Source organism: Phyllostomus hastatus, unplaced genomic scaffold (assembly GCF_019186645.2).
Source record: "Phyllostomus hastatus isolate PE091 unplaced genomic scaffold, TTU_PhHast_1.1 phas_scaffold_345, whole genome shotgun sequence".
Lineage (NCBI taxonomy): Eukaryota > Metazoa > Chordata > Mammalia > Chiroptera > Phyllostomidae > Phyllostomus > Phyllostomus hastatus.
The window spans coordinates 25,348,082-25,489,842 of NW_025334024.1; the positions used below are offsets into that span (position 1 = coordinate 25,348,082).

General features: G+C 52.2%; 3 protein-coding genes and 1 long non-coding RNA gene across 5 annotated transcripts; 1 reads left to right on the forward strand and 3 right to left on the reverse strand.

Moving 5' to 3' along the window:
* Window positions 1-24,821: 24,821 nt before the first annotated feature.
* On the reverse strand, window positions 24,822-83,206 carry LPCAT2 (lysophosphatidylcholine acyltransferase 2). The gene is made up of 14 exons (XM_045818620.1): window positions 82,923-83,206; window positions 74,684-74,823; window positions 71,830-72,047; window positions 70,394-70,506; window positions 68,444-68,504; window positions 67,110-67,168; window positions 65,882-65,916; window positions 62,189-62,243; window positions 53,626-53,708; window positions 53,023-53,148; window positions 51,152-51,305; window positions 33,824-33,922; window positions 30,012-30,147; window positions 24,822-26,711 (listed from the first exon to the last, which is right to left on the reverse strand). Exons 1-14 carry the CDS (start codon window positions 83,091-83,093, stop codon window positions 26,527-26,529), a joined length of 1,635 nt encoding a protein of 544 aa, XP_045674576.1. The 5' UTR covers window positions 83,094-83,206; the 3' UTR covers window positions 24,822-26,526.
* On the reverse strand, window positions 38,743-39,771 carry CAPNS2 (calpain small subunit 2). The gene has a single exon (XM_045818621.1). The coding sequence runs from the start codon at window positions 39,677-39,679 to the stop codon at window positions 38,936-38,938; it is 744 nt and encodes a 247-aa protein (XP_045674577.1). The 5' UTR covers window positions 39,680-39,771; the 3' UTR covers window positions 38,743-38,935.
* A 191-nt stretch (window positions 83,207-83,397) lies between the features above and the next one.
* LOC123806070 lies at window positions 83,398-91,805 on the forward strand. 2 transcript variants are annotated; one of them, XR_006783420.1, is made up of 3 exons: window positions 83,398-83,619; window positions 86,779-86,851; window positions 91,284-91,805. It is a non-coding gene; the product is annotated as an uncharacterized LOC123806070 (long non-coding RNA). The 2 variants fall into 2 exon arrangements; XR_006783421.1 differs by lacking the exon at window positions 83,398-83,619 and adding an exon at window positions 84,782-85,287.
* Window positions 85,331-109,415, reverse strand: MMP2 (matrix metallopeptidase 2). The gene is made up of 13 exons (XM_045819066.1): window positions 108,938-109,415; window positions 106,055-106,281; window positions 105,034-105,182; window positions 104,025-104,153; window positions 103,652-103,825; window positions 100,479-100,652; window positions 99,511-99,684; window positions 97,625-97,780; window positions 96,500-96,641; window positions 92,983-93,119; window positions 91,818-91,977; window positions 87,788-87,897; window positions 85,331-86,231 (listed from the first exon to the last, which is right to left on the reverse strand). Exons 1-13 carry the CDS (start codon window positions 109,091-109,093, stop codon window positions 86,128-86,130), a joined length of 1,992 nt encoding a protein of 663 aa, XP_045675022.1. The 5' UTR covers window positions 109,094-109,415; the 3' UTR covers window positions 85,331-86,127.
* Between the last annotated feature and the right edge of the window lie 32,346 nt (window positions 109,416-141,761).

The following is a 141,761-nucleotide window of genomic DNA, read 5'->3' on the forward strand; positions in this document are numbered from 1 at the left end:
AGAGGGACCAGGATGACACATGTCCTCTGTGACCCGTGCAGAGGAGAGAGGAAGGTGAGGGGCCTCCCCTGGCCTCCAGCAGGGGGCTGGTGACCGGAGGAGGCGGGAGGTCGGGGGAGGGAGTGAGCAGAGGCTTCCGGAGAGCCTGGGGCCACGTGTTATCTCTCTCCACTCAGGGTTCACCTGGTCCCGCCTGCGAACAAAGCAGGAATGTGACCAGATTTCATTTTTCAGATCTGAGGATCCGAGGGACCTGTTTGAAGTTCCACCTTGGGGAGAGAACCCAGGACTCTTGGCTCCGGCCCCTGTGGCCTCCGCCAGTTCACGGAGGGGGCGCTCAGAAGCTCTCTAGTGGTCGGTCGGGTCCTCCTTCTCTCTCCACACCCAGCCCCACCCAGCTGGCCCTGCAACTCCCGCCTCCAAGCTCCCAGCGGAGCCCCAGCTCCCCCACTGGGGCTGCATCCCCTGCATCCCCCTCAGAAGACCCCGCCACCTTCCACAGCCCCCCAGCTGGCCACCCGCAGCCAGGCCCTTTCCAGCCACTTGATATGCACCAGCCGCCAGAGCGCTTTCCACCACTCAAGTCTGATCACCTCACTCTTCCTGCGGAAACTCCTCGGAGACACGGCAACAATTCTGTGTGATTTAATTAAACCCTGGGTTTGAAGTAATTTTATTTTCTTCTTTATTCGTCTCTCTATCTGCCAACCTTTCGACAATGAGCGCTGGATAGGTAAGCAAGCAGAAAAAGATAACCCCAAACTTCTTTGAATCCTCCAATCTTTCCAAGATAATATTGAAACACCGCCAACAGTTCAGACAAGATCCTGCCTGTCTATTTAACCACATCTCTGGCTGCTTTCATTCTTTCCCCATTCTTTCTACAAACCCTCTATGATCTCCAAAATATGCTTTATGCTTTAGCAACATGGGAGATACTCAACTACTAATAGTTCCCTGGACATTTTGTGGCTTTTTGCACCTCTGGATTTTTTAATATGCTGTTTTCATCTTCCTCTGGTCTACCTGGAGAACTCCTATGCATCCTTCAAAACATTAGACGTCACCACCACCGTAAAGCCCTCCCCGACAACCACCTCACACAACAGAGTGAACTCCTTTGCACAGCTTCGTATATGTGCCCAATTGTTATCTGTGTGATTTCCCCACCGGCATAAGCACAGGGCCCGTTATATCCTGTCACGTAGCTCGTGCTCTGGGAATGTATACAAAACGTCACTAGAGGAGATCTTGATTGCTGGTTGGCTTTGGTGCCTTTGGATAAAGGCGTTTACGTTGGATTCCTCCAGAGGCAGAACCTGACACAAACTGAATTTAAGTTGTTGATGTAGGAGGCGGCTCCTGGCAGCCCTGGTGGATGGGTGGGGAGGTTTGGCGGGAAAGAGGAGACAGTCAGAAGAGGGGACATTAAAGACCAGCTCCAGCCGTGGGCAGCTGGTGTTCAGCCTTCCTGGGGACCTCTGGGAGACAACACACACTGAGCCCCAGGTGTCCCACTGCCGGACAGGAAAGCTGGGGTGTCTAATCCTTAGGGCTGCTCCCAGGGGGCCTGCCTGCCAGCATCCCCAGCCTGCTGGAGGCGGGCCCACACACTGCGGTCACCAGCAAGGGCTTTCAGCAGAGGGGCTGGCCGTAGGAAGCTGATGGGGCCGGGTCTTCACTGGCAGGAATGGTGGGTGACAATGACGGGGGGTGTGGGCAGGACACAGGGATGGAGGAGGTGCCCCCCACCCCAGGACACACACACGTGCACATATCAGGGGGCCAACTGGCAGGTCCTGAGAGCCCCACCTCGTTGCTTCAGAGACTCCGGGGTGGGGGGTGACAGCGGTGAGGACGCCCGGCTGGGGCGGGGCTCAGGGGAGGGCATCCCTCTCCACCGCTGGTCTGAGAGCCACGGGGCCATGTGGCTTCTCTCCGTGCCCTGCATCCTGCCCCTCCAGGCGGCCTGAGGGCGAGCGGGTGGGCCGGCGGCTGGAGCATTAGCAGCGCTAATGCGATCCCTGGGGCGGCGTCACTTCCACTTACAATGGCACGTGGTGACACAGCCCATGGGCGCAAGACGATGGCTGGTGCTCTCTGTCCAGCTCTGGCCCTTTCTCTGCAGATGCCAAGGCCCCGGCACACCCAGGCCTGACTGGGGCACAGTCAGAACCCAAGGGGCTGGGTTCTGGAAGCTTCCTGAGGGCGTCCCAGAGCCCACACTGGTGGGGGGTCTACGGCCCGCAGAGGAGGAGAGGTTTGCTTGTCATTTGTTTTCTTCTTTCCTCTTCTTTCTTTTTCTAGTTTTCATTTGTTTGTTTGTTTTTTTTGGATCAGGGGACAATAGACCTCTGTGTCCTTGCCGCTGGCCTGCCCTGTGGGCATTGATCATTGTTATGAGTTATACCACATTGCCAAACAGCATAAAAGTCTCCTCGATAGAAGACCCCCATAAGCTGAAATCAGTCTCCTTGGGCCACATGCCACTAAAGCTCTCTGGCCTTCCAACCCACTCAGATGTGACCCTGCCCTTTGACCTCCTGCCCCAACCGACTGCCGTCCCTCGAGGACCCCGGGCTTGGCTGGGCTTGCGTTGCCTTTACTCCTTCCTCCCTATCAGCCATGGGAGGACTTCGGGTTTTATTCTGAATGAGGCAGGGGCATTAGATAGGCATGAACTTGGTGCCGAAAGGTCAGACACGGGCCTTGAAAAGCTTCTGTCCATCACTGACGTTCACATTGACATCCGCTGCCTGGACCCAGCCACAGGCTGGGCATCTCCCCCGGCTCACAGAGGCACCTGGGGCCCATCAAGCCCCAAGCAGATTTCTGGACCTGCCCTTCCGATCCGCCCACCCACCTGCTGCCCCTCCTCCCTCCTTCCAGGTAACGGCGTCCCCCCTCCAGCTCCTCAGGATAAAACCCTCCAGTCGACCTGGACTCCTCTTTCTCACACAAGGGGCAAAGGTGTCCCTCTGAGACCGAGCCCATGTAGGCCCAGCCACGCCCTGCAGGCCCCATGAGGTGGAGGACCAGGCGAGGACTGGGGAGGAGAGAACGGGAGTGGCAGGTGGGGTGGCGGGACGGGCACTGGGCTGGGAGTCAGCACCCCAGGTCCAGACTCCTCTCTGCTGCCTCCGGGCTTTGGGGCGAGACCCACGTCTGTCAGTGGGATGCGGATGGACCACAGGAAGCAGAAAGGCGGGTGGAAGGTGCGTCCACAGAGGAGCAGGGGGAGGAGAAAGAAAGGAGGTATTCCAGGCAAAGGGCCTCGGGCTCCTGGAAGGGAAGGCGGACACTCTCCCCTCTCTGTGTTAGCCTCCAATACATCCTGTGGCCTTCAGGGGGCCACGTGAGTGATGGTGACAGGTACTGACACCTGGTTCACATCCCTCTCCGGGAAAGAGGCTGGAGTATCCGGGCAGGACTGGACCGCAGGAAGCTCCACGCCCCGGTGCACTCTGGGAGGGGGCCAGGCATTCCTTAGAGAATTGGATGAAACAGGGACCCTCCCAGAAATGTGCACATACTCCTAGCACTTTTAATTCCATGTAAAATTTACCATACAGAAGAAAGAGTATATAAAGCATGTATGAACAGTTTTCATACCATTCGTGATAAGGACATACAGGAACCCCTTCCCCAGAATAAGGGAGAGATCATTTCCATTCGCCCAGGAGACCCGTGTGCCCTCCCTCAGCACATCCCCTCCCCCCTCCCTCTCCCCCACTGCACGGTAACCGCTATCCTGACTTTAGCAGCCATTTGCAGTGTGGTTTCTCTTTGCAGCATTAGCACCTGTGAATGTGTTCCTAACAGGAGATTGCTCGGTTTTGGCTTTCGAACTGTATGTGAAAGGAATACACTGTTGGTATTGTCCTGTGACTTCTTCCGCTCAGTGTGACATTTCGGGGACCCGTCCGTGATGATGGAGTGAGCTGTAGTCCAAGTCTCCTTGTGCAGTTGGGTTTGCTGCTGAGCTCTCCCGCCCGCTGCATCGGCCTGTCTGCGCCTGAGCAGTCCCGCGTTGTCTCCATTGACATTGCTTTCTAGGCACGAACTTGGCCGTGAGATGAGTACGTTCTGGGGCTAAGGTACAGCCTGGGGGCCATAGTTGACAGTCCTGTGCGGCACATTCAGACGCCGCTAACTGAGTAGATCTTAACTGCTACCACCCCAGGCACACGAAGCTGACTATGCGAGGTGATAGATGGGTTAATGACCTCGATCATGGTCATCATATCACAGCGTAAATGGTCACAGCGTATGTACAATGTGATGTATCAGATCATCACATTGTACACCTTAAATATATACATTTTTATTAGTCAGTTATATCTCACTCACGCTGGGAAAGCAAGCGAGCATTGCTTTCGAATGTGTTTTCCTAGCTGATAGGGCCAGACGCTGTCGCGCTTTTTCTTTGGCGACGTCTTGGTGATGTTCTTTCCTGCACATGTCAGAGTCGGCTTGCTGAGCTCCGTGAAACAATCCCTTTGGGATGCCAACTGCGATTGCTTTGAATCTACAGATCACTTTGGGCAGAACTGACGTTTTTTACAATCTTCAGTCTCCCGCCCATCCGGGAACACAACACATACCTCCATGTGCTTGTCTTCTTAACTGTGCACAGCCTTTTACATACAGTTTTACAGTTTACAGTTTACAGTTTTAGGGGCTGGCAGAGGCTTGCCTGCAATCCGTCTCAGAATCCCTTAAAACGCCTCCTCAATGAAAGACCCCCATAAGCTGCAATTAGTCTCCTTGGGCCACATCCCACTAGTCCCTGAGCTCTCTTCTCTTCTTCCTCAAGAAACACTTCCCAGTGGCTTCGCCAGGAATACGCTTGAGCCCCAGGGACTCTTCCCACCACCTTCCCACCCACTTCCGGGGACCTCTCTGTCCCGCTGATGCCTCTTCCTAGGAAACTGACCGCGGCCAGCTTTTCCTGCAGCCCGGGGAGGCGCACTGGGGTCGGCGCCAAATGCAAGGACTTCGGAGCGCCAGAATTTTTACCCCGCTTCCGCCCCCGCCTAGCTGTGACATCTGGACCACGTGCTCCTGATTGGTTTCCTCATCTGCAAAATGCCATGAAGTGAGCAGTGCCTACGTCAGAGACTCGTGGAGAGGATTTGGAGAATAAATGCATGTGAAGCTTTCAGGACAGCGCATGTGCTGCTTCTTCCTGGGGTTTCAAAAAGTTGAATTTCTCTACGTCTGTGGAAGGCAGGAACTTCTCCAGAGTTTTCACTGAGGTTTATCTGACTTCAAAGTCCAAGCCTGGGGTGAAACAACCGATGTTGGTTGGTATGACAATTACGCTTGTGGCCTGAAGAGTTTAAACAACAACAACAAAAAGTGTGTTTGAAGCCTGGCGTCACCATTGGCCCACCAGGCGGCCTTTGGCTCCTAAGCCTCGGCGTTCCCACCTGTACAATGGGGATGATATACAAGCACAGCTAATCAGTGGGGACGACTTTGGTAACGCAGTGGGGAAGGGTCCCATTGATCAAGGTTCCGTGATGACAGTTCAAGTCGCGTCCTGGAAGGTCACTGCTTCATCTTAGAGACCCTTTTCCTCTTCACCCTCCCCATGCTCACGCCGTTCTAGCACCACACTGTGCAAGCTCAGCTTCTGGGCCCCATCCCAGAAATGTGGATTCCTCCGCGAGAACCGGGAATCTGCGCATTTGCGGCATGTTTAATTCTTGTTTAGACAAAACAATCCCAGTGGCTTGACGTTTCCCAACCACAGCCTCAGGGGAGCGCGGCCGGGGAGATTCACCCTTGGTTTACCCGACCCCAGCGCCTTCTTTTCGCCCTGGGCCGGAACTTCTTCCCTTTGCTGCACCCACCACCCTTAGCAAACACAGCTACAGCGCAGGGCCACTAGAGGCCCCGAGATCCGTTCCCTGGGAGGCGTGAACGGGAGCCCCCTAGGGCACGGAGACGGGAACAGCAGCTCGGTGCTCACTGTCTAGGGGCAAGTCCGGGAGGTACCAGGAGCAGCCACAGACCCCGCAGAGCAGGTGCGCGGGATGAGGAGGGGACAGCAAGGGGGACTGCACCCTCATCAGAGCGGAGGCCTCAGGCCTGACCCATCCACAACGACGCTGGAAGACGCTGCCTGACCCTGACCCCGGTCCCCAGGAACCCTCGTCTGATCAGCTGCTTCGTGATGGAGGTGCAGGCAGTAGTCCGTGCCCGCAGGGGACCTGCCTGGGGTGTGTCCCCGTGAAGGCTTCCTCCTCCTGCTCCTGTACCCTGGGCCCCCAAGATGAAAAGCTGAGTGTCTTAGGGCCCTGGCAGCAGTGGCAGCGGCAGCAGCAGGGGAAATAGGGAGCAGGGCTCAGGGCAGGGGTCTTCCGCCTCGTCAGTGGTAAGCACCATCACCCTGCCCTTCCCGTTTCTTAGGCGACCAGACCCCCTGGCCTCCCTAAGGGGATGAGCAGGCAGAGTGGCTCTCAGCTTCCGTACGGACTACTTTGGGCTTCACCTCCTGGCTCTGTCCCTTACCAGCTGTGTCGTCTTGGGCTGACGGGTGCCTCAGTTTTTGCTTCTGTACAATGGGCTCATCATAGCTCCACCCCCTGGGGCCGCTGTAAGGCACCGATGCGCGATGACCATGAAGGGCTTTGGTGGTGTTTGGCACACACTACACGCCGTAGACAGCGGCTGTCTGCTCGGCAGTCCTTCCCTTCATCCAGCATTTACTGGTTCCAGGAACCACGCTAAGTGTGATGCCATACAACACTCACTGTTATTATTGCCATTTTACAGCCTGAAGAGTTAATGCTGAATGAAATTCAATGTCTCTGAGGTCACATGGCCGGGGTGGGACAGAAGGTAGGATTTGAACCCAGACCCAGGCTGCCCCAGGGCACACACACCCTTAACCACAGCTCTGCCCCAGTGGCCCCGTGGCTCCCTGTTGGGTCCCCACCCTCTTCATCCTCCTCGCCTCCTCAGCTTCCCCCTTGGCACTCTAGCTCCCCATTCCCAGCAGGGCCCCTCACTGTTTGGGGCTGGGATCCTGGAGGTCGTGGCTGATGCATCTCTGAGCCCCAGCACTGTCTACTGTTAGCCACCGTCCGCCCCGGCCCATTCTCCCCGGAGCTGGAGTCCTGCCCTCTCCTGGGCACTTCTCCTCCCAACCCGCCCACCAGGCTTTCCAAATTATGCTAACGATTGCTAGTGATTTTGCTAATAACAATCCCTCCCCCTTTTTGTTGTCTCTCTGCCATGCACCCCACTCTGCATAAGACCTCTCCCTACCCTCCAAGCCACCTAGAAGCCAGGACGGCCAGAGCTTAGAGGGACCTCGCCTTCCTTTCCTGACATGGAGCCAGACAGCAGGTCGACGAGATGGCTGGTCGTTGAAGACCAGACAAGCTCTGATTTAAATGACTTTGAGTCATAGAGAGAGAGGAAGTATGACCCCATTTCCACGTCCTCTTGACCCTGGTGATTGGGGGAGCAAGTCTCAGTCTGGTCGAACACGCCTGGGGTGCCTCTCCCTCCCTGGCTGATCCCCGTTTCAGCACAGGGAAGCCGGGCTCGGGGGGCAGAGTCTTCAGCCCGTGGTCCAAGTGCATTTGAATAACAGCATTTTCTCCTCCTTGCATTTCTGTTTATACTTACTATTTATGGCGTGTGGCATTGGTTTTCGATTTATGGTAGTGACATAAAGGCTTCTTCACGACTGATTGCTTTTAACTTTCTGATTCACGCATTATGAAATATTTCGGACACATAAAAATATAGACCAATCACAGAGCAAGGAACTAGCTGGCTTCAGACACAAAAGCACTAGAAATACGGTTGATATCCCTGGGTATCTCTCGTCCATTATAGTTCCCTCCCTCCCCCCGGCCCTGGCCAGACACCGCCCTGTCGATTATTCCCAAACACGTATTTATGTTGTGTTCCTAAAATTATCTTCTATGTGTGCTTGCGGGTGTCTGTGAGGTGTAGCACACACACACACATACACACACACACACACACAGGTGTGCACTGACTCTAAGGGCACTTTTCCCCTAGTGAATACAATAGAATCACCACCAAGACCATTCAAACATGACCAGCCCTCCAGAAGTCTCCCTCGTGACCCCTCCCAGTCAGCTCTCCCCAACCCCCCCACCCGCCACCCCGAAAGAAACCATTGCCTTGACCCCTGTGGCATAGACCCGTCTCTCGCCAGTCTAAACAATAGAAAGTATCGTTTTGTGCCTATTTCAAAGTTTACACAAACGGTATCGTTCTGCATGGATCGTTCCGCAAATGTTCTTGAGACTTTTCCAAGTTGATACTGCAGCTTCCTTTTTAAAACAAATGTCTTTCACCAAGAAGAGTGCGTTGACTTAAGGAAACATCGAGTGCCTACCAAGACAAGCCCAGTTTAGGAAGCAGCGGCTCGAAGTCACTACCTTCCTCTGTCGCAGGTGTGAACACTGAGGCCAGAGAGAAGAAGGGCCACACCCCCAGGCCACTTGGCAGGTGGGTGGCACCGTTGGGACCACGGCCCCAGCCCCAGGTGCCTGAGGCCAGAGACCTGTTCCACTGTGTCACGTTGGCAGGAAAAGGCCCCCTCCGCCCCTCCCCAGAGCCGCAGACGTCCCCTCCACTTCCCAGCCAGGGCGAGTCCCTAATCTCGAACTGCAGAAAGCAGACTGTTGTCGTTGCGCCGATTGTTTAGACTGGAGTCCGGGATTGGTGTGGTGTGCTGGTCGGGGGGGGGGGGGCACGGGACAGCTGTCCAGCCTTCAAAGTTATGACAAGTCTTCCACTTGGCAGCCCACCTCGGTGACCTATATTTTAATATGTGCTATTAGATTAGTGCTAATGAGACATCTTAGGGCTAAAAGAATTATGCCTGCTGCCCAGGCTGCGGTAAAAGTACAATCGAATTAAGGGCTGAAGCCGTTTAGGACTCAGCTAGACAACCTGGCCCCCAGGCTGGGCCCGAATGGAGATATTAAGCTTTGGAAATTACACAGGATAAAAAAAAAAGGATAATTGATCTAAGGTAACTTCACTCGTCTAAATTAAATAATGTGATTGTTCCAGGCAGAAAAGATCGGGACGAGGAGCCGGCCGGAAAAGGCTCGCTATCTGCAAACAAAGTTATAAGTTAAAGCCCCGGGGAGCTGACTTTTCCCGGAGAGCCCAGCATGCCCTGACGGCTCCGCAGCCGCTGCCTGAACGTTGGCAGGAAATGGATCTCGTCTGAGCGCCCCGGAATCTGGGGTCGGGTAGGGACCCCTGGCCTCCCTTCCCATCATGCCCTACTCAACCCCAGAGCCCTCGGTGCTCAGCACCCCCCAGTGTGGGCCCCCCCACCCCAAGGTGGGCTGTAGCATGCCTCCACGCTTGGTGAGAAGAGATTTCTCGGCGGGTGGCCGTGTCCACCTGCAGGAGGCTGGCCTTCCGGAACACCGAAGGCCGGCGCGATCCCACGTCCCTGGGACCCGCCTCCACCCCTCCGGTGCCCACCATTCATCAGCGCACAGCCGGGTGCCAGGAGCCACCCTCAGGCTGCTTCCCGAGTCAGTGTGTGGCGGGGGACTCCAGGGCCGAAGCAGAGACATGCCGTGCCCTTCTCCGGCCTAGACGTTTGCCTGCCACCAACGCTTTGATCGCGTCCAGACCTCCTGGGGACAATGCCAGTGCTGGTGCCGCTCGTAAAGGGCCAGCAGCTGCCATCCCGGGCCTGCCAGGGCTGCTCCCGTACCTGCAGACTCTCAGCTCCTCCACCTGGACCATCAGCCACGGCAGCCCCCCGACCTCACCTCCAGCTCCCATCTGTCCCACCCCTAGGTGATGTACCATAGCTGGCTGCGTGCAAGGGGACAGTTGGGGGCTCGCCAACCCCCCCAACCATCGCTGCTTCTGTTGTCTTAAAACCCATCGTTAACCATTTCGTTTTCATTGTTACCCTCTTCCAGCTAAAAACCAGCTAGAATATGTAGATACAAGAGGCTTCATCCCTCCATCTTTTCTGTTCTTCTCTTCTTTCCCTCCCTCCCTTCCTCCTTTCCTTCCTGCCTTCCTTCCTTCCTTCCTTCCTTCCCTCCTACAAGGATTCCCTCAGCAACTGTTCTATGTCAGGAACAGTTCTATGAGCCAGGACGACAGTGGTAAGCAGGACAGATGAAGTCCCTACCTAAACACAAGCAGGAGGAAAAGTCTAGACACAAAGAAACGAATACATAAGGTATCGGTGGATATGGACAAGAGCTTGAAGTCACTACTGGAGTGCAGATTCACTTAGAAAGCCCTAAAGGGCCCCTGGTTGGAAGCCCCCTCGGACGTCTCCCAAGGTGAGCGGTGGCTGCGGCAGAGGGTGCGATGTTTGTGGTGGGGGGCTGGGCGGGGCGTAAAGAGATGAGCCGCGGTCTGATTGTCAGGCACCTTCCTGCCACACAGAGGGGGACGGTGTCGCTCTTGATGCAGTGGGAAAGTCTTGAGGGCTTTAAAGTTGTATTTCGAGGGTCTGTCCAGCCAGGGTGCAGAGTGGAGGGCAGGGGTGGGGCGGGGCCCTGGTCAGGAGGTTCTAGGGGCACTGGGGGGGGGGGTGCTGGGAAGGGGGTGGAGACTTTCCTCACGGGCCGGAGGAGGGAGGTTGGCAGGGAAGCCAGGGCTGGTTGTGAGGACGACTCTGAAAGAGCAGTCTGGGACACGTTCTGATTCTGGAACCGTATAAAGAAAACTTAAAGACTGCATGGGCATGTTTTCTCGAGTTCCTTACACACACGAACGCCTCCCGCCTGGCACCGCCCTGCTGGGACACCGCTGTGCCCTCTCTCTCTCTGTCCTTCGCGTCGGACACCCTGGACGCGCTCCCAGGGCCACCGGGCCCAGAACCGCCCCCGAGCGGACCTGTCCCCCGGATGGGTCTGTGAACAGGGCGGAACACAGAGTTTGAGTGTTCCTGAGGACGTGCCCAGATCTCACCCTGTCAACAAAAAGATGGCCTTTGCCGCGCTGGGCAGGAGAAACCTCTGTTCCTCCGACGCCAGCTCCGGGGTTGGAGAGACCCCTGACCTAGAGCCCAGAGAAGGTGAGTCTAAAGCAGGAGCTCTGGCGTGTTCAGCACGTGACCCTTCCCTGCTAGCTCAAGGGAGAACACGCGTGGACTCTCACATGCCTCAGCCCGCCCTGTGTCACTCAGCGTGGGATCCACTCGAGGCCTCGGCTTTCCCTTCTGTGCAATGGGCAGATGGGTTCCCAATGTTCACTTCTGTTCTGAGATTCTCTGTCCTGACTCAGAGGGAGCGATGGGTAGTGGACTTATTGGTGCTGGAACGGGGACTGTGGGAGACCACTCTGAGCAAACGGGGAGCCCTCTGCCTGGCCCATTGTGTCCGGGGCTTGGGCCACCACTGCCCAAGCGGGGGTCCAGTGCAAGGGGCGGGGCCGGGGGCAGGATGGTCTGGCTGCCGAAGAAGACTCACGTATCAGTACGTAATTACATTTTCCCGACTTCTCCTGTTGTTCTGGCCACCTGGGGTCTTTGCAAAATCTTCATTACCTTCCAATTATCTGGATCGTATTTTTTTCCCGTTTTTTCTCCTTTCCTCTTACCTTCAGCCTTTGAAATTATCTCAGTGACTCAGCCATTTGACTTTTTATTAATTCCAGGCTCCCGCGTCCTATCTGCCCATTCACCTCCCTGTTTCTCAGAAGCCTGGCTTGCACTTGAACTCTTCCAGGCAGCCACAAATTAAGCCACTGCCAAGGACTCCCCGCTGCCTTCACCGCCGGAGTACCAGGAGTTGGGGGTTACCTTCCACTCGCCATAGTTCCTGGGCTGAGAGCTCCAAGTCTCACTCCTCAAGTTCAAAGGGAGTTCTGAAGTTTCTGCATCTTTCTAGTAGAACACCCGCCAAAACAAGATCCCCAATAAAGTGGGCCAACAGGACATCGTGAGCTGTGGCTAGTAAGGTAAATCACAAAATTTCTAGGGCAGCGGAGACTCCACGTTCATCCAAAGCAGCGCTTCTCTCCACCCTGTCGCTCCCAAACAGAAGCCATTTACCGTATTTTTCGGACTATAAGACACACGTTTCCCCGCCACACCAAATTTGGGAGGGATAATGGTTGCTAATGGGGCTGTTGTGTTTTGTTTACATTTGCACTGGTGAACTATTATGTTATTTATGTTATTAACTATTTTACCACATTTTGTGCTTCAAAAAGTTTTTTTTCCTGTTTTCCTCCTCTAAAACCTGAGTGCATCTTATGGTCCAAAAAAAAAAGTACGGTAATATGTGCTTGAATGCCCCCCATGATGGAGAGCTTACTTCTTCGAAAGAGAACCAACTCCCCTGGCAGGCCTCTCTGATGTGGAGGAAGCCCGCTTCCTTTAGGTGAAGCTGTCTTTCCACCCCTTGTTGCCACATGAAAGAAGTTGATTCCCTCCTTCCACGAAGCAATCCTGTGTCCGTCTGAGCGCGGGATTAACAAGACCCTCTCCCGCCCCAGCGCTACCCTGCTCCCACTGGGCTTTTTCTTCTCCGGGCCAAGTACCCAGCCCCACTGCTTTTCAGTGTGTCTTCAGGGACTGATTCCAAATCAAACTCCTGGAATCACCTTTGGAACCCAACGGCTGCCAGGGAGTGAGAGCTAATTGCTTAAGAGGCCGTGGGGACCCATCTCTCTCCTCTCCTCAGCCACTTTCTTAGGTTTCCTTGATCCGGTTTGTGTCGATCGCATCCTGGTGGAAGGCAAACGTTTGTGAGGCTCCGCCATCCTCCCCCGTGAGAACTGCATGTCTTCCCTCACACCAGGGACAGGTCACAGACCGTCAGGATCACTCAGGCAGGCGCCCCAAAGCAGCGATGACATCGCTCAGCCTGATGTCATCGTGGCCAGTGGGAGGGGCTGCCTGCTCCAGAAGCTCACCAACCAACCCCCTGGGGGCCCACTGCAGGTCCCCATGTTCTATCTGGCTCACCCACTGCTTTGCAAACCAAGAAACTTCACAGAAGACTCTCATACAGCGTTGGGAGCTCTCTCCAGCCCCTCTGAGTTTGGGAAAGGGCGGAGCTCTCCAGCGGACCCCAAACTCCTTACCCACTCACCTTTCTGCCGACCTCTGGGACGCTGGAGAGTTCGAGACCCTGCCCCTGGCCCTTCGGGCCTCCTGGGCTCCAGCATGGTCCCCCGTCGTGGTGGCGGCGCTGCCTGGGGAAGCCTTATAGCCTCGCCTCTACGCGGGCACCCTAGGGCTTTCCCCGCGCACCCCCCTCCCCGGCCGGGGCTGGCCCCGTGCCTGAACTCCTACCTGTGCGAGTGTTGTCAGGTGTTTCCCTGCGCGCCAAGTGCCTTTGGCCTTCCTGCTGTTTGCGCACACCGCAGCTCCGCCGCAGGCACCCTCCCCGCCCACCCCGCCCCGCCCCCGGTCTGCTAAACAAACACGCACCCTGCCGTCGGCTTTAGCTGGTGTCCCTTTCTCTGAGGCAGGGTGCCCGGGAGACCTTCTCCCCTGGGCACCCTCAGCAGCACCCAAAGGTGGGTTTGCTTCTGTAGTTTTCCCACCTGGGAAGCGAGAAAAGTGCAGCAGAACTTACCATCCACTCAGTGATCTCAGAGCTGGGGGGCGGGTGAGGGGAGTAAGTATAATCCGGTCAGGCCCTCATTATTGCTGCCCCTCAAAGGACTGAGAGTTTTCATGTGTGTTCACTTCCTGATGTCCTTGACCGTCATCCAAACGTGAGGGAGAGAGCAAGTGACAAAAAGCCAGGCTGGATGAACCAGAACAGGATTTCGGTGTGACCTCCCGAGGGCGGGGTTATTGGGTCTCTCCGAATGTGCCTGGTATTTGGGGATGGTGAAGCCAGGCCGGGCTGACCCAGCTCAGCACCCCGATTCCCGAAAATCCCGGCCCCCGTGGCCCAGGCACATGGCGCGTTGTCTCAGGGACCCGGCCCAGGATCGGGGCCCGCTATGCTCTGGGGCCCACAGTGACCTGGGAAGCAGCCACTCCCAGGGCACCCAGACCAGACCCCACGAGTTCCGCGTCGTGGGCGACGTGCCCACTTTTACGGGCACTGCAGACGCGCTCTAGTCTGCGAGCGGCGTCTCCGTGCCCGTCGTGGAGGAGCAACGTGCGCCACCCAAGTGCGGCCTCTACCCCGGGGGCCAGCAGGCGTTTCCGGGAGCCGAGGCTGCGGCGGGCTGTTCCTTCTGGGCCCCGCAGCCTCTTTGCTGGAAGAAGGAGCACTTGGCCGTTCTTGCTCTTACAGCTGGGAAGCGAGTCCCCAGCGGTCAGTGAGCGTGAGGCCCGGGCGCCCATTGTGAGTGTTCGTTTTCTACACTCAAACCCCCCTCAGGGCCCCGAGGCCTGCGAACCCTGTCGCTGAGCCTTGATTCCCTGGGCCTGAGCCACTCGGAGGGACCAGGGAATCCCCGTGTCCCCACTCCTGGGCGAGGCAAAGAGGCCTGGAGAGGGAGGAGCTGGGGCGGAGGTCCGGAGGGAGAGGCGGCAGGTGGCAGCAGGACAGACGTGCTGGATGTGGGAGCTTGGGTCGGGATGTGCAGGAAACACTGTGTCCTCCAGCCTCCCACAGACGTGGTTTCTGCTAGTTCCAGAAGGCACCGTCTTACGCTGACATCCTGGCTTGCTCACGAGCCCGTGATGAGAATGTGAACACAGGTGGTTTTCCTGGGGAGGTGACCCCAGGAGGCAGGAGTGAAGCAACAGGGCGAGTGAGCCAGGGAAGGGGGTGTTGCCAGGGTCGTGCCTACATCTGCCAGTTCCGCCGAGAGGCCCCTGTGCCCAGTGCCTCCTAGTATCGCCCCCTGATGGACAGAAGACCGCACATCAGTCCAGCAGGCCCCAGCCCTGACTGGGTGGGGGCTCCCTCCAGGGGCAGCACCCTGCCTGCCCTGCCCAGCCGTCAGAACGCCAGGAGGCCACAGCGGAGAGCAGAAAGGCATGCTGCGCCCTCTTGAGGTCGTGCGCGGCCTGCCAAGGCAACTCTAAGCCCACGGAGGAGGTTCCCTGGCAGCCGAGGCTGACATCAGAGGCGGGCCCAGTGGCCGCGAGGCCGGGTTCCAAAGGTGTCTCTCTAGAATTCGGCATAATACACAGGAGGGCAGCCTGCGAAGGACTGGTCTCTCTCCGTCTCTCTCTCCCTCTCTCTGACACACGCACGTTTGGTCTGAACTGACTCGGAAGAGCTCCGGGACCGTCTGTAGATAGAGCGATGTCCCCATTTTACAGACGAGGAGACTGAGTCCCAGGGAGGGCAAGGGATGCGGCAATACGTCGTCAGTGGATGGAAGCAGGGACTAGAACCTGAGTACCCTGACCCTGGCGTTATTTTCTCTGCACTACGGACCTCCTCAGAGGAAGGCGAGCTGAAGCAAACATGGGGGTCAGGATGGGAGGAGAGTCTTGAGCACTAGGAGGGGTGCCTCTGGGTTCTTTCCGGTGCTGCTGCCCTCCGCAGGTGCTCCTGCAATGCGCAGAAATCCTCCCTGGGCCTCCCCCGCCGCCCCCACCAAATGTGTGCCGAAGCCCTGGCCCCACGCCCAGCTATCAAGCCCTCCAGGAGTAAACAAGGCTTTTCCTTCCATCCCCAGAACACGGCAGCCCCCCTGCCTGAGCCAGGCGTCACCGCTGCCCCCGCGCTGGGGCTGGGCGACCTCCGCAGGAACACATCCGTAAACGCCCGGACAATGGCGGAGGAAATGCGTGTGGGCTGTGGATGTGGCTCAAGGGCTGCCACAGGAGGGATCGGAGCCAAGGGGGTCTCCGCAGAGCCCAGAGCCAAGGTGACTTCAAGGTCACCTCACCACTTCGACCCTCTGTGAGTCCTGAGCTCTGTCCAAAGGCCCATGTGGTGGACCAGTTGGCGTGCTTATGCAGTGCTGCTGGGAATGGAGATTGGTGCAGGGACTTGGGGGGGGGAAACGTTGGGCAGTTTCTTATGAAACTGAACCCACCGCTTCTCAGTGGCCTAGCAGTTCCGCCCCTAGGCATTTGCTCAAGAGAAGCGAAGGCAGGCCAACGGGGCCTTGCCTGGCAAAGGGAGCGAAGGTGGCAGATGCAACGGAAGTTGGTCATCAACTGCCCTTCAAATAAAGAGATGGTCCCGGATTGCCCCGTGCACCCTTGACAGTGGAAAAGAGAGGCGGAAAAGAAGGTCAGAAGGATGTGTGATGGGAAAAAAAAAAGTCCTGTCTTTGCTAGTTTTGATGTGGCTCAGGGAGCCAGTCTCTCTGGTGGGGGAAAGGGGTCAGGAGCCCTAGACTGTTGACAACCTCGAGAAGCTGCAAAGGGTGAGAAAACGGACTCCCCCAGCCCCGCCCACAAAGCCTCTAGAAGGAGCAGGCGCAGTGGTGCTGAGTCCTTGACTTGAGCCCAGTGAGTCTCCGGGGCATCCAGGGTAAACCGACACATTTGAGTTGTTGAAGCCACTACGTTTGTGGTGATTTGTTACAGATGCAATAGGAAATGAAGACAGAATGAATTCAAGGACACAGAAATATTTTCTAATATTAAACCATCCTTACATTCCTGGAATAATAAAATCCATGTGACCGTGAGTTTTCTGATGCATGGTTGGATTGGATTTGACCATGGAGTCTATATTTATAAATGAAGCAGAGTAATTACTGATCATTCTCCTATTGCCCTTGCTTAATTGTGGTATCAAGGTTACTCTTCTCTGTGAAGTGTGTGTGATCTTGGGATTATCTATTTCTTGAATGCTTCAAACTTATCTGTAACTCCATCTGGGGGTTCTTTCGGGGGGTTGATTTTAAATGACTAACTCAAATGGAGCTATTCAGGATTTCTCTCTCTTCTGAAATTCGACTTACCAGATTTTGCTTTAAAATATTCATTGGATCTAACTTTCACATATATTTACAGAATATATTTCATGGCCTTCTCTCATGATTTTAAAATTCTTTCGCAATATATAATTGGGCCACTCTCAGATTCCCCAAAACCGTCTTTCTCTTACCTTCCCTTGAGTTTTCCTGGAGGTTGAAAAGCTATTGTACAATGTCACCACCAGACAGAAACACTGACCACCCCCACCCGTCCTCCATGCCTGTAATGTGTCGTTTTGAGCACGTCATCACATAAACGACACCAGACGGGAGGTCACCTTTGGGGGACTGGTTCTTTTTCCATTCAGCCTCCTCCTCTGGAGGGTCACCCAGGCGGCCGGTTGTCTCGGGAACTTCCGTGCCCTTCACCCTCCACCCGCTGATGGGCGTCTGGGTTCTTTTCCGTTTTTTGTTCTTATGAGTGAAGTCGCTACAGGCCCTAGCGTGGAATTGGCTTTTGCACCTCTGAGACTCGTGCCCGGGGTGGGGGGTGGTGGTAACTGCTGGGTCACCGAGTGCTGCATGTTTCTTCTTGCGAGAAGCTGTCGAGCTGTTTCCCACGGCGGCTGCCCCGCTTCACGGCTGCACAAGCGACGCAGGAGTGGTCCGGTATCTCTGCATGCTCGCCCTCCTGCCAGGTGCCTCGTGGTAGCTCTCGTCGTGGGGCTTTGAGTTTACTGGCGCTCCGTTTGTTTGCAAAGCCATACAGGTTTCAAGTGTGCCATTCAACAGAACACCCCCTGCATGCTGCATCGTGTGCCCATCGCCCAGACAAAGTCTCTTTCCGGCCCTGTTTATCCTCCCTTAGCCCTCTTCCCCTCTGGCCATCACCATACTCTTATCTATGATTATATATATATAATAAATATATAATATATATATTTACTTAATCCCATCACCTTTTCTTTTCTTAATATATTTTATTGGTTACGCTATTACAGTTGTCCCATTTCCCCCCTTTATTCCCCTCCGCCCTGCACACCCTCTCCCACCCACATTCCCGCCCTTTAGTTCATGTCCATGGGTCGTACATATAAGTTCTTTGGCTTCTGCATTTCCTATGCTATTCTTAACCTCCCCCTGTCTATTTTCTGCCTACCATCTATGCTATTATTCTCTGTACCTTTCCCCCTCTCCCTCTCCCACTCCCCTGCTGATAACCCTCCATGTGATCTCTATTTCTGTGGTTCTGTTCCTGTTCTAGTTGTTTGCTTAGTTTGTTTTTGTTTTTGTTTTAGGTGTGGTTGTTAATAACTGTGAGTTGTCATTTTATTGTTCATGTTTTTGATCTTCTTTTTCTTAGATAAGTCCCTTTAACATTTCATATAATAAGGGCTGGGTGATGATGAACTTCTTTTACTTGACCTTATCTGGGAAGCACTTTATCTACCCTTTCATTCTAAATAAAAGCTTTGCTGGATAGAGTAATCTGGGATATAGGTCCTTGCCTTTCATGACTTGGAATACTTCTTTCCAGTCCCTTCTTGCCTGAGAGGTTTCTTTTGAGAAATCAGCTGACAGTCTTATGGGAACACCTTTGTAGGTAACTCTCTCCTTCTCTTTAATCTTGCGTAGTGTACTTATGGTGTGCCTTGGTGTGTTCCTCCTTGGGTCCCACTTCTTTGGGACTCTCTGAGCTTCCTGGACTTCCTAGATGTCTATTTCCTTTGCCAGATTGGGGAAGTTCTCCTTCATTATTTGTTCAAATAAGTTTTCAATTTCTTGGTCTTCCTGTTCTCCTTCTGGCACCCCTATGATTCAGATGTTGGAACATTTAAAGATGTCCTGGAGGTTCCTAAGCCTCTCCTCATTTCTTTGAATTCTTGTTTCTTCATTCTGTTCTGGTTCAATGTTTCTCTCTTCCTTCTGGTCCACACTGTTGATTTGAGTCCCAGTTTCCTTCCCATCACTATTGGTTCCCTGTACATTTTCCTTTATTCACTTACGATAGCCTTCATTTTTTCCTCTAATTTGTGACCATATTCAGCCAATTCTGTGAGCATCCTGATTACCAGTGTTTTGAACTGTGCATCTAATAGGTTGGCTGTTTCTTTGTCACTTAGTTGCATTTTTTCTGGAGCTTTAATTTGTTCTTTCATTTGGGCCATTTTTTTTTTTTTTGGTCTCAGCGCACCTGTTACGTATGAGGGGCGGAGCCTTAGGTGTTCACCAGGGCGGGGCAACCTACGTGGCTGGGTTGTGACGCTGTATGTGGGAGAGGGTCCAGGAGGGAACAGTGCCACTTGTTCTGCTCTCTGCTGGATTTCAGTCACTTCCCCTGCTACCCACCAGCAAACTGGGCCCTTCTGGTGCTGATTTCCAGGTGGGTGGGTTTGTGTACATTCTAGGACCCTGCGGGTCTCTCCAACGAGCTCTCCTGTGAGGCTGGGAGTTTCTCCCGCTGCCACCACAACAGGTCCCGCACCCACAGGTGTTTTCAGTCAGAGGTTTGAAACTTTACTACCAAGCACTGGAACCCTGCGTTTCGAGGTCTATCTGGCTCCCCAGTTGTTCCTCCTGGTTTCTCCGCACGTGAATATGGGACCGCTCCCGCCAGCCACCACCTTGTCAAGAGTCCTCTCCACCCAGCTGCCCGTTTCCGCCCCTCCTACTGGTCTGGGTGAGTGTTTCTTCTTTAACTCTTTGGTTGTTGGACTTCCATACAGTTTGACTTTGTCAGTTCTGGTTGTTTTTGTTTTTAAACTTGTTGTTGTCCTGCTTTTGATTGTGCCAGGAGGCACAGTGTGTCTACCTATACCTCTATCTTGGCCAGAAGTTCCCATCACCTTTTCTTTTCACCCAGCCTCCCAAACCCCTCCCCTGTGACAGCTGTCGGTCTGTTCTCTGTATCTATGCCTCTGTTTCTATTTTGCTTGTTAAATTGTTTCATTCATTAGATTTCACATAGAAGCCACATGATATGGCATTTGTCTTTTTCTGGCTGGTTTATTTCACTTAACATAATATTCTCCAGGTCCATCCATGCTGTTGCAAAGGGTAAGATTGCCCTTTTATCTTTTTAACGGCTGTGTAGTATTCCATTTGCATTTCTGCAATGCATTATGATGTGGAACATCTTTTCACATGTTTGTTTATTTTTTATACATCCTCTGTGGTGAAAAGTCCATTCATGTCTTCTGTCCATATTCTAGTTGGATTGTTTTATTTTTATTTACCATTGGATTTGGGGAGTTCTTCATATATCCTAGGTACTTTGTTGTTAGATATGTGATTAGCAAGTAGTTTTTCCAATGTGGGGCCTGCCTTCTCACCTGCGGAGTCAAAGACCCGCAGAAGACACAGACGGCAGTGCCTGTGCTGACGCAGGGGCAAATGGAGGCGCCGTACTGGGGGGCTCCTGTTCTGAGCAAAAAATATGCTATTATTCGAACGTAGATTATACTACATGGGAGATGTATATTGCAAGCTCTAAGCAATCATTAACAATAAATAAATGAAGTATGGCTAGCTAATAGGCCAAAAGAAAATATAGAATAATAAAATAAGAAGAAATTGATTAACCCAAACTAAGTCAGGAAAGGAGGGAAAAAGATCAAAGCACGGACAGAACAAACAGCAGACACAAAGCGAGACGTGGTCTTGAGTCCACGCCTATCACCGAGCACGGTCAGTGGGAGTGGGCGCAATGCTCCAATGAAAACACGTGAACTGCCAGAGAAGGCAAACATGCGAGACCCAAACGGGCCATAAAACACTCATGGAAGTGACGCATGTGGAATAAAACGAGACAGGTGGTTGAAAGGAAAAAGATGGAAAAGATAAACCATGCCAGCGAGCGCTGGTCATAAGGAAGTTGGGCGGCGAGAGTGGTGACACCACTCACAGGGCGGGTGGCGTTACCGGAACGAAAGGGGACTATTTCTAACAATAGAAGGGCCAGCTCGTTGAGGTGACATGACAGTCACAGGTGACTATGGACCTGACGGCAGAGCTTCAGACAGAGTGACAGCTGATAAAATCACAAGTATGGCTGGAGATTTCAACATCCCTCTCTCAATAATTAACAGAACAAGTAAACAGAAAATCGGCAAGGATGAAGGAGGATGCGGGACTATCAAACTAGCTAGATCTAACTGACATTTATAGAGCATGACGCCCCACCACTGCAGAATGCATTCTTTTCAAGTAGACATGGGACATGCATGAAAATGCTCTACTATAGGCTGGGACAGAAAGGGAATCTTAAAACATTGAAAAGAACTGAAATTTTAAAAACGACCATAAGAAAATATTCTACCTCAACCTAGGCCAAGGCAGAAAAATGTCATTGTCTTCCTTTTCCAGAAGTGGAATTTTTCTAGCTCATTCTTTTACTGAGGGTGGTCTTTCAAATCTCCGTTTTTTCCTTCCAAGATCTCAGTTCCAAAGTCCCTTGTCTCAGGTCTCCCGTCACCACCAAATACTAAGTCTCTTTTGTTGCCAAGACCGACCAATGTCCGCGAGGCAACCATAACTTTTGTGCCTTCATGCAGTTCTGGTTTTTGGCTCCCTTTTCAGTGTTTGGCCTTCGCACACTCAGCTGTACTTTTCAAATAAGCGTGTGATGCTCTGGCCGGCATTCTAGGGGGTTTGTGGCCAGGGGGTTCTCAGATTATCCAGTTTCCATGTTTCTGGAACCTGAAGCCTGTCATGTAATTCTCGAGTTATTGCAGGGGGTCAAGTTGCCCTGGCCTAATCAAAAGTGCCCACATTTAGAGCCAGACCACCTCGAGTTTGCATTCCAGCCCTGCGCCTCGCCAGTAACCTGACTTGGAGCCAGGAAGGAAACCTCTCTGAGCCTCCCTCGCCTTAGGAGTTTTAGGGGTCACGCTCCCAGGTTTTCAAGTTTGTTGTCAAGATGATCTCTATTCCAACACAATGCAAGACACAGTAACTAAAAGGTTACACTATCATTATTCATTCATTCATTCAAATAGTGAGCGTTTCCTAGGTATCAGGCCCACCTAAGTGCCAGGGACAACAGACAATAAACATATAAGCCAATAATTTCACAGAAGTTTAAATGCAGGACCAAAAGAGGTAACAGGATTGAGAATGTCTATAGGGACAAAGTGGGCTTTTAAAATTGGGCAGTGGGGGGTTCCTAGTCAATGAAATGCCATTTGACTTGAAATCTGAAGGAAGTCAAAAATTAAAAAGTTAGATGTGAGCGTCGCAGGTTCGATTCCCAGTCAGGGCACATGCCTGGGTTGCAGGCCATGGCCCCCAGCAACTGCACACTGATTTTTCTCTCTCTCTTTCTCCCTCCCTTCCCTCTCTAAAAACAAAATGAATAAAATGTTTTAAAAAAAGTTAGATGTGAAGGTTGCACAACCCTCCAAAGATGCTAAGAGATCACTGAATTGTACACTTGAAATGGGTGAATCACACAGCGTGCAAATCAGATCTCCATGAAGCTTTTATTTTAAGTTTAAATGAAGAAGAGAAAGCCAGGTGAAGATCCTAGGGAAAGAATACTCCAGAGGGAATAGCAGTGCAAAGACCCTGAGGCTGGGAGGGGCTTTAGTCCGTCTGAGGGGAAGAAAGGCTGGGTGCTGGTTTCTCGAGGGAGGCGGAGCCGGCTGAGATCTGGGCCACAGGCCGGGGCCAGACCACGGAGGGCCTTGGAGGGTAACCGGGATTCTCTCCGAACCGCACTGGGCGGCCTTTGAAAACAGGAGCAGTGCGCTCCGGTTTGTGCTCTGAAATGGGCGCCGCGCTTTCCGTAGGTATACGGCGAGAGAAGTTATAGGAGGGCGGAAGCAGAAGACGGGAAAGGTCAAGGCCATGCTCCTCGACAGGTGGCAATTTGATGTTCAGAACCCACAAGGAGGCAAATACCTGTGAGTTCTATAGACCAGGCGGCTGTGCTGCTTTATAGAAATGATTAGAAATGTGGCCTTCGGAATCCGACCAGATTAGGTTTCGTTCCAAGCTGTACCACTTGAGTGACATCAGCATAGTTTTAAGCAATCCCTGTGCTTGAGTGTGTGAATAAGTTCAGGCCTGTAGACCCCTTAACACAACGTCTGATACATGGTAAGCACACCAAGTTGGTCGCTATTATTCCCACTATTATTGTTCCTTATTGTACTAATTAGGAAGTCTGTTACTTTTACAAAGGGAAAGATATTTTTAAAAACGTAAGTTTACTTACCTTTAAGAGACATGGACCATTAATCACTAAGAAGTTGAAATTACTAAACTGTATGTAATCTAAGATAATGTCATTTTCCCCCTGTAATTAAATGAGTTTGAAACAAATTTTAGGGATTATGAACTCTTCAGTGAATTTTTTCATTTTGGAATTTAGAAAGTATGAATAAGCCTCTTAGCAAGCTATTTGTAATTATGAATTCTAACGGAGTATTGAGTTGGGTGTTTTTGATAGTCCCAAAATGAAAACGAAACTCGCGTGTTCATTATTAGAAGAATGATTACACATTTTATGTTACAGCTCCCTGAAGGGGGAGTAGGTACACCTTTTAAAATGTACATTTACAGAGAACGTTAACGGCATTGGAAAATGTCCTAGTGTAAGTGAAAGAATAGGATACAAAATACCACAAATAGTGTTCTCTTGAGCGTGTAAGCATATCTAAACAAAGAGTAAAATAAAATACGTCAAAAATTAGTCCCCCTGCATTTGGGGTAGTGAAAATGCACATGCGTTTCTCTTCTGTTTATTCTTTTCTCTGCGTTTTCGCTTTTCTAATGTATATAGACTATTTTATAAGAATGAGGAGAAAATGGTCAGGCTGACATGCGTTAGAAAAAAGTGTAACACAATATAATGGGGACAGTTTGTTCAAACTTGGCTGGAGAAGTTTGTTGGGAGAGAATAACTACCTAGGAAGAAGAGGTAATTAAATGGGGTGAAAAGAGCAGAAGTTCTTCAGGTTATGGCCCTACTTACCAAGCTGGGTGCCGTGTGTACGGGAATGAGGTACCGTGTATATCGGAAATACATGGACAGCTGGGCGAGGGGCTCCGCCTTCATCATCCCACAACATAGCACTTACATAATGCTCTGCCATAATAATTCCTCCCCAAATTAAAAAGTTCATCCAAGCGAACCGGAAAGAAAAAAGGACTGCACGGGTGTCTGCCTTCCTAGAGGATTTCTCACCTGCCTGTTTTTATCCTCCGCAGTGATGGCTGCGAAACACCAACACAGGAGCGCCTCTGTGGGGAGGAGCTCGCCTGTCCCAACTCACTCGACACCCGCCCTCGGGGTGCCGATCGACAGTCGTCAAGGGGGCACCGGGCTCCAGCGTCAGTCCCGAGGGGTGAGCTCCGGGCCTGGGGACCGGTATCTGCACTGCGCGTGCGCCCTGTGGAGAGCAGACCGCAGGTCTTCCGAAAGGGAGGCGGTCTCTTTGAAATATCACCACCAGCCAGCACGCTCAGCTCCCTGGAACCGTAAACGCAAAGGCGGAGGAGGTTGAAGTACATTACAGGACGGAGGCCACCCGGTCTGTGGCATTCGGGGAGTCCTTATCCCTCCGCAGAACTCTTCTGATGGTCATTTTAAGGTGTATAGGTCTCAGGATCTAGTATTTCTCCTTTCGAAGGATAACTTATTTTTTTCCCAACCATTATATACAACCACAGTTCATTTAACTGATTTAATGAGATGCGGCTCCTTACTTTACCTCCTGCGAGGAGAAAAGCCCCTTTGAGAGAGATCTTGGTTAGGTGAAGGCCTCCTCTGGAGTAACCCTGAGGCTCACGGCTGGTGGGGTCAGCTCCTGCCCCCCACCCCGCCCCAACTCCAGCCACCCCATTCAGAAATCAACTTCTTTATACTAAACACGAAGTATTGCTGCTTTGGCTAAAAGTTGAGCTTTTCATGAGAGCAAAATCATGTCTGATAAAGCTTAACTGCAATAAAAAATGATTCATCCCAGGCCTAAATAGGCAAACGAATTCAAACCCCAACATTAACAAGATACATTGCATCTGAGACGAAATGGCAAAACCAGAATTTTTTAATCACCAAGATTGTGCGTAGCAGTTCTGTTTGCTCAGCGACACGACGCAACGGGAACAGGACGTCGGCAGAGGTGGAATTCCAGACCATGAAATAGTATTTGAAAACAGGAAGACAAGAGCCTCGTAGGAAGCTTTGGGTTTTCAATGCTACTTGGTCGTGACTAATACATTTACTATATGGCTTTCCTATGATACAAATAATTATGGTACCTGAGTATTATTAATACATTCAATCGCGGAGGCCAGACACTATTGTAAACATGTGCTTTCCTAGTGAAGCGGTCGTTTCCAGCTCATTCAATGCTCTGTGTAAATAGCTTTAAGACATATGAAAAAGTGAACAATTATCTATACTTTCATAAGGTTTTTAGGAAGCAATTATCCAAATATGTATTCACTCTTTACCTTGGAACACTAAGTGCTTCGCACGGAGAACTAGTCCGAAGTCGTCCTTCCAACCCCTCTCAGGAGACTCTCCACATCGAAAAATGGCCTTGCAAAGCTACCTTGGGGGTGAATCACCATTATATTCAGAAACACAGCCAAAACAAAGAGTTTCGATTCAAAGACTAAACTCAGAATTTGAACCAACTGTTTTTGTATATTAAGAAATTGGTCCTTCGTTCCAAATTTCAAACATAAATGCTACTGACAACACGCACACACGCGTGACATCCCATAAAAACGGCCCCAGCAGGAAATGACATGAACCTCAGGATGATGCCTCGGCCTGAATCCCGCCCGGGGTCCGATGGGGGGCGGGGGATGGCTAGGGTGTTGGGTTCCCTAGCTCTGGAATCTTCTGTGTGTTCCCTGCAGATATTTCAGACAAGTTCTGGATTTTAATGTTCTATCAGTAGAGCAAGTCTGATTCATTTCCTGGGCAAGAGCTACATTCTGAACTATCCAACCCAGAGGGAACCAAACTCTGTGGCCGACAATTCATGTTCTCGCTAGACAGTCAACGTTACCTTCAGTAAGCCAAGGCCCCCTTAGCCTTTGGCTAGAGCTGTTGTCTGGGAAAAAAAAAAAAAAAAAGAGTTCTAAATCGGTAGATCGTGCAGAAGGGCGTGAGTTCCCCCAGCGGGTGGTGGAGGGGACCCACAGTAGGGGTGCATGCGAGAGAGAAGGGGGGCTTTTAAGAGTCTCATCTAACTAACGGAGCTCTCCTTTCCAACCCGACCACAGCCAGTGATCCAAGAAACTGACGTGGAAATGGAAAGCAATGACTCTGTAAAGGTAAAGGTGTAAAATTCTGCAACACTCCTCAGACTCTTCATTCTTATTTCCAGCATGGAAAGGAATCAGAACAAAAAAAAGTACTCCCCCCCCCCCGACCCCTTAGAAAACTCTTGAGCCTTTTGATGAATGCTCATCCCTACGTGGGAGCCTTTCATTCATTTGGATGTGCAAATTAAACTGGAAGATTCCATAACAATCTGGTTACCACCGGTACACCAATCAGGGCAGCATAATACAACAGAAAAGAGGAATATGAAAATTCCTTGATCCACACAGGTGACTAAAAGCATCGGAATACAAATCGACCATTTTTATAAAAAAGCTTTCCATGTTATACATCATCGTCACTCAACAGATCCCATGTACAGCACTCTCGATCAGCGCCTTCGCTACGCCGAGTAAAAGCCACTCTGTGCTCCTTTCTGGGGACCCTCGCGCTCAGTCATCTTTCTTGTCCGAGGGGCTCTCGCCGTGGTCCTCCGGGCTGACTTTGTTCGTGGCCACGGGGGGCGGGGCCCGGTCGTCCTCGGGTAATGAGAACACGTGGCTGGTCTGGAGTTCTAAGTACGTTGTAAATATCTTCGCATATTCCGGATGTTTCAGGGCGAACCTCTTAAATTCCTCTAGAAGAAGGGATGAAACGAAAATCCAATAACTCGAGTGTGATCCTCATGTGACGCAATCCAGATTAACATGTGACTTTAATAACATCATTATTGCAAAATCCTATTACTCAACCCTCATAAATTTGTACAACGGCTTGGGAAGACAGTTGTCCCATGATCTAGTCTAATTGAAGACATGCATGTTCCGTGACCCAGAAATCCTGTGCCCAAGTGTGGAACCTAGAGAAATGGGTGCATATTGTGTCCGGGGAGAACGCAGGGGACCGTCCACAGGAACGTTATTCGTGATTGGAACAACAGGGAGACAGCTCACAGGTTTGTCCACAGTAGAAGTGGAAAAACACATTTTGACATATCGGTAGGACTTTATGCTATAGGCAACGAAAATGAGCAAACGGCTGTGTTGCCACAAGGCGGCTGAGTCTTAAGGCCGCCACGTTGAATGGAAACACCCAGACAGACACATGCGAATGCCTATAATATGAGTCTATGGCATCAATTCCAAAAACCTAGACAACTGAAAGGCAATTTAAAAGATGTGTCCTTTCGTGGTGAGATGCCAAAGTAAAGCGAGGTGAAGACCCCTTTCCAAGTCAGCCCAGTGGCCCCCCTTTAAGAGAGAAGAAGGGGACGCAGCTGGGAGGGGCTTCCAGACCCCCAACAAGCTCCGTTTCTCGACCCGAGTGGCAGTTACACAAGCGTTCACTTTATAAAACCTCACTACGCTCCGTGGTTATGTTTTATTCCGTCTCCTGTATTTTTGCCATTTTTTGGAATTAAAAAAGTTTAGAAAATTCTGTCACCCTTGGGACTTTCCCTATTACAGTCTAGAGAAGCTGAGCCCTGACTTATGATCCATAAAAAACAAATGAGAGTGTGTAACACGTAATGATCATATCTCAGGTCCTTTGGGTAGCTGGCGTCTTTTCATCTCCAGTGTCGAGGTCGAGGCGTGGAAGGCTGAGGAAGTGAACCCTCCGAGTCTGAACCACGAGCCTCCAACAACCTGGAGTTTCTGGAACGTGATGCTGCCCCCCAATTCTGAACATTTCTGTCCTCCTCTGCTTGGATGGAGAAGAGTTTATGGAGCTTCTACAGCAAAGGGGACCTGGTCTTTGAATCAGCTTGCTGTGTGGATCTATAACAACAGGATTTTTAATCCAGTGTCCTATTTCTATCCATGTATTTTTTTAACACCCTCTGATAACCAAGAGCCTGCTTCACCTCAGACGACCTAAATAGCCCTTGAGGATGAAACAAGTCTTCAGTGCCGAGAAAGTCACCGGGTTGGGCCCGGGTCCTTCTTTGCAGCGGCAGCGTGATTTTGCATTCACAGTCCACTCGACAGTTTCAAATCAGGGAAGGTGCGAATTGTTATTTCTTAACATCCAAAAGAGAGGTTCATCCTCATGAGTCTGTTTCAAGGACAGAGACACAGGGAACTCAGGTGACCTGTATGACCAGGGAGCGTGAGAGTTGCTCTGCGGAAACCAAGGGCTTTCCTTTCAAGACCTGCGGTCCGTTCAAAAGTTCCAGGTCTCCCTCCTCTTTGGGGACAGCAGCGGCATTAAAGGGCAACTCACTTCTAGATGAAGTGCTGTGAACTAGCTTTAAGTGGAATTTGGGCATTACCGTGGCTAATGGAAAACCAGGAATGAAAACAATTTAAATGATCACATTTCAACAACTTAAGCGGTCACATTCATGATATATTTCAATACCTATTCTTTCATAAAACAATACTTAAATATCCCAAACATTCTGTAAAAACAAACAAACAAACAAACAAACAAACGACTGGTGTCCTATTGGGAAAAGGGAGACATTCCGTGTATTTCTGATAAGAAAAGGGCTGAACTCTCCCAAGCAACGTAGGTTTCCCTAAAAATTTACTAAAAGCAACAGGCAAAATTGTGACTACCTACAGATAATGTTTAGTACAAGCTTGCATTAAAATAGTTATTCCAAATAGTTTCGCAAAATTTGGTAGTTCGGAAAAATAGAGAGTCTTACTTATAAAAGCAAAATGGTTGGAGAATGCGTGTACATGGGGTTCGTGAATCCCAAGTTTTATCTCAGTAGATACTTCCCCGTTTCCTCCTTCCCTTCCCTCCTCCCTCCCTCCCTTCCTCCCTCCCTTCCCCCACTCTTCCTATCTTTCTTGGGTTTTTAAACGAACTCAATAGAGTAAGTACCCATGGCACTTAATTACCTAAAATAGAGTAAAAAGCAGCCAAAGCAACAGTAATGAAAAACAGAGAGCAGGAGAGGCATGTGATCTAATTTCCCCATCCCATAAAAGTTCAGCTGAAACTCTCTGAACACCATAAGGAAAAAGACCTTCAAGGGGACCCCTCTGCCAGCCCGAGGGACGAGACTGGGGAACGTAAGCCGCCCTGACCTCTGCGACCACATCAAAGCTCAGGCCGGGAAACGAGCCGCTTCCTTCTCCCTGAGGGGGTGCGCTTCCCCACGGCTGCACCGTGAGCCGTGTGGGAGCTGGGGCGCCACCCTTCTGCCCTGTGGGACGTGTTCTGCTGTGCGGTCTTGAAGTCACTGGGAAAAAGGTCAGTCGCGGATGGATGAACCTGCCGCCACTGGGCCGTAAAGTCTTCCTCCCCGATAGCCCCTCCCCCACAGGGGTGCCACTGACGTGACATGGGGCAGTGAGCGTGGAATCTGACTTCTGCTGCTAACAGTGAACATAACAGGTGGCTGGGCTGCTCCTGTGACGGCCGGTCCCCAGCCCACACCTCTGGACTGTGGGCACCGCCCAGCTGGGTGAACTTGCTCGGTGAACGAGCTCAGTGCTGCCCGGCCACACTGACAGCCGAAAGGAAAAGCCCCTCAAGAAGGGGCAGCAGGTCTGAGAGATGCGAGAGGCACTGAGGCGTGGAGGTCAACGGGGCGGGCTCTGAAGCCGGACGGGCCCGGTCGTCCAGGCGCCCGTCCTGGTTCCGATATTCTCCTAGCTGGCTGACCTCAGTGACTTACTGAAATTCTTTGCATCTCAGTAGTGAAATAAGAATAATAAGGAGCACTGATTAAGGCTTGCTGTAAGGAACAAATGAGTCAAGAGACATAGAATGTTTAGAAGAGCCCTCAGCGTGAGGTGAGTCCTCAGTAATTAGCTACCGCCAGGACACCGCCACAACTATTTGACTATCGTCATCGTCATTACTGTTATTTCCGCTGTTAATATAATTAGTGGAGGGCAACAGCATTCTTGTACGAGAGCCAGCCCATCGTCCGGACACTCTCTTGCCAGCCGGGTCAGGGGCCAAACTGCCCACTCACCGTAGGACACCGAGTCCCCCTGGGCTATTTCCTTGAAGAGACCGGAGACGTCGAGGTCAGGCACCCCAAGGGAAGCCTGAAGGATGGTGGAAAACTCTTGCTCCGTGATGTAGCCGTCCTCGTCGACGTCAAAGAGCTGCAGGAAACAGGAGGAAAGGTAAGACTGGGCTCCCTCACAGCAGCGCTGGCACGGACTGATCTGGGGCAACACACTCTCCAATCACTGGAACATTGCCTGCGGCAGGGCCAGGGATGGCTCGTGGAGAAAGCAGGGTGTCTGCTGCCCTCACAGCCCTTCTAGATCAGTGGTGGGAAGAGACAGAATGAAAATAGGGGCGACCACGGTGCAAAGGACAAAGGACACGGGAGTCCTGTGCAGGAGAAAAAGGTGACTCCTACCCGGAGAGGTCAGGGAAGGCCGGGCAGGGGAGGTCACATGGGAGCTGGTCTCAGAAGCTAAAGGGAGAGATCCCCGGAATGCACCAGGACTGGCCGGCGGCTGCGCGGGGGCTCAGGTCAGGAGACCACGATGGAAACGGAACGCTTCACTGGCCCTGTGGGATTATGACGGTTGGGGGCGGGGTGTGATCACATGGGAACTGAGGGAGCTCTTCGCGGCGGAGCGTGGTGGAGGGATCGGGGGCAGAAGGTTAACAAAAAACAAGAGACAGGAAAAGCAAGTGAGGGTCTGGGGTGGAGAAGCAGGAGGGACGCAGGAAGCGAAGACGTCACAAGGAAGCAAAGACAGGACGCATGTCAGGTAGAGGCCAGGAGTGACAGAGTGGAAGGATTTTTTAAGTCCGGCAGCAGAACAGAATAGCCGATGGATACTTAATATCCCATGTTCAAAATCCTCTCCTGGGCATTCAAATTTTTTCATGACAGAAGCACCTGCTCCGCACAAGCACTGATCGAAAGTATTCAAATCTCTGTGCACGCGTGAACTCGTTCAGCCCTCACAGCAGTCTCGGGTGCGGCTGGTGCCAACCTTCGCCCCGTCGCCCAGGCGACAGGCTGAGGCACAGGGGAGTCAGGTGACGTTCCCAATGTCACGCCCCTTGTAAGCAGCAGAGCTGGGGCCCGTATCCAGGCAGACAGTATCTAGGGGTCCTGCTGTTACGGCATCTACTTCTGACCAAACACATGATCAAAAACAAGAAACAACCCCAGACACTGGGTACGGTGTGGTAACTGTGAAATGAGCAACAAGCAAACAGAGGAGCGTAGTGCTGTAACTGTCTGTTAGGGCGGGGGGGGGGGGAGAAAAACGTCACCGGAAGTTGTGATTTGCTGCCTGTGGCTGAGACAGCGCTGACTTCTACTCCTTTTCCCACTGCTCGGCCCCTCTCGGCCCCTCCTGAGGCTGAGATAGCAGGAGGGCAGAAAGGGGATGCGCGTTTGTTTTCCCCAGCTGCAGCCCCAGGGCTCATTCCGGGCCAGAGGCTGGAGAGCGCGGCTGCCAGGAGCCAGGGTCCTGTCCCACTGCCCTTCTGCAAGCTCCGAGCTCCCTCCAAAGGCCTCCAGCCCTGCACAGCTCTCATGCCTCCACTCACAGTCCACACTGTCACCACGTTTGGTCTTTGGCGGCTCTCCCTTCCACGTTAAGCCCCCTTCATGCGTCCACAGGTCCCCATCGGGGACTTCCACTTCTTCTCCATCTGTCCTTCGTCACACCCCCCAGACCGCTCCCTTCACTGAAACACCCAGTTTCCCCTCAGTGACTCATCATTCCCGACGGTCTCCCAGCTAACGCAGTCTCCAGATCTGACAGAAATCCCAGGCTCTGGTGGAGAGTTTAGCACCCAAGTTGCCTTTGGGGAGTGCTGTCTCCCCATGACACAGAACACCGTCAGACACCGAATCAAAAAATCTTGTCTTTCCCAAGCCGTGGCCCACGAGCATCCAGGCTGGCCCACGACCATCCGGGCCCGCCCTGCCATGGGAGCGAGGGACGGAGTGGGACTGGCTCCTTCCCACTGGAGGCCCCGGAGCCCACTCCTTGCCCTCACAACTGGCTCCTCGGCCGGAGCCCATGCCCACCGCTGCGGCCGAGGATCTCCGGCCGGTATTCTACCTCCAGGGGCCACCGTGAGGACGGAATGAGGTCAAAGACGGGGCATGAACGGTGACACGCTGCCCATTTCATTTGAAAGCATGTGAATAGATATCACACACACATGCATGTAGACACATAGGTACACATATACATGCATGTACACATATAAAGTATGCCAAAATATTTTCAAACACATCCGAGAAGGTCCAAAAATAACCGAGATAAAGCATGACCCTCGCCTTCCTGAAAAAAGAGCTAATTACAGTTCTAGGCCCTCCTCCCCTCACTCCGTCCCCAAACCAAGGTCCGGGCTAGACAGAACCTCAAGGCATCTTTAAAAACAGTCATTACCGGGATCGAAGGCCGCGGTTTCGATCAGGCCTTTCATCGGTCAACCCCAAGTGCACATTCGCCCAGCTCAACGTATCATTACACGTACGATCCCCAAACAAACAGACGTATCTGGGTCGGGATGGGTGAGCCACGGGGCTAATTTTAGGTTTTAAGATGAATAGGGCTGTGAAAGCCAAAAGTTTTCAACTTGGACGAAGTTCCGGGCCTCGTCTTCTCACCATCTGCTAACCATCAACCACGTGGGTGCTTCCCAGGCCTCGCAGTTAACTCGGTGCAAACTGGCCGACATCGGAAATTAAACTGGGGGACTCCGGGGCCAAGGACAGAAGGCGCGGACATTCTTGCGGCTGTCCCTGCCGGCCGGTCCCCACGGCGTGAGAAGGGGCTCTGGGAGGGCGAGTCTGGCTAGATAATGGGGGGGGGGAAACTTGGGGTCCTGGGGGGGTGTCTTCTCAGAGAAAGCCAGGAGGAAACCAGAGGAGGAGACGGGAGTGAGAAGGCCCTCCAGCTGCTCGTGGGGGGACGGAGCACGGAGCCCAGCACAGGCTGAAGGAGCGGATCCGCAGCCACCGCGAGACAGGACGGGAGGGAGACGGGGTTTTTGTTTTACTCGAGAGCGGACTGTACAAGATTAGGGTTCTGAAGGGAGCACCCCGTTTCAGCACTAATTGGAAGAAGCACACAGAAGAACCGGAAACACACTTTGGGGATGTGTTCTTCGCCCTCTTTTTGCACGTGCGAGTGATACACGAAATCGGGCTCCTCCTAATCCAACCCTCCGTCAGGTTCTGCTGGGGGCTGGGGCCATGGTCTCATTCATCCGCCCCCTAATACTGCTGTGAAAATATGGGGTGTTTTCCCATGGTATCCCACAGGGAAGCACAGAGGGTGGGCGCTGGGGGCACTTTTGATGGAATTCACCTGCAACCACCACCACAAACTAGACTCCATCAGGAAAATACCTCCAAGACCACCCTGGACACACACAGCGTGTGTGGATGGAACCATCCATCCACAGCGTGGATGGATGGACAGACCAGAACTTTCCACATGATGACCTAGGAAGCCTAGTGACAGGTGACATTTATCGATAAACCTCACTTCAGGGCTTGGAACTGGGGAGGCAGGAAAGAGAGAATATTTTAAGCTGATTTGTGAAATCACCTGCTTTTTGGGTGTTGGTGCGGTGGCCTGGGCCACTTCCAGAGGCCTTTTCCCTCAAACTGGTGCTTGTGTTTCCCTTCCGCTCGGCAGCAATTGTCTTAACCACCCTACCCTGGCGTGCCTGTCACGGCGGACCTATAAACTCGTGTGGCACGTTCACCGACCTTCACGCGACACACTCAGAGTCAACCCTTGTTGACGAGGCGGACCCCGGTGCTTGCCGCGGGGCCGACGGTACCTTGAACGCCACCTGGATGATCTCCTCGGTGTTGGCGGGGTTGCACAGCACGGCCAGGCCGATCACGTACTCCCGGAAGTCGATGCTGCCGTCATCATTCTGCGGGGGGACGGGAGACATCGATTAGCAGGGGCACGAGGGGGACCCCAGCCCGCAAGGGGACGCTCGGGGATGCCACGCAGCTCCACATCATCGGGCGCTGAGTCTACCTGGAGAAAAGGGAGGCGGGACAGCAGGCAGGTGGCCCACCCACTCCCAGTTCAAAGGGAAGAAGACGGTATTTCTGTTTAGCGACAAATGCAAACCTCCTATCGCTGAGGCTCGTTGAGAGGGGCCCTGCGGTGCCCTGAGCCCCTCTAGGAGGCAGGATCTAGGACCTGCATCCCAGGCGGGGCCAAAGTCTCCCCTCCACCACTGACAGTGGCCCTGCCATGGTGGCCGACACCAACGGGTCACTAAAGGGTCATTAAGCAACCCTCTACCTGCAATAAACCAGCAGCAAGGGGGCCAACCCGAGCAGCTTCAGCGGCCCCCTGGCGATTGACCGCAGACCCCAGAAGATCCGGCACGCCTCAGCCTCTGGAAACTAAGCCTAACCAGGGTGATACCAGGACCCACACAGCCAGGAGGTATTCCATTGCTGCACCACAGGAGAAGGGGTTGGTCATTCCAACCCTGGCTGGCTGAGCGCCGCCCTTTCCTGCACAGGAACTACTCGCCTAGACGGGAACTGTGAGGGGAGGGAGTGGCCAGAAGGAAGGGAGGGAGAGAGGGAGAGAGGGGCACGACAGAGGAGGAGGGAGGGGCAGAAGGAAGGGAGGAGCAAGGGAGAGAGGGGCAAGACAGAGGTGGAGGGAGGGGCTGAACGAAGAGAGAAGAGCGAGAACTAGAAAGAAGGGAAGAAGGGGAGGAGAAAGAAAAGAGACGGGGAGATGAAGGGAAAGGATGACAACAAGAAGGAGGAGGGAGGAAGCGAGAGAACCAAAAACAGCATTATGACTACAGTCCCAGGTGTCAGAATCATTTTGGCAGCAGCATCGGGCAAGCGATGAGTTCCCAGATAAGCAGGGAACTGGTAGCAACAACAACGCTAGGGCGGGACTGCAGGACGAACAGATGTTTGGCACCGGTACAGTGTGATCCCCACACAGATCAGACTGGACTGGGACTGTGCAGCGAGAGGAAAGGACTTTGAGTCTTCGAAGATGCTCTAGAGATCCAGAGGAGTTTTACTATCCAAATACAATAAACTCTCAGCTATCCAGGAGAGCCAGGGAAGAGGTATTCTGAATATTCTGAATATTCCTTAAGAGTATATTTCTGCCCAGGGAGGCAATTGTATTACCAGTTTTCTAGGAGTTAAGTTGTTTTATCCACTTAGCGTTACAAGTAAGCACTGGAAGTAAGTCCTCCTAAGAGCATTTCAAGATCAACAGGTGCATCCACAAATATTTTCAAGGCCGCACTAAGGATTAGTTATGCAATGCTACTTGATGAGATTTCTGACTGAGGTTGCTATATAAATGAACTTGTAAAATATATGGACTATTACCCCCCAAATATTTTATTTTATTTTATTTTATTTACCTTTTTAAAGATTTTATTTATTTATTTTTAGAGAGGGAAGGGAGGGAGATAGAGAGAGAGACACACACATCAATGTGAGGTTGCTGGGGGTTATAGCCTGCAACCCAGCCATGTACCCTGGCTGGGAATCGAACCTGGGACACTTTGGTTCACAGCCCGCGCTCAATCCACTGAGCTATGCCAGCCAGGGCATTTATTTTATTTTATTTTTTAAGAAAGGAAGGTAGGGAGAGTAGAGAGAGGAAGGGAGACATGGAAACGTGGATGTGAGAGGGAAGCACTGATTGGTTGCCTCCCATGCGCTCCAGGGTGGGCTCCAGGGCGCCAGAGCAGGGGAGAGCGAGGCCGCACTCGCCGGTGCCCGGACTGCGGATCCAGCCGCAGCCTGGGTACGTGCCCTAACCGGAAGTGTAATCCATGGCCTTTCGGTTATGAGACGACACTCCAACCAACGGAGCCACACCGGCCAGGGCAACTCAAAATCGATTTTCAAAGTGGTGGTTTTAAAATAACGTAGAAATGCTGAATATTTTTGGAGATTTGCTGTTCCTAGGTCCACAGCACCCAGCACTTCCTCCTGGGACAGGTGTCAGGGTTCCGTGGATGACGTCGAGATGAAGGTGGTTTTCAAAATCATACGGGGCATTTTAAAATTATAAAGTGGAGAGGGTGCGATTTCACATATTTTTTGTATCGATGAATATTATTTCCACCTTACTCTATTGATTGCAGTGCTCAATACTAGAAATTTTAAAACAATGGGAGGGAGTTACAGGAATCAAAGGCCTTTATTTTAAGCAATTATGTCTTCTCCCATGCCGAAACGGCAACATTTAAATAGAAAAGCATCTGGCAAATGCCCCTTCTTACACTGAAAACCGTGCCTTTAGAACACCAACTATGGGGATGAAAACTAAGAAATTTAATTACTCATTCTACACCCAAGATTTGGTTACTGGGGAAAATCCAGAGTTCGGACTGAATGTTCCAGCACCCGCTCCAGAGACTGAGGTTATTTGTAGAAGTGTTATACAACATTAATTCGTATCAAATGTGTTTGTGTAAATATGCAAAATCTTCCGTTCTCCGAAGAGAACAGAGAGAAGACGACCGCAGGGGACTTCGGGAGGCTTTGCACGTGCGCGCAGAGAGGCCCTCACCCGCAGCGTGACGTAATCGTCTCAATGTCTATAAAATGTTTACAATGAGGTGAAAGGGAAAGTGTGGCTACTCTGCCCTTGTACAACTGTCACGTGGAAAGGTTAAGTTATACCTCGATATTCCGAGACCTTGAAAGGCACCTTGGCAGCTCCCCCCACCCCCATCCCGGGCTGCGTTCCTACGCCCCCTGCGGAGCGCGTCAGTGGGCGGACCCTACAAAGCACACCCTGACGGTGACGCGTGCTGGCCCGTGGCAGCCTCCTGCCCATCCCACCGCGCCTGCTCTGAGCAGCAGCCCAGGCCCAGCTTGAGGCCCACATCCCATGAGCAAAGTGGGGGTGCCCGTGTGCTCGCCTCCATGCAGAGTTATACTCATGTGGTTTCATAAACATGATGTGACGGAGATGACGGTGACCACAGCGGCCAGTGCCACCTTCTTCTGATTTCACTGGGGATTTCCCACAGGCAGCGGAGGGCCATTCACAAACCAGCCACACCACTTCCCCAGTTACAACTCTCCTCTACAGGAGTCCAAAGAGAAAGGAGGAATTTATCTTCCAACTCAGGAGGAGCCTCCCAAGGAGCCTGGGAGAGAGAAGGAACGGACTGAAAACCAGTCAAGCAGGAGGCGGGGGGTACCCATCGGCTCCGGGCAGGGGAGCCGGGCACCTGCAGATGCGGCCTCTCTGGCGGCGTCTCCCGCACCAGACCGGGTGCTGGGTTCCGCCTGCCTGGCCATCACCACCTGAATCAAAACCATAAAGCTAAACCGGGGGCCACATCCCCATGAAAAACACGGCTACCCCGGCTGGGGGTGTCGGTTTCTCGGCAGGCCCAGTTCCCTTCTCTGAACGCTGGCAATGCTGACTCTCCGGCCGGGCCTGTTTCAGGGGAGACATTTGGAAAACACGGTGAGACAGCCTTACTTTAGAGCTGTGGCCAGCACCCTGGGCTGCTCATTAGAACCCCTGGGAAGCTTTGAAAAAGGCTCTGAGCCCCACCTCTAAAGATTCCGGGTGAACCATTTGGAGTGGGACTCGGGCATCAGGATCCCTCAAGGGCCCCCCGCCCAGTGAGCCTAGAGGACAGCCAGGGCGGAGAACGCTGCCATACAGAGCCAGAGACGCTGGCGTGCATTTCCCTGTGCTGCTTTGTGTACCACAGAACTGATGAGGATTGGTGGAAGTGTTTCTTTTCCCTTTTTTTCTTGCATTGTTTACTTTTCCTCCTCCTGCCTGGTTTTCAGAGAGGAACAACAACCAGCAAAATATCCCTTGTTCCAAAGTAAACGAATGAACAAAATAGAAACAGAGGCGTGGACACATGGAACAGACCCACAGCTGTCGGAGGGGCGGGGCAGGGGGAGAGTGGATGAAAGAAGGTGAAGGGATGAGCCAAAGAATGTATACAAATGGCCCATGGACTCGGACAACAGTATGGGGGGGTGTCTGGGGGAGGGGGGCTGGGTGGAGGTAGACGGGGTTGGGCGGGGGACAACTGACACAGCATAAACAATTAAAAAAAATATTCCCTGTTCCAAGGCAAGACAAGACATGGCAGGAGCTGGCTGGAGCTGGGCACGCCTGACTGTGCGTACAAAATGCGTGCCAGAGCTCTCGTTCGGATCCTCGCCGCAGCCAGACTCTCCCCAGTGCCCTGCACCCTCTTTACAAACAGCGAAACAAAACAAAATTGCTACATGCTCTTCCTACACCTAAAGAACTCAAGAATTTTAGGTACTTGCTCCACCATTAAGAAAAAAAAAAGTACTACCCTTAGATAGAACAGCTTCCCCCGCATTCCTGAACTTGTTTCTATATACGGTTAAAGAGGGTTCCGGGGAAGCATTTTTCACTTTTCTTTTGCCTAATGGAAACATCAACCGTAAAATGAGGAGGAAAACCAGGTTTTGAATTTGCCTCCTTCTCACCTTTCTAAAGGAAAAGAAAAATGCATCTCCTGAGTGCTTTCTGGAGGTATTCCAATCTTTTTCCTCAAATTTTTACTCGTAACAACAACAACAAATGCCCCACTCCTTGGTATCCGTCCACTCACCGCAATAACCTGTGCAAACCCAGTCTCTTAGGGCCCCAACCCGCACCCTCGTCACATCTAGAAGTCCATGCAAGCCCAGCATCTGCAACAGCGGCTACACATACCACCCACGACACTTCTCATGGCAACTCCGTTTTAATTAAGCAGTAAAAAGCGGGCACGAGTCCAGACGTCGGTGGGGGTGTGGGAAGAGGGGGCCGGGAGACGACAGCCATGGGAGCCGGGGTATATCAGCGGCGATGCAGACGGCCAGGCGTGGCTTTCGGCCGTCCAGGCCTCCAGGGCGGGGCTGGCCTCCTCGTGGCCCGCTCAGGAATACATGGTCAGCTGCAGCCACTCTTGGATGGACACCTGAATCTGCCCATCGGCATCCCTGTCCAGGGATCTGAAGGCACGGAACATGGCGTCCAGGCGGACCAGGCAGCTGATGAAGTTGTTAAAATCCATGCTGCCGTCGTCGTCGGTGTACCGGCGGAGGATCACCGGGTAGAGTTGCTCGTGGAGCTGGAAGCCGGCTGCCTGCAGGGCCCCGCGCAGCTGGGAACTTCTCAGGGACCCGGCATGGTCCTGGTCGAACTGCTTGTACACGCACTGCCACTTCTTCAGGTTGTTCCACAGGTACTTGAACTCCTCAAAGCCCAGCTTCCCGTTCGTGTCGTTGTCCATGACGGACACGATGCTCCGGCAGGTGTCCAGGCTGAAGCCGTCGGTCTTCAGGTCCTTGTGCTTGGAAAGGATTTTGTTGAGGATGTTCATGAGGTCGGTGGCACCCACCTCCATGTCCGGTCCCGCCAGCTGTGCAAATTGGTGCCGAAACCGCCGGACTTCCTCGCTTTCGTGGGCCTCCACGTTGGCGAAATGCTGCTGGGTGGGGGGCGGTTCCGGGGTATACTGAGCTGCTGCAGCCTCGCTGATCATATTCACAATTCCCCCAACTAGCCCTCTAACATTTCCTCCTCCCCCTCCTGGCAGACCACCGCCTCCAAGAAGACCTCCAAGGGCTTCCCCAAGGCCCTGATTGGCTCCGTCCAAAAAAGCCTTTGCGAGAAACATGTTTTCGGCTTAACACGCTGCCCAAGTCTTGGAGACAGATGAAGAGAGCTGAAATGGAGTCTGCGGAGCTCACATGTGGAAGAACTGGCTTTTCTGTACCTGCTTCCACTGTGCCACGCCCCACGGCGTGGGTGTGATGCCTTCCCTCTGACTGAAGCTGCCTGAATTCCTGCAGGTCCTAGCATCTGCCATGTATGAGGGTGGGGTTCAATACAATATCGAGCTCTTCCAACATATATTCCTAATATATCTAATAACCATCTCAAGTTAGAGTACGTAGGACAAATGAGAAGCAATGATATTTGTAAATGAACATGTTAACTATACGTTTCTGTATGTCATGGGTCTTAGAGCTCTTTCTCAGCACCTGGAGGAAGACAGGCAGTTTCCTAACAGAAGGTAAAGGGTTCGAGGAAAGTGAGAAGTTCTTTTGTAAGCGTAGAGTTGGAAGAATTCTTGGGCGAAGGGAGCCTAGTTATCTACTCCCCTTCCTTTAGCAAAGATTTCCAAACTCCAGTGTTCTTAAGAAAAGCTTGGGCCCTGATTGGTCTGGCTCATTGGGTTGGGCACCCCCCAGGGTCACTGGTTTGATCCCCTGTCAAGGCACATGTCCGGGTTGCAGGCCAGGTCCCCGGTGGGGGCACGTGCAAGGGGCAACCATCCGTGTTTCTCTCCCTCCCTTCCTCCTCCCTTTCCCTCTCTCTAAAAATTAATAAATATTTTTTAAGAAAACTTGGAAGAGGGGCTTTTTAAATGCCGAGGTTCTGATTCTGTAGTCTGCTATGGGGTTTCTGAACTGCATTACTGGACCGTGTTCTGAGGTGTGACATTTATATGGAAAGATGTACAGATCACCGAGGTCTAGCTCGGACAACTCCACACGGACTGCACACGCCTATGTCAAGAAACAGAACTCCACCTGCACCCCAGACGCCTCTTTGTGCCTCTTTCTTAGAGTAACTAACTCTCTTCTCTCAAGGGCTACCACTGTCCTGGCGTCTAACACCACTGATTCATTTCTGCACCTTAAATCAATGGAATCATGTAGTCTATCCTTTCGGAGGTATTTAAAAATGTTTACATTAAAAATTGTAATAAACTACATAACATAGAATGTACCATTTTAACACAGTGCAGGGGCATTCAGGACATTCCCATTGTTGTGTAACCATCACCACTGTCCCCACCCAGAAAATGTTTCATCTCAAGAAACTTGAACTCTGTACCCACTGAACGAGAGCTCCCATTCCTGCCACCTGCAGGTCCCGGCAACTCCACTCTACTTCCCGTCTGCAGGAAGTACACGGCTCTAGGGACCCCCTGCAAGTTGAATCACACAGTTTGTCCCTTTGTGACTAGCTTGTGTCCCTTAGTGCAATGTCTTCAAGTTTCATCCACGTTGCAGCATGCATCAGCATTTATTTCCCTTTCAAAGCTAAATAACATCACATTTCTTGTATGTAACACGTTTGGTTTATCCACTCATCCGCTGGTGGATGCTTGGGTTGCTTCCACTTTTCGACCATTGTGAATAATGCCATTATGACCATGGCATTGGCATATGGCTAAGTACAAACACTTCTTTAAGTTCCTGCTTTCTTTTGGATATATACCTAGAAGTATTACAGAACTGCTGGATCATACGGTAATTCTATCCTTAATTTTTTGATGAGCCATTACACCTTTCTCCATGGTGTTCATACTATTTTACATTCCCACCAACAGTGCAGAAGAGTTCCAATGTCCCCACAGCCATGGCAACCCTTGTTATTTTCTGTTGTTCTTTTTTTTTTTTTTTTTTAACATAGCCATTCTAATTGGATGTGAAGTACTTTGGATTTCCCTAATGATTACTGAGATTGAGAACCTTTTCATAGACTGGTTGGTCATTTGTATATCTTCTTTGGAGAAATGTCTATTTAAGTTCTTTGCTATTTTTTATTGTGTTTTTTTAAAATTATTATTAAATTGTAGGTCTTTATGTATTCTGGATATTAACCCCTTATCAGGTATATTATTTATAAATATTTTATTCTATCCATAGATTGCCTTTTCATTCTGTTGATAGTGTCTTTTGATATACAAAAGTTTTTATTTGGATGTAGTCTAATTTATCTAATTTTTATATCGTTGCTTGTGCTTTTGGTATCATATCTGAGAAATCTAATGTCACAAAGCTTTTCCCCTATGTTTTTGTCTAAGACAAAACAATGGTTTTAGCTCTTTTTAATAATAGTTTTAGCCCTTGTGTTTAGGTCTTTGATCCATTTTTAGTAAATTTTTAAAAGATTTTATTTATTTAATTTTAGAGAGAGGGGAAAGGAGGGAGAGAAATATCAATGTGTGGTTGCCTCTCATGTGCCCAGTAGTGGGGACATGGCCTGCAACCTAGGCATGTGCCCTGACTGGGAATTGAACTGGCAACCCTTTGATTCATAGGCCAGTGCTCAATCCACTGAGCCACACCAGCCAGAGCCATTTTTAGTAAATTTTTATATAGTGTAAAGTAAGGTCCACTTCATTCTTTTGCATGTGGTTATCCAGTTCTCCTAGCATCATTTATTGAAAAAAAAACTATTCTTTACCCATTGCGTGGTCTTGGCACCTTTGTCTGAAATCATTGGAAGTATTCCTGCGATCTCTATTCTATTCCATTGGCTTAGATGGCTGTCTCTGTGCCAGTACCACACTGTTTTGATTACTGTAGCTTTGTAAGTAAGTTTTGAAATCAGGAAGTGTAAGACTCCAACTTTTTTCTTCTTTTGTAATATTGTTTTGGCTATTCAGGGTCTCTTGAACTTCCACATGGATTTTAGGATGGATTTTTCCATTTCTAGAAAAAAATTGGGGGGATTTTTATAGGGATAGCATTGAACTTGTAGATCATTTGGGTAGTGCTTACACCTTGACAATATTGTCTACCAATCCATGAACACAGGATTAATTTCCATTTATTTGTGTCTTTAATTTCTTGCAGCAATGCTTTATACGTATCAATGTACAAGTCTTTCAATTCCTTATTTATTCCTAAGTATTTATTCTTTTTAATGCTATTATATATACAGTTGTTTCTTAATATTCTTTTTGGATTGTTTCTTGTCAGTGCATAGAAACAAAACTAAGTTTTGTGTTGATTTTGTAACCTGCAGCTTTGCTGAATTAGTTTACTAGTTTGAACAGTTTGTGTGTGTGTATGTATGTGTGATCTGCAGGGTTTTTTTTTAACATAAAATATCATGCTACCTATGAGCAGAATTCATTTTACTTCTTCCTTTCCACCTTACACACCTTTTATTTATTTTCTTGCATACTTGTTCTGGCAGGGACTCCTAGTACTATGATAAATAAAAGTAGTGAAACCAGACATCATTTTCATGTTCTTGATCTTAGACAAAAGGTTTCAGTCTTTTATCATCGAGTATGCTGTTGGCTGTGGGCTCTTCATATGTGATCTTTATTACGTTGAGGTACTTTCCTTCTATTCATAGTTTGTTGAGTGTTTTTATACAAAGGGGTGTTGAATTTTGCCAAATGCTTTTTCTGCCTCAATTGAGATGATGCTTTTCCCTCTTCATTCTGTTAACATGGTGTATTACTCTAACCGATTTTCGTATGTTGAACCATCTTTGCATTCCAGTAATAAATCCCACTTTGTTGTGATATAAAATCCTCTTATTGAATTCTGCTCACTACTATTTTTCCATTGGACTACTATTCTCCATTGGACTGGAGAGGGGTAACAGCCAGTCTCATAGGTCACTGCGGGAACCACAGACAGCTCAAATGTGACATAAAAAACAAACAAACAAACAAACAAACAAAAAAACAAGACTAGCTATGAAGTGACTTTGTAAACTGTACAATCCTAAACTATTCTAACTGTTATGAGGGAGAGAAGAGCAGTGAAGGGACATGGCTCTGTTTAGGACATGAGAGTGATGTCTCCTTCTGCCACACCCAGGGGTTTGTGGGAAATTTCCCTACGACCAATAACTGGCCTCTGGGAACACCAAACGCCAAGTGTCTTCCTTAATCACAAAGAAGCAGCATCATAAAAGAAGTATCTTCCTTTTAGGGGATCACACGGGGCCATCTGGCCTCTGACAGATTTAAACCCATTCATATTAGCTTCCCTCAGAGGAAATCACATGGACTTTGTTGTAGGGTATCACAAACTAACTTCATAGCATCCACTGCCATATAAAACACGTCCCTTCTCACCCACCTGAAGCGTTTGTCACGGAGCTTTAAATCCACTTCCTCTCCTTTATGTTCTGTGAAGATGGAGGGCATTTGGCTAATGGGTTCTCATAAGCCATCACAGAATGAAAGCCTGTTATTAGATCAACGAGCCTTTTCTCCTCTGGGCTCTTTAACCCCCGAGGGCTCTTCATGAGAACAGTAGTAGCTACTCTGGTCACTGTCTGGGGAGCTCTATTGTCCAAATCTAGAGACAAAGGGTAGGGGGACAGGCCACATCGGACAGAAAATTAGCCCCCAGTTTCAGGGGGGGAAGAGTTACTGAACTTCAAAAGCACAGAGTGACACATGAAGTGACACACGAATGCCACCAGCAACATTATTCAGAATCACCCCCGAGTGGACACAACCTCAATGTCCGCCGATGGGTGAGTAGATACACAGAATGTGACATACCGGAGCACTACTTGGCTGCTTGGCATTGAAAAGGGATGAATGACTTCCTTTACACGGGATGCTATGACATGGATGGACCTCAAACACGGGATGTCAGGTGAAGGAAGCCAGACACAAGCGACCATACACTGTAGGACTGCATTTACATGATGTGTCCAGAAAAGGCAAGTCTGCAGAGAGAAGGTCCCTCTCGTACAGTGGGATCTAGCATAACACAAGAGGACAACTTTACGATGGGTGCCTGGGACTGAGGGGGTGGGTGGGTGGCAGGAATTAGAGGTTAAAGGCACAAAGAATCATACTGCGGTGATGACAACATTGCGAAACTGATTGGTGGTGACGGTCGCGCAGCTGGGTAAGTTTACTAAAATGGACCATTGCATGGTCTGCTGAAAGGGGGTAAATTACATCAAGTGTAAAATATGCCTCGAGGAAGTTATTTTTAAAAAGGCAGCAGGACAGTGTGTTGGAAAAAGAATGCTGAACGGGGAGTTCTCATCCAGGCCCTGCCATCGACTGGCTGTGCAGCCACTTCCTCCCTGGGCTGGAGCCTCCTGCAAAATGAGGAAGACGGTCACTGTGACCCCAAAGCCCTTCCAGCTCTGAAATCCTGTGGGTCTCATTTTCATGTTCCATGAAATCATGACAGTAGCATCCTTCTTATGTGGCGTTCATTCGGTTTCCTTCTGGTGCCCAGGTCTTTGTGCGCTACATATCAATTCAAGTCAGTCTTTCTTTATCTTGGGTCTGGTCCCACAGTGTTTAAAGACGTGGCTACTTACTCTGCTTTCCACTTGGACTCATCTGGTTTTCAAAAGTATTTCTGCTGGCAACCTATTAAGTACGAAGCACGGCCAAACACAATTCAAGGTGAGCGCACCGAACCAGGTCTGGCATGGCCCAGAAAGGACACACAGCCCCCATCCTGAGGGCAGCCTTTCTCCCAGGCGGGGTTTTTGCCCAGCTGCACCACGGCCTGGCCCAGGCCTTCCTAGTTTATTGACAAGAATGTCACCTTGGATGGAACCCAACACCCTTCTAGAGTCCATACAGAGACTATCTGTTCCTTTTGTCTTCACCATCACGGACGGTCCCTCTGTCACAGGAGGAAATCAAAGTGGTCTGACACCATGTGCTCGTCACTAAGCCCTGTGCTTTACTCCCTTGTGCTCTTGGAGGAAACCAGCAATGGCTCCCTCGCTCTAGTTAGGAAGTGAAAGCTTCACATGCTACAGCCTCCTTTCCATTTCCTTTACGCCTCTCCTAGGTGTGCGTGCGTGAAGGAGCCAAAAACAAAGGAGACAAGCTTCCTGCCTGTGTGGGTATCTCTAGCACACCAGCGCTCAGTGAGGGAAAATACAACCACGGACTCAAGGCGGGAGCTAAGTCAACCTGAAAACTGAGTGGGGAAATGGTCAGACAGATGGGACCACCACACTCCCCGGACAGCTTGTACTGAACAGAAACACTCATCCATCCCACTCAGAAAGGTACAGCCTTTTTGTGTTTATTATACCATATGCGTTATAGAGCTGATGTCATAGAACAAATCCTGACCACCTGAGATCGGAATCAAGATGAGTTCTTTTCACATGAGCTGTGAAATAAATACTACGTTCCATATCAAACCTGAACCAGAAACGTAAAGGATAGAAAATGCACTGTTTGTTGCAACAATTCACTGTAGTGATAAAGCAGCTACGGGTACTACCTAGAGGAATGGGCATGGTGGTGTCTCAATAAAACTTTATTAGCAAAAGAAGTGTCAGGCTGGATGTGGTCCATCCATTGTAATTTGCTGACCCCTGTTACGCTGATGATAGCAAAGGTTGCTGGGAAGTTTTAAGGACTGGACTGGAGGGTCGCAGTCAGGACTTATGATAACCATCGCTAGTTTGTAGGAGGCTCCACATCTGATTGAAAGGAGGTTACTGTGAATCTTTTCTCCGGACTATTCTGTCTACCTCTGGTTGATATTGTCCCACAGTTCTAACTCATGGAATATTGCTCATCTTTATAGACGAGGGAGACTGATTTCTAATTCCTAAGCTCCGGTCTGGCATGAGCTCACTCTCTCCTTCCACCGAGTACTATTATGCTCATAAGAGACCAGAGCTGAATAAAACGTAGGTGGGTGCTTTCTCCATTCTGCAAAAAATCTGAAAACAGTCACGAGTCTTCCCATTTCTGCCTTCTACCCAGCACTTGGTTCTCCTGGCTTTACCACGTCCTTTGTTTAAACGTTAGACAGGAAGAGTGTGAGTACACACTTTAGCGCTTGGACAATCCTGCATTTGTGGCCATTGTAAACTTCTGTAGGTCTTTTAGTACCGTTTTACATTCTGTGGAATGAATGCACTTCTTTATCCCAAGTTCTTCCTGTCTGCCCTGTTCTTGGTCTTAGTTCAAGTGTTAAATCGTGCGTGCCAATAATAACAAGCGTCCTTGCTCGTTCCTTCCTGCTGGAGAAGGTAGGGTGCTGCGCCGTGTGGGTTTTCTGCTCGGGCTAAGGGGCAGGATGGGCACGTCCGAGGCTTACGTGATCGGGAATAAACAGGGAAGTCGTTCTGAGGGGCAGTGAGGAACTTTTCTATTCAATCGTACAAGCTGTTCTGGAAGTTTGGGACCATGCGTCCTGCGAAGTCAAAAAGATTTATTACCTGGCTGTTTCACGGAAAACGTCTGCTGGCACCCGAAACATGGCTTTGTCGCCAGAGAAGATGGATGTTGCTATGCTGATACGGGGCGAACGGGACGTTCAGCAGGAGGCAGCGTGTGACACAGTGTAGGAGAGACATAACTCAGCTATTTGTACGCAGTGAGAAAGAGGCAGACAGTAAAGCCAGCAACAAAGAGGACGTGTGCCCCGGAACGCTTGAGAACTTGTCTCCCAGGTAAAGGAGACAGGGTCAGCCAGGCACCGTGCAGCTTTCCCAATGGCAGTGACAAAGGACGGAATGAGTAATAATACCGTGATGGCATCGCAGGACATTGTTGTCACTGTAAAGATGACTGTCTTATAGGCTGAATTATGAATACCAGACATGCTGAGAAGACACTGTTCTAAACTAGTGTGTCAGCCCTCAACTCCAATCATCCGGACATTCCACTGGCCCCAAATGATTCTCTGCACCCAGCAAGTTCGCTACACATTCATGAAACTAAAGAAGCTCAGTGAAACCCAATGATGAAAAGGGTCTTTTTTTTTCTCAAAGACATGGGACCTCTCCAAAGGGAAGTGTACCCAGAGTCGTGCCTGCGCCCTGCTTTGGACCACGGATGCCACCTCTCTCGGACCCTACCTGTCATCAGATATCTGAGCATCTAGAAGAACAGGATCAGATTAGCAGAAGGAGCTAGAGAGACAGCACATTGTTAGGACAGATTAAGACAAGAGAAAGCCATTACGACGTGTTTGTGGACTAGCCAAGAATGGACGTGGGGAGAAAGAGTGAGCGAATGTGGGAGATATTCAGGTCTGTCCTCCGTCCCCAAAATAGCACCCACAGCTATGGGAGATGTGGGGGAAACTGAGCGAGGAAAATAAAAGAGGGAGAGGAGGGTACAGTAGGAAAGGGACCCGGGAGGGGCCCCTGGGAGCCGGCACACAAACATAGCGGCTGGAAGAGCCGCAGGAACACCCCACCCTTTCTCTTTCCCACCCTTCCTCCCCTCCCCCCGGCCCCCCCCCCCCCCCCGACTCCGTCTAAGCATTGAGGTTAGCAAGATAAGCCAGTGGGAGAGAAACAAACTATGAAGTTACTGAACTTCCTTGTCTTTCCGATGGAACATTCTCTAGCATGGAAGTGAGTCTGGGGACAGGGTGTGACAGCCAATTGCACAATTGAGCTTCTCAAACCAAAACAGATCAGCACAGGCACAGACACGCAGGTATGTTACAAACAAAAAGGAAGAGATAGAGAGACAACAGGCAGGGATGGGGCGAGGAAAAAGGAAAGAAAGGAGGCAGGGAAGGAGGAAAAGAAAAGACCATCAAAGGCATTCGTCATGAACTCTGCCGACTCTTTTCTCTGCCTTCCAGTACGCTGGAGGTCGAAAGAAAAGTGCTCTGAAGACCAGCTCATGGTCTCTATCTAAAGAAGCCGAGTACCACCATACAGAGATGGGGCAGGGAAGGCACAGTTGTCACTGACGTGTGAGCCAGCTGACGCAGAGCGCGCCGAAATGAGATCGAGCACATGGGCTCCCGAGCAGGCTCACCCGTCTCCCACCTCCTACAGGCGGCTGCAGTCTCGCGTTCAGAGTGAGTCAGTCAGTCTGTCTGACCCGGGTTGTTTTCATTCTTGGTTTGCACCCCCTTCCCCGCTCCCAAATCTCCCCACACTCAGGGCTATAGGCACAACGGGGCTGGTGCCAGGTGTCATCCTCAGTCACCCAAAGACAGAACTGCTCTCACAGCAGCCCCGTCACTGCCGGTTATGACAGTTCGACACCTGAAAGAGAGGGAGCCCTCTCCAGAGACTATGTTTCATTTTGGTGAGAAATCCTAGGGAGCTCGAAGTCTAGACTTCCTCCTTGGTTCCTATTTTGGGTCACTTCCTCTTCCCCATCTCCTGTTCTTCTGTGTATGTCCCTGTCAGCTTCCTTCCTGTCACCACGTTCACATTTACAGACACTTTATGGAAACGTACTTGCACGGTTTCTAGAGCCACACGACCGACATCTCTCAGAAAGACTACTCATAGTTTGAGAAGAAAGTTCCCACTTCCCCAACTTGTCGTTACAGCCAACAGTTTTCTTCTCCTTTTCCCTAAACCTTCATCAAGCTTTATGGCAGCACAGAAGTGCTATTATAAAGGGTTGTGAAGATCAGACCTTTCAGGGACAAGGAAAGATTATTTGTATAATGTAAGCAAGCCCCGGAGAGAGGCCTGGGTCCTCCCTATAGAAGAAGGTTCTTCTGCTTCTTTTTAAAGATTTTATTTATTTATTTTCAGAGAGAGGGGAAAGGGGGGAGAAAAAGGGAGAGAAGCATCCATTGGTTGCCTCGGGAACACCCCCCACGGGGGACCTGGCCCACAACCCAGACATGTGCCCTGACTGGGAATCGAACCAGCGACATTTTAGTCCACAGGCTGGCACTCAAGCTACTGAGCTATACCATCCAGCGCGGAAGAAGGTCCTTAACTTCATGGTATGAAAGAATAGTTCATTTATGAGATCACCAAGTAAGCCATTAGGAATATTAGGGTGCCCTGGGGAAAAAAGACAAAAAGCCCCGTCCTGGTTTCTGTCATCAGGCTACAACTTCTTTGCAAAATATCTCTCTCCAGTGGTTCCTAGAGAACAGGGACTGCTGGCGCCAGAGAAGATGAAACGAGCCCGGTCAGTCTGCTTCTCCTTCCGATTATGACCAGGAACCCTGGTCAGCACACACAAAGCAGCTACCTCCGGGCAACAGGCCGCAGCAGGCGGACTGGGGAGCAAAGTCAACGCCTGAGGCCCCATCAGGACGGCAGGGGAAGTGCGGAGGCCTGGGGACAGCAGGACATGGTGAACGGACTGTTGAAAGGAAAGAGCTTTCAGATCCGTGTTGCTCATACAGCCAAACTACCCTTCAGGAATGAGTGCCAAATAAAGCCATCCTCGGGGGAGGGCCAAGAAAGGGATCCCAGTCCTTAGTGTTGACCCAAACCTACATTTGCTCAAAAACATATGCACAAAGGTTAGAGTGCTGATATTGCCCCAGACTGGAAACAACCCAAATGTCCCTCAGCTGAGAACCAGATACACCAGGGACGGCACGTCCATACGATGGAATCCTGCCAGCAGTTCAAGGAGAGAGGTCACTGATGCACGCGACACTCTGGCTGAATCTCACACGCAGCAGGCTGAGTGAAGGCAGCCAGACTCCAAAGGGTAGGTTCTGCTGTCAGGGGTTATAGGTCAGGGAAGGGCTTGACTACAACAGAAGAGCTACAAGGTGATTTTTTTGTAATTGTTGTGCATCTCGAATGTGGTGGTATTACGTGCTTCTGTGCATTTGTTAGAACTCATACAACTGTAACCCAAAGAGTCATTTTATATATTAAAAAAATTTTACCTGGCTGGCATAGCTCAGTGGATTGAGCGAGGGCTACAAACCATGCACTGCAGGTTCAATTCCCAGTCAGGGCACATGCCTGGGTTGCAGGCCACAACTCCCAGCAACCACACATTGATGTTTCTCTCTCTCTTTTTCTCCCTCCCTTCCCTCTCTAAAAATAAATAAATAAAATCTTTAAAAAATTTTTTTAAAAATAGAGAACTTGAAGTCTTGATACACCATGCCAAGGAAATTATTTGACAATTACCTAACTTCATGTACTTACATATTCATAAGCAAAAAATTATATCCTCAATATGTTATGGCAAATGGATGGCCAAGCTTTCATTGAAACCTTTGTTATAAAATGTCATTTTGAAATAAAATCTATTTGGTTTTCACCCATTTTGGGGACCGCCCAAATTCTTCAGAATAGAATAGCCCAACCCGGGTCACCAATACATGAGTTTTGACATAAATTTATAAATTCTTACCAGTGACACAAACCTCTCCGATTCTTTATCACAAACATGATTATATGGCCAGAATATTTATTTCTGGCCTGGTGTTGAACATAAATAGACATTCCCACAACAGTCAGAAAGCATACACGCACCCTCCCGTGTTATGCCTGCTGTTCAGGGAGAAAGCGGAATCACGCAATGAAACTGCAGGCTCAGCTGGATTCTGCTAGCACCGGCCCGACAGCGTGTGTGGGCCGGCGGAGTGCATGACCACGTTCGCATGGGAGAGGGGCAATGCTGACATACCCTGTCGAAGAGCGCGAAAAGTTGTCTCAGCACATCAGACACGGGCAACTTCAGGTACTCGGCAAACTCTTCAATTCCGATTCTCCCTCCTTTGGAGGAACTCGCGATGGCCGCGTATTCATCCAGGTGCTTCCGGACGCTGTCCCAGTTCAGTCTGAGCAGAGAGGGAGAGACACGCCGTCTGAGCCCTGTCCGACCCACGCGACTTTCTTAGGAACGCCGCTTCGTTCATTCCCTTGTCTGAAGGAGGCGTTTCAAGTCTTGAATTCGAAAAGGAGAATCAACCGTGTATTTTAAAGTACAAACTGTGCCGGTATCCAGGCTTTTCATTTTTTTTTTTTTAGGGATATTAGTATACCTGTAAAGTTCCCAAATAGCCGAGGGAAAGAAGAGTAACTGAGAAAAGCAGTGTGGTAGAATAGTAAATGATTCGCGAGAAGAAAATAAGAAATCACATTTAAATCTAAACATTACTTAGTAAGTCAACGGTACTGATTGGGTTGTTAAAAAATACAATTTTTTTTGTTTCCAAGGAGCTTTCAGGCTGATACCTTCATATTTCACAAAACGTTGGGACAGCAGAGTCATCATACTGCACCCACTTCCTCCAGTACTAGTTTCGAAAAGTCAGGGTGATAAATACTGGAAGACACACTGCAGCTTACATAGAGTTCTTTCTTTCTATTTATTTATTTATTTATTTGTTTATTTTTAGAGAGGGAAGGGAGGGAGAAAGAGAGAGAGAGAGAACCATCAATGTGTGGTTGCTGGGGGCCGTGGCCTGCAACCCAGGCATGTGCCCTGACTGGGAATCGAACCTGCGACGCTTTGGTTCGCAGCCCGCACTCCATCCACTGAGCTACGCCAGCCAGGGCTGCGTTCTTTCTTTTTAAATTAATTGTATTTGGGTAACATTGGCTCATACATAGGGTTATATGGCTTTCCAGAGCAGAGTTCTATGATCCATCACACATATATCGCACTGTGTGCTCACCACCCGAGGGTCAGACTCTTTCCATCACCGTATCTGTGATGTATCTCGTCCCTCATTAGTCTCCTAACCAGGGGACGTAACCCGTGCTTCTCCTGGGTCCAATCTCAGGGCCTATCTAAACTGTTCAAATTGTGAGCATACCAAAACATTGTCTTATCTTAAAACTATAGATAGTATTTGCTCCATCAGTGATGAGTCAGGATTCTGAATCCTGGACTTTCATACAGTACCTGGTGCCGCAGGTCCCTTCGAGGCCGGATGCCAAGGTCTGTGAATCACTAGGTACGGGGAAATCCCCAGGAGGGGTGAAAACAGAAGGAAATGGAGTAACAGAGGACTCGGGTGTTACAGCTCCAAAGGAATGCTCCAAATGGTTTAAAGTCGATCATGGAAACACAAAGGGGCGCTTTGGCCCTTTTATAAAAAATCACGTGCCCAGTGGTTAAAAAGGTCAATCTTGAATAAGCACGGAAGGTTTAGCGATGGTCAGGATTGCTACTCGCCATGTCAATCCCCACTTCAAAAGAGAAGCCCCGACCACCACAGCCCGGCGTCATCAGACGATGCTGTCCTTTCGGTACCAGGGTCTCAGGGCAGACTAGCTCCTCAGCCATTTCGGGGTATGGAGGCGGAGCCCTGCTCACCCCCACTTGCTGTCGCCTGCTCTCCTGTGACCAATTTGCACATTTTTGAACTCACTGCTCTTGGAAAAAACAGAACAAGGTGAACTACAGGGGAGATGAATTCACCACCCCGGCTTCCGTGATCGACCTCAGAGCTGGGCCTTAATGAAACCAGAAGAGCAAATAAACATACAGGGACGTAGCTCTCTTTTGGACACCTTTATGAAAGTTGAGCCACTTTAAAATGCGCTTACTTCAACTTCCGGCTAATTTTGGTGAATTCCACCAGCCCAGCCTCCATGGGCAGCGTGAGCTGGCCCGCCGACATCATCAGCCTGCAGTCTTCGTACGTGTGCTCGGTCATCGGGATTCCCAGAGCCCTAGGGTGTTCAAAGGCAAAGCGACATTCGAGTTTTTTTTTCGGAATAGGTATTCTTCTTTTTAAATATTTTTAAAGATTTTTATTTATTTATTTTTAGAGAGGGAAGCGAGGGAGAAAGAGAGAGAAACATCAATGTGCGGTTGCTGGGGGCCGTGGCCTGCAACCCAGGCATGTGCCCTGACTGGGAATCGAACCTGTGATGCTTTGGTTTGCAGCCCACGCTCAATCCACTGAGCTACGCCAGCCAGGATGACATTCGATTTTTTTAAAAAAGCTAATGATTTTTCGTGAGGCCGGAACTGGCCAAACCAACAGCAGTAAACAGAAAAGGAGTTCCTGCTTTGTAAACCAGTAGCTTTGGCTAGCATGAGAACCTTTAGGGGAGGAAACAGCCAAATCTTTAAAAATATATTAACTGTCATTTACTAACCATGTGCCAACTCTCTGCTGATTATAATCACATGTAGACACTTACTGGGCCATCAAAGTCCGGACTCTTCCAGCAAAAAGGACGGGGTCTCTCTTTTCTTCGTCACTCGGTACTTCAACGGGCAGAAACTGAAAGAGAAATACACCGTTCGGTCACAAGTGGGGGGACTCAGACACTGCACGCTGAAGCCATTCACTGGTAAGTCAACCATCATTCTGCTGACCCTGCCTTCCCAGCGCGTCAGCAACAGGACGTAACGGAAGGAACGGACCTCGGACTCAGGAGACCTGCCTCCAAGCCCTGGCTCTTCCCGTGTGTGAACCTTTAAGTGTGTCTTTTTTTAACTTTTCCCAATGGTCCCCTCAACTCTACACGGAGGGCTCCGGTCCGCTACCATCTCGGCAGGGGTGAGGAAGAAGACATGAGGCAGCATCTAGGATCCGGGAAGGTGGAAAGCTGGAGCTACCGAGACCTTCTCAGAGTTGCATTTTCTACCACGACCACCCCTTTGCACGAGAATGTTAGCGACGATGATTATTTTGTCTTTTATAGTGTATCTTCTCCATCCACTTCTCGATCAGCCGTATTTTTATCGTTCGATGGAAGTTCACATTTTCATCTGCTTTATGTTTTTTAAGTTCATACTGGCCTTCTAGCTTCTATGTAACACCTGGTTTGGCTTTACCATCATTTAAATTTTACTTTTTTCTCTAGTTGGCATCCTGTGATGCCTCATTGGTACTGTCCTTCTTTTTATTAACAGTTTTCTGACATTAACAAGGTCGTGGTGCCATCGTTAAGTCATGGCATATGTTTTGAGCACCTACTGTATACCAGGCAAGGTCATCAAGACCCTATTCACGTTCTAAAGAAGAGAGATGTTTTTGTGGGATAGACCGACACAGTGTGTGCCACATATCCTTACCCTTATCACCCCCAATTACAGATGGGGCAGAAAAGCTTCATTAACTTAGTTAAAGACCTACAGCTCAGCCCTGGCTGGCATAGCTCAGTGGATTGAACTCGGGCTGCAAACCAAAGCGTCGCAGGTTCGATTCCCAGTCAGGGCACATGCCTGGGTTGCAGGCCACGGCCCCCAGCAACCGCACATTGATATTTCTCTCTTTCTCTCTTTCTCCCTCCCTTCCCTCTCTAAAAAATAAATAAATAAAATCTTAAAAAAAAAAAAGATCTACAGCTCACGTGACCAGGATTCAGTCCAAGATCTGCCAGATACTAAAGCCCTTGGTCTCCCCACTCAGACGTCTTTCCAGGAGTGTGCAAGAGAGAGAGAGAGGAAATGATTCATTTGGCCAGGGATGGGCAGGGGAAAGATGCCAAAGAGGCTTTACAGAGAGCTGATGGTTGACCTTGGCTTCTTAAGGATAAACATGATTTCTCCGACGGCTACTGTTTATGGAATTATACCTACCAACCAGGTCCCATGCCAGGTGCTCTATATGCATTATTTCATTTCACTGACCCCCCCAACTTTAGCCATAAGGAACTGGGGTTCCCAAAGACCAAACAACTGGCTCAACATTCCATGGATCACTTCCACTCAGTAAATATTGCGTAGGCGCCTGCCGGGTGCCAGGCCCTGCACTAAGCCCTGAAGACACGACAGTGAAGTCCCTCCCCTCTGGGTACTGGGGTGAGGATGTACGACAATGAGCTAAGGCCGTCCATTAAGGACCTACTTGTGCTGGGTCCTCTGTGAGAGGGTCTTCATAAAATTAACCCCCTTGAAGCACGTTCCTCCGTTCCCATTGGCTACAAGAACGTGGCTAGAAGGGGTTAAACAATATACCTACAGCGACGCACCAGTGGCAAGGCCACGATGTGAAAGAACAGAAGGATCTGTATAAATAACACCTCTTTCGGACTCGCATGGACTGGCTCTCAAATCCTGATAGCCCTGTTCAGAAGCCGATGGGCAGTGGTGACTCAGAGGTGCGGCTTGGGCAGGGGAGCGACCTGATCGGGTCCAAGTGTTTGAGCAGCACCTTTGGCGGCGGGGAGTGGATACGCCGAAGAGGAAGAGGCTCAGAGCAGGGAGAACCTCCTGCGACCCACCTGCAGGAGGGGGCGAGGCCACGAAGAGAGGGCGTGAGGATGCAGGGGGCAGCGCGGGGGCAAGTGCGGTGTCCGAGACAAAATGGACAGAAACCTGAGCATGATGTGCTATATGCCGTTTGACCCTCCACGTTTATCCTAGTGGCCTCCTCCACTGCGAGGGGACCGTGCCACGCTGCGGCAACGACACGTGGAGTCCTGGCTCGGCCGCGTGATCCCGGCAGCCACTGGGCCTGCGGGCCTCCTCCGAGTGAACAGTGCGGCTGCGGGATCTCCGAGTCCCTTGCAGTGGGAGTCCCGGGTCTGGCTTTCTGCCCAGTGCCCAGTCCTTCTGTGAGATGGGAAACTAAACTGAGCCACCAGAGGTCCCCACAACACTTTTCTGTCCAGAGCACCAAACTCCGCAAATAAGTATTTCTGAAAATTCCCTCCAGCCTGTTCCGGTATAAAAAATCCAGTATATTGTTCGATTCCCAGTCAGGGTACATGCCTGGGTTGCAGGCCATGACCCCCAGCAACCGCACATTGATGTTTCTCTCTCTCTTTCTCCCTCCCCTCCCTCTCTAAAAATAAATAAATAAAATCTTTTAAAAAATCAGTTTAAGAATGTTAAAAAAAATCCAGTATATTTGTTTAGTATGGAACCCAAGGAAGAGAACAGTACGTTAAAATCAATGTTCATAAAATCTTTAACACAGTAGTATAATGAAGTGTTAAACCGGCCTATAATTCTTCATTTTTTCAAAAGCAGAATGATCATTTCTGTCTCATATGCTTGATCTGTAGCACGTCCTGAGCCCCTGGAAAATAAACTGCAGCTCCACCGTTAACCAAACTAATACAATGAGCTACAGGCTTCGTTCTTTGAGTGGAGATGGTTTCCATAGAATACATTTCAATAACTCTTGTGTAGGCATGGCATTTTATTCTTGAGGAAAAAAGAAGTCCACGAGAGTTAAAAAAAAAAATCTGGACGTGACGCACATGGGCCTCAGGCCTCCTGAGAAGCAATTCGCCGGAAATTCTAAAACACGGCACCTCTCCTCAGGCGAGACCTTGCCGTCTCTACCTCCTTCCCGTTTTGTACGGAGCCTCAAGGCCCACAGCATGAACTCCCCCTGGATCTGGGAAGGAAGATGCACCAAAAACAGAGGAGTGTGGAGGCCACTGTCTATCTCTGTCCCCTAAGACACGTCTACACACCCGAGTGACTTCAGGATCCCGAGCTTTCCTTTCCACCCTCCCGGTCTCCCATCATCCCCGGCAGCCACACAGGTGGCCCCTCGGACACCTGGATTTCACAGTCTCTGCACCTGGTCAGATACCCTTCTCGAGTCCCTTTCAGCCATGGAAATGAACCTGCAGCCCCAATCTGCTCCTCTGGCGAGTTCTACAGCCAGAGATTCCCCTCGTTACCTGTGGGTGTTCGCTTCTCCCCTCACCTGGTCCTGCCTGGCGCTGCCTCTCAGGACCCACTCCTCCCTCGTCCCCTGCCCCTCCCGGACCTTCTGCCTGCCTGTCGATGCTGGGGGTGGGCAGGCAGACACTTCTACGTGGCTCTCCTGTCACCCCGCGTCTCTTGCTTCTGCCGCACACCCCTGGTGCCAACCACAAACCCTTGGTCACCTCTCCTGGCCCCACTGCAAAACCTTATATATCGGGGCTACTGCAAATCTGTGTGAACTTCCACCGCGTCCTCACCACTACTTTGAAAACCACCCTGTCTTCCCAAGGCGACCATCCTGCCCCAAAATACAAAAATAGCCTTTGGTTTGTCTTCTTTTTTTGCCGAAGATCTTCCTTTGTCTCTGCAGGTGCGGCAAAACCTGTTTTCTTAACGCTGCGTCTACCTCCTCCCTGTCTGGGCGACGGGTGAGGATCGGGTGACATGGGTGGCCTCTCGCCGCTGCCTGGCAGCCCTTCCCGCCGGTCCCTTTCTGATCTGCCGCCACCACGACGTTTTACTGTTGCGACACCAGCCATACTTCTCAGGTTGCGATTCCACTTGCAATCTCCGCGGCATTTCACCTTGACCTTCAGAGAGATGACCGTGAAGATCAGGCCACCCCACACGATGCCACGTGGGTGTGTTGACTATTTTGAGCTGAAGTCACTTGAAAGCAACAGCAAACACAGGGAGCGGTTGTCCCCGACTCTCGTCACCTGCCTGCAGACAGGTGCTCCGGAAGTTGCCTGATGTCGTAAACCACCTCCCGCGCAGATTCCTCAGACCGGGAGGCGGACCCTGACTCTCATCGGGGGAGAGGGACCAGCCTTGTCCCACGGCTTCCTCGAGCCCCTCATCTAGTCCCCGCGGGGCCCGTGCGTCTCTCCTAGAAGTCATGTGTTCCCCGCTGTGCGGCCGGCAGCCTCCCTCCCCTTCACCCATGAAGATGGTATGTGAGCTCTCCAACATCCCACCGCTTTGTTTCGGGCATTCAGTTTACATCCCCTGGGATGCCCTTGTGCACATATTAAAATAAATGCATGCGTATACCTGTCCCCCTGTTAACCCACCTGTTGCCAGTTGACTTCATAGACCTGGTTATAGAACCCAGGCGGGGAGGGGGGTGTCTTTCCACCCCCACAGCAGCCCACGGGAACCCAAATTTCCGGTTCCCTCCCCCCCGGGACCGACTCCGCAGCCCTGCTCCCTCCTCCCGGCACCTGTCTCTGGTCCTCCACCTGCTGTCTCTGCACCATCCTGCCCCAGGTGAGGGGCAGGCTGATGGACGGACGTGTTTCCCACACCAAGACCTCCCGCGTGCACCTCTGTTCCCAGAGCCGCCTCCTCCCTCCTCCCGGGCCTCGGATGGCACACAAGACAGAGCCAGCTGCCTCGGCCCGAGATTGAACGCCGCCGGTCGCCCAGAGTCTTTATATGAATGCCCAGTGCCCGCAGAACAGGTTCATTCCCGGCTTCCTGACCGCACCAGGCACACTCCTTTCTCCCAGAGAGATGGTGAGAGGAAGGAGAGAGACTGATGAGTGCTGACACTACACAGTCAGACCTTTTCCCAAGGAACAGAAAAGAACTTCAGCTGGCCAGCCTTGACACGTGGGCAGTGCCGGGCCTCCTGTTAGGTCCTCACAAAGGGAAAATGTAAAACGAGGGAGGTTCTCAGCGACAACACGGGCCGCTTCCTTTACGAAAGCACAGAAAAATCTACGTGATAAGGGAAATAAAAGTTAATGCTCACTGAGCCCTAGCCATGCGCCAGCACATAAATAACCTTGTTAAATCCTAACAACCCTGTAAAACAACGTGTCCGCCCCATTTCCCCAGGGAGGATGCGGGCTCAGAGAGGCTAAGCCGTTTGCTCGAGTTTGGTGGGGCGTAGCCGCGCTGAAATGGAGACCACAGTTCCACCTTCTTATAACGGTCCATCTCCCCACTGCTCCCACTCACGGACTCCAGAGTGCTTCCGAGCTCCGCAAGAAATCAGTTTTGTTGGAGCAAGCACACCTATGGTGTGTGTGTGTGTGTGTGTGTGCGCTAAACCTTCCCTAAAAGGCCCACTGCAGATTCCAAATGACGGCCAGTGTGTGCCTTTCGTGTGTCTGGATAGCGAAATAAGGCTTCATAAATGTATTCGAACCGTCCCTAAGTAATTAGCTCTTCGGAGATTTTTAAAAGCGACATAAATAATGAGGGTTGACCCTAACACTCATTATTAATTACCACCCTTTCCTAAATCAGACAACTTTTTCAATGAAACAACAACAACAACAACAAAAAATCCCTTTCTATGACTTAAGAAAACGAATTGATCGCCCATGATAAAGGATCGTGGACCTAATGTTAGCCACTTAGACGCTCACCATAAGCTTAGCCAAAAAATGTTCCCGAAGCAGAGTCCGTCCGTATGCCCACAGACAACACGTTTTGGTGTGTTTATAGTGCGATGGGTGGCTTTGAAGCCCACGTGCTTGGGAAACACGCCGAGATGCGGCTTCTAAAGAAGAACGGCACGGTCAGCGGGAACGCCGTGCTTCCAGTCGTAAACCAGCCGCTGCCCGAGTCATGCCAGGGAGTCTGACGTCGCCTGTGTCCTCCTCTCTCGTGAGGTGATCCAGCAGGCTCTTAACCGACGTCCCACTTCGGGAGGTTTCCGACCAGCATGTCGCCTGTGCCCCTGGGCCGCAGTAGAGCGGGCCACAGAGGTCACCGCGGAGGACTCGGAGTACGCCCACTAGGCCACATTCTCATTCGAGGAATGGCTTTCAGTAGAACCATTCTGTAGACGCCTGGGGCATCCTTCAAGGAAGCCAGGAGGCCAATTACCCGGGGCGTGAGCTTTGGAACTTGCGTATTTTTGTAATTTTAAGATCCAAGGGTCGAGAAAGTAACGACCTTTTCAAAAACAAATCCCTGTGTCCGGGAAGGTGAAGGAGGGAAAGTGGAGGTGAGGACGTGTTCCTCAATATTCCGTTCTCTAGATATTCAGTGATTTCTGTAACCAGCGAGTCTGACAATCGTCATTAAGGAGGGGAGACTTGGGACACTGGTACACAGAGGATTCAGCTTACTGAGATGACCGTGACTCCCAAGAGCCCAGTGTCTGCAAGGACACTGGAACAGTTCACTCAGAGTTCATTTTAAGAACCATAAAACTAATGCCATATTCTTGAAAGACACTAAAAACATGTTAAAAGTAAGCCGTAGGCCCTGGCCAGGTGGCTAAGTGGGTTGGAGCGTTGTCCTGTTCACCACGAGGTTGTGGGTTTGATTCCCAGTCAGGGCACATACTTAGGCTGCAACTGTGATCCCTGGTGGGGTGCACATGGGAGGCAGCTGATCGATGTTTCTCTCTCCCATTGATGTTTCTCTCTTATATCAGTGTTTCTCTCTCAAATCAATAAACATATCCTCGGGTGAGGATTTAAAAAAATAATACCACGTAGGATCTCCATCAGTTTTAAAGAAAAGGGAAAGAGAGGAGGGTGCCTCTGAACCACCAAGACAACAGGAGCCGCTGCAGCTACACGAACCGAGACGTGTAACTGAGCCGGGTGCCGCACAGACAGGGCGCAGCCCTCCACAGTCCGGACCCAGTGCGTGGTGGCTCCGCTGAGTGCCCAAAGGGCTGCTGGGACCCAGCTGTCAGTTACAGCTAAACGGTGGGTAGTACAAATATTCAAAAGTCACCAGGTCCTTAGGAGCCCCCTGGGTGAATGGTAGCAGCATAAATCTAAAATACATACAATTAACATAAGAATTCTACTTATGAAGTCCACAAAATCACGTCTTCTTATCCTGCACCACAACTCAAATCTATGAAATAAATCCCTACCAATTCAGGTGTTTTTACCTGGTCAAAAGCCATTTTGTTTGCGAAGCTGTTGAACAAAGGACATATTCTTTCCTTTCTTTGCCTTTCTTTTCTTTGGAAAATATTATCTGACAGGTCTGAGAACCAGTTGGAGAAAGCAAACATTGTAACCGGAGGAGAGAGCAGGAGGAGGGCGAAGGGGAAGAGGGAGGGGAAAGAGGGAGGAGGAGGGAGAAAGAAAGACAGAAGAAAGAAAGAAAGAAAGAAAGAAAGAAAGAAAGAGAGAGAGAGAAAGGAAGGAAGGAAGGAAGGAAGGAAGGAAGGAAGGAAGGAAGAAAGAAAGAAAGAAAGAAAGAAAGAAAGAAAGAAAGAAAGAAAGAAAGAAAGAAAGAAAGCCAGCCGTGGCACAGAGAGGAAATGGGGTAACGGAGGCCGGGGAGAAACAAAGAGCAATGTGCAAACCTCTGTTGTAACCCGCTGTGACCACTGATACATGTGCTCAGAGAAAAGGACAGTTCTGTGTGCATCTCCACATGTCCCCAGATCCCGTTTTAGCTGGAGGGGGTGCACTTAGAGGAAATTCAGATATGGGGGTGTGTGCATGTGACCCCCTCCCCTCGCAGGCCGCCGGAGAGTCTCGGAACAACCTACTAGATTCTGAACTCGGGGGCCCATTCCAGGTCATTCCTGGAGATGAAAGAATGGTTCTGGAGACAATGTCGAGTCACACGCATGTGGTCAGAACTTCCAGAGTGATCTCATCACTCCCCCGCTCCCTGACTGCCGCTGCAGCTCGAACCAAAAGACCGTCCTGTGAATGCAGGGCCAGTGCCCAAGTATGAGCGCCCCCAGCTTCTGAGCTCCGTGCCTCTCCCCCGCCACCCCGCAGCACCTCTTGGCTCTCACGGAACCTACTGCTCTTCAAGGAGCTGTGGGGCCCTCAGCCTCTGCAGCTCCTCTTGACCTCGGCAGAGGTCCGCCTTGGGAGGCATAAAAACGGAGAAATGGTGATGCCAATCCGGCCAGCCACACTGGGTACACACACGTTGGACATTGCCGGAAGTGAGAGGTGTTTCCTGCTACAATTCTAAGGGCTGGTGGGCCTGATCGCCCGGGTGTAGGTGCACGGTTTGTAAACGGGGATTCTTTTCAAGGGGGGGGGTTTAACTTCCAGTCTTTGCACACCTCTCCGGACGAGGGATACAGAACCAAAGGAAAGGCCACATGGCCAGTTCCACGGCCCCGGATGAATGACTTACCTCCACTTCCACCCTCGTGAAAGGCTGGCAGAAGGTGAGCACACAAAGCTGGAAGCTGAAGGGGAAGAAGAAAAGGCCCCTTTTATAAGGTGATACAAGCACTGTCTACTGTTACTTAGCACACCTTTTGTCAACACACAGCACTTCTGGTCACACCTCGTACAGATTGCGGGTTTGCGAATGCCACACGGCAGCTCTATCACTTCTCGGGCTCAGACAACGGTGTTTGACATTCCGAAGCTCAGTGACTCCGTGCAATAGTGTGTACGTGTCTGTGAGTCAGAGCCACAGCTCGGCAGACCAATCGCCAAACCTGAAGTCTCCTGGACGACGCAGGCTCAGAGGCCAAAGCCCCTTAAAGGAACCACCCAAAGCTGCACACTGTAAGGGACCTACATGTGTTTTTGCGGGATGACTCCTGAGTGGAATATTCCATTACTAAGCTCTTTTCCCATATATGCAAAACCGAGTCAGTTGGTTTTGGCCTTTCTTAAGAGCAGAAACTTTATCACAATCGTCTCAGTTACTAATGAATGTTTTCCTTGTGGGGAAATTGTCTGAGAGGTTTCGAATTCCGTCGTAAAACTAGACTAAAGCTTTCATGAAGGTGGCTATAATCAACCCTCTCCAAGATAGTTTTTGAAATAGTTGTTCCAACCTGAAGCTTCCTGGTATATACTTAGACTCTCTGGGTAAGATTTCTATGGGATATCAATTTAACCTCATTTAGACAGACGGCTCGGGAATCTGGCAGAGTGGATTAAACTACATGTTTATGAAAACAACCAATCAAATTTTCTTATTTAAAAATTTTCTTTTTGTGATCAAAAAACTAAAATATGCCCTGACTGGTGTGGCTCAGTTAGATCGGCATCATCCTACAAGGCGAAGGGTCGCTGGTTCAATTCCCGGTCAGGGCACAGGCCTGGGTTGTGGGTTCGGTTCCTGGTTGGGGCACATGTGAGAGGCGACCTGGTCAGTGTTTCTCTCTCAAACTGATGTTTCTCTCCCTCTCCTCTTCTGCCTCCCTCCCCCTCTCTCTAAAAATAAATAAGTAAAAACTTTTTTAAAGATTTTGTTTATTTATTTTTAGAAAGGGATGGGAGGGAGAAAGAGAGAGAGAGAGAGAAACATCAATGTGCAGTTGCTGGGGGTCATGGCCTGCAACTCAGGCATGGGAATCGAACCTGTGACACTTTGGTTCGCAGCCCGTGCTCAATCCACTGAGCCAAGCCAGCCAGGGCAATAAGTAAAATTTTTAAAAGAGAAACTTAAAATATGATTCAACTGTAAAAAATTACTTGAAGGGACTTAGGACAAAAATTTTAGAAAGTTAAACAAGGAATTTAATTAAAAAGGAAATTTAGAAAATAGATCTACTAATTCCATAATGAGTTATAAATTTTTAATGTAAGTATCAGTTCTCAAACCTTCCATCTGCAAGGGAAAAAAATATCTTTCACTAACCACTTCAAGCAAACGAAGTCAATTCATATTATCCGCCATAAAGTACATTAATCCTTTAATTGAAATGCGTTTTGGAAGTTAGTGATTTGAAAAGAGAATTCTGTTCTGAAAATTCTGCATGCTATAAGAAAAAATAAATAAAACAACACGTAGGATCTCCTTACACTTTTGTCGTCCACGCCACACGCACACCAAACACTTCTTAGACGGACACAAAGCACCTTTCCCACGGCTGGCCCCTCTCCATGTTTATGCCCCAAGGTCATGAGCCCTCTCCCTCCGCGTGTCTGCGTTGGGATGGAGTTTCTGTCTTGGAATAGGAGTCCACAGCAGCCCTGGGACCAAAGGGGCTGAGAAAACCGACTCGGCAGTAACAGACACAGCGCTACCTCTGCCGTGAGGCGGGGTAGGAGGCAGAGGTGGGAAGGGGGGGGTTCCCACAGGTGCGTGCAATGTGGCATTTGGACAAACCCGAGTTGTGCCTTTTAAAGAACTTGTCTTGGGTTCTAGGTCCTGAGAGATCTTGAATGCTGACCATATGTTTTTCCTCTTTTTTTCTGAATTCTCTCTTCTATTTCCTGTCCCCCTTTATCACATGGGTCCCAGGTTCGAAGGCTAGATGGACTCAAATCCTCTATGTTCTAACCCTGCTCCCCCTTTCCAGGAAAGCCTTCTCTCATTTGACCTCCAGATCTACCAGGGAAAAAGTCATGTTGGCGGAGCAGCGAACCCAGGGTCCCCATCTCCTCACGGAACTTGGTTTGCAAAGGACCCGAAGAGGGTGCGTAGGAAGACACGGAAGCCTTAGGAAATGTAAACACCCCCGCCCCGTTTTTTAGGACCTTTTCCTAAAATGCTCTCACACTCATGGCTTCCCCTCATTTCCCTTGTAGAGAAGCTGAAAACCAGTCCTTCAAAACCAGCAGTGCCATGAAACACGTCTTCTAGCCAAACAAATCAGAGAATAAACTGACTTCCTAGAGAGTTAATGCTAACGGTATGCCTTTATGATTTAGGTTCTTCATCATCGGGGTCATTTACCTAATTAACTCCAAGGACTGGAGCACAAGGGGACCATAAGCATCCCACACGCTAATTAGCCAACATTAGCAGATGGAACTGGCTCGCCAGTTACCGGCTCCGACTCACATTTCTTATTGCAATGCAATTCGCTCATACACAATGGACAAAGTATTTTTAAAAAATCTGACTTTCACAAGTTGTTTGGATTGTCTAAATTAAAGGTTAGTCTAAAGGAGCCCGCTGGGTACTTGAAGGCAAATGATTTCCTTTTACATATTTCCCCGTGGCTGTCACTGGCCCGCCAGTGCCGGTTCCTGAATTCTATATATAACGCATCAGAAGGCGCTCCTGGGAAAGTCCCCGGGCAAAGTCCCCAAATCCACGTGCTCCACGTGGTTCCCACGGAAATGCACACGGGTCGCCGGGGAGAAAGTGGGACTCTGCGTGCTCTGTTCTATTTAAAGTCCCGTTTCACTTCGGCTGGCTTATTAGTGAGCCTGGATTCCTCTCCTCTCCGAACGGTTTTTAGAAACTGCTGAGGCCTATGTTTTTAACATCCCAGGCCAAAACTGAAAGCTCGGTTAGCTATTTTCTCAACTCACATTTCAGGTCCTGTGACTCAACTGCTCTGGCCTGCTTGAACTGGTATTTGGGAAAATAACAATGAGGAATGTTGGATAACGCTGAATCTTCCATGAAAATGAAGCTACAAAGTTAAAGCTAGGGATGATGCACACTAGGTCACTGGTTTGCTAGAATGTTTCTTTTTTTTTAAAGCACTTTTTTAAAGATCTTATTTATTTATTTTTTAGAGAGGGAAGGGAGGGAGAAAGAGAGAGAGAGAGAAACATCAATGTGCGGTTGCTGGGGGTCATGGCCTGCAACCCAGGCATGTACCCTGACTGGGAATCGAACCTGCAACACTTTGGTTCGCAACCTGCGCTCCATCCACTGAGCTACGCCAGCCAGGGCAGAATGTTTCTTGAAAGTTGGTAGATTGGGACCTAAGACCCATCAGAACATGACACAGCTAGGCTCCTGTACGCGGGGGGGCTAGTGGGCAAGACGGTGATGCTCTGTACACAGACTTACTGGTTACGAGATTTAAGGATCTGATCAGCAATCTTTCATGGAACAAGTCTTTTTTATAAACCTTCCTCACTAGAATAAAATGTGTATAAATAATAGACAGGAGCGACTTACAATGTATATCCTTGCCACGTCCAAGTCACTGTGTCCTAAAACGACAAAAGCATTTAAACCGTTAGTTCAGACAATACCGCATGAAACAAAAACCTGACCTTCCCACGGGCGTTCATGCACTTTCTGCATGAAAAGCAGTATAAAAAATAAAACAAGCCTGTTCGCATCCTTGGATCAGATACCTCCACAGCAAAGATCCGTCTCCTTCCTGCTGCCACCTTTCCATGGAGCTAAGTTGCTCTGAATTTTTACAAACGTGGGGTGCATGCTTAGCTCTTTTTCTCTGAATATAAACATGTCTGGATAATGAATTTGCTTACAAAGCCTGAAATACATCCGTTTTCCAAAAGAGAGAGAGAGCGGTTTGGGAGAAAAGATTTAAGTAACGTGAAGTGACGGAATTTGAGTCAATGGCAAAGGCAAACCCACCGTCAGAAATACAATGAGTAAAATCTGGTAGATTTTAACGTTAGCTACGGGTCTCCAAGGCTGCGGAATCAGCCACTGAATAGAGAGTCGCCTTGATCAAGAATTCCTAATCAGAAATAACATGGGTCATGAAGAACTACATCTTGCCTTTCTATGGAAATTCCCTTGTAAAGAAAGTCTCTCTCAAAACCAAAACGTCCTCCAAAACCCTGTGCTTGGGGAAACGGTGACGCCACCAGTGACCAGAAGACAGCCACGTGCTTCGCTGGAGCAGAGGGGACTATTCCCTGAGCCAACTGGGGACACCCTAGGGGATGTTTGGTTCTTCCAAATACTGTCTTATTTAAGCTATGTGCCAAGGGTCACACTGCTGGCTAGTAAGGACCGAGCCGGTAATGAAACAACAGGCCTGATTTGCCCTGCCTCTTTAACCCTTGCCCACCAGCAATGGCCAGGGAATCAGGAAAAGCACCCTTCCAGGCTTCTTAAGAGACTGCAAATCGGAGACTTCACCGTGTCACTGTCAAGCAGGGACAACAGAGCAGAAGCTAAGGGAAGCTTCCTCCTCCGGCTTGACGGCAAAAACAGAGCACACAATATTGGCATTGACAAAGACGGGCCCCTCTTGCCTACGCTTGAAAACCAGATACGGCGAGGAGAAGGAGTCCCGCCACTGGCTTCTGCCATTTATCTGCTCAGGCCTTTCGTCAAAGAGCAGAAGGGGTCCCGGGAGCTGGGGGCTGGGGGCCGTTTGCAATGTTTGCCTGCCTCCCCGCGGTGAAACTGGACACTCGCTCACCAGCTGGTTTGGGTATCTGAGGAGGACCGGCTGCACGGGGACTCCTGGAATGAAGGCTCCTGCAACCGCAACAGACAGTTTAGAGCACGTTCTCGGCGGCGCGAGCACGAGCTTGACAATAGAAAAAACATTTAATGAAAAACGACACGCCTACAACGCATGTTCTGAGAGTACACATTTGAAAAACTAGTTGCTAAACGCTGGTAAACCCCTAGTGTTGACCAAAGTGCGAGATTTTGAAAGGTCAGAATTAGGTAAGCAACATACGAAATGTTGTGCGCCACGCAGTTAAAATATTCATTTATTTACATCCCCATTTGTTTCCGTTTTCCGAATACCTATTATTCAACAGGATACTTTTTTAAGGGAATGACGAAGAGACAACAAGAACATCTAGACAAAACCAAATGCTTTGGAGTAAGAACTACCCCAGTGATGGGAAGGGAGTTCTAATTTGGCTTTGAGCGTTCTTCACAGCCCGTACAGAAGCATTTTAAAGTATAACCAATTGCTAGAAAGGTACACATGACTAGGAAACGCAGGACTTGATAATATTTAAAAAAGGACGTGAACCTGGGAAGGCACCGTCATGATAATGGACACAGGTTTTCGACTGGACGACACAAGGCGCCTGGGACAGAGCCTTGGAGAAGAACAACCCGCGGGGCTTCTGCTCAAACGCACACACTCACTCACTCACACACTCACACACAAACACACTCACTCACTCACACACTCACACACTCACTCACACACTCGCTCACACACTCACTCACACAGACACTCACTCACACTCACTCACACACACTCACTCACTCACACACTCACTCACACACTCACTCACTCACACACTCACTCACACACTCACTCACTCACACAGACACTCACTCACACTCACTCACTCACACACTCACTCACACAGACACTCACTCACACACTCACTCACTCACACACTCACTCACTCACACAGACACTCACTCACACTCACTCACACACACTCACTCACACACTCACACACTCACTCACTCACACACACTCACTCACACTCACTCACACACTCACTCACTCACTCACTCACACACTCACTCACCCACACACTCACTCACCCACACACTCACTCACATACTCACACACTCCCCAGGGAAGAAGGGGCCACGATCCCAGAAGAGAAAGTAGGGAAGTGCGCTCTGTGGCTTTGCAACATTAAAAAACGTTTTCTCGGGAAAGAAGAAACACTCAGAGCAAACCAACAAGTTACATTGTGCGTCACTATCAACTCATTCGAGAAATCTCCCCCACTACTTTGTCACAATACGTAATTTAATTGATCTCACCTGGTTTAAAAGTAATCAAACAGGAGCGATTAGTACAAGTACCTTCTGGGAAAACTAGTATCTTGGGAGAAAAGGAATAGATTTAATATTTCAGTCTAATGAATAGATTAGCTCATTATTCATTTTCTTATCACTTCACAGACAGCTGCCCATTCTTACCAAACAAAGCTGAACTCCAAGGCTAACCCTCGATTCCAATGGAAGCTACAATCAGACGATGGGTTTTTGGTTTTCCGCTAAAAGAAGCGTAGCCTGACCATTAGGATGATTAGGAAACAGATGACAGCTTTGACTAGAGTATACACTTAGCGAATGTTTCTTGGTGATACTTAGGATCTGCACAGACTTAGAAGAAGATGTGGACCTAAGTCACGGTCAAGGGTACGTTTAGGCAATATTACATTCTTTCCACTGCTGCTCTCCATCCTTAACCAAGCCATTGGCTGCTTCTGTGTTTCAGTCCCCCCATGAAATGGCAGATACTCATGCCAACAACATGCATGGAGGGAAGGCTGCTTACAATACGTTGCATGCTTACTTGAATTCGTTGACATAGGAAACACAATGTAATACCTTTTGGAGGAAGTATTTCTAGCTCGTAATGTACTTCCTTCTGTCTTGCATGTGAAGACAGGCAGTAGTCAGTTTCCCATTAGCTGAATAAAACAGCTCGATTCTCTGGAGTGTTTAGAATTCAGCAATGAATAAATCGCCAAGTGCAATACATAAAACACAACAGAAAATGCCTGCTCCTCCCTCAGCAGTTGGTAATGTGTACTTTATCATAATTAGGGAGGGAAACAGCATTAGGCCAAATTGCCACCACACAAGGTTATTTCTAAAATTAAAATTATGCATAGGTGCTGTTCCATCCTCCCATTGAAAAAAAAAAACCCATCAGTTTCCTATGACACTGGGATCTGATATCAACCACGATCCATTCAGTGGCTGTTCTACAGCCGCACTGTTAATGATGAATCCTAAAGTCTCAGAGCAGGAGCGGGCATTAAAAGTCACCCAGCATTCCTGAGGCTGGGATTCTTTCTCCAACATCCCCTGCAAGGGGCAGCTCAGCCAATGCTTGAGGATTCCAGAGAAGGATTCCCAATCGAACGATTCTACCTCTGGACAGAAAGTTCCACGAGCTGAGCGAAGTGAGCTAGAATCTTCCTACGTGGTAACTTCCATTTGCATCCAAAGAGAAAAGTGGAAGCTTTATTCCCAGTGCCATTTCTTCCTAGTCACTTTTTAAGCCATCCCTCACATGCCTCGGTCTCTACAGAGTCCTGGCTGGTCATAGACTCTCTGGGCACTCTGCCACCCCCAGATGCTCACGGACGGCCAGGTCACTGCGGGGCCCTTAGCTCTGCCAGCCGTCACTGGGTGAAGGCAGGAGTGTGCTTCTCAGTACCACCCACGGGGCTTTCTTTATCCCATCAACGTTGCCCCTCCCTCGCCTTCAAGAGGCATTCGTCCCAGGGGAAAGGGATGCTGAGATGGTCAAGTTTGAAAGGGTCTACAGGTGACTCTGCTAGGCCCTCCGGAACTGGAAAGCACTATCGCAGTGCACTTGAGACAAGGGCAAAGATCTTCATTACATTTTTCAGTAAACCTACCCTATGGTGGACTACGGCTGAGCATTAGCATCTCAACGTTTTCAAGGAAAATAAACTCGAGAGGTAGGGAATGACGTTGTAGAACCCAGAGTAAAAACTGGTTCAGAGAGTTTGGAGAATTAAAAAAAAGAAGGATCCTTTTCAGTCCAGGGAGCATCTCACGGGGAAGAGGACTTCTTAAGGCCTCATTCCCTTATTCTGCTTCTATGGCACTAAAGACGCCTGGCCAGGGCACCCCCGAGATACTGCTGTCCGTGGGTCCAAACGAGCATGCTTACGAATGTACCATAAATAGACTCTCGATGCGTTCACGTGCACAGCTGTCGTGTTTTACCTGGGGCCACTCCCCTCCTGAGGTGGCTCGCCTGATTATTTCATTTATTGTGTTTTTTCTTGAATCCGGGTCCACACGGGACACCAACACTGGCTGCAGAGCCCGTAACAGTCCTTTAAGACAAAACAAATCCACGGTCAAGTCTTTTTTTTTTTTTTTTTTTTTGGCTAAAGCTACCCAAATAATAACACTGGCTCAATCATTAAACCAATTTTGTGGACATGAAAATGAGTGCAAATAAAAAAAAAACATAAGCAACTTTAAAACTACCCTCTAATGCAGTGTTTATTAGAACTTAGTTTCTGGTTTCAAAAAGAGTGGTGGATATGTATACCTAAAAAAACAGCTCGCTGATTTAACAGAAATTAGCTGCAGGAATGTGAAAAAAAAAAAAGGAAATGCAATTTACTCTTGAGGTGTTCCTCAACTGACATGAAAACTTTGCAGTGTGCTGCAGGGTCATCTGGCTTTATTTCACGGACATCCTAAAGACTGATTAAGGGACATCACGGCACACAGCAGTCAGAAGCTTTATTACTCCTTGTAGTAACCTTTTCAGCAGAACAGTCTTCTAACGACGTAGCTTCCCAGCACACGCAAAATAGAACTTAGTTTATACCAAAAATCCACTGCTACACAATTTTTCAGGACAATGCCTTGTGACATAAAAGCAGGAGTTGCACGGAGAAAGAGCCTTTCTTAGCGGAACAACAACACTACGAGGATCACTGCTGTTTCCACAGAGCACCGAGGCGACACCGGGCCACCTTCACACTCGTGCTCTCATCATCTGATGCTTGCACGGGCCTTGAAACCACAGGGGAAAGTTACCGGGAGACTAGCACCCCAGGGATTGCCAGGCATCCGGTGGGAAAAGCACTTCACTTGCATTGTTATTTTTTGTTATGGCAGGAAGCGCTTATTCTTCCGCATCCTAATTTTCAAAGAGCTCCAAGTTGGTCCCTCGTGGAGATTTGGGGGAAATGAAGAAAACAGAGCGTGGAGACGAAACGTAGTGTGTGCATCAGCCTCGGGCCCGGAAGAGGAATTCATGAAATAGCGTGCACGGGTGTTCCCACAGATGCTTTGCTTCGGTTCCCTCTCCCCCGCAAAAGAAAACAACATCAAGCATGCCTGGTACTTGAAAAACTGGTCTTTTACATGTAAGAACAGAAAGAGATGATGGTACCGTGATAAAAAATAAGATTTTAAAAGATATATATGGGTACATATAGAGGGAAGCCTAATCTTTGTTTTCATCAAGTCATTCTTTCGACATAGTACCTCCTTAAAAAAAAGCAAGGATGTTTGAAATCTTTCATCATTTTAAAGTTTCTTAAATGCGCACCAATAAACTAAATGCGATGTGTCAGGTGTCAGGCATGAGCACGAGATGTTTTATCTACGTTACCTTACTTGGTGTTACAAGTACTTACTGCCAAAGAGAGGGGCCTGCACGTTCTCGCTCCGGGAAACCATGGACGGCAGCCCCGCTACGACACAGGCGATCCCGTCGAAGAAGGTCGAATGGGGGGCAACCACAAAAATGGGGGCCTCCACGGGGCTTGCGATCTTTCCTTTCACGGTCACGGTAAACCCCATGGAGAGGAACATGGCACGGCCCAGAAATTTCAAAACTGGCTGAGTGATTTGCCTTTGAAGACACGCACAGAAAAGACAGGATTAGCTTTGCCCATGGCGGCCGATGCTGGGCTTTCCTGGAAAACACTGTGCAAAACCCAGAACATATCAGAGCACTCCATTTGAACATATAGGCTAAGAAGAAGGGTTCACACTTCCACGGGGCACTCTCTATCTGCCAGGCACTGTTCTAAGTACGTGGCCTATATTAATTTCTTTAATCCTCAGCCCAATTTTATAAAACACGTCTTATTTATTATCACCCCCATTTTACAGATGGGAACACTGAGGCACAGGGAAGTAATTTTACCAGGGACACATAGCCAATAAGTGGCTCCATTCTTCTGGGACTCTCAAGTGCAAAGAATGAATTTTCAACACACATCCCTCTGAGAAATCCCAGTCGGTATTGCCCTTCAAAGCGGCCACCTCGGGGACCTGCATTTTTGTCACAAAGATGCTCCTCTTGCCCCAAACGCTTTTAGAACTCTCTGCTGAAACTGTCCTCAGAGTGATTTGAAGAATAATTTTTTAGCAGTCAACCTTCTGAGACATCATAAAAAATCTTAAGGAAATCCACTCTCTCACTTCCTTGGGACAGAGATGCACTCGCAACCATTCCAGAAATCGAATTGCTTCCTTTTCCAACAGCAGCTGTCATGAAAGATTAATTCATTCATCATGCGGGTGCCAGGAACTGTGCTGGACACGCGAGACAAGCAAGGCCCCGTCTCCGTCCTCGGGGAGCTCACATGACTGGGAAAACAGAAACGTTCTCCTGGAAATGCAAACATGGGCTGCACATCTCCAGATGCAAACGAGCATGTAGCTTTTCATGAAACGCAGAAGTACTGAGCGTATCCTGCCCTCAGACACCGGATGAGAGCTTTCAAAAAACGGACTTCCTATCTCTTTTTCTCAACCATCTTGCGATATTACGGTGAGGACCTGTTAAGCAACAAGCTACTGAGGAAGTTAGTCTGGCTTTTATCTCACAGCGAGGAGAAGTGGGACGCAAAGAGACCAAGTGCCATTCAGGAGAGCAGGCAGAAATGACTGTACCTCTCCCCTCCCTGCCCTTTCGTTGTGAGTTAAGATCTCTATTTATGCAAGGATAAAAAGCTCATCCTTTCATGATTTCTGATTGATGGAGATGCAGCTTCTGGAAACGACGATCCAAAGTGTCTCATATTCAGAGCCGTGAAACACTGCTACCTAAAAGGCTTTTTTAAACAATGGCTAAAAGTCTAGGGCTGCATAATAACTCCCATGTTACCCGTTTGAAAGGAGGTGGAGATACTGGCTTAACGGACAAACGTAGAACTTTCTTTTCCAACAAGTACTCGACCTGTTTTCTGGATATTTAGGCTATCCCTTCCATCATCACAGGTTCCCATAAGCCGTTAACATCGCAACCGAGGAAACGATCGACAGGAACCAGTGAGGGACGAAACACATCACTTACAGTATGTCTTCAGTGACTGGGACCTCGGGTTCTAGAACAGAGGGGTGTGATCTGCAAGGATGGATGTGGGACTCCTTGCTCCCGAGGCACTGCCAGCCACGGAGCTGGTTCCAGTTCGAGCCAGCCTTGTGTTCACGTTGACGTCTGCTCACCGGGACACGAATTGAACGGCAAATTGCATATTTCTTTAAAAGGTTTTGCCCTGGCTGGCATGGCTAACTGGATTGAGCGTGGGCTGCGAACCAAAGCATCGCAGGTTCGATTCCTAGTCAGGGCACATGCCTGGGTTGCAGGCCATGACCCCCAGCAACCGCACATTGATGTTTCTCTCTCTCTCTCCCTTTCTCCCTCCCTTTTTAAAAAAAGATTTTACAGAATAGTTTGTTGTTTTTACAACAGCGTTTCCCCAAATTTTTGGAGGACACATTCTCTTTTGTGGTTTAGATGAAAGGAACAGACCCTCGCGTTCCAAAAAGGAAAAAGAAAAATGTGCACAACTTTAACAGTGCCCTAAAACCCATCGGTGGGTTTCTGTGATGGCCAAGGTGGGCACGTCACAAGAGCCTTCACTTTCAGGACAGAATACGTATGACCAGTGGGTTCTGCCTGATGGGAATGAACTTCTACTAGTAACTGGAATGCACCATCCGTCCATTCTCTAAGACCATGCTGATTACTTAGTGCTTGAAAAGCAGTTCAGGGGGCCTCGACGCTAATGTTGAATAAAGCGAGGCTCTGCTGATTAATAGTTAAGTTGTTGTTAATAATAGTAACTAAAGCAGTGAATGAATACACTGTAACCGATGCCCTTAATTGTATCCCTTAAAGTATGTAGTTATGAGAGAGGAACAAGAACTGAGAAAAAGAAGAAAAAAGACAGTTAATTTTCAACGTTAGCGGTTTAGCTATACTAGCTGGGTCTTTGAGAACCAGGGACCTAACACTTTTTGGCAATAACTCAGAAAACAAAATATTTTTGTGTTAGGAAGTGACAACCTCAACAGAAGACTATCTATTCTTGGGCAGTAATTTGTGCATATGATAAAGTAAGACCAGTGTCATCTGAGAAACAAAAATAATTAAAATTGAGTAGGTAGCTGTTAGGCGACTCTACTGATGACTAAACTATGATACACTCTTCTTTATCTTGATTTACCTAGTATTCAGACATAACTATTTCTTACCTCTTCCAACCAGTGATTGGATGGGTGGGCTTTTCGGGACAGCCCAGCGTTGAAAGTGCAGCAAAGGGCCATGCCAGCAATAAGACTAACGCAAGGAATAAGCCGCGAATGGGGAGCAGGACGATTCCGAGGAAGAAAATCTGAAAAGTCCAAGTTGGTAAAAATAAGTGGCTGGATCATTATAAAATGTCACTAGCAGTGTATAAGAATTTCAGCCATGGCCAGCATTTGGTGTTGATAGTCTTTTTAAAATAGCAATTTCATTAAGACATCGTTTACATAGAATAAAATGCACCTCTTTTAAGGGTAGGGATTATGAGTTTTCCCGATGTATATTGCTACACAGACACTACGATGATCAGCCTCTAGAACATTCCCGTCATCCCAAAAAAGGTCCCCTGTGCCTCTCTGCAGCCCAGACGCCCTCCCCCGCCCTCGGCCACCACTGAGACGTTCTTCCTCCACTGTTTTTCCTGTTCGAGATCGTCCTATAAATTAAACCACACAGGATGTACTTTTATGTCTGGCTTCCTTCACTTCCTATTTTTGAGATTCAACTGCGCTGTCCTGTGCATTCGGAGTGTAGTCTTTTTAATTGCGGCGTATGATTCCATTACACGATTAAAAAGATACACGAGTATTACAATTCAGTTATCCGTTTGTCTGTTCGAGGGCGGTTGATCTCCTATATGGTTTTAGCTACTAAGAATATGGCTCCCATGAACAGTAACGTTCGCGTCTCAGTGTGAACTCATGTTTGCATTGGGAGTGAAATTGTGGGGTCAGGGTATGCTGAACGTTGTGAGATCCTGCCAAACTGATCTCCAAAGCGGTTGTACCCTTTTACATCTCCACTGACTACGTACGGAAGGTCCTGCTGCCCGACGTTCTCACCCGTACTGGGTGTGGTCAAGCTTTTTCAGCCATTCAACTGGGTGGGAAATGCTATCTCCTTGAGGATTTAACTCACACTTCCTTGATACACAATGATGCTGAGCGCATTTTTTTTCAGGTGTTTCTTGGTTATTCCTTTGACTTCCTATGTTAAGTGTCTTTTCAAACTTGTGGCCCTTTTTATTGCATTGTTAGTCTTATTATACCAACTTGTAGGACTTCTTTATATGTTATATATAAAAGGCCTTTGTCAACATACGTATTGAAAATATTTTTTTCCCATTCCATGGCCTGCCTTTTCAATTTCTTTTTTAAAAAATATATATTTTATTGATTATGCTATTACAGTTGTCCCATTGCCCCTCCTTATTCTCCTCCACCGTGCACACCCCCCCCCCACACCTGCATTCCCCCCCTTTAGTTCATGTCCTTGGGTCGTACATATAAGTTCCTTGGCTTCTCCATTTCCCGCACTATTCTTAACCTCCTCCTGTCTATTTTCTACCTACCATTTATGCTACTTATTCTCTGTACCTTTTCCCTCTCTCTCCCCCTCCCACTCCCCCGCTGATAACCACCCCCCCCCCAGCCGTGTGATCTCCATTTCAACGATTCTGTTCCTGTTGTAGTTGTTTGCTTAGTTTGCTTTTGTTTTTGTTTTAGGTTTGGGTGTCAATAGCTGTGAGTTTGTTGTCATTTTACTGTTCATAATTTTTATCTTCTTTTTCTTAGATAAGTCCCTTTAACATTTCGTATAATAGGAGCTTGGTGACGATGAACTCCTTTAACTTGAACTTATCTGGGAAGCACTTTATCTGCCCTTCCATTCTAAATGATAGCTTCTCTGAATAGAGTAATCTTGGATGTAGGTCCTTGAATTTCATGACTTTGAATACTTTTTTTCCAGCCCCTTCTTGCCTGTGAGGGTTCTTTTGAGAAATCAGCTGACCGTCTGATGGGAACTCCTTTGTAGGTAACTGTCTCCTTTTCTCTTGCTGCTTCTAGGGTTCTCTCCCTAATTTTAACATTGGGTAATGTAATTATGATGTGCCTTGGTGTGTTCTTTCTTGGGTCCAACTTCTTTGGGACTCTCTGGGCTTCCTGAACTTCCTGAAAGTCTATTTCCTTTGTCAGATTAGGGAAGTTCTCCTTCATTATGTTTTCAATTTCTTGCTCTTCCTCTTCTTCTGGCACCCCTATGATTCGGATGTTGGAACGTTTAAAGGTGTCCTGGAGGTTCCTAAGCCTGTCCTTATTTTTTTGAATTCTTGTTTCTTCATTCTGTTCTGGTTCAATGTTCCTTCCCTCTGCTCCAAAACCTTGATTGGAGTCCTGGTTTCTTTCTGTCACTGTTGGTTCCCTATAGATTTTTCTTTATTTCACAGAATGCGATCTTCATTGCTGCCTGGGTCTTTTTTATACTGTTGAAGTACCCAGTGAGTTCCTGGAGCATCCTGATAACCAGTGTTTTGAACTGTGTATCTGATAGGTTGGCTATCTCTTCATCACTTTAGTTGTATTTTTTCTGGAGCTTTGAACTGTTCTTTCATTTGGGTCATTTTTTATTTTTCGTCTTGGCGCACCTGTTAGGTAGGAGGGGCGGAACCTTAGGTGTTCACCAGGGTGGAGCAACCCACATTGCTGCGTAGTGACGCTGTATGTGGGGGAAGGTCCAAGAGGGATCAGTGAGGCTTGCTCTCCTCTCTGCCGGATTTTGGTCACTTCCCCCGCTCCCCACAAGCAAACTGGGCCCCTCTGGTGCTGATTCCCAGGTGGGTGGGCTTGTGTACATTCTAGGACCCTGTGGGTCTCTCAAGCGAGCTCTCCTGTGAGGCTGGGAGTTTCTCCCGCCCCAGGAACACCCACAGGTTTTTTTCGGTCAGAGGTTTGAGGCTTTGTTTCCGGCGCTGGAGCCCGGGGTTGCAGGTCTGTCTGGCTCCCAGTTCATCCCAGTTAATCTGCATGTGAACGTGGGATTGCACGGTCTGCAAGCTACCGCCTCGCCCGGTCCTCCAGGGTCCTCCAGCGGCCACCTTGCCCACCCCAGTCCTCCAGCCACCGCCCTGCCACGAGTCCTCTCTGCCTGGCTGCCCGTCTCCGCTCCTCCTACCAGTCTGGGTGAGTGTTTCTACTTTAACTCCTTGGTTGTCGGACTTTCATACAGTTGGATTTTCTGTCAGTTCTGGTTGTTTTGGGTTCTAAAATTTGTTGTTGTCCTTGTTTTGGTTGTGCGAGGAGCACAGTGTGTCTACCTATGCCTCCATCTTGGCCGGAAGTCTCAATTTCTTAGTGGTACCTTTTGATGAGAAAAATTGTAATTCTGATGAAAACAAATTTGTTTCATTTTACTTTCATTCTTTTCTGTGTCCTTTCTAAGAAATCTTTAGACCTCAGGGTCATGAAGGTATTATCTATTTTCTTGTTCTTCTAGAAGCTGTATGGTTTTAGCTTTTATGTTTTAGCCTATGTCCATCTAAAATTATTTTTCTGCATGTGGTGCGCAGTAGGAGTCAAGGTTCATTTTTATCCAGAGATTTACCTAGTGTTCCAACACCATTTGTTGAAAAGACCTGATGTTCCCCAGTGAACCTTCTTGGCAAGTTTGTCAAAAAGCAATTGAACATGCATGTGTGGGTTCTCTGTTCTGTTCCATTGATGTATCTATTCATCTATCCTGGTCAGTGTCCCTCGCTCTTCATTGCTGTAGCTTTGTGGTGAGTCTTAAAATCAGGGATCTCCAACTTTTTCTTCTTCAAACTGTTTTTGGGTCAGCCTACATCCTTTGCATTTCCACATACATTTCAGAATTAATTTGTCAGTTTCCACACAAACAAAAAAAAGCTTGTTGAGATTTTTATTGGGATAGATGGGTGCCCTTCATTAGACTGAGAGAGGTCCCTTTTATCCCCATTTTACTGAGAATCTTCTCAAACATCAGTAGTTGCTGAACTTTGTCAAATGAGTTAATGAAACTTCTGCTTCTATTGAAATGATCATAGGCTTCTTTTCATATGTTCTGCTAATATGATGAATTGCATTGAAATATAAATTTTTGTGGGTTAAACCAAGCTTGCAGTCCTGGAATAAACCACACTTAGAAGGATATATTTCCTTTTCTACATATTGCTGTATTTCACCTGCTGATATTTTGTTGAGAATTCTTGTATCTATGATCATGAAGAAAATTGGACTATAATTTTCCCTTCTTAAAACATCTTTTTCAGACTTTGAAACAATGCTAGCCACATGTTTTTGTGTATTGTGTCTTCATTTTCATTTATCTGAAAGTACTTACTAGCTCCTCTCATGATTTCTCCTTTGATCCATTGATTATTTAGAAACATGTAATGTAATCCCCATACATTTGTGAGTTTCTCAAGTTTCCTTGTTATTTCTAATTTCAGTCCATAGTGGTTACAGAATGATGTCTTATTATAATCCTTTTATACTTATTCAGACTTGTTCTTATAACCTATTATAATTGTCTATCTTGGAAAATGTTCCATAGGTACTTAAGAAGAATGTGTTTTCTGCCGCTGTTGGGTGGAGTACTATATATATATATATATATATATATATATATATATATATATATATATATATATTACAAATTGTGTGTTGTTTAGGCCTTCTAGTTGCTTGTTGACATTCTGTTTCACTGTTCCACCACTGCTGCAAGTGGGGAATTGAAGTCTCTAACTACTTTTGCTGAACTGTTTATTTTCCCCTTCAATCTATCAGTTTGGCTTTGCGTGTTTAGGGTTCTGTTGTTAGATGCATATATGGTTGTAATCGCTGTATCTTCTCGATGCATCAACCCTTTCTCATTATAAAACGTTCTTTTATTTCTAGCTTTCTATCTTAAAGTCTATTTTATCTACTATTAATATAGTTCCTCCAGTTCTCTGTTGGTTACTGATTCCACAGTGTATCTTTTTTGTCCTTTTACTTTCAACCTACTGGGGTCTTTGAATTGAAAGTGTCCTTTTCGACAGCCTAAAGTTACAAGCTTCTCCTTGTAAGCTTTTCGGTTAGCTCAGTGTTTGCCCCATCGTTCTGTGTTGCCGCAGGCTGCTGTGCTGTTGAGCAATTGCCTCCGATTGCTTCTGACCAACAGCCCCAGGGAAAAGACTACAGTGGGTTGGCTCCACAGCAGGTCAAGTACAGACAGCCTGGCAAATGACCAAGAAATAAGTTTGAGTGTAAGAAGGAACCCTAGCATTGACCCTGAAGATAAAGTTGAAATGAGGTTATAGCATACTCATAGAGTACTTACTAACTTTCAAAATGAACAGCGAACATGGATTTTAATTGAGTGAGTTGTCAAATACTGGGCAACTTTATTTTCTTTCTGTGTCACTTCCAAGTTGGCAACAAGGAACAGTATTTAAATGGAAACCATTTTTGAGTCGATCTGACAAATTAGGGGGATTCTCCATCCTCTTTCCAGTTGTCGGCACGTCACCTCTGTAGGGAGACATTCTTTTTAATACTCTGTCAGGGTTTTCCTCTTCTCCGGATTGTCCTCATTGCACTTACTAAAACATGAGATTACATGTTTTTGCACTTGCTGGTTTTTCTCAGTGAAATGTAAGCCTTAGGGAGGCAGCATCCTTGTTTCTCTTGTTCACTGCCGTGTCTCCAGAGAATGGCATTGTGCCCCGCGCACTGTAGGCATTCAACGAATATTTTTGTGCAGTAAATGGCCCCACAGTTACTACTAAACACTTATTTCCATTCCATAGTCTACTGGGGAAATGAGAGCTGGGCTACTTTTCTCTGTGCCACTAAGTAACAGGCTCTTAAATAGTCAGAAAGAGGAAGGACAAAGCTCAGCCCTGTTACGAGATGCAAAAGCGATAACACTCCCTAAGACATTGATCATCATTCAAGATTAAATTTGAATTCAAGTTAAATTGAGTCTGAACCAATCCTATTAAGTCATACTTAAAGTATATGCATCTTTGAAACTGGAAAATATAGCCAACATTGTTTTTCAATTATGTCTATTTAATCTTCCCTCTACCTAGAGCATTCAAGCCATTAAAACTTAACTTGGTATCTCTCTGGTTTACATGAATTCTTAGTTTTCAAAAAATACCCAGACTATGTTCAATTCCATTCAATACACATAGTAAATTTTAAGTACTATGTTAAAAACGTAGACAGCAAGCCCTGTCTGGCATAGCTCAGTGGATTGAGTGCGGGCTGGGAACCAAAGTGTCCCAGGTTCAATTCCCAGCCAGGGTACATTCCTGGGTTGCAGGCCATAACCCCCAGCAACCGCACATTGATATCTCTCTCTCTCTCTCTCTCTCTCTCTCTCTCTCTCTCTCCCACTCCCTCCCTAAAAATAAAGAAATAAAATGTTTTAAAAAAAAGAATACTGAAAAAAAAAACGTAGACAGCAAAGAGCATAAGAAAACTATCAATATTAAGATCAGCAAACAGGCCCCGGCTGGTGTGGCTCAATGCGCTGCGTGTGTTCCTGCAAACTGAAAGATCATGGGTAAGGCTTCCGGTGAAAGCACACGCCGGGTTGCGGGTTGGGTCCTGGTCCAGGCGCGTGCGAGAGCCAACGGACCCACATTTCTCTCCCACGTCCGTGTTTCTCTCCCTCCCTTCCCCGCTCTCTAAAGTAAATGTTAAGACAAGAAAAAAATAATTTTGAAAAAGATCAGCCAACAATGGCAGATTCTTTCACACATGACCCCCCTTCATTTTCACCCTCCTTGGATGTACTGTGATTCCAGTTTAATGGGTGAGAAGAGCGGAGTTTGGAGCCAGCGAGTGACAGAGTCACACAGCGGGGCCTGAGATGTCTTCCGACTGAGACCGGGGACCCTTCCTTTGTCGCATTAGCTCTTGTAGAGTCACTTCGCAGCGCACCCTAACCGTAACAGGCCACGCTATTAAAAAAAAAAGTTAATAATTTACTCTAGGTACAATATAAATTATTTGATCCTCTTTCAAAACCATGAGGCCAAACATAGGGACATACTTTCATTTAAGTATGAATGATGTGGCTAAAATTAATCTTGAATGGTAGTCAATGTCCTCAGAAGTGTTTCTGAAATTTTAAGATACAAAGGGGACATCTATCTATCTGCAGACTCGAAGACCTTAGCTGTACACATTGCGTTTCTTTACAAAGAGCTATTACTACATTATATTCCTCTTCCTCTCGCACACCCTTCTTCCAGCAGACACCTGTCTGTCATTACTGTCACCACCACCCACGCTGCACAGTCTGGCACTTAACCCGCGCCCTCTGGAGAGGACCACGGTCTCAGTGCGTACACAGAGGTTGTGCAAAAATTACACTGTTTCAAATCCAAAGTGCAGAAACTTGTGATATGGACAAGAAACCATCAAACACCACTTCTTTTTCCCCCTACAGACCACACCGGACATAGTCTATCTTGTTCTTTGATCGCTAACTTCACCAAAGAGGAAGTCCAGAGAGTGAGTGGGACTGCTAATGGTAAGAGCAGCACTTTACAAGAAAAAGGAAAGGAAACTTCCTTTTTGCACGTAGCCATTGAACAGTGGGAGAGCTGGGGCTGCCTCTCCTGCTGGAACCTACAAGTGCTTGGGTGAAGACTGATTCAGGACCCAAACAAACCTCTTCAAGTACCTTAGGCTCAACCCCACTGTCCCTTTTCCTGGATTCTGATGTCGTGCCCTAGCGCCCCTGCTCAGCTACATCATCCCAGGGCCTCACTCCTGGTTCTAACTCCAGACCTGGGCTGGGGGGTGAGCGGGGAGGAAGAAAAGGAAAATGAAAAGAAGAAGAAAAAGGGACGTACTCACACCCCCTCTCCTGTCGTAGGCTGGCGCCTGCTACATTCTCACGAACTCGCATTTTCATTTCCCCTTCTCAGCGTGCAGGGACTATTTCCTCGCAGGCCCACAGGCGCTCTGCACCTTCTCTTCCCACACACGCCCTCAGAGCATCCTCCGTCCCCGGACCCACGTCGCTGCCCCTTGCAGACTCCCGGCCCCTGCAGGAGCGAGCCCTCCTCTCTCAGATCTACATCTTTTCCTGTCTTCCTGGGAGCCTTTGCTTCCCAGACTCGCGCCCCCCGCGGGTGCTTCCCGTGTCACACCGATGGCAGCCTCAGACCGTCGCACCTCCCACCCGGACCTGCCCCCTCCCACGCCCCTCACCTGGGCGCGCCTCCTTTCTCTGGCCCATCACCTGGCTCTTCCCTCTCTGACCTACACCCCTCGCCTGGATGCACCTCCCCTCTCTGACCCACGCCCCTCATCTGGTTGCACCTCCTCTCTCTGACCCACGCCCCTCACCTGGATCTCTCTTCGCTTTCTGACCCACACCCCTCACCTGGATGCGCCTCGCCAAGCTCAGCCGCGTCTGCTGCACGAAGGGGTTGGGCACCGGCGGAGGGAAGAAGGACGCCTGGCGGGGCACCATCTGTGGCCGCGGCCCCGCGATCCTGACGCCCGCGCCGGGCACCGTGGCCGCCACGGCCGCCGCCTCGGCGCACCGGTTCATGGCGGAGCCGGGCCTCGCACCGACAGAAGCTGCTCGCGCAGAACACAGAACACGAGCCAGTCGAAGTCAAGGTTGAGTCCCAGCCGCACAGGAGCGCGAGCGCGGCTGAGGCTCTGCGCAGGCGCTGAAGTGACTGGACACCCTCGGGTTTCACCCCGCCCCTCCGGTTCTGATCGCCCCGCCCCTCTGGTTCAGGACACGCCTAGGCACTGGCCCCACCCCCTGAGCGTTAGCCCCACCCTCTTAGGTGTCTGGCTGTTCCCTTGGGTGATAGCGCTCTGCCCCCTTGGAAGTGAATGCTTCTCCTTAGGACCAAAGCCCGCCAGGGGCGGTTTTGGCAGAGTTCTCTGCTTCAGGGTCAGGCAGACCTGAACTTCCAATCGGTTCTACTGACTCGGTGATGTTGTCCAAATCACCATCTCCATGACCCTGCAGCCTCCTTCCGTGGAAGGAGAACCAACAGCGTTTAGATCAACAGAACCTGCATCCAGCTGTTGGAGGGGACACCCTGGGGCTGTACCGTTAAGTGAGTTAACATACCCGAGCTGGGCTTTATTTCTGGTGTACATTTTGCTTTTGTTTAAACCTGTCTGGGTCGGATGTTTATCAGTTAGAACTCAAGAGTCTTGGCTGAGAGAGAACTTGATACCAGGAGTGGCATCTGTTCCACTGAAAACATGACTGGCAGTGGGGAATACTGAGCTACTATTATAAGGAGGTAAAAACTATTGCCCTCCGCACCAGGTGAGAAACCTGGTCCCTCAAAGGGAAATGACTTAGCCTGTGACCCCATGCCACCCTGAGAGAGGAAGTTCAAGGCCCTGACTGAACCTAAACGGGGGAGGGAGGGCAGGGCTTGCCCAGAACGTGAGGCCCGCTGGTCGGGGCCCCCAGGTGGCTGGGAGTCAGAGGGAGGCGGTGGATCACTGGTCCTCGCGGATCCACGGCTCACAGCAGACTGGAGGTGAGGGGAGCCTGAACCTGGACTCGGGCACGGCGGCTCCTGCACACTTACCCACCAGAGACCTCAGAGTCTTCCCACCCTCCCAGGCTGGTCATGTGGTCTTCAGCTGCTCACTGAACCTCTCTGAGCTCGTATTCTCATCTAGGAATGGTCAAAGATCAATCTCTACCCCATGGGGTCATAGTAACCATTAAATAAAAGAATGCATCGTGTCATGTTCAAGAAATGGCACGTTTCAGGCATTGCTGTGCAGCAGCTGAACTTTCTGTGGAACAGAGAACCTTCATAACAACGCATTACAGCCACAATACAAGCTTCCCCAGCCTCAGGGGTCTCCATGTAGGGGCCGGCAGACCCTCGTGGCTCTCTAGCCTGACGCCTGCACAGAAGGCTGTCTCTTCAGGCCCCTCCAGGATCTGAGCCACTGGGGAGGCCACAGAAGGGGAGATGATGACCCCACACCCACCGATGTCACCTCTGGAGTCCTGTCCGTTCCTCACCCCCTTCCCCACCAGCCCCACCGTGAGAGGTCTAAAATAATAAACTATCAGAGCCAGAAGGGGTGTCTGAAACATTCAGGCCTGAAGTTACTCTTTTGGATCAGCTCAAGAATTTCTACAGAGGAGGAGATTAGGGTGGGCGCTCTGGGGGAGAGGGAGGAGTAAGCAGCTTACCCTTTAAGAAAGGCTGTGCTTGAAAAGCAAGCCTACATCCGCACCCCCACCCCGCAGCTATGTTTTTACTTAGCGTAGCTTTTGGGGAATGGGGAAGGTGATGCTGAAGAAGATTCTGGGCTGAGTACCAACGCTCCTCCTCTGGCTCATCTTTGGCCTCGACTTGGGTCTTCACGTCGTAGCTATGGTACCCTGGGCAAACCCCTTTTCTCCGGGCCTGTTTCCTCATCAGTAAAAATCGGGCTGATTTTAGCCACCCCCTCTTTAGGTTGTTGTAAAGGTTCAACGAAACAATGCATGTACGGGGCCTGGCCCTCTGCTCACGGCGGGGGATGCTGTTCGTCAGCGTTAGAGCCGGGACTATTGTTAACGAAGAAACGGAGACTCCAGCAGGAAGAGGACCTTACTCAAGACCCTGGAATTGCAGTCACAGAATCACGCACTGCGGCTTGAGGGCTCTGTCCGCGGGACAGAGGGACTCCAGCTCACAGGACACACCCTTTGAGGATCTCTCCAGTGTCCCCCGTGCCCTTTGGGGAGCAGAGGCTTAGACTTTGTAAGTTCCCTCTTCCAGGCTCTGTACAAACAGAGGCAAACACTGCCACTCAGCTGGTGTCTTTATTCATACCTGTTGACATTTCCCATGGGGAACGGTTGAAGGGCAGGGAGGGGAGGGCTGAGCGAGAAGCCGCGGGCTGGTTTTCCTCCATCCAGTGGAGGCGGTGATGGGCTAAGCTTGAACTACATGGAGTGAACGGGGGGACCACAGTGAGGTGGGCTGAGATGCTTCGTGCAGTGACTTCAGGCGGCCTGAGTCCTTCTGTCAGGAGATGCGATTTGAAAGTGGAAAAACAAAAAAGGATGGAAAGAAAAGAACAAAGTGCGTACACAAAGCAAACCGCTGACGTGGGGAAGGTCCTAAGGCAGCCAGCAGTGTGAGAAGCTGGGTGTCCAGGCGGCCTCCTGGCCATGCCTTTCCCCGCTGCCCCAGGCCAGGCCAGGCTGTTGGGCCACCAGTGCCCTCTTGAGACAGTCTCTGTTGGCTCCGAGGGTGCCGTGCGACGGTTGTGGGGGGAGGAGAGCCTGAAGTGTGGCAGCACCAGGGCAGCCCGGGGCGGGGCCGCATTGAGGATATCAAAGCATCTCTTCGGGGCGGCTCAGGAAGGCTGGTGGGATCCGGAGGGGCGAGGGGCACCTGGGAGGAGTACAGTCAGCACCTTTCCGTGGGCACGGGGCACAGCCACTCTCTGGGATCTCAAGTCACCAGGTGGCGGGGAGAAGGCAGAGTAACCGCAGAGCTAGAGGTTGCTGGGCCCTCCTGGGCCCTTCCCCGGTGCCCAGGGCCCCACGTGCAGACGGGGGTGGAGACGCAGGGCCCGCGGGAGTGGCGGCCAGCTCAGCAACCCAGCCAGTCAGATTTGATGCTTCCGAACTTCACGTTCTTCAGACTTTGGTTCTCCAACTTCAAGTAATACATGCCCTTGAAGAAGTAGCTGTGGCCTGGGACGGGAAAGGAGAGAGGCTGTGACTACCCTCGGACATTCTGGCACGTGGAAGGCTCCCAGTGCTTTGGAAGCCTGCAGCCACAGGGATGAAGCTTTTAAACCCGAGGGGACCCCTCTGGGGCTGGAGAAAGGGATGTGGCTGAGGAAGTGAGGTCCCTGAGCCCCTGCCGTCTTCATCTTGAAGACGGGGATAAAGATACCAGCCTCTTAGGGCTTGCGGTGAGGATGAAGTTAGACAAAATGCGACTGTTAATATAAATAACAGTACTCCGCTGAGCACAGTCCCCGCACTGAGTGCTTTTGCTTTCTGTGTACCGGAGGCAACAAACCAGGCGGCTGCTCATCCTCTCGGCCCCCAGATGGGGGTTTTGTGGCTCAGTGTGGCTCACATATGTTTTTTTGTTCTGTTTGATTTTGAATTGTGAGTAAGTATGGCCATACCACCCTGAATGCGCCCAATCTTGTATCAGTAAGTTGCCACTGTGTAAACATCTGGACATTTCACAAGGAAATACAGAATTTTTTTTTCTTCCTCTTAAAAGAGAATATCCAGCAACACCGGACCTGGCTCATGCAGGGCTGCAATCCTCAGAAGCAGAAAAGCAACTGTCCCCGGTAAGTAAGCCACGAACTCTCTGGTTTGCCACAGACCCCAACACTCCCTACTGTGTGCCTAACCTACTTCACTCATTTGTGCTACTGGCCCGGCCCCTCTGGGCTCTGGAACTTGGGACTCCTGACATACATAATAATCTCATTTACTTCCTCTGAAACTCTGGCACGTAGTAGGTGCTCACTAGTTGCTTATTCCTGAAGATAATCCTTCACCTAGCACCTGATGGTACAGTGCATTTTGTTGGACACGTTAAGACCACGAGCCACTCACTGGAGGTCAGAGCCATGTGCATAGCCAGCATATGACAGGGGCTCAAAAAATAAAACAAATCTTTGTGGAATTAAATTAAAATTGCCTCTAAAAAGCCAAACTGGACCTCTTCCAGGGCCTGGAGAGCTCACAGAAGTCTCTTGAGGAATATGGTTTTCAAACTCCAAATTCTACCCTTTGATGATACTGGTTGTATAATTCAGCAAGGGATCAGGGGCAAAGCGAGCTGAATGGGGATCTCTGCCACATCAGCAAGAGGGCATGACAAAGTCCGTCCTGCCTCAAGTGGAGCCATCCTTCTGCTAAGGGCAGGCGGTGACAAGGCGTCCTGTGGAACCCGAGAGGGCCTGGATCAAGCCCCAGAATGAATCCAGGGCACAGAGCCCATGTTCCTGCTCCCCGCCCCGCAGGCCCCTGCCCTCCCCTTCCCTGGCTCCGGGCCCTGCAGCTGCGAGGGGCCTTTCTGGGTCCCACCGCCTGAAGCCTGCTGAGCGAGCAGAGGTCAGGGGGCTGGATGCCTTCCCAGCGCTGGGCTGAAGGGGCTGGTTTGTTTCCCCAGGCACCACAGGCCTCCCTGCACAATGAGGGAGTGTGTGCTTGTAGCGCCCGGGTGCGGGGTGGGGGCAGGGAGTCCTAGAAAGCGGCCAGAGGCCCAGGCGGCTCACCGTCACCCTGCAGGTCCACCACGGCGTCCAGGTTATCGGGGACCGCGTTCCAGGCGTCCTCGATGAGCTTGGGGAAGCCGGGGTCCATTTTCTTCTTCACCTCATTGTATCTGCAAGGAAGTGCACGTGGTGAACCCGTGGGGCCTCCCTAAAGGAAGGCCACCCCTCCAGGGGGGCCCTGGATGGCAGGGCCCCGCTGGGGGCTCCGGGGTGGGCCTGGGAAATGGGACCCAGCCCTGCAGGGAAGCCGCCTGCCGGAAAGGAAGCACACGTTGTCAGGTCCGGGTCTGCCTCCCAACTGCACCGCCCACTAATTACGTGCCCTGCACAGTCTTGTAAACACAAGCTTGGGATGACCGTTAACACTGAAGGGGTGCATTCAACGCTTTTCATTTACTTTCTCGGCCACCCCACGTGACAACCCTGTGGCACGATTATTACCGTAAGACCTACGTCACAGACCAAGGGCTTCACAAGGGCCTGCGGCTTCTCAGTGGTGGTCCAACCCACGCCTCCCTGGCCCCAGGGCTGCAAGTGACTGTCTGAGCCGCCCTTTCACCAGCTGGAAGATGGGGTTCTATTGAATTTAATGTAGCAATGAACACATGGACAAAGTAAAACAACACACGCAAAAGGATCTGGTACTTGGCGGAGTGTTTGGGAACTAGTAATTCCAGTGCAAACCTCATTCAGTTCCTGCTGCCATGTGCCGAGAGCTGGGCCAGGCGTCCAGGGACGGGCCCCGCCCCGCCCCGCCCTTCTAGCTCTGGGTGGCCTGGCCAAATGGCTGCTTTGGCATCTGTCCAGTGGAGATGACAGTGCCTGTCCTGGAAGGTGATCTTGGCCAGGACGGCAGGTTAGAATGCAAAGTAGTACGTGAGTCCAAGGCCTGTCCAGCCACAGGGCAGACCTCCTGTGACCTCAGCTGTCCTGGCTGCATGGTCACCCTGGGCCCCGCCTCTGATCCGGGTCAATCCCTCGAGTATTTAGTTGGTATATTCTTCTTCCCAGCTAACACTACCTCTGTCTTTTTCATTTTTGGAGAACTTTTTAAATGCTGGGGTCATTTCGATTCCTTCCCTTCTGTAAATATTTCATGAGCTCCCACTGTGTGCCTGTGGATGGCGCAGTAAATCAGACAGCATCTTGCGTGTGTGGCGCTAATTTTCTAGGCAGACCCATGTTTGAGTGCCACCCGGTGACAGCCAAGCATTCCTCCACCGGGCCTCCTTGCCGCCTCTTCCTCCCCACGGCCAGCTGGACCCCCTCCACCCCAGATGCCAGCCACAGCTTCCCCTCGGAGCTCCCTTTTAGGGGCTCTGCACCCCGAGGACTGCCAGCAAAGCCTCCTTTCATCCCAGTGCCATCATTAAGACATCTGGCAAAACCTAACACGCTCCCTCGTGAGCTGGGGTACCAACACCAAGTGTCCCAGCTCAAACCCCCCCAGCATTCCCCCTGCATCACCGCCACTGACCCCTTGACCTGCAGCGTCTACAGTGACGAGGGCTTAGAGCCAGGTTGCCTCTTCCTCGCCCTCCTGTCCCTCCCCTTCTAGCCACAGAAGTTAGGGTGGGCAGGAGTCAAGCCCATTTTACAGATGAGGAAACTGAGGCTCAGAGAACTGCACTGGTCTGCTCCCACGCTCTCTTCCTCTGGGAGGAGCACGGCGTCGTGGCACCAGAAGATGCTCTGAGGGGGCTCATCTCTCTTCCCTTTCCTCTCCGTCCCAGAGTGTCCCCGCAGTGTCCCCGCTCACGGGCACAGTGCTCTGAAAGGTTTCTCTGCCACACTCTGTACTTGCCCTCTGCCGCTGGCGTCAGGAACACAGACATCTGTGTCCCGGCCTCTCCACGGCGCAGCCTTCGGGCACAGCAGCCTCAGCCCCTGCGCCCGGGAGATGGGGCCAATACTAGCATCTACCTCCTGTGAGGAGTGTGGGGGAGATGTGCAGCCTCAGGCCCAGCACGGGGTGCAGGGCCCACCACGAGAACCATCATCGTCTCGTTCAGATGTGTTTATGCCTCTTCTGCAAGCGCCACAAGGCGGGAGGGACTATTTCCTGAGCACTGGCTTTCAGCACCTAGCTCAGTGCCTGGCACGCTGGAGATACCGGACAGATGTGTGAGGGCTTAGCAGAAGCTTCCAGAAGCAGGGGCTGAGCACTCCCTGGCACGAAGGAGGGAGTGCCCAGGCTGGAGGCAGTGACGTGTCCCCTGTCCCTCTAGGTCTCTCCCCCCTTCTCCAGCCAGGGGGTCTCGGGCCCCCTGCAGATGCTGCACCAACCAGGACCAGTATCTCCAGCTCATTCACCGCCTCTCCTGAGAGACAGATCTGTCCCTTCTGGAAACCCTGCCCGGGGCCTCTGACAGGCCGCCTGAGCTGTGGGTGTGCAGGCGTGCACGGGTGTGCGCACAGGTGTGCACACTCGTGTTCCCACATGGGCACGTCTATTCCTCTGTGTTTACATACAGAAAGTTGGAGAACGCTTAGAAAGTCCTTCCAACACCGTGACCCGAAGACACCGGGGTTCTGTGATTCTAAGGTTCGCGTCTGCGAATCCGCGCCTCTCACTGCCCGCATTCTGAGATCGGGAGATTCGGGGCACCACCCGCCTACCACACCAGGGCACCACTGGCCATGGGCGTGTGCGCCTGGGAGTGTTCTGGAGCCTGTGGGCAGAAGGCCCACTCTGTGGTTTCATGGCTGACTGTGTTCTTTCTTGAGGCTTGAGATACCAATCAGCTTAAGTTGCTAAGTATCTCAGCAATCCGTCTGGAATTCCACCCCGACACGGGGGCAGCCTGGGACAGAAGCAGCTTCTGGATGGCGGGCAGCTGGGGGCGGGGCTGGTGGGGAGAGAAAGTGGGAGGAACAAGGGCCTGGGGCAGGAGCGGGGCGGGCAGGACTGTTTCTGGGATGACAGACCAAGGGCCCTCCCCTCGGCTGAGGGTGACAGAGGCAGTGGCAGCCACGCAAGGGGCGTGAGTGGTTGGAGCCACCCAACCACCTGCACCAGCTGCCCCGCCCCACTGACCAGAGGGCCTGTGGGGTGCCATGGAGGGGCGCGGGGGGAGAGGACAGGAAAGGCGGTTACAGTCCTGGCTCTGCGACCAGCAGTGCACGTTGGGCCACAGTCTCCTTCTCTGGGGAGGTGGACAATGTTTAATCAAACGGAGGATGCTTCGCACTGACCATTCCTAGACATTGACCCTTGACCCTTAGCCCTGACCATGGCCTCTCAGCAGTGAATCCTTCCCTTGAGATAGCCTGCAGCCGAGCCCTGCCTGCTTCCCCGCTGGCCCCTGCCAGCCTGCACCCCCAGCCCCGGGGCCTGGTGCAGACACACCAGCGGGTGCCTCCTGCCTCCTCTGAGGTCTGATTCGAACGCAGGCTCCTGAGGGAAGCTGGCGCACCCCTCTGTCTTCATCCTATTCTGCCCTCTTCCACCCCTGCCTCCACCACCCCCATTTCTTGGCACCCTACTACATTTCAGGCCCAGTGCAGAGGAGTGGAGAATACCGAGTATGTCCTCTGGGAGCCAGAATGCCGGGGTCCGAATCCCAAACTGCCACTGCCTGACCGTGTGACTTCAAGCTACAGACTTTGAACCTGTGAACCCAGATGTCTCCCGTCTATAAAGTGGGAATAATACCGATCACACCGGTCTTGTGAAGTCCCTGGAAGAGTGCCCGGGATATAATGTCAGCAGGAGCAGCCATTGTCTTCGTGTAATTACCCCCTTCCTCGGTGAGTCACCCCAAATTGTGAAACTCCAGACCAGACAGACAGGGGCCGCATCAAGACTTCTGAGAAGGGGAAGGCGGTTCTGACCAGAATTGTATGAAGAACGTGCACAAGGACGGGTCACCTCCGATGACCTGTCCAAGGGGCTGCGGTCCTGGCCGGTTAGAGACCAGGGAGGGGGCATCCCTGGCCCCACAACCTCTGAACTTGACCCAGGAGGCCTGAAGCCACAGAGTGAGTGTCTTCTCCACGTCCATGCAGGCGGCTCTGCTGCCCCGCTTACCTCCAGAACTTGTTTCCAGCGAAGATGTAGGTCTTCTTGTTCTTGCTCCAGTTAAAGGCGGCGTCCACTCGCTCGATGTCGGGGGGCAGCCCCAGGCTGGTCAGCGGCTTGGGGTAGCCCGGCTCCAGGGTGCTGGCCGAGTAAACCCAGTACTCATTCCCTGGGGAGAAGCAAAGGGCGGGTCGGGGACCGGTGCTGAGATGCCCCGCCAGCCCCTCCCTCCCATCACCTGCCGGCCAGCGACCTGGCTGTTCTCAGCGGGGACACATTCCTTGCCCAGTTCTGGGTCCAAAGCCCAGATCAGGGCTCACGAGGCCAGTCTGATAGCTGGTTACAGAAGGTGCCTGGCCGAGGAGGTGCGTGGGGGGTGGGTCCAGCCCTCCCTCCCCTCACCAAGCCGTGTACTCCGAATGCCGCGCCCGCCACGAAGAGGCACCTCAGCCACAGCCCACGATCGCTCTGGGACAGGAGATGGGGTGCCATCTGGTAGATCACATACCCACCCGCAGTGTGGGCTGAGCCGTCGGTTCCTCCGAAAGCCGTCCCTGCGGCCCCAGCCCAGGCCAGCACAGGGGGACCCTGCCAGCCCTCCCTCCCCACCGCAGCGCTCACTGCCCGCCCCCTGTGGCAGCCTGGGTGTCTGTCTCCCCACTCGTCTGCGGGCTCTGCGAGGGCAGGTGCTCCAACCGCTGCGGGACAATGCTGGGGTCCCCCAGTGTTAGCCAGGAGACCCCGTCCTGATGATTTCTACCACCTCAAGAGGCTCCTTATACGATTATTTACTTGGTATTTTTGCTTTCAAGAAATTCACTGTGAAATCTTTAGAAAGACATGAATTTAAAAACTTAAAAACGAAAGCAGATCGTTCTTTTCATTCTAACTAAAGTCGTTGCCTGCGAAAGGCTCTAGCTGGTGTGAGAGACAGCAATCCTAACCTGCGATTTTCCTTCTAGAGAACGAACCAAAAGGACTGAAAAAGAATTAGAGCTAATGAGTGTTCCCGCTGTGGGCCAACGGTTTTTGATGCCGGCGTCTGAGCCAACCGCCCACAGGAACCCGCGCTGTTGGAAACGAGGGCCGGAAGGGCCCTAGAGCAGCGGGGACGCCCACAGGCGCCCGGGGAGCATCGGGCAGAGGGCCTGGCGGGGCCGTCCCTCCCACAGACCTGCGAAGAACACAGCCTTCTCCTCCTGCGGGGCCTCGTACACGGCGTCAATCTTTTCTGGAAGCTCAGGCCAGAATGTGGCCACCAGCAGGGGCCCCATGGGCTTGCTGCCTGGCGTCACCGTCCGCCAGATGAACCTGAGGGGGGAGAAGGGAGACCACACACCTTCAGTCACTGCGCAGCTGTGCCTCCCCCGCCAGCCCATGCAGAAACATCCGGCAGAGACACCTTGGTAGGGAAGCAAGGTCAAAGGAAGGTGGGAGAAGGCCTGGGGCATGGACAGAGTCCCCTCTGCCAGATGCTGGGGCTGAGAAGCAACCTCTCTGCTCCCCCTTCTTGCTCCCTCCTCCAGGAAGCCTTCCCTAACTACCTCTGTCCACATCATATTACCCCTCCTCTGAGCCTCTTAAAAATCAACACTGAGTACCTGAAACAGCAGTTTGATTTTTTTTTAAGTGTCTTACCTCTCCTACTAGATGAAAAGCCACCTGAGCCAGGGGCTGGTGGCACTCGAAAACATTTCCGGAGTTGGGATGGAGCTGTACGCTTCGGCAAGAGCCTGAGCTATCTTTACTGAGGGCCTACTAAGTGCCAGCACTCCAGGTGCCTTGTAAAATGGACTCCTCACAATATTACAAGACGCACTCTTGGCTGTACACCCAGCCTGTTGTCCATTCATCTCCCTATCGTCCTTCTGCACGGGACCCCCACATCCACGATCCCCCCCGACCCCCAGGTGGACCAACCCTGCTGTTCTGATGAGATTAAGCTGGAGGTTCTCAAAGTGGGATCCCCAGAGCACACCATCCAGGAACTCTCTAGACGCATGAATTATTGGTCCCCACCCAAGACCACTGGGTCAGACTTGCTGGGCTGGGGGTCCAACACTCTGTGTTTTCACAAGCCTTCCTGATGATTCGAACGCAGGCCCGAGTTTGAGAACCATTGGCTCTTTAGCCTGCCCTGGCATCTGTCCACAATTCAGCAGTTGTCATGTGACTTGTGTTAGCATAATGAGATTGAACAGCTAGACTTACATTTTATATGTGAAGATCTCTCTGTCTGTCTCTCTTTCTCTTTTTCTCTCTTGCTGGATGTGAAGCCTGCAGCCCCAACCGCCACTGGCAGCCACTTTGTAACCATGAGGAACCCAGCCTTCTGATGAAGTCGGCACAGAGGATGGCAGTGAACAAAGTTACCACAAAATCATTGACCCTCTCTGTGCCTGGAGGCAGCCTGACCCTGGACTTCGTACCACATTAGAGCAAATTCTCTCTAGTTTAAGCTGGTCCAGGAGGGTATCATGATCCTTATTCAGAAGATGAAGCTCAGAGACATTACCAGGATTCAAATCCCGACCTGGCTCCAAAGACTGAGCTGACTCATCCTGCAGCATTGCCTTTCTTGTCCCTGCCCCACCCCCCAGGGCCTAGCACCAATCAGTGCTTAGCTACTTAGCGCTGAATTCCCTGGGCCCATTAAACAAACATTCACCCAGGTCCTTTTGAAAGTGCAGTGTGTCAGGCTAGGGATGGTTCCACCTCAAGCCTGGGCTCTGACCCCTGACCTTGCCAGGGGGCCACACAGCTCACGTCAGCACATGTGGCCAGGGCTCCCCTTGCAGGAGGTCTCAAGGCTAGGACGCTGCTGGGGAGCTGAGCTCCCCGGGTTCACCTCCTCCCCATACCTGGAACAGGGGTCACGGGACAGCATGGACACTCGCTGCTGCCCACTGGCCTGGGCACTCGAGGCCTGATGGTGCCCACCTTGGCATCGCACTGTGCGTCTCAGCTCTCTCTGCCTGAGTGTCATCTCCCTGCTGGCCCCTGCCCCTCCCAGGACCGGGCCCCACACCCGGAGCAGAGGGACCCTTCACCAAAGAACATGGGGCGGCTCCCAGCCTCACCAGACTCCGTAGCAGCCAGGAACCTTCGCCGCTCTATGGCTGTGCCCCTGCAGCTCCCCTCGTCTCAGACACCCTCCCAACCCATCACCCCATCTCAGCCCGTCCACATCCGCCCCTCCTGAAAGGCCCCCTCACGTGCTGCCTCACTGCCAAAGCCTCCTGGACTCGAATGGGTCCACAGGGCATGTTGCTGATGCTTCTTTGGCCTCATGGCTTTCACTATGCCATGTATCACTGTCACTGCTCTCTGCCTGTGTCCCAGACCTGGCTGGTGACACTCAAACTTTACCATGCAGAATCATGAGGGGGATCTGCTCAAATCAGAGTCCCGGGGCGGCCCCTGGGCAGAGATGGCAGTCGGAGGGCCTGGGGTGGGGCATGGAGCAGAAACACTCACTCCCAACACTCACGGCCTAGGGGGCCCTGGACCGCTCTCTGAGAAAACTGATCTAGGCTTGAGGCAGACCCTCTGCCCTCAGCAAACCGTGCCCCATCCCCAGCTCCTAAAGCCTAGCCAAGTATTTGGTACCATTAACACCAAGTAATTATCTGTTGATAATAATAGCTAGCATATGACTGAACACAGTGTCAGGCATTGTTCTAAGCACTAAGCTCATCTAAGCCTTCCAAGAGCCCTACGCGACAGGTAGAAAAATTAGTCCCACTTTACAGATGGGGAAACTGAGGTACAAAGAAGGCACACAATTAATCTGCCTGTGACAAAGCAGCCAGTGAGTAATAGGTCCAGGACCCTAACCGCGGCGATCTGGCTCCACCACCTGCTCGGCCGACTACCTCGTACCACAGACAGGTGAGTGGACGGATGGATGGATGGAGGAGGATGACGCGTGGATAATGGGTAAGGATCAGAGACGGACAGATGATGGGTGGGTGGATGGCCGCACGCATGTCTGCATGAATGGATAACGGATGGGTCCTCTCATGCAGGCCTAGCACTGCCTGCCATTGCCCGGGAGGGCCAGGCAGCTGGATGTGCCTCGGGTTTCGGTCAGTTGAGGGGGGACCTCTCCAGCACAACCCCTCCCTTCTCTATCTGCCCTGAGGCGACTTGCTCCCTGTACACGGAACGGTTTGGCCATCTGAGGTCAAGGCCATTCCGGGAGACGGCCTGTGGCAGCCTGGAGTATTGTCTCCAATTCTTCCCTCCCTCCCTCTGTTGGAAACACAGAGCCACGTCTGCTGCCACGTGACGTCGAGGTACCACCCCCAAGAGCAGGTGTTGGGCGTGGCCACGTGATTTGCTTCCTCAATGGGATATTCTCAGACACGACTCTGGGGGAGGCTTTCTCTGTGCTCGTGCCATCCCATGGGGCCTCAGTGCTTCTGCCTCTGGCCACGGGCAGCCACGCACCCCAGGAGACAGCAGAGCACAGCGCCCCGCACGGCAGCAGACCCACGGGCTAGCAGAAAGCAAAGGAGAGGCCTGCGGTGGTCACGCCGCTAAGAACTGGAGGTGGTCAGACAAGCACCAGAACTGTCCACACAGGCCACTCTCCAAAGCGTCCAGCGGGGTCCCCGAGCAAGGGGCGGGGGTACAGGAACAACGGGGCGGGGGCCTAGGGACGAGGAGAATGAGCAGCACCCACTCACCGGTCCTTGAAGAAAAAGATCTCCCCTCGGATCTGAGCGACGCCATCGAAAACTATGTCTTGCACACAGATCTCGGGCGTGACGGGTCCCAGCGTGGGGGTGGGGCCGGTGCCCGTGTCGATGTCACCGTCAGGGGACGGCCCTGAGGGGGGGACACCTGACCTCAGACTCTCCCCAGCTCCTAGGGTGCCCCCACCAGGCTGAGGCCCCAGGGCTGCCCACCCATGCTGCTGAGGATCAGAAGACAGAGTACTCCGGCCTGAGTGTAAGCCCAGGTAGGAGAGGGACACGAGGCCCGGGCGGGGCGGGAGGGGAGCAGGGAGAAACCAGAAACCCCTGGCCCTTCACACTGTGTAATGCCCCCCACTGACGCCACCCGAACCAGTCCCCTCCCTGGGAGGGAGACACCACTATCACTCCCATTGCACAGGTGAGGAGACTGAGTCCAGAGAGATGAAGACCAGCTCCATCTCTTGCAGCTGGTGAGGGGCAGAGGCAGCACAGAACCCACGGGCGCCTCTCCCTCCATCGTGGGTTCCTTCCAAGTCTGCTGTTTCCACCCCACCTCGGCTCAAGCCCTACTTTTCCTAAACAACAGACTGACTTTTTTAAACTCCAGCCTCCTTGCAAGCCCTAATAATAAAGAAATAATTGGTCTCCGTCCTCATTGTATTGTTCCCGTTACACATTAAAAGAAAAGAATCACTATGAAAACCAAAAGCCTGTCCCCTTATATCATTAAGGTCAAGGAGCATGCTGGGAAATTCCACCCCGTACATAGCGAATTCGCCTGGATTCTAACCTCCCTTGGTTGCTGCCACCTGGTGACCTCGGTCCAGGAAGGGTAACTTTTCTCAGGTCTCGGTGTACTCGCCCAGAGATGGGGAGCCCCTTTCTGCCCCACCTGTGCTGGAGAGCCAGGAGGCGTGGGAACACAGAGACTATCTGGGAAGGGAAGGGACTGTCCCAGGGTCCCCTCGGGGCGTACTGGTCCCTCCAGACCAGGTCGGCCCTCGTGCCTCCTGCTCGTTTCCTGCGACTCTGGGCAGGTGGGGCCTTGCTGGTCCACCCCCGGACCTCCATCCTGGGCCGTGCAGCCCCCCAGAGCCCCGCCCCGAGGCTCACCGTAGAGGTCTTGGATGCCCTTGATGTCGTCCTGGGACAGGCGGAAGTTCTTGGTGTAGGTGTAGATCGGCGCCATCAGGGCCCCAGGGTCCTGCGAGTGCTCCAGACCCATTGCATGGCCAAACTCGTGGGCTGCCACCAGGAACAGGCTGTACCCTGAGGACCGCGGGGAGAAAGAAGGGAGACAGAAAAGAGAGGGGTCAGGCCCTGGCCTCAGACATGGAGACATTTGAGGACACCCCACGGTGGGACAGAGGGCCCTGGAAGTGGCCTGGATGGGCTTTTCCTGCTCCTGAGAATCCTGGGATTAACAGACCATGCCTAAGCCTTTCACGCAAGGTCAGCCAAAGTCCCCTTGTCCCCGTCCAGGGCGGGCTGCCCCGTGCTGTAAATAGAGAGAGGCATCCGTAAACCCTCCGCCTGAAGTCCCGTCGGTTCGACGGCATGCTTCCTGGCTTTTGTGCTTCTCCAGGAAGACGAGGGGCAAAACCTGCTCCGCAGAATCCCCAAACGGATCAGGACGTGGGGACAGGCTGGCCCGAGGGTCCACCATTCCTGCCCCAGGGGCAGCAGCAGAACCCACTTCCAGCGGCTACCAGGCCTGGCCACCGACAGCGGGCAAACCCTGTGTCACCCCTGTTGTGGGTTGAAGTATGTCCCCCACAAAACACTCAAGTCCTAACCCTGAGTCCTTGCAAAGGGGACCTTATCCTGAAGCAGGGACTCTGCAGATAAATTAAAACGTAAAGTCACACAGGAGGAGGGTGGCCCCTGAATCCAATGGGACCGGTGACCTTATAAGATACAAAGACGGAACCGAGGGGAAGGGCCTCGAAACAATGGAAGGATGCAGCAGAGAGCAACCCCCATTCACAACTCAGCCCACCCGACACCCCGATTTTAGACTCGGAGCCTCCGGAAGTGGAAGAGGGGCCATTTCTGTGGTTCGAGCCCACCCAGTTTGGGGCACTGTGTTAGGAAGCTGGCGCACAGCCCGGGTGCCCCATGCCAGTCTGGGCCCCAAACCATTCCGGCAGACGGCAAATCCCGCCTTCAGGCAGAAGCTGGGGCAGAGCGGGTGACGTCAGGGTGTGTCCTAGCATGGCACTTGGGGGAGTAAGAAAGTCCCCTCCGACCAGCCTGCGTCAGCCGGCCTCCCCAAGTCCCACCTCATCGTGAGTCAAATGGCAGGAAAGTCAGGTGAAGAGGGGTGGACCCACTTCTGGCCGGCCCTGGACCAGCCCTCTCACCTGGCCATGGGTGAGTCCCATGACCCTGAGTCCTGCAGACCCAAGTGGGCACAGCACCCTGCTCCCTGCACTGACCACACGTGCCGTACGGTGGCGGCCTATCTCCCGCTCACGCTCGCCCAGCCTGGAGTGTGCTCCCGCGGCTGTGCCTGAGCACCGCTCCATTCACACCTCCGCAAAGGACGGTGCCGCAGGGACGGTGGGGGTGGGGGTGGGGTGGTTCTGGGGTTCTCGGCGCTGCGCAGAGGGCGGGGTGGGAGGCAGGGCGAGTGCCCCCTGTTCTCCCCGCTTCTTCTGCCCACCCAGCTCCTCGGAGGCAGCTGTCCGAGCCCAGTGTTGTGACATTTTGAGGAGTCTCAGTGGACACGCGTACCGAGGTGGGTGGGGTCTTAAACTGGAAGCCAGGCCTCTGCCTGGAGGGGCGTGGCTAAGCGGACACTGCGTCCAATGAGAATGGGCGGTGCTTCTGTCGTGGGCGGGCCTAGAGTAGGGAGTGCCCCCACCCTGGACGGGCAGTGTCTCTGCCAGCGTAAGGGGAGGACACGGTCCGTGCCTGAGGCGGGCGGGGGCTCAGGGCGGTTTCCAGCCAGATGGGGGTGGGGTCCGGTGTCTCTGCCCGACGGCCGGGGCCCTTACCTTGGTCGGGGCAGAAGCCCCACTCGCGGTCCTCGTCGAAGTTGGACGTGGTGGAGCACCACAGCTTCCCGTCTGCGCGGCCCGCGGTGGTGCACTGCTCGTACTTCTTGCCCAGGAACTTGAAGGGGAAGACACAGGGGGCACCTTTCGAGTTCCCGCCAACAGTGGACATGGCTGCGGAGTCAGAGACACAGGTCAGAGGCCATGAGGCGCCTGAACCCACCGCCACCACCAGGGACAGCAGCATGGGGGGCACATTAACACACCACACTCACTGAGCACCGGCTGCGTCCAGTGCTTTACACGCGTCTCACCGGCCATCCGTGCCCCCCAAAAATACCCCTGTGCAGGCAGAACCCTGTGTTACCCCATTTCAGGGATGGGGAAACCACAGCTCAGAGAGAGTAAGTAACCTGCCCGAGCGGACACTGCTGGAAGGGTCTGCATCTAACCCTAGAGCTTTGTTTAGGTTCCCCCGTGGACGGGGACAGAGCGGCCAGAGGCGCGGGGGCTGGGCAGAGGCCGCAGAGCCCACAGGCTCCCCTGGGCCACCAGTGGCCTCACACAGGGTCCTGTGGAAGCCCCGTCTGTCCTCCTGCAGAAGGCAGGTGTGGGGACACCTGCTGGAGGGAGGGGGGAGGCAGGGAGAAGGAAGGGCAGACAGAGTTCCTACTGACAGAGAAAGGCAAGGAAGACACTTCAAAGTCACACAGAGGGAAAAAGAGACAATTGTCAGTGAGGCTGAGAGCACATGGGCCATTCAGAGAGGGCTCTGGGCGGGCCTGGTACCAGGCTGCACCCACTGGGCGGAACCTGGAGGCTGTCGGTCCCCAGCACCCGTGCTGGTGTCGGCGCCCAGCCCTCCAGCTACTAAGAGTTCTGACCAGCGCCCGGTCCTGGCAAACGGAGGAGGCTGGGGGCCCCCCTCCGGTGCCCTGGAGAAGGCAGGGAGGGACGGGGACACCCACCGGTCTCCGGGCAGAAGCCGTACTTCTTGTCGCGGTCGTAGTCCTCCGTGGTGCCGCACCAGCGGTAGTCGTCACTGCGGCCCTCGGTGGTGCAGCTGTTGTAGGACTTGCCCTGGAAGCGGAACGGGAACTTGCAGGGCTGTCCGTTGGCGTTGCCACCCAGGGTGAACAGGGCTGGGGCGGGGAGAGAGGAGAGGGCACGGGCGTGAGACCACCCGCCGAGCACCGCACCGGTGAGGTGACAGCACCGTTAAAACACTAAAGACCGCCCTGACCAGTGGGGCTCAGTGGGTTGGGTGTTGTCCCACGGAGTGAGAGGTCGCCGGTTCGATCCCAAGTCAGGGCACATGCCTGGGTTGTGGGTTTGGTCCCCAGTTGGGGTGCGTACGAGAGGCAACTCATTGATGTTTCTCTCCCCCATTGATGTTTCTCTCCCTCTCTTTCTCCCTCTCTTTCCCTCTCTCTAGAAAGAAATAAAATCTTTTAAGAAGGTATTAACTACCATGGTCCTGGCTGGTGTGGTTCTGTCATGGATTGAGTGCTGGCCTGTGAACCCAAAGGTTACTGGTCCCCCAGTCAGGGCACCGGCCTGGGCTGCAGGCCAGGTCCCCAGTAGGGGGCCTGCGAGAGGCAACTGACGGATGTCTCTCTCACACATCAGTGTTCCTCTCTCTTTCTCCCTCTCTCCCTCTCTCCCTGAAAATAAGTAAATAAAACCTTTGGAAACGAGTATTAACTATCATTGCTACTGGTTGGTAAGCGGCTGCTTCTCCGGGTTCCTGGGAAGTACCGCTGGCTTCCCAACCCACCCCATCCTTCCCCTGATGGGACCCCGCCCACAATGCAATACTGAACGCAAGGCACACGGCAGGGAGCCCCTGCGACCCCTGCCGCAGCCCCAAGGTCACTGTCCACTCTGCCGGGTCAATGCCCACACCGTGCGGATTGCTAAACATGCCACCCGCGGCCAGCAGGATCGCGAGAGTCTCTCCATGTGGTAGATAGGGAAACTGAGGCACTGAGAAACCTGGTTCCAGAACTGCTCAGGGTCACATAAATGGAAGAACTGGGCAAGGTGTGCCATGGGAAACTGCAAAACACACCAAACTCAATGTCTCTCCTCACTCATTTTCTCTCTCTCTCTCTCTCTCACACACACACACACACACACACACACACACACAGAGCTTCACCTCCTTTCAACCCCGGGTGCTTTGCTGGACGGCTCTGCTGTGGTCCCTGCAGGAGGCAGAGGAGGAGGAGGGAGGGGCATGGGGATGAGGGAGGGGCATGGGGATGAGGAGGGGTGGCTTTTGGGGACCTGTCATGGCCACCCCAGTGGGCCTCCCTGACACAGGGGCCCTGACTGGAGAGTTTGGGGAGACAGTGGGATTCCGAGTCCATGCTTATCTGTCTGGGGTTCTCCCCTCCCTCCCCGTGCCCTCCTCCGCCCCACAGCTACAAAATGGTGTGTCTCGGGAACTGCCAACGAGCAAAACCACAAGCACATAACCAGGACCATCTGTGCACAGCGGCGCCAGAGGTGACCTCACCAGCCCCCGTTAACTCCGCCACGACCAGGATGGAGCCCAGGCCCTGGCCCCCCACCGCAGGACTCGGGCCCCTCATCCTCACCGGCCCCCTCTTCCCCATCAAGAGACCTTCTCCCGCCCCGCCAGAAACAGTGGGACTAAGGGGAGAGGCAACCCCGGGGTCAGACGCCTCGGTGGCCACTGAGTGCGGAGAGACAAGGAGTTAACCTCCACGCCTCTGGCCTCCCTTGACCTGCCTTCCTACCACCCAGGAAGCCCTTATCTCCTTTCGGACCCCGCCCCGCCCCCAGGAGAATGAAGGGAAACAGACGTTGACTCAGCAGTCAGGAGGGGCTAAGTAACCAGAACCTCTGCCCCCAGCCCCAGACACGTGTGCCGTGCGTACTTGCATCTGGCCACAGACCAAGGACGTGGCGAGTGTCCAATTCGGGGAAGAGCCCTCCCCGGACTCATGGAGCACAGCTGTTTCCACTTCCAGCATCAAAGCGCTCTGTGCTCGTCACAGGGGATGACACACGGGAGGGGTCGCACCACCTGACTCCCTGTGGGGACGTGCGGGGTACGTCAAGCATTTCTATTTAAGATTTCTGATTTGTGAGTGGTTTGAATGCTTACTTAACATAAAGTATCCCGTGAGCTCTGGTACTAAAAGCGTAAACAGAATCCTTCGGTCAAGATGGCTGGCGGTCAGTGACCAGCGGTGGCGAGGTCAGAGACTCACAAACACGCAAACTGACAGCCCAAAGGACAGAGGCACCCAGAGACCAAGGGCTCTGTGCGGTGGGAGAGGAAGAAGGACAGATACTCGGAAAACCACTTGGGCCGAGTCCCATGTCTCTGGCCTTCGATCTCCAGAATCACCAGATAGGGTGACTTCGCAGAGTATGAAATTACACATCCTATCTTTTCTGAGTTCCGATTATGAAATGTGTCAACGATATTTTTAAAAGGAACAGGGTATGTACATTTACACCCTAAAAAAAAATTTTCCCTCTACATGGCTTCCAAATACCTGAAAATTTTGTTTTAAGCATTGACACACACACACACGCCAATACCAAGTCAACACAGAGATGCAGACACAAGCAAAAGTAGACAAGAGACCAAGAGAGGCAGGTGAACAGCCCCTGTGCCCACACACACACACACACACACACACACTCGCAAAGCTGGCACCAGAAACCAGAGTAAAGGCTGAAATTCCCAGGGCCGGTGTCCCCTAGCCAGGTTGAACACCAGGCTGGGGGGTCTGACTCTCATCCTCAGGGCCCACTGCCAGACTTCTGATCCTCTCCTCAGGCCCATGAGCTCCCAGTCCTGGCCAGAGAGTACAGAATGGTTCTGGAGAGTTCCGCTGGGCATCATATTCATAGTTCTAAGTTCATTTAAGGGACGCTGGAAAAAAAATAATTAGCACCTCAAACCTGTGATTTCACATATGTGACTACTCATGGCAGGACTTAAAACAGATTTCATGGGAGCACTGAGTGAATAAATTACACAGGGGAGAGGGACCATGGGGTCTGGAGGAAGCTGGCTGACTGGCGGTGCCAGGCAGGGGGAGTGCAGGTGACAGGGGGCAGCAGGGAGCCTGGGAAGCCTGGGGCCAGACGGACTCACCCTCGTGGGGGCAGAAGCCGTATTTGCCGTCCTTGTCGAAGTCGTAGGTCGTGGAGCACCACAGGAAGCCGTCGCTGCGGCCCGTGTCGGTGCAGCTGGTGTACTCCTTGCCGTTGAACATGAAGGGGAACTTACAGAACTCCCCGTCGGCGTTCCCGAACTTCACACGGACCACTGAGGGGTGACAGAGGGCGGGGTGAACTTCTCCAGGCCCTTCTTCAGAGACCAGAACTCTGCAGGACTCCCCACCCCCACCCAAGCAGAGCCAGGTGCCCAAGGCTGCCAGGGAAGGCTCAGTGCTTGTTGCTAGGTTACCAGGAGACTGGCAGAGGACTGCGGAGGATGCATGGGCGGTAGAAGGTCACTTTCTTACCTTGTCCTTCTCCCAGGGTCCACAGCTCATCGTCATCGAAGTGGGAGTCTCCTCCAACGCCAGGCCCCGGGGCGAAGGCGTGAGCCAGGAGCCCGTCCTTGCCATCGAAGGGGTACCCATCGCCGTGCTCTGAAACGCACTGGGTCTCAGCTTCCAGCCGCCCCTGCTGGGCCCTGCCACCCAGCCACACCCCCACTCATATAGCTGGGGCCCATTAGCCCACCTGGCATCTGTCCCCTTCCTGTTGGGGTTACCCAAGACGGGGACAGAGCAAGTCAGCAGAGAGTCGCTGACATGCCTGTCAGCGTCCTAAGGTCTCCACGGCTGCCTCGAGTCTCTCACCGATACAACACTCAGCCCCACGCCCACTTGGCCAGCCAGCTCCACGCCACCCATCCACACGGCCCCACTCTTTCTTAGGCTGTGCCCTTCACCCACAACATACCATTCTCGATGTCTACACTGCCCACCTGCGTGTCTCCGCTACTGCCAGTGTTTGCACCACCCGCCCGTGTGGCACCACTGCCCCGGCTTCTTTCCCACTCACTCCCATGTCCACACTGCTCCGCTCTTCCCGCCCCACTCCCACAGCGGGGGTTCCTCAGTGTCTGCCGGTGTGGTCCCACAGAGCTTTCCATGCTGTTCAGCTTGACGACAGCTAGCCCCCCACGGCTACCGAGCACTTGAAATGTGGCCAGTGTGACCGAGACCCTGAATTTTAATTTTATTTCATTGCAACTGACTTAAAGGTAGCAGCCCTGTGTTTCTAGGAGCTCCCGGGTTGGACGGCACAGGAAGACCACCTGTTCTCAGATGTGTGTGTCATTGGCCCCCCCCCCCCCCGCCCATCCACGTGGCTCTCTGGCGTCTGGTCCCATCTACGCCACTTCGGTGACTGCAGCTTCTACTCTCCTGTCTCGGCTGCCCTCAGAAGCCCCCGTGCCCCCCGAGTGGGCAGGTGGCGCCCCTGTCTCTGCGCTGAACGCCCGCCAGCCCCAGTCCTGCCTACCCCAGCGGCCGAAGTTGATCATGATGTCGGCCTCTCCGTCGTGGATGCGGGAGAACTCCAGGGGGGTCACGTTACTCCAGACTTGGAAGGCACGGGCGAAGGCATCGTCCACCGTCTCGGAGTCGAGATCAGGCGTGTAGCCAATGATCCTGGAGGTGGGAGAAATGCACGTGAGTGTGTACGTGTGTGCAAAAGAACGAGTATGCATATGCGTGTGAGTGCATGTACAAGTGTGTGCGTAAAACTGTGAGTGCACAAGTATGTGCGAGGGTGGTGTCTGCGCACAGCTGTGCGGGTGTGCGTGCACAAGCACGTGAGGGTGTGTGAGTGTGTGCACGAATGTGCACACGTGGGTGTGTATGCATGCACAGAGCTCACTGGGAGAACAGCCCGCCCCGTGAGCCTTGAGGTCCCTGCAGTCCCGAGCCAGCCAGCGCCTTCAGGCCTTGTCTCAGGGCTCTCGTCCCTCCCTTCCCGCTGGGGGTCCACACAGGGGACAGGGGGCAGAAATCTCATTCTGGGAACCCAGCACAAGCCGTACAGAACCGAGCTCTCAGCCCAGTCAACAGCCAACTGCAACAACTCACAATATCTGTAAACCCAATCAGCAGCCCAATTAGCAGCAGTTCCACCTACCTGCCCCAATGGCCCCGCCCAGTAATAACAGTGACCAGCCTTTGTCACACTGCGCCTCTACGCTGGACACTGGGAACGCCCTTTCTATACCTGATCTAGCTGAGCTCCCAACCTGCACGGAAGGTTTTGTTTCAGTCCCATTTCTGTAGGTTGGAAAGCCAAGGCTCCGGGAACCGAAAAATAAGTAGCCTGATGCCTCCCGGCCAGACGTGTGAGGTTCAAGTCCAGGTCTGTCTGACGCCAGGTCCTAAGAACTTTGTGTGCAAACTCCCGAAGATGCCAAGCCCCAAGAAATCACCTCCCGGGTCCCCTGAGTGGGGAGAGACCCGGGGGACCCTGTGCCCCACAGCCCGGAGGCCCCGCCGCCCCGGCCCTGCCTCGGCACCTGTACGTGATCTGGTTCTTGTCCCACTTGGGCTTGCGGGGAAAGAAGTTGTAGTTGGCCACGTCGGGGTTGCCGCAGCGCGGCTTCCGCATGGTCATGATGGTGCGCTTGTCCAGGACGCCCGTCTGGGGGAGCCCGAAGAACTTCTGCATCTTCTTCAGCGTGTCCTTCAGCACGAACAGGTTGCACTTGTCCTTGGGGCAGCCGTAGTAGGTGTTCAGGTATTTCTGGAAGAGGTGAGCAGTCCCATTAGGCAGGCAGGGTCCCAGGTCAAAGCCAGCTGCAGGACCCAGCCCCAGCCCAGCCCAGCCCCACTGCCCAGACGGCGGGTCACAACGCAGGGGCTCACGGGCACTGGGGAGCCTTGGGTTCCCAAACCAACTTGAACACCTGCCAGCTGAGGGACATCGTACCTGTAGAGAGCGTGGCTACCTGAGTGCTTACCACATCCCCAGGACCGAAGTCGGCGTGCAACACGAATGCTCACCGTGACTCTATACTGTAGTCATGGTTACCATCCCCGTCAACCAGGGGAAGGAACTAGAGCACAGAGAGGTTAAGAAACGTGCCTAGGATCACACAGTTCACGAATGGCAGGGCTGGATTTTGACCCAAGCCCTCTTGCTCCGGAGCCAGGCTCGTGGAACTGTAGTTTGCTGCCTGTCTTTACCTCCGTCGCCCTCCAAACCACCTCACCGCTGGTGACGTAAGGATTCTTCTCCTCACTTTTCCTCTACGGAGATTGGGGGTGGGGGGGGCTGCGCACATGTGTTCCCGCAGCAGACAGACCTGGGCTCGGACCCTGGATCCGTCGTTTCCAAACAGAAAACGGCCCTGGACGTCATGAGCTGGGCGGAGGTTCCGCCCCAACCGGGGCCGAAACCAAACAGGCCCCCGCAGAGGGCCAGGGACTGGCCAGCGCACGTGTTCGTCCAACCAACACTTTGAGACCCGCCCACGGTCCACGCCCCGTGCTGGCGCTGCAGTGACCCGGTGCACAGGACGGAGGCACCTGGGCTCCGGGGTGCAGACCCCGGCGTGGGGAGGCTGGCGGACCGGAGACACGGGCAAAGCAGAATGTGTTGGGTGCTGCGTGGGCACGGCGAAAGGAGGCGGGAGCCTGATGGTGGGGGCCCTCCCCCTGCTTGGAGGGGTCGTCAGGAAAGGAGACGTACAGGGGACGATGATGGTGATGACGATGACGACTAGCACTAACGAGTGCTTACGGTGAGCCACTTCAAAACGTCCTGGGAAGGAACCATCCTCACCCTCAGTTTCCAGGAGAAGCAGCTGAGCCCGAGAGGCTCAGCGACCTGGCCAGCTGGGCAGTGCAGAGATTTGAGGCTAGGCAGTCAGAGCCATGCGCCTGCTTCTCAAGCCCCCCCCCCTGCACCCCTCTGGGCTACCCCGACTCCCGCATGCTGTGCGGAAGGTGCCAGGCCCAGGTAGCCCAGCCGAGGCTCCAAGCTCCAAGGCTGCACCCTCACCCCCAACCAACAGCCACATCAGGAGGCCAGCCAGTTCCAGACCCTTGAGAAACAATAGTAGCCCCCGCCCCCCAGCAAAATGTCAGGTCCCCCAACCCATTTATCCAGAGGGGACAGAGGCTTAGATGCTGGGACGGGGGTTGGGGGGGTCGCACCCCAACAAGGGACTGCCAGGGTGACCAGGAGGCATGGGAGCCCTGCCCTGGTGTCTTGGGCAAGTAGGAAACTGGGCTGCAGGAGAATAAGATGTCAGGGACAGAGGGCAAATCCTTAAGGTGGAAGATTTCATGTGGGCCGGAAGGACCACTCTCGAGGGGTCCCCCAGCTCGAAGGGCTGACAGGGTAAGGGGTAATGCCGTTCCGCTGCCCCCAGCCCGCCTATACGGCGCTGCACCCCCGGAGCCCCTCAAGCCAGGCGGCCGGCTCCCAGAACCACATCGGAGCCGGAGCCGCAGCTGGAGGCCCGCCAGGAGGGAGAGCTGCAGGCCACTCTCCCACCCGCCCCGCCCCCGCCCCCGCCCCACGCGCCAGGCCTCCTACGCCTGCCCCTGCCCCTGCCCGCCCCTTCCTCCCTCACTGGCCACCTCTGTCCTGTCCTCCCGTCCCTTTGCAGGAGTTCTAGGAAACTTTCCGGAGTCCGACCCTTCCGGCCACCTTGTCCACTGGGCCGGATGAAAACGCTGTGCTCTCGGCTCCACTCCTGCCCCAAATATTCCCCCAAAGTTCCCCTCCAACCGTTTCTTCAAGGTCCCTCTCTAGACGTGTGCCAAAAGTTCCCAGGCGTTTGCCAAGTCCCGCTTGGCTCAGAGCGCCCAAACTAACGTGTGCAAGAGTTCACCCAAACTGTGGGCCGCGGGAGCCCCTTCCCCCAGTGCCGCGGAGGGTTACAAAGATCCCCACCGCGTGCAAAAGGGACCCCTGAGGCATTTTGCCAAGGGCCTACCAAGACGTCTGCCAGGAGCCTTGCGACCCAACTCCCCAGATGGGTTCAAAAGCTGTTTACAAAGCCGCCCCCTTGCCAAACCTTTCCGATTCTAGACAGTGTCCCTGTTATTTAGAGAAGCCCTCTCCAGCTGTTTGCCAAAGAACGCCCCCTTACCCTCCCCCTGCTCGTTTCTCGCACCCCTGCTGGGTCCGCAAAGTTTCCAAGTTGTTTATCAAAAGCCTTCTCCAATCACAAAGCATCCCCCAGGGTTTCCAAAACAGAGCCCATCTCCAGCTGGCCGAAGACGCCTCGCCAAGCTGGTGACTGAAGCCCCTCCCCCACGTTGTATGTACCCCACCCCCGCTCCGCGCCGCGACCCCGGGTCCAGGGGAGGTGTGGCGAGGAGACCACCAACCTCTGCCTACAGAGTTTGTTTAAACTTGGGTCGTTGAAGCCCGCGGAGCAACTCACCAAAGCCACCTCTTTGTCTGATTTGGGGGCGACATCGCCAGGGAACTTGATGATGGGCGATGGCGGGGCGGCGGCGCGGCCCAACAGGCAGCCCAGGACGCAGAGCACCCGCAGGGGGCCGGCGAGCGCACCCCAGGCCCCTAGCGCCTCAGTCATTGCGCTCCCGGGCCCGGCGCGTCGCCCCGGGGGTCGCTGGCTCTGTGCTTGTGGCCGCGTCGCCGCCTGGCTGGCGCTTGCCCTGCCGCGCAGCCGTGCGCTCCGAGGGACCGCGGGACTCGGTGGCCTCGGCGTTGCTCGGCTCAGCGGCTCATGTTCCGCACCCCGCGCCCCCGCCCGCGCCGCCACCGCCTGTGCTCGCTGGTCCTGCAGTCCCTTTGTATCTTCCAAGCCCCAGATGCCCAGCCTCCCGGCAGCGCCTGAGGAAGTCTGGATGCAGCGGAAACAAGGGAGGGCAGCCGCCAGATGTGGCCGGCTGGGCTGGGAGGGCGCTGGCAGTGCCGGGAGTAGGGGGTGGGGGTGGGGGCGGGGGTGGGGCGGTGCACTCCGGTCCGCCTCTCTCCGCCCCTCTCGCCCCCCTCCTCTTTTCCTCTCTCCGCCTCTTTCCTCCTCCGCCTGGGGCTCCAGGCCTCGCTGTGCACCGACGGTGCGCGACCTTTCTACCCCTACCCCCCCAATCCGGGCACTAAGCCTAAGGACCCCGGAGGGGAAACATCTGGCGCGACCACTGGAGACTCGTGATGTCTTGAGGTTGGAGAGCGGCGGTGCCTGGCGGGACGCCCAGGGGCAGGGCCGCCTGCTCTGCCAGAGACCTGGGCCGGAGACGTGGAGGAAGGGTCAGAAACGGAGCCGCCGCATCCCAGGTTGTTAGAGCAAGAGACTGTGGATGTTGTCGGTGCAGACAGAGAGAGAGGAGACAGAGGGTCAGAATGGAGAGAGAGAGATGGAGACAAAGTAGAAGGTCCATCCTCCCTCCCTTCCTCCTTCCTTCCTTCCCCCCTTCCTTTTCGTTTTCCCTCTTTACTTTTCTTCCCATTTGCAAATACTGAAGCATTTACGGGGCCCCAGGTATCATGCCGGGGGCCAGATGCACACTTGGGAACACAGAATTCTTGGTCAGTGTTCTTGTTCTCGAGGGCAGAGAACTGATTAAGTGCTGTGCTGTGACGGGGAACTCCGGGGGGTTGTGGGAACCCCCGTCTCTGAACTAGTACAGATGGGCAGGGAAGGCTTCCTGGAGGAAGTGGTATCTGAGCCGGACCGAGGAACTACAAGACAAAGGAGTGTCGAGTGGAGGTGGGTGGGGTGGAAGAGATGTTTCAGGTGGGGTTCTAGGGCAACAAAGACAAAGGTCCAGGGATGAGAGACATGTGGAGGAGAAAGTTCCCTCTACCTGAGGAAGGGGGGGCAGGGGGACGAGCTAGGCTTGGGCATCTGCAGGCACCAGTGTGAGGAGCCCAGTTATGGGCTGAGAGGGTCAGCCAGGATCTGCCTTTGAGGGCCTTGAGCGACGGGGCGATGAGTCTGGTCTTTATCTGCGGAACGGGAATAGCCTCTGGGCTTGGATCTCAGTGGGTTTAAGATTAAGTATCGGCTTGTCTGGCAGGCACAGGCTGCTGGGCGGCGGGGCCTGAAGTCGGGCTGCAAGGAGCCTCTTGGGAGGGACTTCGCCCTGCAGGAAGGAGCTGGGCCCATCGGCCTGACCCCGGGTGAAGCACCTTTTTTGGGGAGGGTGCGTCTGAGGTCAGCAGGGAAAGGGGTTGCCTTCTGGCCGGGCCCCCGTTGGCTCCTGTCCATGGCCTGTGGAGAGTCAGAGAGCCAAGCTGGAGAGGCCAGAGCTGGGAGTGAAAACGGAAAAAGTTGTCTCACTGAAGCAAGGCTTGCAAATTCGTGGCCTGTGGGCTGAATCCACCCTGAAGAGCGTTTTGAAACTTGGGAAACTTCATGTAAAAACCTGACTTCCTTGTGTGTGTGCTTTTTTTTTTTTTTTAGAAATTCCCAAAGCTGTGGCAATCCTGGGTACCAATTTTCCACATGGCCAACAATCCCGTGACGCTAAATAACAGCAGCTCCTTTTAGATGAGGCAAATACTTTGGTTTGCCACAGTCCCCACTGTTCTCTATTGCCTTGCACGTGACTCACTCAGCTCAGTTTTGCTCGTTTACATCCCTGGCCTCTGTGCACGAAAAAGGGGCCACACACTAAGCCCGACAAGCTCAAGGGAGGCCTGCATGGTGGTGGCCTTCCAAACTCAGGGACCAAAAGTGAATACATAGGATGGTCTGAATGTAAAACTTCCTAACTAAAAATGGCTCCTGCTGGGCAGTCCCGTCCTAGGCCCGTATGTTCCTTGACAAAGGTCAGTCTTTACCATACCTGAGCCCGTCTGTTGGCTCTTGGCCTCTAAGATCACATACCTGTGATACCTCCTTTTCCAGACTCCCGAGGGCACCCGTGAGTCACCATAGCTGGAAACCACAGACTCACTCATTGTTATCCTTGTCCCTGAATGCCATCTCCATGTGCTGTGCATGTTAATGGTCAACCATCCTGTCCCCCTCAATGTCAAAGAGGTATTTGTGTCCGTTTTCTTCCTTTGCCGTCTCCCTCCTCCCTAATCTACCACCAGTAGACTTCACGTAACCCTCCTACCATCTGCTCCTTTGATTCTAGAGCATAATATAAGCTGCAAAACCGCCATTCTCTGGAGCCTTTTCTCAGTCCTTCGAGATTTGCTTCCAGGGGAATTGTCGTCAGTTTGGCTCAAATACACTCTTACGAGATTTTCCCTCTTAGGCTGGATCTTCTAACCTCGAGGTTTATTTGGCGTCTTTGGCAGGATTCCAGAGAGGCGCACCCAGGACCACCCTGTGGCCTGGGGCACGCACGGTGCTGGGCGCCAACAGCAGCCCACTGTGCCTTAGTCACTCCCTGGTTCGTGCCAGCTGGACTTGGGCGAGTTTTTCTTGGAATTCTGGACCTCCTTGTTTTAAGGTAGGAGGCCCTGACTTTATTTAAGCTCTTCTTTTAAAAAAAAAAAAAATCCTCCAGGTGGTACTGAAGATTAAGGGTTGAGATAACTCAGGGAAGGGGGCAGGGGAGTAGGTGGCTTTTTTTTTTTTTTTGGCTATTCAATGGGAACTACCTGCTGTGAGTTGCTGGGTAAACGAGAGTCTGAACCCATTTGGCCCCGAAAATAAGGGCCATCTACCTCGTCCAGGTGGGATTTCAGGGATTCTTAAGTGGCTACGAGTCTACGTGGAGGTGTTCGAGAGTGTCCCTCCAAGTCAGCTGGGCCCCGCAGGGAATTTCAACGCAACTCTCATCCCTGTGGGGACACGCGCACCAAGGCTGGCTGCCCTGTGCTCTGAGCCCTCACCTTGTGCCTGGGAGAGACACAGAGACACGCCAGAGGGTTGGCGTGACTGAGAGGTGACAGCCCCCGGGAGCACGGTGCCCAAGCAGCACCCCCCCCCCACCCCCCCCACTGCACACCGTGTCTGGAACTGCGGTCAGACTCGGCAGGTTTCAGGAGGGAACCAGAATCAACACGGGAACATCGTGACTGCGAGGCCCAGAAGCCCCGGCACTCGGTCCCAGCCATGCCCCTGGAGACATGTAATTCGTAGGGAGCCTGTACTTGCAAGTGAGGCGGGAAAGTAAGAAGTTAGGACAGTTCCTTGGCCCGTGGAATGGGGAAACTGAGGCAGAGAGCTGAACACCCTGCCTGAGCAATTTGCAGCCAGTGCAGGGGGACCCCAGGGCAGAAGGCCCAAGGGCCCGGTGGGGGGCCGAGCTGGGAAGCTGAGGACCGCACGCCCAGGGTGACTTCTCCTGCCCTGGCCCTTCCTCCCTGGAGATGGTGCCTAGGCCTCAGCTGTGTCTCAGCTCCAGGCCCAGAAAAGCAGCAAAACCAGACAAGTGATGTCACAGTAACCTTGGGACCAGGACTCTGAGAGGACGCGCCTGGAAAGCCGATGGATGTTCTACTGAGAGCCTCCCCTGAGACCTCCCCCAAGATCTCCACCCTTAAGGGTTTTTAGGGTACGGGACCCACACCTTTCCTTTCCCCACCGTCCATAGCCACGCTCCTCCTAAACGCTGGGGGATGCCTTATAGCTGGGGTGGCAATGGGCAGCAACAGTTTGTCCGGGGCAGACGCCCCCGAACCTGTCCCCGAGGCCCCTCCCCTCGGACGTCCAGGGAGGTGCAGCAGCCCCGCCCAGGCTCAGAAGGTTTCCGGAGAGCCAGGGTGGCCCGCCTGGGCCCTCCTGCCACTGCCGCTGCCGCTGCTGCTGCTGCTGTGTCGTGCCGGTCCTTGTTTTACAGAACCGGCTTTAATAAATGCACCCCAATAGCCACCTGGACTCGAGTTGAGACATCTTTCCTGCCCGGAGTCAAGAACCCACACCCCACCAGCCGGCCCTGGGCAGACCCCCACGGGGCCAGGTGCACTGTCCAGCAACACAAGCACGTACAGAAACGGGAAGATTTAACTCGAAGTGATAACGTAAGATGCCCCACATGGAGCTCTTCGGACACCTACTTTTTATTCTTTTAATTAATTAATTACTTTTTTTTGGCATGTACCACGGGGGACAAAAAAGCCAGCGTCTAAAGTCAAACGAAGTTAATGGGATGCTTGCCACCACGGGCAGCTAGAGGCCTCTGGAACAGCAGGGAGAGAGTGTCTTCTTGCCAGGAAGTGAGTGAGAAAATTCTAGAGACTGTTTCCGAAGCGTCCCAGTGCCAGCACCTCATTGTCCCCCCCCCACCCAGCCTGCTGGGCTCCCCACTTCTCATCTGGACACACTCCCCTTTCCTCACCTCCCCCCAGCCTCCCCCTGCCCCCCTCTCTCTCCCCTTCTCTACCTCCTCCACCACAGCCCCCAGCCAACCCAGGGGGCACTGAGAGTAGAAAACCTGACCGGGGTAGACTGTGGAGAAAATACAAAAACCACAGCTCCCTTCGGAGAGCAGCCCGTCACAGGCGGAGGGGAGGCAGCGGCCGCGTACACTCCTGGGACTAGAACAGAATTAAGCCATCTAATGATTTCCCCGCCCCCTCCAGGACCCTGGTGGGTTCGCAAAGGAATTTGTTGTCACTGTTAGAGCCCACAGTCCTGGCCATTCTGACCTGTTCCCGTCGCTACACCTCTGGGTTTCTGAGGGCAGAACAACAGGATGGATAATGAGTTTCTCTGGGAACCTCCTGGAGAGGTCAACGCTTGTTAAAACAAGAGAGGCAGGTCAGGAAAATGCAGGGAAGGAGTCTGCGGCCTTACCTGCCATCTCTGAGGGTGTCCCCCCCACCCACCCCCAGGAAATGGGCCAGACCGAGATAGCGAGGTAAGGCTGGTGAGTCAGCGTTTGCTTTCTGTAAACATTTCCAAAAAAAAAAAAAAAATTCAATCAACACTCAAGTCTGTGTCCAGACTGTTTTCAAGATCATCAGAATGACTCCTTGCTACATTCAGCATTTTGGGGAGGACTAGATGAAGAGCTTACTAACTCTGATGAAACAATCTAAACAGTGACACTGGCCAGCACGCACACGGATGAACTGGCGCTTCTGGCCGGCCGACCGCCTGAAACTACTCAAAAGGGAGAGACCGCCGCCAGAGTCACCAACTCCCAGCTCCGGCAGTTGAGCAATCAAAGACCTCACGGGTCTCTCAGACCGGGGAGAGAGGGTTCCCACTGTAAGAAGTCGGGGGCCCCCCTAGGAAAGCTGGGAGAACGGAAATGGGATTTACAAAAGGAAGAGAAAGGGGGGCGAGCCTGGGAGCGCGCTGAGGACTGGGAGAGCGCGTCTCCCCTGCTCCTCGCCTGTACTTTTGGAGAAGCTGAAAGGCCCATCGAAGGGGAAACTCCTAAGACCCTGGCAGTTCCTGGGGCAATTCTGTCTGTCCTTGCCCCCTCGCCAGCTGAGTGGCCTTTTCCCTCGGAGTAACCAAGGGAATTACAGACCGACGGAACCACCGGGGACAGGACCCTTTCCCCAGGACCCTGCGCCAGAGGAAACGAATCTGGAGACTGACCGAATGTTCATTACGGGACATCCCAACGGAAGTTGGGGCCTTTGCCGGCACAGCTATCGGCAACACGAAGCCAGCCACTCCTAGTCAGATAACTGCTGACAATGCTTTGCCTCTACTTACTCATCACCAGTACCCTGCCAGACCTGACACGACATCTGGAATGAAGCCCACAGTTCGAGGTTACTTCAGTGGTGGGCTCACAACACTACATACGAGGCCCTGTCGTTCTCCTGTTGGCCCAGCCCAGAGACCCGATGGGAAAGGCGGGAGGACCGTTGAGGATCCCAGGGCGATAAATAACACAGTCACTCCCAGCGTCTTGTGGTTCCAAATTCACCCACCCCATTACAACATCTTTTAGTGATAAATTTCTGCAGTGTCTTCTCCAGCATTCCTGCAAAAAAAAAAAAAAAGAAAGAAAGAAAGAAAAGAAAAAAGAAAGGAAGTGAATACACGTTTGCTTAGAGGACCCGCTGACCTTGGACAGCCATGCCCCGGGGCATGCAAAGAATTCCACCTCTTTCTTGGAGGTGCTCAAGGCTGATAGCCTTAGGATTCAGCTGACTTCCAAGGGGACACAGGGTAACTGTTACAACAGCTCGCCCCGAGGGGGCTCTCGAAGGACACGCTTGGGTTCTGTTGACCCGGAGTAAAATACCTGGGTTGTCTCCCTCCTGAAGGCAGGTTGCCAGTTGGCCCTGAAAGACTTGGAGGGGTAATACCCTTTGCGCTTCTAAACCCTAACAAACAAGCAAGAGCTCACGGTGCCCCTGGGTCTGACTGGACACCGGCCCAAGTGGATTCCGAATGTTTCACGGACGGCCCAGCTTCCATACGTCTTATTTTTGTTTTCTTTTTCTTTTTTTTTGCATTGAATGTACTGGGGAGACATTGATGCACAACACCATATACGTTTCAAGGGTACGTACCTTACTATATCATCAGACCTGGGCCAGTTCAGGGGAGCCCCAAGAGGGAAACAAGCAGAATTGCCCAGAGCTCCCACTCTGGGACACGGCATGTATAAACCGTCTTCCTTTTGACACACCGAAGTGGAAGAAGCACTGTGGGAGTGCTAACCCCAAGCCAGAGAGGTCACCGTAGACCTACAGGGCAGCAGAGCTGGCCGGGAGGCTCAGTCGCCCGCGGGCCGGCTCCCTGCACCCAGGCCAGCTCCGCTGAGGCCGTGGTGTGTGAACAGACTGAGGGTTACGAGGGCTTCTTCATGGATGCCCCCCGTTCTTCGAGTCGCCCCTGGACTCTCTGGGCACGCGACACTTCCGTCAGCTGCCTGGCTTCCACGGACGGGCGTGCCTCCTCCTTTCCTCGGCTGCTGTGACCGGAACGCGCCCCCACAGGCTTCACCCAGCAGCGCTGCGACCCCTCCCACAGGAGGGAGGCCTCCGTGGTCGTGCATTGCTTAGTGACCACCTTCGTGTTCCCAGGGATGGTTTACAGGAAGCTCCTATTGGCCAGGCTGACTTCATCTGGTGACAGATGGGTCCTCTCTGGAAGATGAGCAGGGGTGCTCCCGCCCTGGGTGGGCAGTAACGCCCACGGTGGGCACAGTGGAAGGTTCTTACAAGCCAGACCAACTGCCTCTAACGCGGGCTCGTCAATCAGCCGGGGATGGAGGGGCCAGTGTTTATTTTACCCTGGTTGTCGCCACGCCTTTGGGGGCTGCAGCTCAGCGCTTCAGAAAGTCATAGAAGCAGTGCGGCTTCTTAACTTCCTCGGGGCGGCCCAGAAAGAATGGGGAGGAGGCTGCTGCATATTTAGATGCCAGAAACAATTGGTAATTATCAAAATTCCAGAACATTCTAAAGCTGCCACTGTGGAAGCCAAGGGAAATCATTGAGCTGACGCTGCAGCTAGCCAGGCAGTCTTAACAAACAGCCAAACTATCCAGACTCAAGAATGCTTCTTGCTTCCTAGTAATAAAGTAATAAAAGACTCTTATGTTTCCAGCAGACAGCTACGGAAGCTGGAAAGAGAATATGGCCACAGAAGGGGAGAACCTTTGACCCAGACAGACAGGGGTTTGGACCCACTCAGGACCCAGTCTCACCTGGAGGGGCTCGGTCACCTGCTCCCCAACGGGCGCCGATGCACGAGCTAAGGCGTGGGGTCCCGGAAAGACGACCCCGCGGTGTGAACGGTGTTGCCGACCACCCCCTCCCACGGGAGCTCACGAAGTGGAGAGCAGAGATCCTCTCTGTCCCAGACGCTACCCTGGAAAACCAACCCGTGGCCCCCGAGGACACTGCCCACGTCCTTTAGAGCCACTCGAGGCCTGGTCATTGGATTTTATCCACACGCCACCGTCTCGGGGGTGCAGATGCGTGTTCGTGAGGGTGTGTGTGTTTTCTTGAGGGCGCCAGGCATTCTCTCGTCAGGGAGCAACAACTTCAACGGGAGGTCAGCTATTATTGGGGGGAAAAATTCCAGCAGGGAATTCCCTCTGAGTTGCACCGTGGCCGAGGGGCTCATTTACGGGGCACATGCCGCAGTCCATCGGCAGCAGCTGGCTCAATCTATAGCACTCGCCTTGTGCCGGTCACTCCAGGCCGGGGGCTGGGGCCACGTACAAACAGCACAATGAAAACTCGACCGGGTAAGTTTTCGGATGTTTTTTTAATCTGCCTTGGCCGGAAGCTCTCCCTAGAGTGCTCCTCTACCGGAGGCCTGCTTCTTGGGGGAAATGCAGCCTTTCTCCTTACGAAATGCTCGTCTGTCGCCCTGTGCCCCTCCGTGAAGGGACATATGAGCCAACCTTCTAAAAGGAGAGGCTCTGCGTGATTATCGAGGAGTTTTGAGCCCCCGGAAAGAAACAGATACGTTAGTACCTGATGGATTTCGCAGTGCGGTCCCGGGAGACGAAGACTTATTCAAAGACCCCAGCTTCCAGCCAGGGGATGTCTGTCCGCTGGCAAAGACACCCGTAACGGGCTCCCCCGCCTCCCTGGGAGGGACCTCATTGGGTATGACTGACCGACCACGTGCAGCTAAACTTAACGGTGTCAACGCAAGAATTCACATCTTATAAAAAAAAAAAGCAACTAACTGCAAACGAACGTCTTCCCAGCTCTGACGCTGGCCTCTGCCCACAGCGATGTCACAGACCCTTCCAGGACCAGACGCTGCCGACATCAGAAGTGGCTCGCCGTCCCCAGACATCGAGGAGGCCCGTGCACCCGCAGACTGACGTTGAACCCGAAGACACCGTTGGTTCGGTTGCCTTCCCCTGTCTAACTATCCCATAGCTGCTGTGTAGGAAACGGCTACCTATCATAATGGTTACGCCTGTTCTTGGGGCCTTCCTCAAAGTCTGTTCTAGGGAGCCCAGCTACGGGTGACGGCTGCATGTGCGCACCTCTGTGTCACGGATGACACTCCTCGTGTGGTTCCTCGCTTGGGATGTGGAAGCGAAGTTCTCACGGAAGGAAGGCAGGGGGGTGGGGCGAGTGTTCGGGAGAAGTTGGAAGTGAGGGGTTTGTCCTAACACGCCGGTTACTTCCGAAGGAGTAAAGAGAGACACAGTCAGGACGGGGGAAGCTGCAGACGGGTGGCCACGGAATGTCCACAAAGGAATTGGATGTGTCGATGCTGGACCCCGACGATGAGACCGTGCTTGCCCCCCGGCCCAACGAGAACTACCAGCTCCGTTCATTCCGGTGGAAGCTGCCGTGGCCGCAAAAACGGGGCCCAGGGAAGTTGCACGTGAAACTCTCACCACCACCTCCCCGGCACCCGGCCTCTGGCAGGTGATCGATGGCCGTTCCAATGTGCACCCTCGTGGGCTCACAGCCTTGGCCCCGATGAAACCTTAAAGTGACAGTTCCTAGTGACACACCCATCAGGAGTCAGATCGCTGATGAACGGCACTTGAGTGCTTCTAGTGGGAAGTAGATGGGCTATATGAAGATAATAATAATAATAATAATAATAATAATAATAATAATAATAATAATAATAATAATAATAATACCAGTGAGTGGGAACCCACCCGTGGTCAGAGGCGAAGGCGGGAGAGGTACAGGACAGACCCTCAGACACTAAACGTCGTGCTGGACGTAAAACACGGAAGCGGCCTGGCTGGCATAGCTCAGTGGATGGAGCACGGGCTGCGAACCAAAGTGTCGCAGGTTCGATTCCCAGTCAGGGCACATGCTTGGGTTGCAGGCCATGACCCCCAGCAACCGCACGTTGATGTTTTTCTCTCTCTCTATCTCCCTCCCTTCCCTCTCTAAAAAAAAATTAATTAATTAAAAAAACAAACAAACACGGAGGCAGGAGGCGGACAGACTCGGACCCTGGGGGCCTGTAGGTTCAAGAGGATCCACAGTGTTTTTATTTCGTAACAAGGGCTCGTAAGACCTGACTCCCTTCCATGTTCCTGCCTTTCCCTCTTGAGAGAAATGTGGCCTTGACTTCCGTCCAAGGTTCCGTCTCGCCACGTCCCCAGGGCTCCATCCTTCAGCAAGACACCCAGACTGCCCGACACCAGACGCTGACCCCAGGAGGAGCCTGCCTCGAGCCGTGGGCTTTGTCATTCGGCCCGAAGGTTGGTCGTGTGTTCTTCGGACGGACTTATGTCCACAAGGGGGGGTGGGGCTCGGGAAGAAAACAGGGCCACACAGTCATCCGGGCAAGCTCCGGGGAGGCCGTGGGACCAAAGCCACTGCATAGGATGGTCTGAGATGAAAACTTTCCGGCTGAAAGCTGGGTCTTGGTGAATAGCCACCAGACCTGTATCTCATCTCAACAAAGGTCCGTTTTTTTCTTGAGTGACCCTGCCTGTTGTCCTGTCGCCTCTGAGATAACAGACCTTGGAGAAGCCAGAGTAATCTCCTTTCCCGGCCCCTCAGGATCCCACCAGCGCTGCACGAAACCGTGGGACTCCTCCTTGTTACCTCCCCGCTCCCCTGAAAACCGTCTGGACACGCTCATCGTCAGCCACCCTGTCCCCCCACAATGTCAAAGGGGGCTGCGTCTCTCTGTGTCACTTTTTATTCAACCCCAGAGGCTTCCTCCTTGGCTGTCTCCCCCCTCCCTAACCTACCGCCAGTGGAGTTCACGTAACCCTCCTACCATCTGCTCCTTGGATTCCAGGGTATAAAATAAGCTGCAAAATGCCGTGCTTCCGAGCCTTTTCTCAGTTCATTGAGATTGTGCTTTCTGGCAGTTGTTATTGGTTTGGCTGAGATAAATTTTTGTCAGACTTTCTTTTTTTAGGCTGCATGTTCTTTCGGTGACACCCCGTTTGAAATGTGACACTTTCTCCAAGGCCTTTGTAAGACCTGGGGGGGCCTCAACAATCAATTAATGAATTGAACAAAATTCAGTTCATTGATTAATGAATTCGGGGACTTCTGATGTGGGTCTGTGGGGAGCCGGCTATGCCCTCGGCTGCAGGGAAGTTGGTGCGGTGCGAGGGCTGGAGGTCACCTCAAGGACAGAGGCTTCCTAAGAGGAAGCAACACCGAAGAGAACGGGACTGGTGACCCTGGGCTCCCGCCGGAGCCCCGTTCCTGGATCCAGCTGTGCCTGCAGCCAGACAATCCCGAGCTACTCACTTCTTGAGCCAATGCATCCCTTCCCCCTCCCCTCCTGTTTTCTGTTTTCCTAATTTTCCAGTGGCAGTCGACACACAGCATTGTATTGGTCTCGGGTGTACAACCTCGTGGTTAGACATTTATAGGACTTCCAGAGCGGTCCCCCAGTGAGTCTGGGGCCCATCTGACGCCACACACTGTTACCATAATGCCAATGTGATCGACTGTACGCCCTGCACTGGGCGTCACATCCTGGTGACTCTTGTAGAACCGGAAATTCAGGCTTCTGAATTCTTTTTCCTTCGTTTGTCTTTTTGTTTTGCTTGAGTCTGTTTGCACTGATTGAATTTCAGTCACCAGCACCCGGAGGCCCTGACCAATCCAGTGGGAGACGCAGCTGAGAAACCAGGATCAGCCAGGCCCGCTGTCAGGGTCACAGTCTCCCCACGTTTTGCTTTTGCTTCTGCCTCTCGGTTGCAGGGGTGTCTGAGAAGCACTCGGGGGGCGCAGGCGGGCACCAGCCCTGCAGGGGTGGCGGCAGGACCTTCTCTGGGGCCAGGGCGTCCCAGGAACCTTGGGCTTCCTCCCGGACCCCTGCCCCCAGCCCTGGCCTGTGCATTCCAGGCCCCGAGGCTCACAGGCCTGACCTCTCTCTGCTTGAGACCCCTCCCCGACCTCAGCCCACTCTTGGAATCAACCCCGCTTCCTTGCCACGGGCTAGCTGACTCCTCGTGAGCCTCTGCGACCTTCCCACAGGGGCCGGGAGCGCTGGAGGGACCAGATGGCCCTCCCGGATGAGGATAATGCAGGCGCGCTAATGCCCAAGGGATTAACTCCAAGGCCGTGGCCGGCGTGCAGGCAGAGCCAACCAGGGGTGCAGGGCCTGGGCCTGAAACTCCAGGGCTGTGACTGTTGCCCGTCCAGAGGGTGGATAGGAGGGGGCAGTGGCAGAAACCCCAAAGGAGAGAGAACTGCACAGAGCAGGTGTCTTAAACAAAAACACCCAGCCCGAGAGACCTCCCAGGCACGGGCCCGGGAGTAAAAGTCCAGACCTTGTTTCCTTCTGTCCCTCTGATGCTCTGTGGGGTGATGCCACCCCAGGGAGGGGGGCAGGCAAGGAGGGGTGGAGCCTGGAGGTGTCCCACGGAGGCAGGGCCAGGGTTGGCATCCCCGTTTCATAGGTGAGGACATCGGGGCCCAGAGGAGAGGACTTACTCAAGGTCATATAGCAGCAGCAGCAGCAGCAGCAGCAGCAGCAGCAGCAGCAGCGGGACACCCTTTGGGGCTCTCTGATGCCAGAGCCCCTTGTATCCAAACATCACACCACAGGGCCACCATGGAGACATGGGGAAACTGAGGCACCAGGAGAAGGGTTTGCCCAGGAGAGAAAAGCAGTGGCCCCCAGGGGCTCCCTTCGAACCAAGAGTTGTGGCAGTCCCCCCTCCCGATGAGCCTGGGACTGGATGAGCCAGGGACTGGTCTGTGGAGGTGAGGAACAGCGAGCCCAGAGAGGTTAAGGAGCTTGACCAAGGACACACAGCACAGAGCCACAGTGTTGGAACCCGCATTGATTCTCTCTCCTGCAGCAGCTGCTGCCTGCTCACCTGTGAGGACTCCTGTTAGCCAGCCCCCCGCACCACTGCCCCCCGCACCACTGTCCCCCACTGCCTCCCAGCATCCCCACCGCCAGACATCGCCTGGCCCCGCCGCCAGCCTCGGCTCGTTGGTTTCCCCTCTGCTCAGGGATGTTCTCCAAGTGCCCCCCATCCCCACCTTCGGCCAATACCCTTCTTCCAAGCATGCTCAGAACTCACGCCCAGGGAGCCCTGCTTGACGCAACCGCATTTGTAACAGGGTGCGGCCAAGGGCGGGGGCCCAACTAGGGATTTATAATGGGGTCCAGAACTTGGTGTGCAGGAAATATTAGAAAAATATATATATATAGGAAGTCCTCATCCCCACAAGTCTGAGCTGGGGGATGGGATGCATGGAGCAGGGCTGTTGAGAGTTGTTGTGCATAGCAACAGGTTTGCAGACAACCTCTGGCGTGGTCATTTAACACATCTATGACCTTAACTGGTTTCATGGATATGTTAAATAGCTGTGGCCAAGCTTTGAGCCAGGGGGATGGGAGTCACTTCCACCCAAGATGGAACTGGGAGGGAACGCCCCCTGGTTACAGCATCTGTGTGAGAGCTTGGAGGTGATTGGCTCCACACCACAGAGCCACACCTGCCCAGACTTACTACGGCAGCCCAGAAAAGCTGGAAAAAACAAAACAAAACAAAACAAAACAGGAATGCTGGCAGCTGTGGCCAATTGTGGGAGGAGTCAGAAATGGTGCGGCAGGGGAAGATTGGTGCTGGTATTTAAACCCAGGCGGGGCAGCCATGCGGGGTCTTTTTGGGACCACACGGCTTGGGCAGAGAAGAACCACAAACTTCTATTTCTTTTTCTGAGACACGGTGCCCTGGACGGGGCAGAGGGGGGAGGAAGGACTGTGCGTGGGTGGGTGTCCTAAAGGACTTTGGGATCTCAAGGAAGGCATGAAGCCATTACTCTTAAGTTTGTGTAACTCTTTAAATAAAGAATCCCTTTCCTTTTCACCAACTTCTGGCATGGAGAGACGTCTTTCCCTGGCGGTGGGCACGGCGAACCTAGCACAGGGTGGGGGACCCCCGGAGCACAAGGGTGGGTCCACTCAGTAATAGTGTATCATTCCCCACCCCCGGTCTGTTCTGTAATACGTTCAAGTGCTGACCGTGGCCTATTGACGCCGACCCCTGGTGACTTAACCATGAAGCTCACCCCTTGTATTTGTCCAATGATCATCATCACCATCCCTCAGGGCTGGGGTGAGGACCTGTTAGTGTTTATTAAACAACAGTGCTTGGTGTGCGGGTAGTAGGCGCTTCATAATCCATTGGTCGCTATCTTTATAATAATGGTGGTCACCGCAGGCCTCACGAAACAGGTCTGTGTGTGTAGGCGCTTATCTGTGGAAGTGGTCACAAGTCTTTGTTGAGCACCTACTGAATGCAAAGCCTTTATTTACGCTGGGGGTAAGTGCCCAGACAATTGGCAAAAGGGATTCTGATGGGGACTGCAGTTTGGGTATCCATCACCCTGAAATAGAATTGGGCCTCCCCTGGCCTCAGGGCCTCAGCCCCCGGGGGCTAGGACCAGCCTCAGCAGGGAAGGATTTGAGTACCATTTAGAACTCATTCTGTAAGGCGGGGTTATCCCGGACCCCAGTCCTCAACTGGGGAGAGGCTCCCTCTGCAGGTAGGCTGCGCCATCTGGTGGCCACTCCTGGGAAGCAGCCTCAGGGCTCACCATTGGCGGGTTCGGCCATTCTTAGGCTCATTGCTCCCTCTAGTGGCAACCTTGCGCAATTACAATAAATTTCAACCGAGGAATCACCTGAGTTCTTTACACTCCCGGGCTGCACTTCAGAGCCACTGACTCAGTTTGGAGAGGGTGGGGCTCTACACTCAGGGGACAAGACTCCCAGGTGATTCTTAACGCTGGGAAAGTGTGAGAAGCGTCACCTTAAAGGGACTTCTGGCTATGTGTTTGTACCTGTTCAGTAATAAAGTCGTCACCCCTTCGCACGTGGAAGGAGAGTGAGGCCCACGACACAGCGAGCCAGCGGGCGCCTTGCCTCCTAGCGCTGCCAATCACAGCTGAGGATGCGGAGGTCTACGATGACAATGACGGACTTTTGTTGACATGGGTTGTGACGTCATCAGGCCCGTTCCAAGCACTTTACGTGCATTCGTTCCTCTGCCCTGCAAGCCGGCCCCCAAGAATGTTCTGACGATGCCCCCTTCACACACGAGGAAATTGAGGCACAGTTAGTGAGTGTCCACCCAGGCAACCTGCTCTGAGCCCACCAGTGCCCCAGAGCAGGCAAGGTCTGGCTTCTGCACCCTCCATGGCATCCCAGTCCCCCTCTGGACGTCCGTGGCCACACCTCCCTCCCTCCATCTGTGTCTCCTCCTATTTGTTTATTTACCTGGTAAGTGTTTATTCAGCCCGTGCTGGGGCACTGACTGCCCAGCAGGGGTCAACTGCAGTCCTTGGTTTCCAGGCCTTGCAGGTGGGGCTGGGGGGCTGTAATGGGGGCAGGAGGCAGTAAATGAAACAGGAATAAAGAAAGGTGAAGTCGGGGGCTGTCTCGGGGCCAGTCATGCTGGTTGGCTGAGCTGAGGAGTTGGGTTGGGTCCCTGTGGACCATGGGACCCCTGTAGATTCTCCTGACACAGCCCTTCTGAGGTCCCATGGGTGACGGTGTGGAGGTGGGTTCTTAGCTGGAGGGATGACCTTCACCCTACCAGCCCCATCCAGAATGTCTCCCTTCTCCCACCCCGGCCAGGCCTCTGCCCTGCAACTAGCAAGTGACTGCCCTGCAGGCACCAAGGCAAAGGACAGGAAGCCAGTGGCTGTGAGCTGGAGACGATTTGTCTGTTTCCTGGGCGCCCTCTCGAGGTCTCTGCATGGCTGAGGCACCGGCACCTGCCTCCAAGACTTGACCCACCACACACTTCAACCAGAGTCAAGAGAGACGGAAGGAGACAGTGGCGATCAGAACATCCTGACCTTGAACTCCGAAGCATCAGGAACCAATCACACTACCAAACAGCCAGCTGGTGACCCCAATCCCTCTGGGCAGCAACACGCTCTGGCTATTGTTTTTCTAAGAATCTGGCCAATCCCCTTTGCTGCAAGTGCCGCTGGTCTTTCCCTCCACCGAGGTCCCTGTGCACCCGGCCTGCCTCCCACCTGTCGCTGCTCCTCGGATCAGCCTCCTTCCGCCACCCCCCCTCCCCACAGCCCCCTTCCCTTTCTGTAGGAAGATAGATGCCACCTGACTTAGCCCACTGCCTGCCCAGCCACAGCCCCGAAACCACAGGCTCTTGTTAAAGGCTGGTGTCTCCTGGAAGCCCCACTGTGTCCCCCCACAATCTCCAACTCGGGGACTTTCTCCATGTCCTGTGCCCCCTCCCATCAGACTCGGCTGGTCCTTGCCCTCCCGCCTCAGTGACCGGCACTGAGTAGTCAGCATGGCGGGCGCCGTGGCTCCTTCACCAGGTGCAAGCTCATCGGAATACGGGCCTCCTCGTCCAGAATCCAAGAGGGACTTCTGGTGGACCTGTAGACCTGCGGGTGGGGGGGCATTTCAGGGGGTTCCAAAGCGCACCTGGTGGGGGCAGCGCCCCAGCCCCCTCCAATCCTCCCCTTCCTCTGCCTTCAAGACTGTAAACACGGCCTCTGGCCCCCGCCTCATGCCACCGCGGACTTGCTGGCTGCCCACCGCCCTTTGTCCCCCGGTGAGCCCGGGACTTCCTTATGGGCAGGAGCGGGGAGGCAACGGTGAGCACGTGGGCTTTGGGGCCTGCGTTCGAGTCCTGGCTCTGCCGCTGGCGAACCCGGTTACCCTGGGCACATTGCTTGTCAATCTCCCCAGGCCTCGGTGTCTCCAAATGTATAATAAACTCGTAACAGATCGAGCTCGGGGGCTTGTCCTGGGAGGCGAGGGAGAGAACGCGTAGCCCGTACTTAGGACGGTGCCTGGAATATAGTAGATGCCCAGTAAACAGTCCATGTCCATTTCTCAATGATGATATTTCTGGGCTTCGGTCCTCATCCCCTTGTCAATCGCTGTGCAAGGATGGGAGCGAGGGACACAACACACGCCAGCGAAGTCCTCGGAATCGTCACCATCCAGGGGTCAGGAGACAGATTAGTCGCCTGTCTCTGTCTCACAAACAAATTAATGGAATGGCAGCTTTGGGTGCAAAATATGATTCATGTTGAGAGGATTAGCCATACTTAATCCAGCTACAATACACTGTGATCGTGAGTGGGTTTTTTTTTTTAAAGCAAAGCTGCAATAATCATACATTTACAACGAATAAATTGGGTCCTTTAATTCCTCAGCAATAAGCCCTTGAAATATAATCTGTCATTTCAGACTTACAGAACATGACTTTTCATAATTATAATTCTCCGGCACACATTACTGCTTATAATTAAATTCACTTTTGAGAAATCCGAAGCGTATTTTTCGTGGATTATCTGTTCGCCCGATGTCATAATAGTAAAATGAATGTATAATCTGTGGAATGAATTTGGTTCGTTCTTACACAAAAACAGTCCCTCTGTTATTGATCAAAAGCGGGGGGGACGGATAAGATGGATGACACAGACACGATTTCTCAGCGACGGGCTTTAAACAAAGACAGGGCGGACCTGAGCGTGTCTCTGCCATCCCTACCTCTCCAAAAGGGCGGCCAGCCCCATGGAAGAGTTCTTGTCATAGTTGAAAAAGCACCCATGTTAAATGATGTCCAGATTATTTGCTGGAGAAGACGCAGACCCACACATTCTGAAAACAGACCCAAAACAGCTCCTGGACCGGTGAGTCCGGGTAGCAGATATACAGAGAAGCCTACAGCCTGAGATGCAAGGAGAACAGAAGCAGATGACGCGAGTGGCAACCTGGAACTCAGGGAAAAGGGCACTGAGAGAGAGCAGGCGTTCCGAAGAACAGCCTGGAAACTCTGTTGCCGTTTGGGAACTGGAGGCATAAGTGCACTCACGTTTCATTACTCAGCCCAAGGCCAAGGCCGGAGGCCCCATGAGCAAGCCTGTTCTCCACCACGTGTGTCGAGAGAAGGAACTGCTTCCTCCAAGAGGGGATTTTGAGAATGATGGGGAATACCGACCCCCATCAGCAAACACGTCCTCCCCCAAATGATTCCTCCGCTCCAGGCCCAGGAGCTCCCTGCCAAACGGGACAGCTTTTTCCTTAAAGGACAGCATGAACCAGAGTCCAATGTCTCACGTGAACCTGGGCCCCTTTGGCAGAGGTGTGAGGTGAAGGGCAGCCCTTGAACTTGGGTCGGTGAGTGTGAGTAGGAGGCCCGGGTGGTCTGTGGCCGGAGTGGCCTCCCGGGGCCAGAGGTAGGGAAGAGGTGGTGAGGACACATGGGTGTGAGTGCGCGTGCATGGGTGTGTGAAGACAGTGATCAGTTCACCTGCAAACGCTGCACCTGCTCTGCGAAGCGTCTGTGTGCTCTCGAGGTGTCGGTGGCATGAGGTGAGGAATGATTCAGGGCTGGCATCTCCCCAGTGTCCGCACATCAGTGATAAGGAAGACCACCAGCAGAAAGCAGGGCCTGCCTCGCTCATGTTTCTAGAAGACTCCAGGACCCCCACCACCTACCACGCACAAAGACGGGGAGGGGGGCGGGGGGAGGGGCACAGGGGGAAGGCCCTGTCTGAGCAGCAGCTCTCCGGGCTGCTGGCCAGAAGGTCACTTCTCCCCGAGGGGACCACGGTGGGGTGCTCCTCTCCCCCGTTCCCCTTTGGCTGACACACCCCCGGCCGCGTCAGCAGTTACGGAGGCATTTCCTGCTTACGGTCCCGCAGGGCCCAGGGAGGACCTCACGGGGGACCCAGGCCGGTAAGCCTGGGGAGACCTGCTCAGCAAACCAGGGTGAGGTCAGCGCAAAGGTTAGTTTTGGCTGGAGGGCCTGAAATGAGGTTCAGAACCAGAGGAGAAGTGTCACGGTGACAACGTAAAATCTTGTAAAAGACCCTCCAGCTTGGGCGACGGGAAGAGAGAGGCCTAAAGAAGGGAAGACCCTAGTCCAAGGTCACATGCAACTTAGAAGCCAAGACAGGGCCAAAGGCCTTGCCTTCAGTCCCTGGTGTGTGTTCAACACACACACACACACATGCACACACGCACGCACAATATTATTTAAAAGGTGTATCTGGCTGCATCTGTCACTAAAGGCAATATAGGACCAGAGTGGGACTAGACAGGAGCTTGGGGTTAGACTCAGTCTTGTTTCCATCCCATTAGCTTGTGTCTGGAAACATCCATGAGTGTCCAATGGAACGTGTGGATAGATGGGTGGATGGATGGATGGTTGGATGAATGAATGGATGGATGAATGGGTGGATGGATGGATGGATGGATGGGTGGGTGGATGGGTGGGTGGGTGGATGGATGGGTGGGTGGGTGGATGGATGGGTGGATGGGTGGGTGGGTGGATGGATGGATGGGTGGGTGGGTGGATGAATGAATGGATGGGTGGGTGGGTGGGCGGATGGATGGATGGATGGGTGGATGGGTGGATGGATGGATGGGTGGGTGGGTGGATGAATGAATGGATGGATGAATGGGTGGGTGGGTGGGTGGGTGGGTACCTAGATGAATAAGTGGGTGCATGTTGAAATTAAGGAAGGGAGAAGCCTGAGGCCTAATAGCCCCCTCCCAGGGCTGAGGGCAGGAGCTCAACCACATTTGTGTTTTATTTGGGTCGTAGATTTGACCCACACAAAGGTTTTAAATATTTAATAAGTAGCCAATACAAAAATCGGGTGATTTCCCATAAAAAAATTCAGATTTGGGTTTTTTTTTTAAATATCCCCCTCTCGAAGACCTAGTGTTACCAGGCTGCCGCCCCCACACGTAGAACAATTTGAAGTCCAGTGGCAACTGCCTTTTCCGGGGAGAACGATTTCTACTTCGTGGCAGCGCCCCAGCCCCCAGTGCTTTCGGTCTCCCCACATCCTCAGTTCGGGTACTGGTGCACCCCTCGGACGTCTGCATTTTCAACTCTTGAGTTAAAAAAACATTTCTATGTCACTCTTATTTCCAGTGTCCACTGAGGCTGGCCCAGCCAGTCTGAGGCTGCTGGCTCCGCCAACGTCCACCTGCTGTCCGCCGGGCGCCCGGCTCTGCGGCTGCGGGCTGTGCGCCCAGGGGAGGCTCACCCAACGCTTCCGATTCCGGCCACGTGAGACACGGAGAAGCCTCGGCGGGCTCCCAGGGGGTGGGGAAGCTTCCAGACGAGGGCTTTCAGGGGGCAGAGGGGAAGGTGGGTCCAGAGCCTGCGCCGACCGGCGTGGGGGGGGGGGGCAGGCTCGGCCAGCCGGAAGCGAAGAGGAAATGGATGTGAAAACGTCCCGTGTGCTTGCACGCACTTCCCTGACGTTGTAGTTAAGGCGGGAGCACGCTTTGGGGCGCTCCGCTGCCATGACGTCCAAACCACCGTATTACGCCGCCCTGGCGCACAGCGAGCGCTGCATGGAAGCCCGGGGTGCTCCTCCGGGGCGTGGTTCTCAGCGAGCCCTTTGCACAGCGCGTGAGGATGCTAAGGCGGTTTCCGAGTGTCCGCTGGCTGAGGGCAGCCGTGTCAGATCATAATTTCGCTCCGTGGGTTTTGCTCTAAGAAGGTTAAAGGGCACCCAGGCCTTCCCCTGCGGGAGGGAGGCTCCCAGATCCCCTCCAGGGGTGAAAATCGAGGCTGCGGGAGGGCAAGGGAGCCCTCCCAGCAGAGGGGGCGGCGGCGTGATCTTGCTGCGGAAGCATCGGATCCGTAACCCCACCTGCCGCCAGCTGTCCCAGAGGGGCGCGTCCTCCGCGTGGGAATGCGACCCGCCCCGAGCGTGTCCTCAAGCCTCACGTTCCAAGCTTTTGTTTCTAGTGCTGTGTCTTTTTCTATCTCGTTCAGGTAGGGGTTCAATTCTTTTCTCCTGGCGGCTGAAACCTGGACACAATCCGAGGTTCCCCGTGTGAAGTCAGCCGCCCACGCTTTCATCCGCAGCGTCCTCAGTGCTGCGGAACTCTCTGATGGTGTCAGCTTAGGACCCTTGTTCTTTGTCTGGTCCTTTCATCTGCACCCCCCCACCCCCCCACCCCGGGTCGTGTGCAAGATGGCTCCTGCAAGCATGGGGAGCGAGACCCTCAGTCCGAGATAATTAGGCAACCTCCCAACAAGGCAATCAGTGGAGAATGCTGGAGCAGAAGCTGTTGCCAAGGTTTGGGAGTTTCAAATAGGTGGGGAGAGAGGGTTTATTCACGAAATGTCTTTGGAATAACTGGGTAGCCACCTGGGAAGAATATGAAGTTGGACCCCCACCTCACAACTCGCAGCGAAATAAATTCCAGATGAGTTACATTGGATACGACACAAAAGAGTTGGAAGACGGCACGAGGAAGCTTGAAAATAATCTCTGGATGGGTAGGAGTTTTCAAAATATGGCTGAAAACACCAGAAGCCGTCAGAGAAAATGTGGATCAATTTGCCTACAAAGAAATATTTTTAAGCTTGCCTAACAGAAAAGCAAAAAGTGGAAAAAAATCTAAGAATGGAAAATATTAGCAGTCAATATTATACAAAGTTGGATTTCCTGAATATATAAAGAGTTCTGGTGAATCAATAAGAGAAACCAAATAACTAAACAAATGAAGTGTTTAAAGACTATAAACAGGCTATTCAAGAAAAAATGAAACACTGTTTTTCATTGATTGGAGGGGCAAAGATCACCAAATCTGAAAGGACATTGTTCTGGGAGGTTCTGGGGAAGTAAGCAGCCGCATTGGGGAAGTAGTCTCATTGATACATGTTTTGCTTTTGCTGGGTGGACTCGTGAGAAAGTCATCCTCTTTAAGGGGAGACACTGAGTGCTGGGTGATGGAGGCGAGAGGCAGACTCCTCACACTCAACTTTTCTTGTTTTTACCACATGGGCCGAAGTACCTCCTGCAAAGATCTAGGGCCTGACCCACATTTGTACTGAGATACTGCTGCCTTGATGCTTGAACTGGTTTCCCTTCAGCGGTTGCCCAGTAACTAACACTTTGGAGCCACTTGCACTTAAATTAACAAGCACGTTTCTCCCTCCTCCCTTCTCATCTGCCCTCCCAACCCCTCGCACCCCCAGGCGTAAGGATGCGGGACAGTAGGGGCTCAGTGAACGCTGGATGAGTGGGTGCACACGGCTCAACCGGAAAGCAGGCCAGGGAGATCCACGTTCTTCCCACGTTCGCAAGGGTACATGCGGAACTCCCCTTCTTCCTACTTTCAAAAAGAGGAAACTCGTGTTGAGTCAGTGACAGGCCACTGGGCCATAGCACGGCAGAGGGGAACGATCAGGTACAGCTGTACGTACCACTGTGCACAAGTTCCTTAACCCCTTTGAGTCCCTGTTCCCTGGTCAGTAAAATGGAGATAATATCGCCGACCCCCCAGGGGATCGATGAATGGGAACTGGGTTGAACAGAGTCCCTATCCACGCAGGGAAGAGAAACCCCTTGGTGACCACTGGGGCCAGTCAGGGTGGAGACGGGAAGGAGGGGTCGGTGCGGTGGCCCTGAGCAGGGTGATGGAAGAGGCGCAGAAAACAGAAATATCGGAGGTCGGCAGGGAATTTGATACTGAGGTCAGTTTGACATGAGGCCGAAGGATTTGTGGCCCAGGCAGCCGCTGAGACTTTCCGGTCAAGTTAACCCACGACGCGGGGTGTGCGGGCTCTCTGAGCGTCTGGGACTCGCTGGGACTTTCGGTCCTCAGTGTACTTGTCTCTCTCGATCCCGCTGCAGCTCCAGCAGCACAGGCGTGGGTGCACGTGTGTTGTGTGCGTCCACACCTGTATTTTGTAGAAAAAGTTCTGCTCGAGGGCTCTGGTTCGATCCCAATTCCTCTCTTCGGTCCCCGGAGAGTCTTCAATAGATGTTGCTTTTGCGGGGAGGGGGATAAGATTTTTTCATTTGTGAATGGAGATAGTTTTCTCCCCTGATTTTACTCTTAGAGTTGTTTCTGTTGTCATTGTTTTTTTAGGAATCAAAGGAGGTGATGGAGGAGAAAGCGGCTTGCAGGTTTGCACGCTGGGAAGAGGTATGCACACCTGATTATTAGGGTCTCCCTGCCTTTTGCTGAACGCAGGCTTTGCTTCGGGCTCAGAATGCCAGCTCCGGTCCTTCGGCTCCGCCGCTCATACTCCTCTGCTCTCAGCACCTGGACTCGGGGTCAGAGCGCAGGTGACCCCGGCCGAGGTGAGGGTGGGCGAGGATACACAATACCACTAGAAGTAATAACAACGGAGGTGGCCTGTGTTTGGTGCTGACTCCCTGCCGGTCTCAGGGATGAGCATCAACCCGCTGAGGGAGAGCTCTGGCCCTCATTCACGTGGTGTGCACGCGTGCCCACGAGAGTACCGGCTCTTCGGGTCTGCGTCCTTCCTCACTCTCCCTCCCAGCAGCCCTGGGGGCGGGGTGTTCTTGTGTCCCTCTCCGAGGAGGAGACAGAGGGCCCAACATACTCCGTGTCTTGCCCAAGGCCACACCCTGAGGCGGTGCGGGGCCCAGACTCGACCAGGTTGGTTTGTGAGTCAGCCAGCGGAGGTGATGGGGTTGTGGGAGCCCCGACGTTCTGAAAGGGGGCGGCGGGAGGGGTGCAGCGAGGGCGCTCGCGTCAGGAAGGCCAAAAAATGGGAGTCAACGGAGCCTGTGAGCATGCGCTTGATGATCGTGGGCTCCATGCTCTCGCTTTCCCCTCGGGGAACATGGGGCTGGGAGGGGGGGCGGGTCGCAGGACACATGACAGGCCTGGGGTGGAAAAAAGGGCCATTGCAGTGGCTGCGGGGACCTGAACCTGAACCCTAACCCCTGAGCTCCGGGTTTTGCCCGTTACCAGGCCCCTGCCGCAGCACTCCTCATTACCTCGGCCTACACCTGGGGGTCTTCCCTCTCTCAAGCCCCCTTCAGAACAAGCCCACGGATGACCTTCCCGTGACACTTCCCTTCTTTGGACCTTGAGAAGTAAACACCCAGCCCCTGAGGGGGCGCCCGCCACCCTGGAGCCCGGGGCAGTGTTAACACTCAGCTGCAGGAGCACCTGGTGCCACAGGAGCCCCGAGAAAGGAGATGGATTTCCGGCAAGGGGAAAAAAAATAAATAAAATGGAGAGGCAACACTTAAAATGCTCTTGAACTGGAGAGCTGTGGATCCCAGGCGCCCTCCACTCAGCCGCGGGAGAGGACTCGACTCCTCCACCAGCGGTGAGTGTTGCGTGAGCTCAGACGCACTTTGTTTTCCTCGGAGGAGTCGATGATTAAGTGATCAGAAACCGAGCTCCCAACCCGAGTGCCGGCCGATCCTCCGCCTCCCCTGCGTCCCCTGCTTCTGAGGTGCCGCCTTTATCTGGGAAGCTTTAGTTTAAATGTCCAACACCTCTTGTTAATGAAAGTAATAAGCTGTTGTTTATACATGTCATAATGGGGAATATGACTCTTTAATATAAACCTGACATTTAAATTCCACTTAGTTCTGAGATCCGAATGATATTCAAGCCGTAACTCTGTACCCTGGAGTAAAAAAAAAAAACTCCCCGGGTCTGCATCTTCAAGCATTGAAGTTTTCAAAGTAATCAGGTTCCTTTTTTTTTTTTTCCAGAGGAACCAAATTGCGAAGACATCTGTTCCGTTATTAATTTCACATAAATCTTAAGCTCCTCAAGGCCAGAAATGAGGCTTCATTCGCGTCGAATTAATGAAACATGATTGTGAGCCCCTCGCACGGAGATGCCGTCACACAATGCCGAGCCGCTCATAAGCGCCGAGTAATCTCCGAGGCTGCCAGGGGACGGCCACGTGCCGCCCGCCCTCCCCTCCCCCCGCCGCCCGAAAACAATATCTGAAATATCACAACACTAACTATATCCTGCCAGATTAATAGCAGATGAGCATTTCTGGGAAATGAATCAGACCTTCTCAGTAAAGGATACAAATGTCCCCAGCTAAAGCAGATTGCAACATGGAAGAGCCCTTTCAGATAAAGTTTAATAACTGTGCCCCCAGCAGCCCGAGGATACACCCCGAAGCGGCGGGGGGGTCGGGCCGGGGATGACTCACAAGGACATTTTTGGGGGGAGACCTGGTTCAAGTCCATTTGGTGTCGGTTTGAGATGTAGGTAAACCTTGACCGGCCAATGCAAGCTGCATGTGTTGGGTGGTGTGAGAGAACATGTGTGTTTATGTGTGTGTGTTGTGAGTTTGTATAAGTGTATGTGTGTATGTATGAACATGGGTGGGTTGCACTGTGAGACTGTATGATTTTGCATGTGTGTGTACATGTGTTCAGTGTGTATATGGGTGTGTACATAGAATGTGCCCACATGAGTCAGTGTGCATACGTCTGTGTGTGGGGGGTGCCTAGGGGGACAAGGCGAGTTGTGTGAGTGTGCAGGTGTGTACACAGACACACACACTTGGAGGGAAGCTCCTTAAGACAGACAGGAACCCGTCAGCTGGAGATGGATCTTAAACAGCAGCTCTGCACACCCTCGTGCCCGCGTGAGCTGTTCTCAGAGGGAATCTGCTTCTGGGGGTTTGAGTATGGGGGGGCGTGATTTTTTTGTCAAATAGCTGAAATTGCCAGCAGAGGGACTGTCCGGAGGGAGACGTGGAAGCGGGGGCGGGGGGGGATGCTGAGACTTCTTCCGCACACTTCCAAGTGTTCTTTTTGGTTTTCCGCTGAGCTGGGACCCCCAAAAGAATCTGCACACGGCATTTACATCTCAAGTCTTCAGAGCCTCATTAGCTTTGATATTTATTTATTTATTTATTTGCAGAAAGGAATTTAAATCAAACGGAGAAGCACAGAAATGAGCGCTTTGAATGCAACACAAAAATTAATTAAAACAGGCATCTGGTGGGGGGAGTGGAATACAATACAATTCGGGGAAGAGACAATGAACCTAATGAGACTCTAATGGGAAAAGCCTACCTCATTTATGATCATCCATTGGCAGTTAATAAACCGCAAGTATTGATATTGGAAGAAAATACCAGGATCTTAACCCCGGGGTTTTTTTTCTACAGGTTTCCTTGTTCATTTCCTCAGACTCTCAGATCTTCCAAACCAAACCCATCAAATTACTTGAGGTCATATTCACCATGTTTCTGGGAAGTCAGTCTAGTCTACAGCTGTCGCCAACTGTCCCCAGAAGAACACGTGGGTGGACCGGAGTGAGCAACCGCAGATAGGACCCAACCAAACGCAAGGGCCCCTGTGCTCCAGCTCCCGAGGTCACCGTTGACGCAGGGGGCGGAGCCACCTCGTACCTGTGAACCGATAGGGTCCCCGCTGCATTTCTGCTTCGGGATGTTGAGGCTGTGTTTTACCATCCAGGCTTTGGGGGGCCAAGAAAAACATCTCCATCCATCCACCCAGGCGAGAAACCCTTGACCGGGGACATAAGGAAGACTTTCAGCTTTGTTCAGGGTTATGATCGTCTCGAGGGGTCCGGCTCTCTTAAAGCGGGGCTTTTGAATGCAAGGACCTGTTAGTGTTTCTGTATTCTGTTCTCGCCTGGTATGCAACAGGTGTATGCAGGTGTACAACAAGCCATTCTCAGAGTTTCAATGTCGGCCACCTGCATCTTTGTCAAGTACCGGGTGACCTTTCAGCTTCTTTTAGACTCTCCTTCCCACCAGCCCTCTCGTCCGTGCTTCTATTCTCGCAAGATGGCCCTGGCTTGTTTCTACTTTAAAGAGAGTGGGCTTTGAGAAATACCCTGATAAGCCTTTCAATTTTGAAAGATGGCTAAAATGCTAATGGTGAAATTTCAGGCTTTGTGGAAGTTGAAGGAAAGGCATATTTTCGAGCAGGAAAGAAAAATCTTTCCAGCGATCCCTCAAACCAATTTTCTTCCAATGCGTGGAGATGGCCTTGTTGAGATAAGTCGGTCAATGAAGCCGGATCTCATCTTTCCTCTGGGTCAAGTGGAAGGAATGGAGCTGAAACTAGAATGATTGTCAAGATTTCCTTAAGCCGGTGTAATTAGTGATCCTCACACGCACGGGCAATATATATGTACATCTACATCTGTACCTACCTAGGAGAAAGAACTTTGCTATGTACAAAGAAAACAAAGGCTCTTCCTTGTAAGTAATATATGGACTCCTTCATTCATTCATTCATTGTGTGTATGCATCATCTCTCACATACTTCTTTTTTTTTTTAGATTTTATTTATTTTTAGAGAGGGAAGGGAGGGAGAAAGAGAGAGAGAGAGAAACATCAATGTGCGGTTGCTGGGGGCTTGGCCTGCAACCCAGGCATGTGCCCTGACTGGGAATCGAACCTGCGATGCTTTGGTTCGCAGCCCATACTCAATCCACTGAGCTACGCCAGCCAGGGCTCTCTCACATACTTCTTCTACATCATTTCATGAAACCCTTACAACCATCTTCAGAGGTGGGTACTGCCTATCGACAGCAGTGATAGTCAATTTACTTAACTATTAGTGAACCACAATTACCTGCTGATCAGCAAGGACTGTTGGCACAGCGCTGGAGGCCCCTGTCTGTGACTGGCATTCGTGGCAAGAGGAAGACCATTTGGGGTTGGGGGTGTGACAGGCAGAGCCAGGGTGGCCGGAAAGAAGGAGGGGGCCTCTGGAGGCTATTTGCAAACTGGCCTGGGAAGTGCCTTATTTTTAAACAACCAGTACGCATTGTTCCATTGGCTATGGCTGAACATCGCCCCAATGGAGTCTCCCTGTTCTGCGGAGAACAAAGGGGAGGCTCCTGGAGGCTAAGTCACCTTCTCAAGGTCAACCCACTAGGAAGTGACAGGCCCGAAGTCCGGAAGACTCTGAAGTTCACGTTTCCAGTCGTTGTGCTAACTGCAGAGCCGTCTCTAAGCTGACTTCCCTGTGTCCCCGACTGGCTCAGGGTTTCTTTACCAGGAGCCCGAGGAGAGGTTCCAGAATCCCCTTCGAGCGAGGGTAGAGTTGCCAGATTTACTAAGTAAAACTACAGGGCAGTCTGTTAAATCCAACTTGCAGCAAAACAACAAGAATGCTTTTGTGTATTTTTAGCATATTGCATCGGACGTACTTACACTGGAAAAAGTATTCATTAGATTTATCTGAAATTCAAATTTAACTGGACATCGTGTATTTTACCTGGCAACTCCCAGCTGGGGGTGTGAAGACATTTCAGTCTGCAGGAACACTTGCTTCTCAAGGAGCTCCATTCTCCGAAGCCCGTGGGCCTCCGTGGCAGGAAGAATACTTCCAACCTCACTGCCCCATACTTGCTTCAGTTCTAGAGTCATGAACTGCCAGGGCGGAGGTCAGCTGAGCCAGAGCCCCTCCTCCTCCTGTCCTCCCTCCGCGCACGGAGGCGGAACCCACCACATGGTGGCTGGGCTTTGAAGCCGGGGACCACGGCCCACGAGGCATGTCCTCATCTCGGAAGCACATGGAAACCATTCCCATCCCGAAGGCCTCCCTGGCGAGCCGGCTGCGTGTCTCATGGTTCTTCAGCTGCAATTATAATTTTTGTAGCACCCCCACCCCAGCCCAGATGGTATTTATTAGAACACATTGCTTTTGGGAAAGAAAAAAAAAACAAAACTCGACGCTGTATCTTAATTAAAGGTTGGTGATCCAAAGCCTGTTTGCAGATGAGAAAAATTAACTACTGGGTCCCTCTGTCCATGAGAACACTGCTTGTCTACACGAGCGGAGGGTCTCCCATGTTCCAGGCTACCCTCCCCCCAGCCCCAACCCCTGTCTTCGCCGGAGCGCTTTGTTGTACAGACACTAGAAATGAGTTGAGAGGAACAGGTTTTGGAGCAAAAATGGGCTTGTCTTCCCTTTTAGTCGCTCCCTTTCAAGGGCTGCTGCTCAACCACGCGGTGCCTGGGGCGGGGGTGGGGGGCTAGTAAAGGTTGTTTGGGGTCTCGAAACCCACCCGCTGGCCATGCTAATGGGTCAGTTTCTGGGGCCAGGTGGGAGAGCCAAGACTGGGACTGGCTGCGGGAGACCAGAGATGCACTTCTCTGGGGTGGGGCTCCTGAACTTGGGGCGCATGGAGCAGAAGGGGCCTAAGAGATCCATGGGGAAGAATTCAGAAGGCCTCTGGGCTTGGATGGGATTTTACACACACACACACACACAAACACACACACATCAATATATGTAGGTATATATATACAGGCATAAACACACCTTTTTTGGTACTGATTTCTAACTAGAATTTAGTATTTCCTTCAATTCTTAATGTGAGCAATAAATCACAACTGTGTCCATACTATGTACCTGTGACTTTTGTGCCTTTGTCATCAATAAAAATCACAGATATTTCATCCTACATTATCGTGGCTTTTGGATATCTTAAAATAGTTGACTCGTTACTGCCTTGAAATGATAATGACTAGATCCACCTCTCTATCTTATTATGTAAAGGTTAATAAGAGCCTGTGAATTGCTGTATCTTTGAAGATGGTTTGGGGAACTCTCATGTCATATAAGTGGTTTTCTTTGTAATCTTATTGTTTTTACTTTGTCCCTATAAAAACATCGCTCCGGAGTAAGCCTTGAAGATGGTGTGCTAAGCGAAGTAAAAGCCCATCAGCCAAAGGACAGACACGGCATGATTCTGATTCCAGGAGGGTCTATAAATTAAATCTGCATGACACAGAGTAACAAGAGAATAATGACTAAGTTTAAGCATACACGTACATCCGGGGACCATCCGAGGCTCGGAGGCAGAGAGACAAACGAGATACATGGGGCATTCGGAGCCATGCGTGGGGCGGGGGCGCTGGGGCTGCAGAGGGGAGGAGGCAAATCCACTGGAGGATACAAAGAGCAGATGCGCGGTAATTAGAGGTTTTGCCTGCCTAGAGATAGGTCATAAAATGTTATTTCTGGTGATAACTCTTCTTCGGGCAGGGCCCCAAATTTGAATTCTTGAAGGAAGAGGTAAAGTTTCTCATGAGCCCACGGGGTCTCTACTGCCTTCCGCTCAAAATAATCCCCACGCCAAAGTAATCCATCTTGGGGAGGCCTGCTCCGACCCCCTCGGAGACACACCAGCATCAGACGGAGACCCTCCCGATGTCATCAGGAGGGCCCAAAGAGAGTTACAAAGAACACAGTGTGCTTCGCTGGCGTGTGAGTCAGTGTTGCTCAATGTCCGGTCTGAGCAGCACCTAGAATCAGTTTAAATGTCATCTGCGAACTCCGTGAGTCTCCAGATACTACGGTCTCGGCTCATCCTTGCAACCACGCTGTGCTTCTAGTACCGGTCCTGGTTGGGACTTGTACCCGTGGGGACTGCCCCATTTGCCAGGCACCGAGAGGTGGCTCCATTGGCCCGAGGAGGCCGAGTCAGCAGGCGTGCCCTGCCACCTTTGACCCCAGAGTCGGACTTCTCGCCCTCCGGGTGAGCTGACCACGGTGGCGCTCTGTTCTGTGGCTACGTCTGCCCAGGAACAGGACCCTTGGCAGCGTCCTGTAAATCCCCACGAGCTTCCAAGGCCAGATGTCCGTCCAGGCACGAACACCCCTGTTGGAAACCCCGTGGTGGGATGCACTCCACGCTGGCAGCCCCACATCGTGGGACGGCCGCGAGCACGCAGCCCGTTACACTGGGCGTCCTTAGCCCGCAACGACGACGTTGATGCAGGGACGGAAGAATGGACGGGAGGGGAAGGAAACCAACGCAAAGGATGGAGGGGAGGGGCGGAGCCTCAGGGGCTGCACCTGGAAAACGGGGACTTTAAAACCGACCTCACGGAATGAGCTGGGAAGATCTGAGTGCGCGTAGTAGGTGCTTCTGACTCCCTCGTCTCCCCTCTTCTCTCCTTTCCCCTCTCTCTCTCACACACATGCAAACACACACATGTGTGTGCATTGTTTTAAGTGAAAGGGAGTTTGTGGCCAAGGTCTGCATGGACGTGAACATAAACGGGACCCGTGGGACGAGAAAGGCAGGGGCAGGGAGAGGCCCTGGAGTGTGAGGGCCACCTCGGAAGAGGTCAGAGGACAGGGTCCCCCAAGAGCTATCATCTGATACCTACCAGGAAGTCCCTCGGCCAAGGGGCTGCGATTCTACCCTTAGAGCCTCACGCCCTGAGTTCGGCATGGCCCTCTCCTCTGCAGGTTCTCTGAGAAATGCAAGAGCTGACACATAGCCTTGGCTGGTGTGGCTCAGTTGCTTGGAGCGTGCTCCCATAACCGAAAGGTTGCAGGTTCGACTCCCGGTCAGGGCACATACCTAGGCTATGCGTTCCGTCCCCAGTCAGGGTGTGCACTGCAGGCAACCCCGGTCAATGCTTCTCTCTCCCTTTGATATTTCTCTCCTCCCTCCTTCTCCCTCTAAAAGCACTGAAAGGATGATTTAAGAACAAAATTTTTTTTAAAAAGAGCTGACACATAAAGCAATCATGGCTGGGGAATCTTTTTTCAACAGGGACCCCAGGAAAGGGGGGACCCTGAGAAGTGGTCAGGCCCCACCAAAGGCTGAGCTTCCTCCCAGACCCATGGGTGGAGGCATGGGCGGAGGGCTCCTGGGGCCTCCCACGTGCCCAGAAAGCGGAGGGGGGCCCGCCGAAGTCCGGGATGAAAGGGCGCCAGGCAGACCGTTCCGGGGTGTGGGACTGTGCGTCAGTTCCCTCCGCTCTGGCTCCTTATCTCCTGCGGGCGGAAAGGCGAGGAGGCCGGTGGGCAGGCCAGATTACTCCCCAGACCGGCCGGCTTCCCGGCGCTGGCAAACCACTTCCTCCCGCGGCCTTGAGCTCAGCACATCTGGAGGCCTGGCCGGCTTTTCCTTCAGTCCCCCGCCCCCCCCGCAAACACAAACACAGCAGCGTGTGGGCGTGTGCCCTGGGTAAACACCCCCGGCCTGGGCAGAGGCGAGGCGAAGGGGGGAGTGGGCGTTCCCGCCTGCCCTTGGGACCTGAACACGCTTGTCCTCCCCGGGCCTCCGTTTCCTGAACTGTACCTGTGAAATACTGGAGAAGTGGGAAGTTCAGCGGATGCCCAAGATTTCTCTCCTTGTTCTTAAAATAAATGGATAGGTGATGATGATGATGATGACACTGCCACCTAAAAACAGGTACACAGAGAATGCAGAGAGAAATACACATGAATATTATTGTATGCTGAAGCCTCATCTCTGTTTGGCCAAATGCCTACATATTTAAAAACACCTAACTTAATGACAGAATCTTAATTATCCACCAAAGAGATGGAATCATGAAATTTAAGGCCACATAAGTGATCTGTCCATAAAGTATCCAGCCACACAATACAAAAAATAGGGACATTTGTTGAATAAGATACAAGATACAAGAAACTTTGTGCACAGGACAATGATGCCTCAGGCCCCTTCCAAGTAGGCACCTTGGGACCTCACACAGTTCTCCTAATCACCGTCAACTGTCCCATTGTATTTTCCTGAATCTTATCAATGGTCTGAAATCGCTTCCCTTTCAAAGGTGATTTTAGTTTTGGGAAAAGCCAGAAGTCACAGGGTGCCCAATCTGGGCTGTAGTGGGGCTGAGTCACCTGGGTGATTTGATGTTTTACTAAAAAAAACCTCTGCAGGAGATGTGACGCATGTTGTCATGATG

What these genes read in the sequence shown, in the direction of transcription:
- CAPNS2 (XM_045818621.1), bottom strand. Translation starts at nt 39,679, where the DNA reads ATGTTTCTCGCAAAGGCTTTTTTGGACGGAGCCAATCAGGGCCTTGGG.
- MMP2 (XM_045819066.1), bottom strand. Translation starts at nt 109,093, where the DNA reads ATGACTGAGGCGCTAGGGGCCTGGGGTGCGCTCGCCGGCCCCCTGCGG. An exon ending in GGGCATCCAAGACCTCTACG is followed by an intron (nt 96,642 to 97,624) that starts GTGAGCCTCGGG and finishes TCCCCCCCTCAG; the next exon opens with GGCCGTCCCCTGACGGTGAC. An exon ending in GGTGGACCTGCAGGGTGACG is followed by an intron (nt 86,232 to 87,787) that starts GTGAGCCGCCTG and finishes TTCCCGTCCCAG; the next exon opens with GCCACAGCTACTTCTTCAAG.
- LPCAT2 (XM_045818620.1), bottom strand. Translation starts at nt 83,093, where the DNA reads ATGAACCGGTGCGCCGAGGCGGCGGCCGTGGCGGCCACGGTGCCCGGC. An exon ending in TTTTCGCGCTCTTCGACAGG is followed by an intron (nt 33,923 to 51,151) that starts GTATGTCAGCAT and finishes GTCCCCCCGCAG; the next exon opens with AATGATGACGGCAGCATCGA. An exon ending in GGGGGACTCGGTGTCCTACG is followed by an intron (nt 26,712 to 30,011) that starts GTGAGTGGGCAG and finishes CCCTTCTTCTAG; the next exon opens with AGGAATTTAAGAGGTTCGCC.